Here is a 143,790-nt window from a genome sequence, read left to right on the forward strand (position 1 = left end):
GCATCTACACTGGCTGCTAAAGTTATGTCTACATATTCTGGAGTGCTTATTTCTTTTGTATATGTATACACCAGAGAGGAGCTATTCGATTTTTCTGAATGACAACTTACCGCACCATTTGACGTTCCAATTTCGGTTGGCATCCACTCCCCGACAATGATATTTTGGAATCTTTGACCGAGTTTTACGCCAAAAGCGATCCTAAGAGAGAGAGAAAACTCTGCCTTATCCTGAGACATCCTTCATGTTTAACAACACGGAGCTGCGACCTATTCATTTCAGCGAACTCTGCAGTGTGATCTAGGCATATAGAAGTTACCGTCTTCCAGCTGTAATGGTAGCCATCCACATTGAAGACAGGCATAATGTAGAAATTGAGCTGATTCATCAGTCGTCTCATGCTGGAGTTGTGCTGATAGGAGTTCAACGCCTGTATTCACAGGGAACGGAATTGTGACAGACTTCAAGAGATGCAGGAAATGTGTGTCTCGTTTCCCCCACAGATAAATTTCAGTAGAGCAAAAGTACTCTTTCTGTTCAGTTCCTCTAATCAAATAAGAATAAATAGCATATTTTCCATTAAACAGATATAGTTTTGCATCTTGAGGGCAGTATTCAAGTATCAAGTTTGTTCTGTTGTTTACTTCATAAAAGTTTGAGATCATTTTATTTAAAGAAAGAATCCCAAAAAATATGCCAGTTTCCACAAAAACATTAAGCAGCACAACTGTTTCCAGCACTGATATAATAAGAAATGTTTCTTAAGCAGCAAATCGGCATATTAGAATGATTTCTGAAGGACCATTTGACGTCTGAAGACTGGAGTAATGATGCTGAAAATTCAGCTTTGCCATCATAGGAATAAATTACACTTTAAAATGTATTGCAATAGTAAAAGGTTATTTAAAACTGTAATAATATTTCACGATAGACTGATCAAATAAGCAAACCAGCAGCCTTGGTTTCAAATAAATATATATTAAATCTTTCTGACCCTAAACTTTTGAACAGTAATGTAACAGGTCAGTCTGGATAATCCATGTGAAATATAAATGCTGTGCACAGATACTGTACTGCAGAAATAGTGTAGTATACTATTTTGCTGTGTCTATGTAAGCTACGCTTACAATTATGATTCACTCACTCCATAATTAAAAGCTCCCTTTGGTCATGTAAAACATAAATAATATTGCATTCATTTAATTTATAACAAAAAAGGAAAATGCAGTGCAATGTTACAGTGTAAAAAAAAACTAATTACACACAGCAGTAAGAGAAACATTATTAGTGATGGTGGGTAACAAAAGAGCTGTAATAGCATTCATGGCAGGGTCAGTCTGCCTCATAGTGGTGTGCTGAAGGTATTACAACAGACCTGGTACTGAAGCCTCTCTGTTTTGATCTCATTTTGCATTTGTCTCACTCAGTGTTAGCTGCTGATCTGAGAGCGGTTTAGTTGTGTGTAGAAAACTACACCCAGTTTAGCATAAAAGGATGTCACTTAACCAAAGGCATGCTTTGATATTGGTTTATGAGATGAGCTCGGAGGCTCTGATGCATTATACAGATTCATTTTGGAGGAATTCAGAGGCTCGCTGAATTAAACAATCACAGAATACACCTGCTCACTCACAAATTAACAAATCACTACAATCTTTGAATTGTGAATGTCTTTTAATACAGATAATTGGTAATTAACACATACGTATTAAATAAGAAATTAATAATAAAAACAGAAACGTTTTCACTAGTGGTCTTAGTTTGGATCCCGTTATACACTGTGCATAACCATTTTGTTGTTTTTGCTTTGCAGTAATTTAAATAGCAACATAACAAACAGAAATAATTACTCTGCACATACCTCTTTCACAAACCATTGGCAGAAAGCTGGACCAATCCATTCTCTTGCATGCATTCCACAGTCTATCCACACTGCCTTCTTAAAGGGACGTGGTCTCTTTCCTAACTGACAGGAGAGGGACAGAAAACATCATCTAAGTCCATGTGTGTGTGTTTTTGTTTCGGGGTGGCTTACAGAGTGGTTATAAATGTTGCCATCTCTCCCTTCAGCCTTTACCTGCATTACATAGAGGGGCCGTCCTTCATAGGACTGACCAATAGAAAACAGGTCCACCAGGTGTGGGTGTGTCCGGTTCATCTCAAACATCCAACTCCGGATCTGTTCCAGAATGGTGAAAAGATTTTGACCCACATTCTCCAGATTAACATGCAGCTTGTATTCAGGTTAAAATTTGTAGCAGAAAGTTAAAATAAATATTAATACACATTCAATTTTGCACGTCTGGCCTACTTTTGACCATAGTATCAGACCTGTTTTTTGTTGTTGTTGTTGTTTGTAGAGAAAAGTTTGTCGTCTTGACTTGCTTGTCTTAATAAATTAAAGCTAAAAAGTTAAATTAAAAGTTAAAGATTAAGACTGATGCATTTTTTTTTTACATATATTTTCTTTACAAGAGGACTTCAGGAATTATATCCATAAAACTGAATGTAATCCAGCCCTCGTCTGCTCTGATGGTTCTCCCATTCATCATCTTGTCATGGGACTAAATCACAGAGCTGGGATTGTATCTGTGCATTCATGTGAAGGGAGAAGACCTGGCTGTGAGTAAATCTGTTTTTCTTGTGCTCACGGGCCAAGAAATGCAAATGCACTTCTCAATCAAAGGCTGTTAGTCAGCCTGCGAAAATCAAGCTTCTGCTGAGAAAGATGGATCTCGGTCTTCTCCATCTCTCTACATAACAATTGGCATGTATATTAATTTGCATCCATGCGCTCACCTCTTCCAAAGGATGGTACACTTCATAGTCATGCTGGAATTCTGATCTACGCTTCCTGGAGGACCGGTATCCGATTTGTTTCTCAATTTCGGTTTGGAGATTGGAAATGAGTACCCTGCGGAGACAGTCAAGGAAGGAATGTTGAAAGCGTATATGCTCTATGTATTAAACAGTTTAATAGCAATGGTTACTTAGATGCATATACAGTATGTGTGTTTGTGTGTGTGTGTGTGTGTGTGTATGCAGCTGGGGGGGGGGGGTTAGATATACACAGTATATACACACACTAGAATAAGTCATCTTTTTTTTTTTTTTTTGGCTATGCAGTTTTTCCTCCACAATAACAATTTAATATTCATGAATGAATGAATTTTACTTATTTATTTCAATATTGTATATTCCTTATTTATTAGTATATTTGTACTATCATTTAGTATTTAGCATATTTATTTGTAGTAAATTATTGTAGTTTATTTGGAAAGTAGTAATGTAAAGTGCTTTGCACCAAAGTCATGATTGATCAGCTTACTAATGTTGGCAGGATTTTGGAGCTAATGCAAATTTAAATGTTTACACAACTAACCATGAGACAAAAGCAAGTATTTTAATTAAGGTTGAAAGGTATAGATCCAATATCACAAACATTAATCATCCCGTTTCACACGGAGCAAAGGTATATAAAAAAAGCATGTAAAAAAAAAAAAAAAAAACCCTGTTGTTGTTGTTTTGGCTAAGGATATGGAGGAAAGAATGAGAATGCAAAAAATTGATCTGACCTGTTAAAACCAAAGCAAACAAAGCTGGAGGTTTTTTAAACTGCAGTAAACAAAGCACATCTCTCTCTCTCTCTCTCTCTCTCTCTCAACCTATTCCATTACCCAGAATCCTCTGTTGTATCACTTCAGTGTGTAAATATACTCAAATACATCAGCCATCAGAAGGAGAGGAGAGATTGAGGGAAAGGCCTCCCTGGAGAAAGGGATGCCAATGAAAATGTGTCTGGCTGCGGCGTGTGAGATAAGCTTCATTGTTGCTGTTGATCCGGATGATTGATGGAGCGAGCGGTTGAAAGAGCTTTCATTTCTGCATCCTCCAGCACATGCAAATCAAAGTCTGAAGTATCCGAGTAGAACTCAAATGCGTGTCCCCTAGAAAACCGATGCTTCTCACGCAGGAGAATGAGAGAGGAGTTCACTCTACTATGAGTCCCAAAAGAAGGAAGAAGAGACTCACTTATAATGGATGTGTGCTTGGCGAAGATGTCTTCTCAGCCATTGCGTCTTGTTGCATCCCACATGAACGTCTACTGGACTGTTCTCTCGAATTAGAGATGCACCGTTGGGGTTCCAAAGGTCTACCTGCAAAGGTCCACATCATTGAAGTCAATCAAGCTGGAATGTTACTCCTAGATGCTCAGTTTAAGATTCTGTCATCATTTACTCACCTGCATGTTATTCCGAACTCGTATGACTTTATTTCTGCTGTTGAAATATCTTTCACAAACCCCACTGACATAGTAATTTGCAAAGAAATTAGGTCCTTGAAATTCAAGCAGTTTCTCACACACTTTAAGATCTTTGCACCAGAGTTGAGATTACAGATGAAGCTTGTCCCAGTGCTGTATGATCTGTAGATCAGAGACCTGCTGACTCAGCCCAATTCACAGAGAGTTCGAAACAGAGCTTCAGTGAGCCGCCACGATCACAGCATTTGACTGAAGTTATCTATTTTTGTGTGTGGATCCACAAAACCACTTTAGATTGCCAACATATGCCGGAGCCTTTATGGCAGCCCAGTTACCAATCCCCGAAGCATAACCTCAGATTTGCATCATTAGCCTCCTCTGTATGTCTGCCAAGACACTACGCTGTTGACTTTGGCTACAGCAACAGGCCCATTTAATAAGACGAAAAAAGAGTAGAGCTTTTCAAACGACCCATCTTAACACCAGCAACAGAGTAGATCACAGGCTAGTTTTTTTTTCCTACGTTACATTTATTTCTAGAGCTGAAACAGTTCTGAGTTCAATTGGCTTGTAATATATATTTGCATTTCAAATTATATGCCTTGTGTTAAATGCAACCCTTCAATTTGTGAGTCTTGGTTAAAAGCAGGAATATCAGTCATAAAATAGGTCCACTTTGCATGCAGAAAAACTCTCCAGTGCCGTGCTGCATTCCAAACAGATGCTCACAAACCTGGCGGCTGTAACAGATTTGACACGTTTGTTTTGATGGTGTGTGACTGCTGCGTTCTTGAAACATAGATATACTTCAATAGGGCCCCTCAGTTTCAGTTGTTGTAAATGTACATTTTTTTTAGTATACGGATCATTAATTCTTTGTGAAAATGTTTGCGTGCAGATTTTATGCACAAGTTTGGGTGTATGCATGATTTGAGAATGAGACCCATTGGCTTTTATCTTTTTATCGTAATGAAACTAAAGCAAATATAATGTTAAAAAAGTCAGATATTCTGCAGAGTCCTCATGTGGGTCCCTGGACACCTGTTTGAGAACACCTATCTTATTTCAGCCAACAGAAAATCTGGCCAAGTGGCACACTTTGCCTAATGACTAAACTGATATAATAGTGTGCAGATGGTTATGTGTGTGTGCAGACCTGAAAACTTCTCTCTCTTAATGCTGTGACCCCAATTTCTCAGGTTCTCCACACCAAGCATAATAAAAATCAACATGGCTTAGTTTAAGATTTCATTCTGAGATCATCATGACACTGGACATTTAATCAATATTTTCCCAATTTCTTTATAGTTTCTCAAAGATCAAGTCATATACGTAGGAATTTTGCTGAGTTGATTGTCTGAGCTTATAAACCTAGTTTCTTCAAATGGGCATGTCAGTATATTTTGCTTTTGATCATCTGGGGTGCATGCATTTGTACTTAAATGCCTATTTTTTTCCTGTTTTCCTGATGTTACTTTGAGAAAATACAGCAGAAATAACCAATGACCCAAGTCTCCTCAAACCTTTCACTAGAGACTCTCCCGAGCGGTGACATCAAAGGCAGCAGACACAGAAACAAGGAAAACAAGGTCATGAAAGAAGAAATTGTCACTGGAAAAAAACACCTACTGTAATATAATGAAACATTTGTGATGTTTATGTTGCTTGCACGAATATTGTTTAAGTCAGAATATGCAGCTAATTTGAATGGCCTGTCAATGTATGCTAATTAGCCAAGGCTTGAGGAAGTGGACTCTTTTAGACTGTGACACTTTACACTATAATTAACATTGTAAATTTAGTACATTTATAACAGTTTGTGTTTTCTTACTCTGCTATTAAACTACAGAAAACTGGTTAAGACTGTGTGAGTGTTTCTAATACAATGGCTGAAAGAGTGATTGCAAATTGTATGTCTTTATCTCCTCTTACCAATGCAACTACTCTCTTGTCTCTTGGGATTTTTTTTTCTTTTGCTTTCGGGTGCACTAAATATATATTTGTTGTAGCTTCTGTTCACTAACAGAACGTAACCCTACTATAATGACTTCTGAGAACTGCAAAATTTGTGATAAGAGTTCGCTGATGATATTTAATTTGCCTTGCATAGTGTATACTTCACTCTGCTGCCTGTATCCGCTACAGTATGTTGTATAGACAGCTCAGTTCAGAAGCTTATTTCTGGAGGAAACAGTGGTTATGGTGCTGGGGAACTCTTACTTGACTCTTAATGGAAACTGAGGAGGTTCATGCATCACTGGTGCTGAGAATGACACAGTGATGGTGCAAAAAAAAAAAAAAGATAAAGGCTCTAGTAATGTTATAATCTAAAAATAGTTTAGTTCGGAAGAAAAACAAAGTCTAGAACTTTGGAGGAGATAAGGATTTGCTAGAAATGATTTGTTGTTCAAATAACATAAAAAGCAGTGACATCAGTTTCCACGGGGTTTGGTTTTGTTTCTCATGATTCGTTTCACATGTTTAATGTTACAGGAGTATTGCAGGGAAGAAAAGGTGCTCACCGTCAGGTTTTGGAAAAGCTGTTTGACTGCTTGAACCTCTGTGTTGCTGCTGGGGATTATTCTGAACACTTGATCACTGCAGAAATAAAGCACTGCAGTTATAATCTAAATTATACACTGGCACAGGAATCAAATCAAAATACAGGAAACATTTTTTTTTTTTGTATGTTTATACACTATATTGTTCAAAAGGCTGGGTTCAGTAATGACTTATTCAGCAAGGAAGAATTAAATGTTTCAAAATTGACAGTAAAATCATTCATAATGTTATTTCTATTTCGAATAAATGCTGCTCTTTTGAAAAATCTTTTCATCCAAAAATGCTGAAAAAATAATTAGGGATTCCACAGAAATATTAAGCAGCACAGTTGTTTTCAACATTTATAATAATAAACATAAACATTTCTTGCACTTCAAATCAGCATTTAAGAATGATTTCAGCAGAATCAATAATCATTCTAAAAGCCTAAAGTGATAGCTGCTTAGAGCTTTGCCGTCACAAATAAAATACATTTTTTTAATATATTAAAATTGAAAAAAGTTATAATAAATTGTGATTTTTTTATTTTTATTATTCATTAATTTTAAATAATGCAGACTTGGTGTGCATAAAAGACTTCTTTCAAAAGCATTAAAATATTACAGAACGCAAACTTTTGAACGGTAGTGTAAATAAATACGCCAAAACAGTGATTTTCCATGTATCAACTATTATTATTATTATTATTAATATTGTTATTATTAAAGATTTTCAAGTATCTGCATTTTGAACAACCATCTTACAGAAACCAGAAGTTTCTGCAAATATCGAAAGTGAAGATGGATAAATCGTATATGGAAAATCATCTATTCTGAAGAAGACTAGCAGTCAGTTCCTGAGATTTTTTGCATGTTGTATTATCTACCATGCAACTGCTAATATTACTGCTAATATTTCCAAAAGTGGCTGAGCCAGCAGACAGGTTTATTGAGCTAGCGTACACATAAAGGCGTCTTTGAGGGTTATTTTTCTCTGAAACGGTTCAAAACGCACCAAAGATGACCTCATTACATCACTAAGAGCAATCTGCTATTTTTAGACTTTGAGTGACACAGGCGCTCCAGGTTACATTCTCCTTTTTTGTGGTGTAATTGTGTGAGCAGCTCCATATCAATACACAAGTAAGCCACAAAACTGGTCTCAGTTCACGATTAAGGACATCATCTCACAACTATGGTAAGAGCAGAGGAAATCGTGCTTGACGCCACACCTGTAATATCTCTGTGTGCGGTATTTTATGTCTTGGATGGTATTTCCCACAGAATCTTTATTGTGTGGTGTCATGCAATATCTGCTTATGCTTTAAATAATAATAAACTGCTCCTCAGCTGCAGGGTGAAAGGCTGCTTCATGATCTCATTCATTTTTCTCACTATATAGTGGAGTTCTTGTGCCATTTTCCCTCTTTTTGTCTGTTATAACGTTTCCTGTTGGTTATTCCGGTTTCCTGACTTCAGCCCTGATATTGTACTGGAATAGAAAAACATCCAGGACCTTTTCTGTCTGATGTCTGCTGGTGATTCAGTCACACATAAGGACAAAGTTTGGCATGTGAATGTGTGAGGAATGATGTTCTGCCACTTGGCTGATCTGGGGCAAATGTACTGGGCTTCACACCCTCACATACGTGAAGAGGCGTTGATTGGTGCGCTTTATAGCCCTGTGTAAAGCATTCGTCTGATGGAATGGAGAAAAAACACAGTGACTGACCCTATAGAAGACAGGAATTCAAAGCACCCTACCCTGTAAAAATGCTAACTAATAGCTGACATTTAAACATGGCTAAAAACAAAAAATCTTGGTAAGCAACATTTGAAAATATTATGGACATGGTGATCAAAAATGGTCATTTATGTTTCCATTTTTTATTAAAAATATAGTTTTTCTTTTGAACGTTTGAATTAATCAGCAAATCCTGAAAAAACATGTCACCGTTTCCACAAAGATATTAAGAAACACAACCATTTTAAACATCGATAATAATAGGGAATATTAGGTTTTTCTCTTTTAAGCGTCTGTGCCCTGAACAATTCTTAAACAAGGATATGAAAAAGAATGGCACAAATACTACCTAATATTGATATATACCCATGTATTTATTAAATTAAACACATATCTTTTAACTCCAATTTTTGGCTAATTTTACATAAGGAAACTTAGGAAAGAAGAGCTATCATAACAGCAATAGAACCCCAAAATAATAAAGGCAAAAATTCACCAAGATGAACAAACGGTCATAATTTACTCATTCTCATGTCAATACAAACCCATATCACTTAATTCCATGGAACACAAAAAGAAATGTTAGGAATGGCAAACTCCATTCACCATTCACTTTCATTTTGTGGAAAGAGATGCAATGAACGTGAATGCTGACTGAGGCTTTCAGTCACCAACATAAGATCATACTGGTTGGAATGCCATGAGAGTAAGTCAAAATCTGAAAAAATAAAATAAGTCATTTTATAGAGCGTTCACTCAGCAAGAACAATTTCAAGCCAATGGTAGTTTAGAAAATATTATATTCACAAAAAAATGTCTAATACTTTTTGATGACTTTACATGAAATTGTATTATTACAGCAAGGAAATTTAATGTGAATATCAGATCTTTGATTGTCATTATCATCAAACCACCTGATAACCTATAAAACTAACTAACTAACTAACTAACTAAATAGGCTAAATAAAATATCACACTTATATTTGGCAAAGTGTCAGCCAGCGTTCCATTATAATCTTCGTGCTTATACCTGTCGAGACCAACTGCATATTTTAAGATGTCCTTTAAGTAGTGCTTTTCAGCTTTAGCAAAAGAAAAAAATGGCCTGCAGAAACGCCTTTGTTTTCATAAAGCCAGTGTTGATATAAGAAGAGGCAGACTTATCTCGTCTATATTTGTGGAGACGCAGAGTGCACTTAAATGCTTCAAAACTATTTTCCAAACTCCCCCCTTGTTCCTACGCCCTGGATTCTCGCTAAATGAGAAGCGAGAGTCATTTCGATGAATCGGTTCATTCAGACAGTTCTTTTTATAGGAACCGATTCAATCAATTCACAATCACTGCGTGCGCTTATTACACATGATGTTTTTTTTTAGTTAAGCGCATAAATATTTACTTAAAGTGATCATTTTCCTGTATGCGATTGATCATGTTATGTAGAGTAAATCTCCTACAAATGCAAGAACCTTTAAATAGAACGATTTGTTCGTTCGCGAGTCGGACATCGCTCGTTACTACAACTTGAGTTTAGAAACTTTGGATGAATGAAACCCTTACCCGACGTAGCGGTTGTTGTAGAGGTAAGAGTCGACAGGATAGGGCACGGTGCTGAAAATGAGAACACTTCCAAGTAAAAAGGTACTGGACACGTCTGTGATTCTTAATGCCATATTAAGTCAGTATATAAATAAAAACGGAACAGTTAATCAGAGGCTGCGCTGTGCATATAGATGCTGAATGGAAATCATCATCCCAGTGGAAAGAACTGTGAGACTTTTCTGTCCTGGGTGTCTCCTCTTTGGACGATTTCTTGAGGTAGAGGTGGGAAATCATTCATATGGGAATTCTGGTGCTATCCCGAGTCTTTTTAAGTGTTTTTGGAAGTGTGGTCACGTGATGCGGGGTGTCAGAGGGGTTGGGAACCGAATCCCTGTTTGGAGTGAGATCAGTGGAAGTGCTCGAGTTTATCAAGAGCGGGATTGTACCTCGTCGAGGCTGTGAGTTTGATGTCATGGATGTATGTTGTGTTTTTGATTGACTTTTTCAAGTAACTCTACAAAATAAAAAAATAAAAAATAATAAACATTACTAATTAGTGTAGCCTACAGGCCTATTGACTTTAACTATAGCAATGATTTAACTGTGCTGCTGGATACATTTTTTTTGGAGAAAAACACATTTGCTGTCCTGATGAAACAGATCGATGTTAGTGAATGCAAAGGGAATGCTGCCAGGCAAATAAAGAAAGAAAGAAAGTTCACATTGTCGATAGGCCATACATAATTTCCTGTGCAACTAGATTTTTTTGAGAACACAGATTTAAGTGTTCTGAATGCTTTTAGCATGTTGACAGGGACATCGTTCAGGGACATTGTTAGTGCGTTTCCTGATAGCACGTCACAGTTTTGATGTCTGCATTTACATCTGCAAGATGTATTTTTTTTTTAGAATGTTTTCTCATCTGCAATGGAGGACTTTTTCTATCGGATGTCAAATAGACGTTTAGAAGATGTCAATACGATGATTACGTATAACTGACATCTTAAAGACGTCTGTCAGATGTTTGTACACAGTAGATGCTTTCCAGATTAAGCGACCTTCAACAGACATCTCGCAGACGTATTGTGCTGGGTTGCAAATAGTCTGCAAGATTTCTGTTAAAGATCGCTTAATCTGAAAAGCGTCTGCTGTGTACAAACATCAGAAGTCTCTAAAAAAAAATTTGTTTCGCAGATGGAAATGCAGACATCAAATAGACATCTCCATGAGTATGCTATCAGGGACCTGACAGGGAATTTAGAATTTTGGCTAAAGTTCTGGCAATGTTCTTTCAAAAGTTATGAACAAATGTTCTTCCAGTAATGTTCGTTCAGAGATATCACGGTCTTAAATATGTTCTCAAAACTTTAGCACAACAAGTAATGTTTTCTCCAACTTATTGTAAGATTGAAACAACGGACACTCTCTACCAACAAAGAAGACTGAAGGTTGAATGGTTAAGAGTGTGGATCAAAGTCAAACCGATTATGTTTCTTCAGTTATCCGGTCATCCTAGAGACGACTGTTAAGAGGTAGCAACTGGCATTAGTTTTGAATAGCTCCCTCCAGCTCCTGGTGATTCCCATTCATTGTAGCTACAGCATTCCTACTTTTAATTCTGTATTTATCAATCTGTAGTGTGGTTAAAGGTCTTAAACCAGCAGGGCTTTGTAATTGCACGGCAGCAGCAGATTTTCCAAATGTTTCCCCCTGTGTCAAAACACTGCCACCTGTTTTACACCCAATTACTGTGCAACAAATTACCCTCACAGACGCACAGACATGAAAGCTGATCCTGGAAAAGCAGCTCCAATGTGGAAAGTGAAGACCTTGGAGGAGAATTCCTTGGCAACGTGGTTAGCAAAACTATTTTATGAAACTTAAAATGAATATTCTGTCATTCTCGCACATTTGCTTATTAGAGCCATGGCATCTTCTAACTAAGTTCAAGGAAGCAATTAGCATTTAACATTTCACACTTCACTTCCTTGCTGATGTCCAGCATAATTTTTGTCCTCGATATATCTTGAATACAATTAGCCACCATACTGAAAAGAATCACGAAACTCCTGCGTTCAGCGGAAAAACAAAAATAGCTGTTTACCAGCTTCCCACATTGGCTGCCCGACGGAATCATATTTCTGACCAGTGGTTACGTTTTGCACTCAAGAAAAACAGCTCTGACGTGTTTTTGCGGGATATAGACAGGTTGAAATACAGTAGCGTATTCATGACTTGGTTCTCAACGAAAACAGATCGTGTTCATGGTTTGTGGGGGGCTAGAGGAGTTTATATAAATAAATAAATAGGGTTGGTGGTTATAGACTGAAGGGACCGTTTGAATCACCTTTATAACTTTGTGGTAGTAAAAGACAGCCTAAGTAGGCTATACAAGTCCTTCAAGCCTGAAGGTTTGGAAGCAGTACTTGATTTTGTAACAACTACTCTCTGAACATGGTACCAATGTTTGTTCCAAAGTATACTTGCAGACCAGCTCTGCTCATAAGAGTCATTCGTATAGGAGTCAGACTGCATTGGATGTGCTGTATGCTTTTAAATCACTACATTTATTTCATATTTATTCAGGAATCATACTACAGTACACTGAATGCGATGTTTGGTTAATGTTTTTACGGCTCAGTTGAATAAGTGCAAATTAAAACCTCCATAAGAGCATTTTAGAACAGTTTTGCATGTATGGATGATCATATGCGAAGCGTTAATAGGATGAACATCATTAATTTTTTGGTATTAAAGAAAGGGAACCGATTCAATTCAAGTGTATAGCTGCTACTATATCCAAACCCAGTTTATCATCGACTAGGGTCTTTTTTTGTAAATGCCAGACTAAGCCTGAAGTTTGGATTTGTGCTGGTCCCTTTACTCTCCTGTGCACACGTTCCACATACATTTATTTGGTGAGAACTTAAATCTATTAATTGTTTTATTGCCTGCCATATACAGTATTTCAGTCAGAATAAAGCTAGTGTGAGTCATTATGTAATATAAACCAGCAAGTGAATCTCTGGATACTAAAAATGCTAAAAGGTCACTGTCTCCGAAAAATGTGAATGCCGCGGGCAAGAATCAAATGAAACACGTTTGTATCATCTTCAAATAGCCACAATAGGGTGATATCCTAGTTTTGAGAAACAGAGTTATCATTTCAGGCTGCTGATTTATGGGAGATTGAGCTTTGTTGTAGAGCTGCACATTTCTCATTCAAGGTCTGTGTCCCATTAAGCTCAAGAGAGAGCTGGTCTGAGAAGAAAATGGATCAGAAAGACAAAACCAGCATAAAATAACCTGTGGAGGGCAAAGGCAATTTACTTTCTAGAGAACCGTCCCTCCCACTCCTACTGATCTTCTCGCTCTAGTGGAGACAGATCTTCTGTCATTATCTGCTGCTGAACCCCAGAAGATGAAAGCAGAAAAAAACACACATGATTTTACAATAATTTCTTAGGCTATATATAGGAAAGTTACATGTTTGGAACCTCTATATAACATATATTATTCCCATCATTGGGCATATCCTGATTCATATTTTGGTTGTTGTGTTTCAGAGAGTGATAATAAATGCACCTCACAAACCGTTTTGTTTGCATGTGATTATATTGCATATTGTTGTTGTAAATTAGCTGATACAGATTTGTTATCAGGATAATGCAAAAATGACTTTGAAAAAGAGACACGATAGCAATGTGTTGAAAACTACAGATTATATTTTTTTGCATTGTATGCCATTGCAAAATTACTTTTGGTAATTAATGTGAACAAGAACGTACCACTAGAAAATTCTGAAAAATATAAACATTTCTAGCAAATATAAATTGCATTGCCAGCAAATCAACAAACAAATGCATTCATACATAAATTTTGGCAGATGTATATTTGAAAATATTTACATTTATATAGGCAATAATGTATAATATGTATAAATATGTTACATATATTTCTTAAATATATACACGTATGCGTGTGTATTTTATGTATACATATTCGATGAATGCTGTTTGATGAGAGTTTGATGTTCTCTCAGTTCCTCCTTCCCCTCCTCATCCTACAGAAGTGACAAAGCTGCCATCTACTGGTCAGGGCTGATTATGAGTTTAGCGTTACAGTAGTTACAGATTCCTGATGTGTTTGGACACTTAAGAGTGTGTTAACTTTAATTTCATTAAAGAAAAAAAAAAAATCAAGTGGCATCTGCAAAAAATTATGCTAGAGTAGATCTAACTTATTTTTGTTATTCATTCATTTTCGTTCAGTAACTAAACTAAAATTTCCATTAACTGCAGACTAGCTGTGTTACACATTTGACAACCATAACATGTCAATTTAAGAAAACACTAAACATTTTTGTGATTTGTTTAAATTTTTAGATTGTTTCTAAAACAAATGTTACTTGTTGTAGGTCTAATATATCTATCTATCTATCTATCTATCTATCTATCTATCTATCTATCTATCTATCTATCTATCTATATATATATATATATATATATATATATATATATATATATATATATATATATATATATATGGATTGAGTTTCCAAATAAATTTTGGAGCCTCAGTATACATTGTCATGCTGTAGATGAAGATTCTGTAAAAGCATGAATGCATTTGAATAATAATAACAATTTTAAAATTAATATATAAAGAAAAGCAAAAAAGATATGATTGTACTTCTGATACGAATGAACTGTACATATTAATAGACAAAGGGGAACTGGAGCCCTGCCAGTATCCCTTGCATTCTCTGGTGCTCATGGAAGGGTAAACTTTTCATGAAAAAGAATTTGGAAAAAATACAGGTCCAGGCACTCAGTAGGATGCAAAAGTTGAAAAGCCTATTATTTAAAAGGGCTAAAGCATAAAACACCAACGCCTATCGACCATCGGGCCTTCATCAGGGTGTTGGTAACAAACAAACAGAACCAAGCCATACTTAAAGTTGCATTGATTTCAGGTGTGCCACTTTGGCACTTACAACACATTTTCTTTGCCACTAGAGACAATAGTTCAGATCATGTCTGATAGCAGAGGTTAAACCAAACAGGAACAAATGAGACATCTCCAAGTGGAAGAACAGGAACAGGAATGACACTACTGAAAATATCCAGTGTACTTCACACAATATACACCAACGGTCAATAAATCAGTTACACATCATAATTCTTAATTAAGATGGTTCTAAAACTACATGAATAGTGTACAAAAATAGCAACTGGGTCTATTGTATTCAAAAAAGAGTATACTGTCCTTATATCTTTGTATTTATTTATTTTTTATTTATTTCATATGGACATAGCAATAACATTGGACAAACCAGATGCATTGTTTAAAGTGTTAAATTGTTTATAGAGACACAACAATTATAAAAAGGGTGAAAGGTCGAAATCTTCATTAAGACCTGGATGACTAGTGGCCTTCAAGGAATAGATCCAATATGTCTCCCTGTGTTTAAGCCGTTTAATTATATCCCCACCCCTGGCATCAAGGCGAATAGCCTTAATGCCCACTTGTAAGGTCGAATCCCTCCCATGTTTTGCGTCTATATAATGTTTGTTATGTACATATTAGTAGTTGGGGTCTGAATATGTATTTCTATAATTAACAAAATTTAATAATTATAATACTAATAGCAATTGTTACTGTTTACTAGTAGTAGAGATATATGAGAGAGCACTTGCACCATACAAGTCAATGTTTTTTTAGATGTAATTGTCTAACACTGGAGGGCAGTGTCTGATAGTAATAAAGAAGTGTCACATCTCACTCCTTCAGTTCGGATGCTACACCCCATGTCTTCATAAACTAAACATGTCTGAGTTCATGTCATAACATTTTAATTCAGGCTAGTAGGTGGTCTCTAATTTGACCACAGCTCCAGGGGATATTGTGCTCAGTGAGTCAATAACTGGGAGATATTATATATTTGTCTCGGCTGATCAAATTTTATTGAGCTATTTCAATTTGGCAGACACTGCACAGGGCAAACACTCGGTCCGCAGAGGGAAGTAAGCAGACCGGTGCTGAGAACACAAGAGCACAGGCCACGTTTCAGAGACCTCCTTGCTTGAGAGTCAAATATTGTCCTGCTGAGCTGAGCAGAAAGGGCACAGCTGAGAAATAAAAAAGGTTTGGCAGGGAAACTCTATCATAAAAATAATACATGTAATTTAGATTAATGGAACTGAATATATATTGGTATTGTCAATTTGGCAGCAGAATAATTAGGTTGTTTCTGCAATATTTAATACAATTTTTTTACTTAAATATAACCAATTCATTAAAACAAATTGACAAAACCTTTCTAGAAATTTTAGGGGTTTTCTTGCATTCAATAACAAGAAAAGCATGGGATTAGTTGTTTTTTGTCGGATATAAAAATGGTGCAGAAACAATTTACACTTGGAAGTTAAGTAAATTTAATTATTACAAAGAAAAGGCATTGAATCAAACATGAAATTTTGAAGTAGAAAATTGTTAATTTCTACACAGCACAATAACTTATTCATTACACTGTAGGCTAAATTTTTATCTAACCAAATGGGAACATATAAGTTCTGATGATGCTCATAAAGATTCTTTCTTCTTCACTCTTTTTAACGCTTTAATGATTTCAGGGAAAGCAGAGACGGATTCATTAATGCACGCCATGTAAGACACTTTAATGGCTTATGCTAATGTAAAAAAAAAAAAAAAGAAGAAGAAAGAACTCTATTTCTTTACTTTTGTACTGAAAAAAAATCATAATTAAACACAAAATGTATTAGCTAATGTATTAGGCTACGTATACAGTTTCCCAGTATATATTTAGTATACTACCAGACGAAAAACAAACAAATAAAATACAAAATACAACTGAATAATCTGTGAGGTATTTTTAAACTTTCCTCCCCATTACATCATTACACTTTATTACATAACTAACATAACTCTACTCTTTACTCCCATTCAGCTTTTCAAAGTAATGTAACTAACACAGGAGTCTGGGAAAGGCTTGCATTGTAATTACCCCCAATGTCATCAACATTTCCCCACTGTGCTGGCACGAATTCCCAGCCGTTTATTTCCTGTCCTTTTCATGCTGGAGGGAGGCTGGATTTGGGACGCAGGTCTTTGGGAGTCCCATGGAGCAAAGTTTTTGACCGATGTCCAGAAGCCATAACTACACTTTTTTCTCAGGCGTGTACAGTAGTGCTGAACTTTGATGCTGCTTCTGAATGCAGCCGGTTCGTAGATTGTTTGTAAATTGTGTTCGTGCGTTCTTGGTGACTTTGTCCGCTGCTTTCCCCATCATGTTTCAATCCTCCAGCCGGAGTCAGTTCGTTTAAACTTATGCTCTTGCAACGTTGAAGACTCTTAAGAAGACCATTGAAATGACTGAGGAGAGCAAAGCCGACCACGCTGCCCAAAGTGGGAAAGATTTAGAGAAACAGCTCCGTTTGCGAGTTTGTGTTTTGAACGAACTTCTGAAGACCGAACGGGATTATATTGGGACGCTGGAGTTTCTCTCGGTGAGTGCGACTTGGGTAAAAAGTGTGTGTGTGTGTGTGTGTGTGGATAATATCATATATTTTTAGCCCAGGTAGCTCCAGAAGCATTTCCTATCGATACGGCTGGCCACGCGACAAAGTAGAACGAACGTAGGATGTAAACGCGCACATCTTTAAGTTTCTTTAGGGTCACTTCTCGCTGAACGCTGTTGATATGGTTAACACCATCATGTTATCGTTTAAAATAATTTAAATCCCGGTTTAAACATTTGAATGCTTACTTGCAAAACTATGTGCGTTTAAGTGGAAAATTCGCATCCTGGGCGCGTTCTATTTTGTCGTCGCGTCGCTCGCTTGCGGTGCAGATGGGATGTAGTAAACGCGTCTGTTTAGTAGGCTATGTTTACAGTGAATCAGCAGCATCAGAGGTCTTGCGGTGAACCTCAAAACGAGTAATTTGTCTCAATTTAATCGGTGCTTTTTGTTTTTCCCCTCTTTTTTTGTCTGCATTGGAGAGATTCTCTCCAGTTCCTGTTGAGAACACAGTCAGTGTTTGGATTAACAGAGAAAACGTTCACTGCTCAGAGGTTTTATAGCTCAGGAGACTAATGCTCAGTTGCTTTTTTGTAGCCTACATATCAGTTTCGCCTCAGATGTTTCTTCTAAAATGAAAATCGACACAAATGAGACACAACCAAGATGTCTGTTAAAGGCCGTTTAATCGAGAAAGCATCTACTGTGTACAAACATCTGATAGACGTCTCTAAGATGTCAGTTTTTTCATACATTCTAAATCAACATCATTAGACAAAACGACCATTTGACATCTGATACAAAACGTCCTATAGATGTATGGCAGATGAGCAAACATTCTTAAAAATATGTCAAATAGACGTCTCCATGATGTACGAGTGCTATCAGGGAAATGTTCACATATATTGTGGACAGCACTGACTTCTCTTGAGTTTTGATTGCGTAACTGAGACATTATTGAGAACTCTTTCTGAAACTTGAAAACGAGATTGCAGAGATTAAGGTCTTTTTCTCAGGAGAAACATCTGAGAAGTCGAAGACTTGAGTAGAAGTCTCCACTGAGGAGTCCCAACTGAGATATGCAGCACTGACTGAATCTTGCAGATGAAAATGACAATAACATTACATTTTTTATTTAGATCTTAAACAGAAAAATGTAAACATTATGCATGATTATAATCTCCATACTGGATGTCTTTAGCATGGATACATCTGTCCATGATTTGCTCAGGCTCAGTGAGCAGAGTAGGTAAATGCTTTTGAGTCTGAGCCAAGAACTGAGGCAAAGCAGGTGGACCGAAAGTGAAAACCTCAGACTGGCGCACTGTGGGACTGTACCAACTAATATAATTTCTGCCTCTACTGGAGGAACGGAATACTGTAAGCCCCTGCAGCCTGACAGGGGAATTGAAGACTGGAAGGAAAGGAAATGTTTTGTGTGTGTGTGCTTGTGTGTAATGCATAGTTTATGCAAGATTATTTGAATAAGGAAATTGGTGGCTAATCACTTATTCATGTTTAAAGTTTGAAGCTAGATATTTCTCTAAAACTGAAGAAAGCAAAGAAAGCTGCGTTTTCAAAAGTCTGAAATGATTCAAGTTTAACCATTAGATGAAACATCCTTGTGATTGATATGTAGCAGTGACCTGTGTTTCCCACCCTTCATGCACATTCACATGCTTACATTCACAAGTGGTTTTCAAATTCATTCAGACTAAATGAAATCTCTCTGTTCAGACCATTTCGATCCAATTAAATAAACCATTAGCCTGTGGAGATCGTATAGAATAATTCCAACCAAACATTTCAGTTTGTTTTATTGCTAGCAGTAAAACATGATTTCTTCAGAGGGGATAAAGTTCTTCTTTTGATGATGAAAGCTTGTCGTTGTACCCCTGAGTGTGATTGGGAGGTAAGGAAGAACCTTTATCAAGTCGCTGGGAAATATCACTCACATGCTCTCAAGGATCAAAGCCTCCACAGGTGCAATTGCAGGTCTGTGACTGGTCACTTTTAACCAATCATCTTGCTTAGAAATGCCCATGTGGCTTAACTTGAATTCCTCAATGTCTAGACCAAAAAAACAAAAACAAAAAGGGGGCAGTGTTTGGTAGGCTAAACGAAGCCTGTGCAGAATTGAAGTTAGATGATAACAACAGACCGTGGTAGAGGACAATGGCTGTTGGGGGTGGTGTTTCATGGCCTGGAGGGCCCAGCAGACTGGTGCCATGCTGAACAGAGGGCATTTTGTGTTTGTGAGAATTAGATGAAGGGGGTTGCTTCCAGACAATAAGGCTCCCCGGTGGAACTGGCACTGTGACGTAAGAGCCCGGGTTCTTTGCCCTCGGTTGTACAGTACATTTCCTGGTGGAGGAATTCCGAAGAGGTTAGAAGAACTTAGGAAACAATGGTGGATAAGTTGCCTTGTTTGAATTTCAGGGGAGATTTGACTACATCAGATTAGTTAAACCCACTATATCCATCATGATTGGTTTGTTCTTGGAGAGGAATTGCTCTTAAAAGTTGTTGTTGAGTTGGTATTTAGTGTAAAATGCCAGCTGCGCTAATGACAGTTACTTGGCATGCTATGCAATTGTGTATGGCTATCAGAAATGAGCCAAAAACAGTGTCTGGCAATTTACATGAGATGGAGGAAGTATCTTAAAAGATCTTTACTGAGATATCCCTAGAATGGCTTATGTAACAGTTTGATATAGATCTGATAATGGGAGGTTTCAGATAATCATGTTTATATTTGTTAACTAGAGGCTAAGAATGATGATCCTCGGTAAGGGTTTTTTTTCTCACTGTATATGCCATTGAGCTTATTGTATAAGTCACTCAAACAACTGAGCAGTACAACTGACCAGCATGAGTATTCATCAGTACTTGTAGAGTGAATCCAACAGGAGTGAACAGGGGGAAAGCTTTTATGTCCTCCTTCAGTTGGAAAACAGCCGTGTTGGTGCATAATGTGTTCTCTGGAGTCTTAGCTCTGGATTAAGTGGTCCCTCTGCAGCGTTTTTCTTTCACAATACCCTGTGGGTTCGGAGGAATTGACCACCCAATGTACTTTTTTAATGCTTAATAATAAAACTTCCAAAAGGGATTTTGCACCACAAACTGCAATTGCTTTCATTTTGCTTTTGGGGTAAACACAAGTTTTAAAAGTACCCATAGACATTTCTTGGTCTATTTACAAATTTGTTTGAAGATTATGTGGTACAGTTTTCAAAGTTACTTGACAATGTAGGATTCTGTTTGAATCATTAGAACAAAAATAGCGGGGCAGCTTACCCACACACACAAATTGAACACAGAGTTGACTTAAATAATAAACCAGTGCCTATGTGTAAGTCTTTTTCTGATCTGAGAACTAGTAAAGTCTCTAAAACACATTTGAGATACATTCGATCACTTAGAAGGTGTCAGGGTTTGGCAAGGGAGGAACTCAAGTGCAGACAGGAATCGGGTTACACAGAGGATTTATTATATACAAAAGGGGAAAAACAAAACCCACGAGGGGGAAAACAAGGGCTAGGGTAGACACTAAATAATTCTACAAAACACAATAAACAAGGTAAACAAAGACTCTGAACTCTAGCTACTAACAAACACTCACTGCAAGACAAAAGACTTCTTAGAGGGGTTTCAAGGACAAGATATCTCAGAAGGCTGACAGGTAGGAACACATAAGTTGAACAATTTGAGGAAACAATGAACCGACGAAAGACAGAGCACACTGGGAGATCTAAATAGGGGAACTAATCAAGACACGACAGGTGGCACAGATAGGACAATCACGACAAGACTAGGATAACAAGGGGGGCGGGGCAAGGGAATGAGACAACACAAGCACATGGCCCAAACACAAGGCCATGCGCTTGTACACAAAACACGGGTCTGCCATGATCCTGCCTCAAGACTAGGAAAAATCAAGGACACGAGGGCAGAATCATGACAGAAGGTGGTTTAAGATGCATACAAATTGTGACCTGGCCAAGTGTAAATTGATCTTGTTGTTCAGACAACTTACAGTCTTTTCAAACATATTCAACTGTTCCACATAACATCAAAACACTTGGCATACCTTAGCAATTGCCAAGCAAAGCCTTGGATTCTTGTACATTTTTTATTCTTGCTTGATTATAATCTATTTTATTTTTCTAATTAAGTTTACTTTTGAGTTTTTTCTAACTCCATTGCTATGCTTAAATTGCTTCGTTGTCCATTTTCTCTTGTTCTGTTTATTTACAGTCAGTCTGAGGCCTGTTGATTTGTTGGTGTCATGTGACCAGCACTGATTGGGGTGGGGGGGGTGGGGTATATAATTTCCCAGCCAGGCAGTGAACCCTCCAACCCCATCCCTCAGGGTCACAGTTCTCCATCCTCAACTGCTTCCTCTTTGTATCCTGGTTTATCTATCTGTTGCTCTGGAAACATGGGGGCTTCATTATCACATCCTCTTCGCCCATTTCTCACTGCTGAAAACTCAACATATTTAGCTGAACTAGAGTGTAAATGGGTGAAGGTCAACCTAAAGATTGATTTTAAGTTGAGAAAAAACTGTTTGAGATATGACTTTGTTGAGATGAGGAAAATAAGGTTGATTGTTCTCACTAAAACCAGGGTTATGGTGAGTGGTACCCCGTGGGGTCTTCTGCCATCCGCCTCAAGGTTGTGCATGTTGTGGCTTCACAAATGCTTTGCTGCATACCTCGGTTGTAACGAGTGGTTATTTCAAAGTTGCTCTTCTATCAGCTTGAATCAGTCGGCCCATTCTCCTCTGACCTCTAGCATCAACAAGGCATTTTCGCCCACAGGACTGCCACATACTGGATGTTTTTCCCTTTTCACCACCATTCTTTGTAAACCCTAAAAATGGTTGTGCGTGAAAATCCCAGTAACTGAGCAGATTGTGAAATACTCAGACCGGCCCGTCTGGCACCAACAACCATGCCACCCTCAAAATTGCTTAAATCACCTTTCTTTCCCATTCTGACATTCAGTTTGGAGTTCAGGAGATTGTCTTGACCAGGAACACACCCCTGAATGCATTGAAGCAACTGCCATGTGGCTGATTAGATAATTGCATTAATGAGAAATTGAACAGGTGTTCCTTATAATCCTTTAGGTGAGTGTAGGTTGACACTTTTGAGTCTCAAAATGTATTTTCTTTTAAACACTTTGGTTTGAGTCTCAAAACATTTTGCTCTTGAAACTTTTTTGTTGAGTCACTGACTCGTAAAAACATTTGATTTGGCAAAAAGTTACTTGGCAAAATGTTTTACGTTCACTTTTACTTGAGATTTTTTATATATATTTTATTTTGCACAGATGTCAGAAAGTTTGCTTGCAAAAAACCTCAAAGGGTGGGGTCAGCTATCACTGATGACTGATAGATGCTTTTTTATATATTGTTTCCACTGGAATGACAGTGCTTGTTAGTTATGTATGTGAGTTATTAAGGTGGCAAAAAGATAAGGGATATAAGAGGATAAAACAATTAATCCTTATTTAAGTATTTAAGGCGTTAAGTAGGCTTGTGGACCTCATCCAAAAGAAAAGTGGTAACTGTTTGCGAAACTATCTATCTTGGATCTACAATAAAAGCACAAAAATTACTCCATACATGTTGGGTTTAAAGCCCTGGAAGCATAATAAGAGAATAATTGGAGTGCGGACATGGTTGACTCAGCCATCACTGTCACCTTTGGCCTTTGTCAGCCAATCAAAAGCTAGCATGTCTTTCTTTCTCACTTTAATACGCTTTCTGTCAATGTCTCTTGCCAATCTTTACAGCCTTTACCACCTGCATATGTTCCATCCATTATGTCCCAATACTTAGTTTACACAGAGCTGCATTTTCCCCTTGATTAAATAGAGGATCATTAAGATTCCAATCTTTCTAATGAGTTCTGCTTTCTTTTTCCACTGTAAGGTCATAGGAGTTCTCATGTGCCGCAGACAGACCTTTCTTTATCTTATCCTCTCTTTTTAAGCAGTGTGCTTAACTAGCTTCCCGAGGCTCAGGGCAGGTCACCTCATTCCAAATGCACAGCACGATTGCAAAATGTGTCAGCCATTTTTCTATTCTAGTGACAGTCCAATTCATGGAAGAGAACAGAGTCTTTGTGCCCCTGAGGGAATTTAGAGGTGAGGTTCAGCGTTCAGTCTGAATTTACATGATAGGGCTTAAGAACAAGGAAGTTGTCGCTGGTAGGGAGGAATTATGTTGGGGTCCTGTGGTTGTTTGTTTCCATGATGGATAGGAAGCGTCTAATCACCTGTGAAAGCCCTCCATCATTGGGTCTCAGTTAAATCTACATTGGTTGTCTGAGGTGATTTCGTTTATGGCCCTTCTCTTAATTTCTCTTAACTCTCAACATCCTAAAAATGTTTTATCTCATCGTTTTGCATCTGGGGAGCAATTGTTATAGTCCCCCCCGGACCAATACAGTAACAAAATGAATATAAAGTGAACAAAATAAATATAAAGTGAATGTTCTGCAATGGCCTTTTTGTGTGATTTTGAAATTGTTTTACACATGGAGCCATCCGTGTCCTGTTACATTGGTGTGCAGTCTTGTGTGTCATGTTTGTGAGTGCACAGGGGGTTAAGAGGGGCTCTGGCCGGTGAGTTCTTTCAGTTTTTGTGTCAGTGTGAGCAGGATTTCCTTCCTTCCTGCCCCTCCTCTCCTTTAACATTGTGCTCTGCTTCCCCTGTACATACAGCTGGCTGTGGAGGCACATGGGCCGCTCCACACGTCTAGAGTCTATGCCAGGGCATCTGTCTCAGATCAGGCTCTGGAAGACAGCAGCTGAATAAGAAACCATTTTTCAGATGTTTTTTAGTAATGTTTTTAGAATAAAGCATGGGTCATCATACTCTCGTGTAGCCAGACCTTCAAACTGATGGCTAAAGGTTTGGAATCCATGGCAGCTTTCTTTGGCAAAGGCCTACCCGTGAGGCCATTTGACTGACATGTCAAACAACCAATCACATTTATTTTTTTTCAGCGGCACATTTCGGGGCGTGGAAATGCTGAGGTGTGTGTAAAACTCTCTGACATATTTTAAGGATTTTGTGCCACGAACTTTTAATATTTTACATACTTTTGAGAATCCAGTGTTTAGTTGATCCTGATAAATGCTCATTGTCACAGTTGTAAACATGACGCTTTCTTCTTTCGTGAGGGGATTTGTTGTCATGGCATCTTTGTTTCCAGGTGGAACATTAAAGAACGCGACAAACATATCTCCCAGAAATTCTGAATAATTCAACCAATCCGATGAAAACTTCGAAACTCCTGAAGTGTTTACCCGTAATGTTTTAACGTAACGTGCTTACCTGGTGCATTAAAAATGTACTAAATTGGATTTTAACATCATTTTTAAAAGTATACTAGAAGTACGTTGATAATAAATGCTAAGTTACGGTTTTAAGAAATATGTTAAAACACAACTATTATTGGTGCCATTTTTTAAAACATAATTATTGTAATGATCTTAATTAATATATTTTATATATACTGTACAAGAATGTAGTAAAAATATACAGCTTTTAGTGGTTTTAAAGTATATGTATCTTATGTATGTAGACCTATGCTACAATATATTTAAAATATTTGTCATTATGTCATGAATGTGTTTCAGCATTTTTTTTTTTGAAAAAAAAGGAAGATATCTTGCAAAAATTTTTTACATTATAATATATATTCTATAAATTATATGAATTCACTCGCACATAAATATATTAAAGTTAGGTCTTTAAAATATGCAATTGCATTTTTACTTTGTACTTATAACTTATAATGTAATATAAATATAATTTTGTCAACTTAGTAATAAGCATACTTAAAATCAATATGTTGTTGGTTTTTACTTGTATGTAATCATGAAACAATCTAGGCATCTTGTAATACAGTTCAAATACATTTAAATTTCACTTTTAAATACTTTTCATGATGCATTCATTGTAATAGGCTATTAACCGTACTATCCACAAGCATTTCAACATCGTATTATTTTAAGTGCATAAATTATTTTTCCAAAGATACGCTTAATATCCCTATTTGCTTACTTGTTTATATTCCTAAATTTAAACAATCTCAACCTACCGCGTGATACACAAAAACAAACTTTTGTGGAAGATCGGGCGTGCTTGCGTAACGAGTTACAAAACCTGATTGGTTCTTGAGCATGTCTGAGCTTCCGTTTACAAGTTCTGATGTGCGTGTGTATGTGCATCGATAGATGTGAATACAAGTCTAAATTAAAACTGTTAAGTTGTATAGAGCAATTGTGTCTCTTCAGAGGACTTGGAAGAAACCACACGATTCATATGGATTATTTGATGAATTGTTCAATTAACTTTTTGAAACGTGAACATTTTTGGTGATGTTAAGTGGAGGGACAAGTCACTGCTCATTGGGTGAACTGTTAAAGTAAATAGAACATACATTTTCCTAGCTTCTTAAAGCGTTTATGTGTATAGATTTGGAACCTCAGTGTTTTGTGACTCTAGGTAAACATTTCTTTTCTGTTACTTGCCTTATTTTAAGCGCAGCAGCTAGATTCAATTTGTCCAATGGGAGCCAAGCTTTTAATATCGGCTTTGCAGGTAATAGACCAATCACTCTGCCATGTGTTGTTCAGATGGTAGCATGTTTTTAGCAGAAATCATCCCAGGTTCGCTATGTTTTATTTTCCCGACTAGAAATTCAGGTGAGCTCCCGCCTCCCGTGAACAGCTAAATACAGTATACAGTAGGTGCTTAAAAGGTGCGTCTGCTAAGTCGAAGCAGACACGGACAGATATTGACCACAGAAACTCCTCTTCAGTGGTAAGTTCTATTTGTTGAACTAACTTTGAGCTCACTTCTGAGTTTTTCCTAGGTGGATAATGCTAGTGTGCATTTGCTAAAATTAGTTAACACAGGAAATGCTAATGTTAACAGCTGTAACACTTGTAACATGACACTTACTTGCTAGTTATCTAGCAACTATAGCCACTGGATATATGGTTCCTTGAAGTCTAAGTAGTAGAATTAGTTTGTCATTTGACCTAATTGTGTAAGTAATTGAGAATTTTTGTTTTAAAAACAACACATTATTACAACCATACAATTACTTTGTCTAGAGCTGTCTAGCCAAATAGAGCAGTGCTTTTTGATTTGTGATTTTGTTTAGTTTTGACAACTTTGTTGCCTGTTTGAAGGAGGGTAAAAAATATGCAATGAAACTGCTATGACTGAGAAGGTTTTGATTATATTACCCACCAGGTACATTGAAATGTCATTGTTAAAAAGAAAACACATCACTAATCATCATTTGTCTTTATGTAGTTTCTTCTTTCTTTCTTTCTTTTAGATCAGTTGCTGTTGCAATAGAAGGCAAATTAAAATCAGATCAAAGAGGCGAGCAGAGAAGTAATTGGGAATTATGTTTTGATTTCATATTAATTATGAAGGAGAATTCTCAGTGTATAGACCCTGATTTGGAGAGTTTATCTGCCTTTAGATCCTCACGGGTGCGGAACAAAGGTGTTCTTATTGATCAGCCTTTAAAATTTGGCAAACACAGCTCCTCTGTAGCTTCTGTCAGCCATGTCTATTGTCTAAAATCAAAGACTCTCTCACTCTCAATCACAGAAATGGCTGTTCATTAATTTGTTACATTTCGGCTATATTACTGCAACACTTTATATTGTGGTATATCTAAGTCGCCTTCAGCTAGTCCAAAATGCTGTGGGCAGACTGTCATAAACATGAACATGTCACTCCTATCCTCAGATCTCTCCACTGGTTGCCAGTTCACCAGAGAACCGACTTTATCATTCAAACTCAAAAAAAAGGGAAAGGGATTCTCCACTTGAAGAAGACTATGAAGATGGTGAATTTTAAAATGTTTCTTTGGTTCAGTTATTAGCAGGTTTAACTTGAGTTTATAAAAAATGCACTGTGTTTTATGGTTTTTCAGTAATATCTTTATTTGTGTGCAGAAAATTGCATTGTGATAATTTTTTTATTCAGTGATGGAATATTCATAGTGTACATTCCAGTAATACAATTGTAAAAGAAATGGGTAACACTTTATTTTAAGAAATCCTTGTTACAAATGTTACATGTAATTTCTATCATAATAAAAATTAATTATGCATCATTACATGCAGGTAACCCTAGGCCAAACCCTAATCCTAGCCCAACCGTAAGTACATGTAGTTATTTAATATTACTCAGTACTTAAATGCATAATTACAATGTTACAAGGACACCTTAAAATAAAATAACTAAGAAATGTTCTACAAATTGTAGTTCTGTTATAGCATCCCACTGATATTTAGTTTGTATATGCTGCTCTACTTTTAATATAGTCAGGGAATGTATTTTTGCCATGTACACAAGATATAGTTTATTAAAGTTTTGTGTAAGTGTGTTCATGTGTGTCAATTGTATGAATTTTGTACTTTTTAATATACCATTTTAGAATGCTAAAATAGCTTTATAACAAACTAATAGTAATGCATTTCTAACGAGCTGATATGCTCCTGAAGAATTTTAAAGTGAGGCTCAAAATACAACTGTGCTTCAAGAAGTATAAGAGTGCATTTTAAATAATATACAGTTAAATTACACTAAAGATGCTTGAAGTTGTTCCATTTTAACAACTAAATTGAAATATACTGCAATTATTTTAAAGTTCATCTTAAAGAGCACTTAACGTACGTAAAGTTGTTGCAAAATAAAACATTATGCATGCAACACACGAACTCGGGAACAGAAAATCAACAAGAGATACATGTATGGTATAGATGGCTGGAATTAGATTGGTTTTCTCAGTGCAAACAGTGGGGTGACAAGGATGGAGGAATTGTTGCACATATCTCAGGAGAGAAGTAGACTTGGAAGAAAAAAAAAACTACCTCTGGAGAATGCTGGAGAAACACAGGAGTCTAGGAGGTTCATGCTAACAAAGAGGTAGATAAAGGCAAGTTAGAGGAGTCGATGCAGGTAACTTGGAACAGGGAGATTTCCGCTGTGCAGCTACGAGATCGGACAAATTAAAGGGAGGTGTGCTTTTGTGGTGGTGAGTGAGATCAGGTGCTGGTGATTAATGCTTTATAATAATTAATGGGGGGGGGGGGGGCAGGAACAGGGTGGAGTAGAGGACCTCCAGGGCATATCTGGAGATTCGGGAGGCCATGGCGGATCTGCCTCAGAGTCCCTTGCTCCAACCCCCACTAGGCCTCTATGGCTAGATCTCTACTGTAGTTTAAAAAAAACAAATTTCGAAGGTGAAAATTAATATTCGAATAAAAAAAACGTCCGCGGTAGTAGAGGCATGGTTGTCTGCTTTGCGAGTGGGGGACAGGTCACAGGAGTCGCACTGTCTGGCACAGCATCATTGCTGTAAGTTGACCCATCTTCATGGGAGACCGCATCATGCGACTGCAGCAGAGAAAGTGAGGTAAAAATTGTTGACCCGCGATATAAAGTTTTATGCAAGCTATTTAAGATACAGTTAGCATACCATTTGACCATTAGCAACATGAGGTCACATCTCAAAAATGTGCACCCAAATGAGCATGGCATAATGTGTGGAACTCCAGCTAAACAGTCACGTCTTGACACTTAACGTTACTTTGCATCGCCCACCACAAGCTCTTTGTATGCAACACGACAAGAGGCCATTTGGTCATTTGGTTCATTTGTAAGGACATGAGACAGATCAGTATCGCGGATGGGGCAGGCTTCGGGGAGTTCTGTCAAGCAATGGATCCGAGGTTTGATTATTTATCGTTTCATGTCAAGGAAAAGTTCCATGTTTACCACAGCACCGCTCGCTCGGAGCAATGTCAGCTCTATATGCAAAACTTCAATTAATATTAATAATATTTGTTTCAATCACTGAATAAAGCCTGCTATATTTGAGACAACAGTCGCGACCTTAAATTGCTTGCACAAAACTCTTGATCAGCACTCAAAATGTGTTTGTTCATTTAAACCGTTATGCGCAGAGAACATGAGGATGATAGAGCATAAGGTCTGCAGTCTTGGACATTAGTTGAGTTCCTTGTTTTTGTGTAGGTAATACATTGTCAAATATGTTTAAACTTAAATGGGGCGGCAGTGGCTCAGTGGTTCATGTAGGTTGTCTACAAACCGGAAGGTTGGTGGTTCAATCCCCGGCTCCACCTGACCAAGTGTTGAGGTGTCCTTGAGCAAGACACCTAACCCCAGCTGCTCCCGATAAGCTGGATGGCGCCTTGTATGGGAGACACCGCCGTCGGTGTGTGAATGTGTGTGTGAATGGGTGATTGTGAGGCAAATTGTAAAGCGCTTTGGATGGCCATGTGGTCTGTTGAAAGCGCTATATAAATGCAGTCCATTTACCATTTAAATAGACTACCTATACAAGTAGTTATGTCTCTTTGTATTATTTTGTCCTGTTATTGACGTAATGCGCGTCATTTACAACATGTGCAACCAGATGTTCGAATAGTTCGAATATTCGTGTTTTTTTTTTAGGGAATATTCGAATGTCATTTTTGAGCAATTTTGACAGCACTAGAGTGCAGTGGCAGCAGCTGTTGGGCCTCTTCTGGGCATAACAGGGGGTTCTATGCTGGGCGGAACCAGCGGATTCACAGAGGATACAGGGCTTCAGGTCAGGGAGAAGATCTGGAGGTGTCGGAAGGGCTGAAGTAAAGGAGGGAGTGGGCTCTTTGGAGTGGTATGTGGAGGGAGCTAGGTTATGGTGAGCTGGAGCACCCACATGTTTCATAAAGGGAGGATAAGGATCTTCCACATTTATGAAGAACATGGAACCATTTAAATTGAGAACATAAACTCTGCTACAGATCTGCAGCAATCTTAAGGAGTCAAACAAGAAAAAACGAGTGGGAGTGTGCTGTGGGTGATGAGCCTGATTGACTTGTGACAATGCACTTTGTATAGGATAATAATAAAAATATAAGTGCATCAATATTAGTAAAACTTAAACGTATTTCTTTTTCACCTAGGATGGCTAATTGGTTGTTCAACTGAGTGTGTGGGGGCAAGTATGAGCATCTGTGCTCTGTGGACTTCCTTGACATCACCATATTCATTTTCAGTGATTTTATCGCTGGAGGACGCCAGTTTGCTATACCGCCAGGAGCTCATAACCGTACTGCCTTCCTGATGTTATTGGTAGGCTGCGTGACTGTCCATAGCTTTTGAAAATCTTAGCACAAATGAGGTGTACTGTCTGTAAAAATAAAATGTCATTCAATTTCAACAAGGGCTCAGCAGCTTTACGTTCATGCCACAAGTCTGGATTGACAGCAGTATGTCTTGCGATGCACAATTTGTTATTTACAAAATAGCCAAGACCGCCTACTTTCTTATTGCTCACATTCACGATTCGGTCTGCATGAAATGTCCAGCAAAACCACATTGAATTAGAGCCATGTTTCTGTGACGCATATTATGTGTTTGCATTTTCCTATTTCTGAGTCATTACTGGTAACTTGATCATTTTATTAGTCAGAGACCTTCATTTCAAGCCCGTCATCATGACATAATAGTTAAGCATGTATTTTTTCCTTTTCCTTCAGCATGCGTTTGGATGAAGGCATCAGGCGTAACAGCTGGTGTTTTGTTTAGCATAATGCAAATTGTGCCACAAGTTTGCAATCCATTGTTTAGAAAAATATTCCAAATGCCAGCCAGAAGATTTTCATTTCTACATACATGTTGATGACAGTGTTTTAAGAAAAACTAAATATTTGTCACGGGTCAGTGAAGAATGAGGACAGCAAACGAAGATCCATAATTCTAAACTGACTTTACTGAGAATACTGATATGGCACAACACATAACATAAGCTAATTGACAAAGGATAGAACAGAATCAGGCCTACAAGTGCACACGGTAAATAAGGGAACAAATGCTGGGTAAACACCAAAAGATAATCGGGCCAACAATCCTAGCTATGTCCCGATTATCTTGATGGTTCTACAGATTATTTTATCAGATTTTCCCTTGGTGTGAGGTGTGTTAAGAGTGCCCGAACCTGATCGGAAGAACGTCAGAGCCATCTCGATCGCGAATCATTAATATTCAACATGTTTAATATTTACGATAAGTAATCCTGATGTGTTGGGGGAGCCCTGAGGACAAACGCAGATTATCACGTGAAATTATACAATATCCAATCAGAAAGAGAGATGATGAAAGACGGAAGCAGTCATGACCATTGCTCACCTCTAGCTCACTCTGTAACATGTTCCTGCCGTCTCCACAACTTCACCCAAACCATTTTCTTTTTTTTCCAGTGAATTTTCTGTGAAAATCATTCCAAATACTATCATTGCAATTTCTTTCTGCATATCATCTGCCAAGCTTATTCTGAATTCTACCAAGATTTTACGAGATTTCCTGTGTTCACAGTCGAGACTCTGGTTGAAAATCTGTTGGTGTGTGCTGTCTTGGTCACATCATGGCACGATACACACTATAGGAGCAAAACAGTTAAATCTAGGATTTTTTTATCCTCATATTTGTGGTCTATCACATTTTGAAAATCTTTTAAGATGTAAAAAATCTTTTGGTGTGTACCCAGCATAAGCAGAAAAAGCTGGACATGGATTAACTAATCAGACACCATGGTAACTAATGAGAGCTCATAACAGACATGACGGGAACTGAACATAATCATGACATTAGCTCCCCCTCTTGGAAGGCGTGACCTCAAGCCACAACAGTAGATGACAGATAAGAGGAAAGAGGGTGGAGGCTTAGGTGGAGGGCGTGGTGCTGGTGAAACTGGAACCTGGAGAATTTGGAAGAGACTAACAACATGGTGGAGCCGAAGGTGGGAGGAACCAGAGAGGAGCTTTGGCTGTAGGACTGGGTGACCCTCAGAAGCCGATCCACAGAGGCGGAACCAGGGTATATGGAGGAACCATCGGAGCAAAGAGGCCAACAGACCAGGGCGACATCGAAGGTGGCCCTTTTGGGCTCAAGCCCAAGGTGGAGCATCTGGTTTGCGTGACTGAAGCAGAACTGGACATTCGGCGAACCATGGCAACAATGAAGTGATTGAGGATGACGAGGAAACCAGAGGAAGGGAAAGCCCGGTGAAGCCAAAGGTCAATCAATCAATCAATCACCTTTATTTATATAGTGCTTTAAACAAAATACATTGCGTCAAAGCACTGAACAACATTCATTTGGAAAACAGTGTCTCAATAATGCAAAATTATAGTTAAAGGCAGTTCATCATTGAATTCAGTTATGTCATCTCTGTTCAGTTTAAATAGTGTCTGTGCATTTATTTGTGTGGATGGTGTGGATGGTCAAGGCACGACTGACTGAGGTTTGTCCAGATGTATGAGGGAGCCCAGAGGAGTCCTAGGGCCTCGGTGGAGCTGAAGGAATGCAGAGCCAGAGCGGAGTCGCCAAGATGGAGACATGGGCTTGGAGGGCTGAAGTGTGGCCCGGGACTTGGTGCAATACCGAGCTGGTCGAGGGAAAGCCTGGGGCGAGGCTGAGGAGCCGCACAGAGATAGCGGCGGAGGCAGAGCCAAGGAGCTGGATGACACCAGTGGGGCAGATTAATCTAGGGGACTGGCTGTAACCAGCGGAGGAGATGGGACCAGGAAATCTTACAGGGACATTGGAGGAGGAAGATCTCCAGATGGGACCGGAACCTCTAACAATCTAGACGGGACTGGTGAAGAAGACGTAGGTTTGAGGGTGGGTACTTGAGTGGGAACTTGATCTGCAAAACACAGATCTATGAGGTTCATGTCCGCGGCTTTGGTGGACTCGGTTCTTGGATGAGCCCTGTTCATGTCTCAGGCTTGCTGACTTTGAGAGAGAGGCAGCCGTTCTGGAGCATCTAGCCCAAATACTCCAGCCACCTTTGACTGTCTGGTCTGAGGAGATGACGTAATGCTGATGAGTCCATCTTTTTCGGTTATTCTGTCACGGGTCATTGAGGAAGTAGGACAGCAAACAAAGATGCATAATACTGACAATACTGATATGGTACAACACATAACATAAACTAATAACCAACGGATAGAACAAAATCAGTCCTATAATTGCACACATGGTAAACTAGGGAACTAAGCAGGAACAGCTGGACAAGGATTAACTAATCAGAAACCATGGTGACTAATGAGAGCTCATAACAGACATGACAGGAACTAAATGTAATGGTGACAACATTACAGACTAGTTGAGTTTGAAAGTATGTATAATTAGGCTGGTTTTGGATTCAACCAGCCTTCATCAGACAAGTTTATAAAGAGGTGTCATCAACATGCTAATTAAAGAAACAGATGAAAATCTGAATATATAAAATAAATATAAATAATAAACATGTTGTTGTATGATTTTGAAGTTTTGAAAGAAGTCTCTCATGCTCACCTCTTACGCTCATCCTTTACAAATATAGTAAAATACAGTAAAAGCAGCAAAATTGTGAAATTATTACATTTTAAAATAACAATTTTAATATATTTTATTTCATTATGCTGATTTAGTGCCCAAGAAACATTTTCTCATATTGGAAACAGTTGAGCTGCATAATAATTGTGTGGGAGGTGCGATACTTTTTTTTTCTTTTTCTGGGCTCTGTGAAGATACATGTATAAGGTCTTATTTTGAGACCTAATGCTTGAAACAGGCTTGAAGATATTGTCAAATCATTGCCAGTCCTGCCTGCCGTGCTTCTTTGTCTCTGATTTGTTACTCAATTCACAAATAATCAACAGTCCAATCCAGGAGACAAATTGAGCGAGTAATATTTAATCGTACATGTCAGTTAAAGGCTAGCGCCTGGGAACTGAAAAGCACAAGTACAGTTTTTAAAGCTAAGCCCCAATTCGTATTCATTGACAGACTCCACGATGCCTTCCAAAGTCTGAGTCACCTCAAACCTTTGCAGGATTGTCCTTTGTGGCTCCACTGTGATCTGCAACAGGCCGCTGGTGCCATCTTCCCTGTCTCTTGTGCTCTGCTAACTAGTCCCGGCCTCCAGCGGAGTGGCTGGCATGCTGAAGGGGTTAGTGAGGGCCACTGTTCATTCATACACAAAGATGGCATTGATCCCAAAGCACTTGGAGGGGGCACTTTTGGTCAGCCCTTTTCATTGACATTCAAGCTGTCTTTAGGGATCTCCAAAAGAAAAGACAAAGTTGCTTTCTCTTTCCCTCCACTGACAACATCCAATTGCGACCAGTTTGAGGTTCCAAGACCCCCAATTGCATCAGATCCAGTAAAAATGGGCTTTATTGAATAACCCAAGACAGAACTCAAATCAATAGCACAGTCGTATGTGCCACACATGCTGACTGAGCTTAAAATGCACAACTTAAAATTCAGCTTAGTCATGGGCATTCCAACACCAGTCTCTAATAGGATTTTGACCCTTTGATGCACAACAATTAGCTTTGAAATGCATGTGAAGTAACACTGAATTTTGCTGTTATGGACATATTAATAAGGGACACTGAAATGCTATTACACTGTACATTTGAATGCCACTGAGACACTTGGAAAATTTGTCATGGGAGCTAATATTACACAATCACGGGCCCTCAAACCATCGCTCCTCATATCATTCTCATGAGTTGTTGTAGGTTTAAAAATATGGAGGTCACATGCAAATTTTTCTCAAAAGAAAAGACCAACAAGAAGAGCCATTCCTGTTTTGTTCTGGTTTAGCTAGTGGACCAGCAGAGCCTTGCTGTTCACCTGCAAAATTGACTGGAGAAGCTAGGATTCATTTTTAGCTGGTTAAAGTAGTTATAAGCCTTGCTAGATTAACTTGGCTGATAGATTTTTTGATTAATAACATTCTTAATATTTGTACAGTGCTGATAATGATTCTTAAAATCTTGTTTTCTCAAGATTTTTCAGCAGTTGTGTATTCTTATTTATTTTTTAAATCAACTCCTATATTCTGAATGTTGGTTTGCAATCTGTATTGTGTAGTTGGTTTTTACAAATAACTCTTATGAACTGGTTCCTTTTCGTGACTTAAAAACATACAGCGTGACCAGTTTAGTCCGATTCACAAAGAAAACACTCCTCTAAACTGGTAATTTTTAGTTAATCAAAAGCATACAGTGTGACCAGTTGAGTCTGATTTATAAACAAATAACTCCTATGAACTTATTTTCTATTAATCAAAAACATACAGTGTGACCAATGTAGTCAATGTAGTTTTTAGCAATCAAATACAGTATTGTTCAAAATAATAGCAGTACAATGTGACTAACCAGAATAATCAAGGTTTTTTGTATATTTTTTTATTGCTACGTGGCAAACAAGTTACCAGTAGGTTCAGTAGATTCTCAGAAAACAAACAAGACCCAGCATTCATGATATGCACGCTCTTAAGGCTGTGCAATTGGGCAATTAGTTGAATTAGTTGAAAGGGGTGTGTTCAAAAAAATAGCAGTGTGGCATTCAATCACTGAGGTCATCAATTTTGTGAAGAAACAGGTGTGAATCAGGTGGCCCCTATTTAAGGATGAAGCCAACACTTGTTGAACATGCATTTGAAAGCTGAGGAAAATGGGTCGTTCAAGACATTGTTCAGAAGAACAGCGTACTTTGATTAAAAAGTTGATTAGAGAGGGGAAAACCTATAAAGAGGTGCAAAAAATTATAGGCTGTTCAGCTAAAATGATCTCCAATGCCTTAAAATGGAGAGCAAAACCAGAGAGACGTGGAAGAAAACGGAAGACAACCATCAAAATGGATAGAAGAATAACCAGAATGGCAAAGGCTCAGCCAATGATCAGCTCCAGGATGATCAAAGACAGTCTGGAGTTACCTGTAAGTACTGTGACAGTTAGAAGACGTCTGTGTGAAGCTAATCTATTTTCAAGAATCCCCCGCAAAGTCCCTCTGTTAAAAAAAAGGCATGTGCAGAAGAGGTTACAATTTGCCAAAGAACACATCAACTGGCCTAAAGAGAAATGGAGGAACATTTTGTGGACTGATGAGAGTAAAATTGTTATTTTTGGGTCCAAGGGCCACAGGCAGTTTGTGAGACGACCCCCAAACTCTGAATTCAAGCCACAGTACACAGTGAAGACAGTGAAGCATGGAGGTGCAAGCATCATGATATGGGCATGTTTCTCCTACTATGGTGTTGGGCCTATTTATCGCATACCAGGGATCATGGATCAGTTTGCATATGTTAAAATACTTGAAGAGGTCATGTTGCCCTATGCTGAAGAGGACATGCCCTTGAAATGGTTGTTTCAACAAGACAATGACCCAAAACACACTAGTAAACGGGCAAAGTCTTGGTTCCAAACCAACAAAATTAATGTTATGGAGTGGCCAGCCCAATCTCCAGACCTTAATCCAATTGAGAACTTGTGGGGTGATATCAAAAATGCTGTTTCTGAAGCAAAACCAAGAAATGTGAATGAATTGTGGAATGTTGTTAAAGAATCATGGAGTGGAATAACAGCTGAGAGGTGCCACAAGTTGGTTGACTCCATGCCACACAGATGTCAAGCAGATTTAAAAAACTGTGGTCATACAACTAAATATTAGTTTAGTGATTCACAGGATTGCTAAATCCCAGAAAAATTTTTTTTTTGTACAAAATAGTTTTGAGTTTGTACAGTCAAAGGTAGACACTGCTATTTTTTTGAACACACCCCTTTCAACTAATTGCCCAATTGCACAGCCTTAAGAGCGTGCATATCATGAATGCTGGGTCTTGTTTGTTTTCTGACAATCTACTGAACCTACTGGTAACTTGTTTGCCACGTAGCAATAAAAAATATACTAAAAACCTTGATTATTCTGGTTAGTCACATTGTACTGCTATTATTTTGAACAATACTGTATGTATAGCATGATCTGTGTAGTCTGATTCATAAACAATGACTTCTATGAACTGGTTAATTTTAGTGGCTTAAAAAACATATATGTTCTCATATAGATTCTCAGTGCATTGGAATGAATTCTTTTTCACATCTGTTACCAGCCCTAATCAATATCCAGCATCCAAAAACCAAGCATATGGAAGTTTCCTCTGCAGGGTGTATACTGCCTTATGCTGCCTGACCGTCTGAGGTTGAATACACATGAAAAAGTGGTTACATGCCTGTAGACAGGTGGGCGTTTTTGGACAAAAATAATATCGAAAAACTGCCTTGTCTTTGTTAATGATAACAAACTCCATGGGTTTTTAGCATGTCCCAAACCAGCATGTTAGCTCTCAGAACATGTATTAATAGTAAGCGTTTCCTGTGGATGTCTGCGGATCCTGATGGTGTTATTAGAAACCATAAAACACAGGCTTGTTTCATGCTCGTCTTTGAATCCTTCATGTAAAGTGTTTTGTTGCTCGTGCTGTCTTTCTCCGAATTTGGTATAAAGTCTCACACTGTCACAAAGCCTCATGGCATGCAGGCTTGGTTGATGTTGTGCAGAAATAGGCCCTGGTAAATTGAGTTTTTCCTCCACAGGAAGAAAAGCACAGGCTATTTTCTCAGACACCCTGGTGTGGGTTTGTGAAGGTGGAGGCTGGTCCCAGACTTTGGTTCATCATCTGTCTGGGAGAAAAGAAAAATTAATGACTGTGGGAGAGTGCATTTGTCCTTTAACAATGAACAAATACAAAAAAATGCACAGGATTAATGTATATATATATATATATATATATATATATATATATATATATATATATATATATATATATATATATATATATATATATATATTTATTTATAATAAAAACTGCATTAAAATATTTTATTTTCAATAACTGTTTATACTACTACTACTACTACTTATTATTATTATAAGTAGTATTAGTATTCATAGTTAAAAAGATCATCTGCCAGCAGGGGTTGAATAGTTCATGCTAACTATTTAACCCTTGACCCCTTGACTTAGTGAAGGAGATGAGATAACCAAATTAATAACCTGTCTTGACTGTTGCAATATGTTTTACAACTAACATGTGAATAAGTTTATTAATAATTATGAATATCTTTATCCCTTTTTTCTTCTTCCAAAAAACTGCTCAGACTTCTGTAGTCTTGGTGGATCCAACAGGCTCTGAATGTTTTCTTTCACTGACTGAATTAAAGCCTGACCCAATTACCATAAAGCAGAGAATCACTGGATCATCGCTGAACAAAGAAGCCATTCACAGAATTATATTTTGAATGGAGAGTGTCTGCATTTCAGCCGGCACGAAAAGTATACGTCACCTGTGATTGACCATAAATGTCATGCTGTATTTCCATTCTGCTATCCTTAGCTACCTATGTTTATATATATATATATATATATATATATATATATATATATATATATATATATATATATATATATATATATATATATATGTGTGTGTGTGTGTGTGTGTGTGTGTGTGTGTGTGTGTGTGTCTGTATATATATATATATATATATATATATATATATTGGTAAATGTTACATATTTATGTGTATGATCATTTAACCTATAGGTTTACAAGATTGATAAATAATTAGTGTTAATAATAATAATAAAAATAAATGAAAAATATTTTTTTAATCATATTATTTTTACATTTAGATTCTCTTTGCCATCATCTAACTCCCTCCTTAAGTTAATATATATATATATATATATATATATATATATATATATATATATATATATATATATATATATATATATATATATATATATATATATATATATAGTATAATTCATTAGCAAAATGTAACTTTATTTTAAACTGTGCATTTATAATGTGGTGATGCTTGTGATGACAAAATAGTATAGAAATGTAATGTTGGTTATTGGCAATAACATGAAAATAATTATCAGATTATTTTTATTGGCCATAATTGTAATATTAGTGCATCCCTATTCTTGTATTATTCACTTGCATTATTTCATTTTGAATGGGCTTGGGTTTAATCTCTCTACTTGTCTTGTGTTGTTGCAGGGAAAGATAACATTTATCCTTCATGACTACATTCTATGGCTGTCAATCAGCTGTCATCAATAAGTTGTGGTAGGAGGGAAAATGATTTGTGTCAGAAATCTTGTGTGCAAACCTGTCATTGATTTTTGACAGCTATTCATTGACAGGTATACCTCCCGTACTCATAACATTTGAGGTATGGATAAGATGCTGCAATTTAGTATTACATAACCATAAGTAGTGTGGCCTGTTAAAGCTATGGCCTGACATAAGGAAACTGGTAATGCCTGTCTAACTGTCACTGCAAAGTTATACAGTGAAGCTTGGCGCTGTGTAATTTTCAACACACACATGTATACACATGAGACGTAAACAGAGCATGAGCCCAAGCCACTGTGTAGGAGTTTGACGGCTGGCATGTCTGCTTAGCAGGAAAATGAGTAAACATATTCAAATACATACAAACATACACATGCTACTTTACATTTATTGCATCCTGGAGGCAGTAAATAAAAAGAATTTCAAGAATTGTTCATACATAAATTAAATATTCATACAATGTTCAAAAGTCTGGGGTCAGTATGATTTTTTGGAAAGAAATTAATACATTCAGTCTGAATATTTTTCTGTAAGATGTTAAATGAAACCATGCTTGCTTTTTCTGCTCCTGGTGAAGATATTAGTATGAGTATGACTTCATGGCTCGGTGCAGGTTCAGAGCGCTCTCATATTCGGTCAGCTGGCTGTCTAATAAAGGCTGGATTTACTGCAGCAAGCTTCCGTCTGAAGCTGAAGAAGACGAGACAGTGGCCAGCAGGTGAATGTTGCTTTGTCGGCATATGGTTCACATCCATGAGTTTGGAACTGTTTTCGACTGCATACTTGTGAGGTGTTCTTTGAAAAGGACAAGTTGTTTTTTCCGGTAGTCTTCTTGGATCACATCCACCTTTCCATCCTGAAGTTCCTTAGTGACTCAAGACTCATGCTCAATGGGTACTGGAATCAGGTTCTTTTTTTTTTCTTTTTTTTCTGGCTGTGGACAAAACAAAACTATTCCTTCTTTAAAGGAATATTTGACCAAAAGTAAAATTCAGTTTTCATTTACTTACCCTCATGTTGATTCAAACATATATGGTTTATAACTTATATTTTTTCTGTGGAACACAGAAGAATGTTGGTGTCCAAATGTTTCTGAGTCACAGTGGCTTCCATAATAATGACAAAGACTACAGAAGTCAGTGGGACCTGAAACAGTTTGGTCAACTACATTCTTTAAAAAATCTTATTGTGTACCTGAGATTTTGGAGTCAGCTATTCCTTAAATCTCTATTGCAAGCAGTTTTTTTATTTTATTTTTTTATCTTGACAAAATCTAATGAGACTAGTAGTCTCTGTGGAATTTGGGATAGGACTGAAATGTAAGACTTAAAAAGGTTAAAGTGAAAGTTCATCCAAAAATGAAAATTCTGTCATTATTTACCCACCCTTATGTCATTCCAAACCATAAGACCTTCATTCATCTTCAGAAAACAAAGATAATTTTACTACAATGTGAGCACATGACAAAGTTGAATATAATCGTTATTTTTGTATTCTCGGGGCTTCATAAAATTAAGGTTGAACCACTGATGTCACATGGACTGTTTTACTGATGTCCGACTCCTTACTACCTTTTTGGGCCTTGAACGTGGTTTGCAGGGTGAGAAAGCTCTTGGATTTCATCAAAAATATCTCAAGTTGTGTTCTGAAGATGAACAGAGGTCTTATGGGTTTGGAACGATATGAGGGTGAGTAATTAATGACAGAATTTTCATTTTTGTGTGAGCTATCTCTTTAAAAGCTGCAGAACCTCATCGCAGTGGGACAGATCTTGTTCTAAGGCTCAGATGACATGAAATTGTATGCAAATGTAAACTGAAGTTACATGTTGATAAGCGCAAACCAGCAGCCCTGTCAATCCAATGCAAGGTGCCGTTCGCTGACACTCCACATGTTTGTTCATTAGACTTGCTAATCAGCCGGTGTAGCTGTGGAGCACAGCTACAGAAACATAATCAGCACCAAGGCTTTAGCTGCGCAGCTGAGCTGCAATCAAGAAACGTGTTTCATTACCTCCTTCCGTATTCGCCCTTTCATTTAGATTTTCATTTGGAGAGTGTTCTGGAACGGTTTAATTTTAGTTGATGAAATATATAAGTGGTTAGTTCTCGGCCTTGTAATCAGCACACTCAGTTTGCATGTGGTTATCTTGCCAGTGGAGAGCCTCTCTTTGGTTATTTGGCCTAGTGTTATAGACCCACTCACTCAGCAGAGAGGACGAGGTGAGCCATTTAGACAGATATGCTAACAGGAAATGCCTCGTTTTCTGTACTGTCACTAAATTGTAGTTTTGTAGTGACCTTTTTTCAATTTTCAAGCAATTCCGTAGTTCAACCATGGTATATGTCCAAAACAACATGATGGAACTGTACCATGTAGTGCTGGGATGAAATCTCAATATTTTCAGCATTTTGACAATATATAGAAAGCTCTGTCGTGAAACTCTAGATGGCACAGGTCAATAGGTTCTAACTGATAACTGATATCTGATCTCACATAAATCTGAAATAATCACATCATTATTCGCATGGCACATCTGATTGGTTTCTTTGTGGGTAGAATTGACAGTTCAGTACTCACTACTCACAACTTATGAGTACTTTTAAATAAGCGACTCTTTGACTCTTACTCATGTAGTTTTTCTTTTTCAGACAAGTACTTTTTACTCTATTCACACTATTTTTTTTGGAGTGTAATGTTACTTTTACTTCAGTATATTTTTTCAGTACCCTTTCCACCACTGCTTCCCTTGGACAACCCTCTCTCTGTGGCCTTGGTAATCTTCAAAACTCCCCTTACTAGTTTTTTTAAGTAGTGGTCCCCTGGAGCCCCTATCTAGGCTGTGCTACACCCCCTGCTAGTGTTTCTAAGAGGGTAGCCTCTATCCGTGCTCCTTGTATTATCAGGCTAAAGTGTTGCTCGGATAGCGTAGCTGGGTTCTTAGCTTGTTGTGGATGTCCCTCTTTCATCTGAAACTGGGTTCCCCAGTACTGCCAAGCAATGTGAGCGGCCCGGGGTGTCAGTGGCTTGGCCTCTTTCTGAGGAAAGGTTAGATGTATGTCTATCACTTCCTTGGTGCACTTTCACCAGATGGACAGGGATGTGGCACGGCATAGTTGGCATTTTGTTCCCCAAGAGGAGATGCTAGGCCCCCTCACTGTTTCACGTCTCCTTCAGACAACTAAGTGATCTGTAGGTGCCGTCTTTTACTTTCGGCCATTCGCCTGTGACTTCACTGGGTACGTGGGCCAATAGGATTAGAGTTTTTTCAAACGTGCTTCAGACACCAGTCCTGCTGGCAGCAGTCCCCCAAGTCTCCGCTAGAGGACTTAGCGTCTTGTTCCCTATCAGGGAACCATGGTGATACACGTAACCCAAGACATTCTTTCAGTCTTTGTCTGAACATGTACCGTGTATTTAGCATGCATATTTAACAAATCAAAAATTTCAGAAATGAGCTTCTGATAGCCTTTTCCCTGCTCATATTAACTAATCAACCATATGTACAACCGCAACTAAGATGCCACGCTTTTATTTATCTAGCTTTGAGATGTTTATAATCCAGACATGACAGCCCAATTATCTCAGGCTGTTTAATAATAGAAGCACCTCAAAAAGTGTGACACTGTGATTCAGATAAGATGTGAATAGTTTAGCTTATATTGAAATGACTCACCCTATCATTTCTCTGCTCCAAATAGAGATCTTACCATGTGATAGGATTTATGTGTTTACTCAAATCTCCTTCATGCAAAGTGACTTGTGGATGCAGCTATTCATCAACCTCAGTGCTTGAGATTTACTATATTCATACTATGTTTTTATTTTAAGTCCTGTTTTGTTAGACCCCCAGTATTGTGGCCTCTTTCTCCTTCTTCTTAGGAAGGTTTTAAATTGCATTTGTTATGCATTCCCTGTTGTCTGTGATGAGGAGAAATTGGATTTCATGTTGGATCGTTAGTGCTGGCTGCAGTTTGCTGTGGCCTCTTCATCCAACTTGCTGCAACTGGAAATTCAACTCAGTCTTTCTTAGACGGATGATCGTGTGCAAGAGGGAGACAGTTATTTGCTGACTGTTTACATTCTCCTCTTTCCTGTGTCCCCATCAGGTACTTCTTCATCGCCTCAATCAGTATGCTGTGTCTAAAATTGATAAGAATATCACAGAGGAAACTGTCAAGGTGAGTTTAAGACACACTATTGGTTTCGGGGTATATTCAAGCCTAAAAAGTGTAACATTTGTTAAAGGAATAGTTCATAAAAAATGTAAATAGTCATTTAAACACCTTAATGTCATTCAAAACCAGCATTACTATTTTCTTCCATAAAACTCAAAATTAGATGTTTAATAAAATGCCCAGGCTGCTCTTTTCCATGCAGTGAAAATAAATTATCTTTAAAAAAAATTACAGAAAGCACCATTAATATGGTCCATAAGACCAGTATTGTTGTTATTATAATAAAATACTTTCCAGTAATTGAAATATAGCTACAATTAAATACAAATGTTAGATTAGAACTAAAAATTCTGTTAAATTCAGTATGTTGCTTGCTGTTTGCTATTATTTATAAAATGAACTGGCAATTCCTGAGTAAAAATAAGTTAGAACTAAATTTTTAAATAAAGTTTTAGTACTTAAATTACTCAAACTGAAATAAAAATAACATTTAAATAGAAAAAAAACTGATTAAAATGAGAAACACACATAATTACTAAAACATAAAAATATACATAAATATTGAAAATATACAAATAAAAAAGCTAGTTTAACATATTAACAAAAATTATGACATTCTATAAATGATACTAAAATAACATTGCATAAGACTTGTTCGCTATATTGTAAGCCTTTTAAAAATACATTTGTGTGAGAAACAGACCAATATTTAAGTTGTTTACTTAACATCAGTGACATCAAACATAATTGGTTCTCTTCTGATGAATCACGACATGCCAGACATGAGAGGAAGCAAATTTACAAAATTAGCGTATTTATAATTTGCAATATGTGAACTATTTCTTTAAAGGTAGGTGAATTGCTGTAAACAATAAATGTTCAGCGTGGCTGGCGGTGCGTGACAGTAAACTCAACGCATTCTCAGTGGGACAGAACAGTGAGTGTAAACAAACTCAGACTGCTATTTGCATGTTTTAAAAGCATGTGCCAGATTCTCACTCTCCAAAGGTCATTCAGAGGTCAGAGCTTTTGAATATCTAGACTAGCACACAGCTTCCTTGTCTTCAGAGGTTTTGGGACACCTAAGAGACCTTTAAAATGTCTGAATGTGATTCTATAAGGGATGAAATATCAAAATAAATGTCTTGATAATAGTCTTAAGTTTTGTGTATATTTATTTAAAGTTACAGTCACTTCCAGACATCTTCAGTTTTCATCTTCAGTTTTTGCAGTGTATTATTAGTTTTCCAGATCCAGCCAATGCCCCACAGTCAGAAAGTTAATCTTTCCATGTGTTTGCCCCACAGGTGCTGTTTTCTAACCTGGAAGAGATCCTGTCTGTGCACAGGGACTTCTTGTCCATGGTCGAAGAGCTTCTGCAGCCCGACCCAAACCCGTATCATGAAGTGGGCTGCTGCTTCCTGCACTTTGTAAGTCTCTGTCTGCCATGCTCTCTTATTCTCACTGTATTACACACATCCTTGGTAAAACAAACCTTCTCGGTTTAAGATGGTCTTAGTTGGTTTAAGCTGGACTCCCAGCATGACAGGCTGAAAAGTGACCAAAACCACTGCAAAATCAGGATCCAAAACAGGTCAGGGTGGGAAAGTACAGTACCTCAGGCTGTTTAAGTTGTTTTTTCCCAGCAGGGGCTATATATATATAACACTGCATGGGTGCTTTGAATGACAATGCTTTGTTATGCTAGCATTTAATCTGCCAATCTTCCTTCTGCCTCTGGATAAAACCTCAGAGACGCTGAAGGGCATGAAGAGTGTAATCTCAGATACAGGCCTGTATGTGACTGGCTGTGGCTATGTGTGTTTTGTGTCTGTGTTTTCCTCAGAGAGGAAGGTTTCAGATTTACGACGAGTACTGTGGGAATCATGAGAAAGCCCAGAGGCTTCTGCTGGAGCTCAATAAGATCAGGACAGTACGCACACTTCTGCTGGTAAGACACTTGTTGCCGCACTGTAATTTTTGTGGGAATTACAATATCCATGTATACTAGTTGCCATACTATTACAGTCATTTTTACAGTAGTTAAGGTAGTTTTGCTGTGATAATCAGTGATAACCGATTGCAAAGGCTGTGATTTAATTAATATATGCTCTGCATGTTTCAGAGTAAAGAGTGTTCTTACACATGATCAGGTTATTATCTGCTTGAAATCTTTCAATTTTATTTTATTTTACTTTTCTTTACAAAATAAATGGCACTCTAAATGCTGTACTAGGTTTTTGCAGTATTTTATTGTAGTGCTTTTTTTTTTTTTTTTTTTTTTTTATATTCATTTGTAATAATTTTATTATTTACCCTTCATTTGTATTAACACATGAATAAAGATGTTTTTGTTGGACACATTTCCTAAGTCCTGTATCTGGACAGAGAGCTCATTAATGGGCATTGTTAATGGGCCGGACCGGGCCAAGGTCAGGTCTAACACTGAGGCTCCGGTGGCATGTGTTTGTAATATTATATCTTATGACCTCCTGTGATACATGGGAGCTCCTTGGAGAGACCGTCACAAATTCATTTCCTCTGGCTGAGCTGACAGGAGTGTCCTTCAACAATCTGTCTTTTGTAATGTAATGCAAACAAGCGCTGACCCCTCTATAACACTAAAATACTTACATACATAAAAAAAGACAAGCTGCACGCTCACATTTTTGAAGCTTTATGTTGTGGATTTACTTTAGAAATTTAAAAGCTTGTATCTTTTAACATTTATTCCAGTGCCATTAATTGATCTATTACTGTCTCTTGCCAGTTATAGATTTTCTTGCTTTTATTAGGGTAATTTGTTAGACATTAATGTGTTTTATTAAAAGCTCTTTATGCTCTTAATGTTTGTTTGTGGTATTTTTGAAAATTAAGAAATGTTAATACAAGAACAGAAACATAATCACTGGTGTACTTGAAAGCAGCTGCAATTGAATTTGATTTAATGGCAATTTTATAGCCATGACCTTGGTTGGAAACATGTCATCCCTTTGAGACTCAAATCCAAGTACAGATTGTTATTAAAGACTGCACAGGGAAATTTCTGTCATTTTCTGACTTCTTTTGCATGTCTGTCTCTTGAGAACTGCATGTTGCTGGGCGGCAGGAAGAACACAGAGGTTCCTTTAGAAGTCTACCTGGTTGCACCCATCCAGAGGATCTGTAAATACCCATTACTCCTGAGAGTGAGTACAAATGATGCAATTATAGACATATTAAAGTACATTAAAATATGACCTCATAATTTTTCATGAACGATAGATAATTCCTTGAAATAATTTGTAATACATAATCAGTTTATTACATATTTTAAGCGTATTATAAAAATATTTGTTTTCAAATGATTTTGAAAATGTTTAATCATTTATTGACTGATATAAAATATTGATTACATTTTACATATAAACCTATTAATCAAATAATTAAAAAATAGATATTTATATTTGGTATTCTAATCAATGTATTGCAATTGAATATCCTTTTAATTTTGTATTTTATTTTAATCATTTGATTTTGTTCATTTTAATTATATATATATATATATATATATATATATATATATATATATATATATATCATATATCTTTATCAGCTGTCACCCTCACAGCTCAAAAAAAAAAAAAAAGAAAAAAAAGGTGAAAGGTCAGAGTTTTGTAATTATTTTGTACATTTACATGGAAAATCAACAAGAATTTTACAATTCATTATTTACACTCTTGAGTTTCATCTATTGCCAGACTCATAGCTAATGTTTCGTGGCTGTTCTTGAACCCGAAACATTGATTTTTAAACCATTTACTGTAAACACACACTAGAGCTAGTTCATGTAATGAGACCTTAATTTCTGACATATTCACTGAGCTTCTCACAGTCGGAGCCGCCGCGGCCCCTCTCGCTAAATACCAGCGATAGGCATCTGTGGTTGCTCAGATATCTTAGACATGTAAATGTGAGCGCCAGAATTAAACTGATGAGGCAGAACACTTGTGTTTAGACTTGGTTTAGAGATTAGCATCTTCCTCAACACACCCCATCTTGCAGTAGCAAGAACACTGAACATACTACAAACACAGCTTTAACCATAATTCTTCAAAAAAACATAGCCTCCAGCTTTGGTAGCTCCATCAGTCAGTGTCAAGTTTTGTTTAAAAGTTAAGTTCACTTCGTACTTATTCACAATGCAATCGTGTTTTGTTGCAATTATACCACTTTCTTTTCATGTAATGCTTGATGTTTTTTTTTTTTCTCTGTGGATGTTTAGGAGCTGCTGAAAGGAACCCCAAAGAAACACAACGACTACTTGATGGTGCAGGAGTCGCTGCAGGTGATGAAAGCCGTTTGCTCCAATATCAATGAGGCCAAAAGGCAGATGGAGAAACTGGAGGTGCTGGAAGAGTGGCAGTCTCATATTGAGGGCTGGGAGGTAAACACAAAAAAACATTCATTTGAACTTCATTGATTCTATACTACCTTATTTTTGGACTATAAGTCGCACCTAAGTATTAGTCGCATCAGTACAAAAATAGGTCATAACGAGGAAAAAAACATATATAAGTCGTACTGGACTATATAATGCAGCGTTTCCACCAAAATTACCCGAAACATTTGTACCAGGAACTTTTTTTTCCCAGGAACTATTTTTCCCCCAGACCTGCTGCTTTCTGCATTTCCACCGCGGAGTACCAAAGAGTACTACCTCGCCAGCAGGGACTTTCTGAGGGGCAGTTTTTTACCCGGAACTTTATTTAGTTCCTGCTTCCTGCGGTGGAAACACACCGAGTACCAAGCCAAAGTCCCAATTCCTTGGTAAAGTTCCTGCGGTGGAAACGCGGCTTAAGTTGCATTTATTTAGAACCAAGAACCAAGAGAAAACATTACCGTCTACAGCCACGAGAGGGCGCTCTATGCTGTTCAGTGTAGACTACACAAGCACTGAGCAGCATAGAGCGCCCTCTGCGGCTGTAGACGGTAATGTTTTCTCTTGGTTAATTTCTCTTGGTTCATGTCAAATTCATTTTGATAAATAAGTCGCACCTGACTATAAGTCACAGGACCAGCCAAACTATGTAATAAAGTGCGATTTATAGTTCGGAAAATACGGTAATAGTGGTACTTACTACAGCAAAAAAAAAAAAAAGTCTTATCTATTAGGGTTTGGCGTGCAACTCATCCTGCAAAGTTTGCATTACGAACAAGAAAGATATCTTAATCATTTTAATACTTTTATTAGGCAAGAATATCACGCATTGCAACTGTTTTCAACATTGTTAAATCATGTGGCTTGTTGAAGAGATGTAACAATGTTTGTAGTTGGAAAAAGGAAGTGACCAGGGTTGGTGTTAGGAGACCGTGCACCGTGCAGCTCTCCCAGACAATCAAAAACCAGACAATCAGCAGCGGCAATCACCTTGTCACTCAAGTGGCCACGCCCTTAATTATGCAGAACTTTAAGGCTTAATATAATTTAAACATAAGACTTATAAAAAAGTTCACAGTTGCCATGAAGGGCAAAATTAGCTATATAGACCAAAATAATTTTTTGCAACATGCTGTAAACATGTTTTAATTCTGCTGTAAATTTGGGCATTTTTGATTGGGTTTAATTTGGTTTTGTTTGTGTATGTGTCTTTTTTTTTATTGTATGTTTTAGCCCTGATTTCCTTCCATTAACATTATAAGAGTGATAGACTGCAATGCTTCAGTTAAAAATCTTGGTTTGTATTCTACTGTAGAAACAAAGTCACTTACATCTTGGATGCCCTGGGGGTAAGCAGATAAACATCACATTCAAATTTTTGGGTGAATTATCCCTTTAAAGGGGTAGTTCAAAGAAAACAAAAATAACATTTTGTCATGATGTATGCAACTGTATGACTTTTATTTGATAAAAGACAAAGGAGAACTTAGCAAAATGTTTATGATAATCATTTATATTATTAATAATATTTTCAAATACACAAAACTGCTCGTGATTGTATTTAAAGGGATGGTTCAACTAAAAGCGAAAATTCGGACATCATTTACTTTGCATTGTACCAAAACTTGTACGAGTTTCTTTCTTCCGCTGAACATCAGAGATGATATTCAGAAATTTAAAGACCTTTACATCGTTACAAAGGAAGTCTATTTTAAATAAATATTTTTCTTTTGAACTTTATATTCAAAGAATAATAAAAAAAAATGTGTTACCATTTCAGATTTGACATTATGGGAATAAGTTAGATTTTAAAATATATTTAAATAAAATTCTAATTTTAATATATCACAATATTACTATCACTCTATATTTGATCAAATAAATGCAGCCTTGGCAAACATAAGACATCTTCTTTAAAACATGAAAAATCTTTAGACCCCAAACTTTTGAATATTAGTCTCATTTGCATATGTACATATTCAAATGTATCACATGAAAACGTTTTATGTTTGGAAGCAGAGACATCAAACTTGGTGTGACATACAGTAATATGGGAACATGAATGAGATTTGAAAATGATGGCACTGAATAATGACTAGTATTTTCCTCACTAAAACCTAGCATATGATGTCAGAACATTTGGGGTGTAGGAATCATATAGTCTCATTTTACAGTGGTTTTAGGGTGTTGGTCTTGGTACCATTCACTTTCATTGTATGCCTAATAAATATTTTATGTTCCACAGAAGAAGGAAATCATGTAGGTAGAGCAAATGATGGCACTTTTGTTTAATTTCATTTATTTATTTATTTATTTACGACTTCAATGGAGTCCAGAACTCTGGGTGGCACTAGACTGAGTTAACACTTGTGGTCAGTGTGATAACCACGAAAGTCTCTCAGACTAGTGTTGAGTTTAACTGTCTCACGTACATCATCCTGTAGCACTCAAATTTTGCCTCAACCTGGTTTAATCTCCGAATGAACATTTCATAGCAGGCTTTGGATCTATTTTTAACCGTATTTTGCAGATGGCGATACAGAGGACAGCGTTCATGCTTACATTCTTTTGAATCTGTTTACCCATCTGCTTCATGAATCACTGACTCACATCATATTCAAGAATGCATGTCAATGAATTTGTAAGCAGTCGTAATAAGTTCAAGTCTCACATGTATAGAGATTAAACAGCAAGGACCACAACTATTTTTATACGAAAAGTGAACTTTTGTATTTGATCCTAAAAGCCTTGCACATGTCCTTGTGTTTTAAGAAGAAATTTAGCAAAACAAAGTTTTGTTGTTTTAGTATTCTGAGTGCGTGTTGAAATGATCCTAGCCAGGTTTCTCTGTCCACATCAACCATTGTAAAAACATACCACACAATGAAAAACAGGCAGTCAGATTTTACAAGGGAAATATGGTGGAATGTTTTAGAACAGACAGACATGGGCTACGAAATGATGTTGACTGAATTTTGTTTTAAGATCTACAATTTCCCTGCAAGATTGTTTCTGTCTGTAACACATATCTAAGTCCGTCACACCCTTCTGGTAGGCGAGAAATTATATGCATTTGGTCTGTGTGGCCAGAGCTGTCACTTTATAATATTATGGGGAACTTTATGTGCACCATTTAGTGGTACGTACTGTTCGGAGTGCAGTGACCATTCCAAAACCGCGTTAATGAAGGACACGGTGACCTTTTGGAAGCAGTTCCTATTTCTGTTTTAGCCTTTTGTGCTTCGTTACTGGCCTTTTGCTTTCCTGTTACTTCATGTCCAGGAAACGAGGCCTTTGATTGGATGCACACCTACAATGAAAGCAAAGAATCTAAGATTTGCTTCGTAATCATGAACTTCAGCCCCCATTAAATGTGAAATACATCAGTTCATTAATATGTGTTCTGGATTTGAAGGAAGAGGAAGAGGTTGTCTGATCATTGTTGTTGACCTCCGTCACAGCTGTGTGTCCTTCACAGCAGGTCTTATGAAGCTGTGTTCATGAGACTTTACTGACTAAGAGCACTCTGGGAAACAAGACAAAGTGTTGGACAGAGCAGTATAAGGGATGGACCATTTGCATGAACAAATGAATGGAAAAATTTGTAAGGCTTTATATGGCATGTGTTAAAATGAATTGTATGCAAATTAAATCGCATTTAAAATATGAACTATAATATTAACTATAAAACTATAATCGGTACTAAAATAATATTGACTCTTCTTTCAAAAACTCATTCAGATTATTTTGTTTTATTTGAATAAAAATACATTTAAATAAAAAAGTATAAACATTTATTTCTGGCATATAAAAAATTCAATTTATTATTATTATTATTATTACTTTTTAACCTTTTTTGCTCTATTTTCCACACCCAGGGCTCCAACATCACAGACTGCTGTACGGAGATGCTCACGCAGGGAGTTCTGCTGAAGATCTCTGCAGGGAACATCCAGGAACGCATCTTCTTCCTCTTTGACAACTTGCTGGTGTACTGTAAAAAGAAGAACAGGTGAGCTTTCACTTTCACCTGTCAAACCTTTCAGCTGCCAGCTGTGCTGGTTTTTAATGAGATAACGGAGAAGCTCAGAGTTATGGTTCTGTTCTTGCACTCTGTTACAGGTGTTTAAAAAACAGTAAGACGGCCAATGAGGGTCCTCGTTACCTGTTCAGAGGCCGGATCAACACAGAGGTCATGGAGGTGGAGAATGTGGATGATGGAACAGGTGTGTGTTGCTCATCCTCATGCTATTACAAATTAATATCAGTGTTAAACTATACGAAGCTAAAAGAAAACGAAAAATGTTGCATCATATTATATATTGACTTGATGTATTAATTATTGTATTGGAAATTCGTGGCATCTTTAAATGTATATTTATTTTCCATTACAGAGAATACAAATAATTATAGCAATTCAACATTAAAAGCCAAATATGTGTGTGTGCATATACTGTATATATATATATATATATATATATATATATATATATATATATATATATAGTGTACAAAGGTTCAAGGATGGAAAGAAAGAGGACGAGGGGTCGGCTTGACTGCTGACGGTTTTATTAAATAAATAATTGTCTAAACGTTGTCACTCACACCGGCAATAACAAAACTCTTAAGACTTCCGGGTTGCGGCTTCCGGCTCGTGCGCTCGTCAGCAGTCCTTCTCTCTCTTCCCTACTCCGGTTTCCCCTGGTGTTAAATACTCTCTCCACGCCAGTTACTAAAACAAGAGACAGGTGTTAATTATTTCCGTTCAACCCGCTCACTCACCGTTCGTCTCCCGACTCTCTCTCCCGCTGCAGGCTTCGCTAAACCACGCCTCCACCTCCACATACCCGTTCCTCTCCCTCGATCTCCTGAGACAGGACTGCCCCCAGCCCCCTGTCCGACGTGTCTGTCTGCAACAGAAAAGAGAGAGAGAAATTAGGAGCGTGTAACAACAGCCTGCCACATAGAGCAGCCTTCACTTGGGTAAAGGCCTGCTGACATGGCTCCGTCCACTGGACTGTATCTGGTGCCTCCTTTTTAGTAAGGTCAGTCAAAGGGCTGGTGAGGTCCGAATAATTAGGCACAAACCGTCTATAATGTCCCGCCAGCCCCAAGAACTGTCTCACCTCCTTTTTGGTCTTGGGACGCAGAGAGGTCGCAACCGCGGCTGTCTTGTTAATTTGGGGACGCACCTGCCCATGCCCCAAGTGGAAGCCCAGATACCTTACTTCCACACGCCCAACTGCACACTTCTTCGGGTTGGCCGTGAGTCCAGCCCCTCTCAGCGACCTCAAGACCGCCCTCAAATGCTGCATATGCCGCTGGCAATCATTACTAAATATAATGATATCGTCCAAGTAGGCAGCCGCATATGCAGCATGGGGTCGCAGGATCTTGTCCATGAGCCGCTGAAAGGTGGCCGGAGGCCCGAACAACCCGAACGGAAGGGTAACAAATTGGTGTAAACCAAACGGTGTTGTGTCTTTTCTTTGGATAAGGGAGACAAGGGGATCTGCCAATATCCCAATATCCCTTCGTTAGGTCCAACGTCGAATAAAAACGAGGCACAAACGAGTCGTGCCGATCAAGCAACTCGTCAACCCACGGCATTGGATATGCGTCGAATTTCGACACAGCATTCACCTTGCGGTAATCCACGCAGAAACGGAATGAGCCGTCCTTTTTCGGTTTTTCGGAACCAAAACTATCGGGCTTGCCCAGTTACTGTTGGATTCTTCTATTACCCCCATTTCAAGCATGGCGCCTAACTCAGCCTGAACTACCTTTTTCTTATGCTCAGGCAAGCGATACGGCCAGCTGCGAACTACCACGCCCGGCTCCGTCTCGATATGGTGCTGAATCAGGTTGGTACGGCCGGGTAGCGGCGAGAACACGTCGGCAAATTCAGCCTGCAGTCTTGCTACGTCAGTGAGCTGGGACGGCGAGAGGTGATCTCCACCTGGGGCCAGGGGGAAGGATTGAGATTTGACATCCGCCTCCGGCCCAAGATCCTCCTCTCCAATAATTACCGACGCCAACATCACTGGCTCCACCTCCTTCCATTTTTTAAGGAGATTGAGGTGATATATTTGACGTGCCCCGTTCCTATCCAACCGTATAACCTCATAATCGAGCTCTCCGACATGTCGTGCGACCTCAAACGGTCCTTGCCACTTTGCCATTAATCTGGAGCTTGATGTTGGGAGCAATACAAGTACTTTCTCTCCCGGTGCAAATTTGTGTAACTTAGCGCCCCTGTTGTACAGCCGGCTCTGTCTGTCCTGAGCTTGTAACAAATTCTCCCTTGATAGCCGCCCCAAAGTGTGGAGTTTTGTTCTCAAGTCCAGGACATACTGAATTTCATTTTTGCTTTGAGACTGTCCCTCCTCCCAAGTATCTCTCAGGACATCCAGCACCCCTCGGGTCTGCCGTCCGTAGAGAAGCTAGCTAAGCTATAGTTAACTATAGTTTTAGTTAACTATAAAACCCCTGACTATGGCTATTTAATATATAGATATTTTTTTAAGAAAGTAATTGGGTACTAGGGCTATTAAGCTCTAAAAGTAAAAAGAAAAAAAAATACCACCATAAAAGTGGTTCATATAAGTCATGTGACAGCAAACAGAATTGGCTTTCAAGGAAATCCATCCATTAGTTTTAAAATAACTGAATAATCTTTGCACCCTCAGGGGGAAACTACACTAAACTCTGTACAGTAGATCTATAGCGCTTCAAAATTTCAAAGCGAGTGGGGTAAAGTGTTTAACTACTTTAATAGCTAAAGGTTAGAAAAATGTCATTTTCTGGGCAGGATGACAAGTGCTTGGAGCCCGGCGACTGGATGAACTCTTGAGTGGAGTGTGTTTTGGCGACGGAGAAGCCCTGATTATCAGTTATATTTGTAGAAGCAATCATTTGCTCCCTGGCAGACTTAATATCTGGCTGCTCTGGAGATGGATGGGTTTCAGTCCATGGAATCTATACAAAGCCAGCACCGCTGCATTTTCTTGCGGGTGTTTTCCCATTCTCCCCAATGACTCCGTGTAAAATCCAGACATAAACTATTATTTGCGTGTAATGAAAGCTGTTAGGTTGATGGACACTTCCTGTGCGCAGCTGTAAAAGTGCACTGTAAGCCATAGATGGAGATTTCTCTTAGATTTGCATTTCAGTTTAAATTAAAAAAGAATATTCAGGTAAAAGCTCATAGCATTCTGTTATAATTAATTAAAAAATTGCAAGGGCTAATGAAGCGGTTTTACAACTGATAGGTTTTTATATGGAAGTTGAGAGCTATTGGAAATGGATTCGGTTGAATTAAAGGAAGATGTTGACGGTTTTGTCATTATCCCACCAGCGGTCATACAGATGGATGCCTGTAATTTATCCAATTCCTGTGCTGAATTGAGATGCGTAATCATTGCAACTCACAGGCCATTCATGGGGGAAGGAAACACAGGCGCCCAGATTGACTGATTATGGTTCCGAACGAACGGCCCATTTCTAATGCATGAGAAAAGAAACTGATGAATACATCTCACCTTATTTGTTTTTTTTTGCACAAATGCTGTGTTTGTTCTCATAGGTATTTCAGAGTTAGGCTCTGTCGGATCTTGCCTGTTGTAACGTGCAACGTTTCACTTTATGTAATAAATTAACTTTTTGCAAACATTTTAGGGCATAACAGATTCACCTTAATCATACATAAACCTGAAGAATTTCAGACAAAAATACATAACAAAACATGTATTACAATACATCACAAAACATTCAAAACAACCATTTTATAATATTAATAATAATAATAATAATATTTTATTGATTAATTTACTACTATTTTTTTACTATGTATGAATGTGTATATATATATATATATATATATATATATATATATATATATATATATATATATATATATATATATATATATATATATATATAATAAAATAATCTAACAACAAACCATTATTATTATTATTAATATTATTAATAATTTATTAAATACATGAGTTTCACAATTTTAGTTGAATTACTGAAATAAATGAACTTTTCCTCAACATTCTAATTTATTGAAAAGCACCTGTGTACACACACACACACACACACACACACACACATATATATAATTTATTAAATAATTACAAATTATTAGAAATGCATAAATACTGATACTATATTATTATTATTATTATTATTATTATTATTGTCAAATAATATCTTTATAATAAAATATAATTTTAATAACTGCTTTATTTACAATACATCATCATGATAATGACAACCCAACTTGCAAAGTAAAGAGCTGTACAATGCAATGCATGAAAATACACTCTGTATTGTTTGAAAGTTGCAAAAAAGTTCTAAAGGATTTTGTTCCTCTGAGACATTGATGCAATCAGTGCTTCAAGATGGCTTTTAATTCCTGCCTGTTCTTCGGGACTGTTCAAATAGCATGTCGATTCTTCACGGCCTTGTAATTAGAGCAATCGATTCATCGCCTGCCTGTGATCTATTTCATTCATGGGCTGTTTTGTTTGTTGCCTGTTTCATGTGGGAATGTTTCACTTGCTCTGAACTTTACTGCTCTCATGGGTTGTTCACACTGCTTTGTTTATGGCCAAGAACATCCATTTTGTCATCTTGATCGCTTTGATAGATAGTCTGGCATACAACTGTGGAGGGAAGGCAAGAATGCAAAACGGAGCACATTGCTGGTCATGCCACATGTACACAAACAGGCTACACAGACAAAAGAAAATATGTTTTGGAAAATCCAAGGAAGTGGCCTAGGAGAGCTATAAAAGGCGTCTCTAACAGGCAGACATTGATTACTCGTGTGTGTTTTTCCTCAGCGGATTACCACAGCAGCGGAAACATCGTGAACAACGGCTGGAAGATCCACAACACAGCGAAGAACAAGTGGTTCGTCTGCATGGCGAAGACGCCCGAGGAGAAGCAGGATTGGCTGGAGGCCATTTTAAAAGAGAGAGAAAGACGAAAAAGTGAGTGATGTAATAATAGATGCTGAAAAAATGGTCAGATTTTGCTGTACAGCATTACATTGTATTTGTAATTGCAATTGTTTTGTAATTATTATTCTTTATTTTTATAAATAATATTATTTTTTAATTGTATATATATATATATATATATATATATATATATATATATATATATATATATATATATATATGAATTATATTTTGAAAAATTGGACCGTGTACTTAATGTAGAATCAGTATAAAGAAAATATATAATAGATAATATATATATATATATATATATATATATATATATATATGATAGCAATATAATAGCTCATTTTTACAAAGTTATAATAAAGTCAGTATTTTAACTACTAATACAGATTCCACTATTAAATTTATTTGATTTTAACATATAATAGAGATAAACATCATAACTTATTTACAGAACATACTCTAATAATTTATCTTTATCTATGATTTCCCCTGGTTAAATAAAGGAATAAATTAAAAACAAACAAACAAAAATCTTATATATATATAAATATAAATGGAAATATTTACAGTAAGGTTCCATTTGTTAACATTATTTAACTACAGTAGTTAACATGAATGACACATTATATACAGTACACACACACACACACACACACACACACATGTACTTAAGCTGTGCTAAATATACAACACATAAACACATACAACCATTCTGGGTATTTCTCTATCTTAAAATCTCTATCATATTTGCTTTTCCAGCTTTGAGACTGGGCATGGAGCAGGACACCTGGGTGATGATATCTGAGAAAGGCGAGAAGCTTTATAACCTCATGAGTAAACAGGGCCACCTGATAAAAGACCGAAAGCGCAAACTTACCACCTTCCCCAAGTGCTTCCTTGGAAGGTAGGTCAGCGAGAGCCATCTCTCTGTGCTCTGTCGGTGTGTGGATAATGGCTGTAATAGACTCCAGGAGAGATTACACTAGGGGCCAGGAGCCTGTAGTATTACGGGTGTGTGAGTGACATGCTGAGAATGAGAGTGTGTAGCTGTGGAAGTGACTGTAGTGACCAGAGCACATAACATTTCATGAACATCGTAAATAACAGAGCAGTGCAGTATAATAGAGTTAGAGATGGACAGCATTCGGGTGATCAGATCTTAGGCTACTATACATGATAAATAGATCTCAAACACTATGTCAGGATCACTTTTATTATCCATCTGTCCTTTCTATAGAGTCCATCTGTCTTTTGTTCTAGAATGTAACATGAAGTTTAGTATCAGCCAACCAATCATAAACTGCCTTAATGTTTGCCTCATTAAATATTCATGCTGTACGTTTAGATTCAACATTTTAGGGAAACAGTAACAGCAAACGTGAGATTTAAACCAGAGCAGATTTATTTGGCAACATTTACATATATTTAGACAAACAGGTATTAATACAAATCCACATGATAAATCCCTCATAAATATCCAAATAAGAAAATTAACCCAGGGTTCTCACATGAATCCTTTGAAACTGACTACTCAAAGAATTAAGAACTAGGAAAACGTGAAACCAAGTAACCCAGGATTAAGTTAACCTAGAGTTTAGAATATTGACTTAAAACGTTTTTTTTTTTTTTTCAACGACATAGAAAGTTTCTGCACAAGTTATCATTGTTTTAAGTTTGATTTGATAGAAATATTAACGCCTAGCTTTGAAGATGTAAGTGTCTGCATTACACTGAGGAAATCCTCAGGCTGAACTCAGATTAACTCAGATCGACCGGCAATCCAGAAGTCTCTGCAGCTGGCATTCATAATTGAAACCATTTGAGAGGTCAATACGACAACACCACCAGTCACTGAAATAAGACAGGATGCTGTGACACTCAGCCACTCTTTATAATGCCGTTTTTGGTTGGGATTGACCTGTTTAAAGGAAATGATCATAAATCAGGCTCCTGCTTATAGTTGTGGCCAGATTCTATTGTAAAATTATTTTCCCCCTCCAGACAGCACACAGACAGTGAGGTCTGGAGTGGTAATGGATTCATTAAGGATAGAGATCACAGACAGCAGATCATGTTCGTGAGTGGGTGGTTTGTGCGTCTCTGAAAGCCAGGTGGACTGAAGAAACATATGACAGCAGAACCAGTGAAAATATACTGTATCTCTTTCTGGGGGAATGTGGTGATCTGACCACCGGTTCGTGTTATTATTTTAAAGCGTGATTCACAGCCAGTAATATTTTTGACCAATCTCATCTCTGCTCTCACTTTTTTAACATAATTCCACTCTGCTCTTAGTTCTCACCTTGCAATAAGTCTCTCCGTCTTTGCTGAATCTCTGAGTATTGAATTTTTAGCAAATGGTAGCTCTTAATTAACAAACAGGCTTCATTAAAACACTTGCTTTAAGGATATTATTCACTATATTTAATTAAACTCCTTTTATTTATTTTTTTAGATCAAGCTGTTCAAAGAAATTATGTATTTTCTTTTGTTCTCACTCAGGACTAGCAAACAGCATTTAGCAGATGCTTTTATCCAAAACAATTTACAGTGCATTCACATTTATTAGTGTACAGTATGTGTCCTAGGAATCCATGATTGATTGATTGATGGATTGAGCTCAGTTTTAGTCAATATTGGATATTTATCAGGTGATGTTCATTATGGACTTTTCCTCTTTTATTATTAACAATAATGGTGATTTTCTATCTGCACATGTAGAATTATTTTCTGTGTTTGTAAGAAACAGTAATTTTAATCTCACCATAATCTGAGAAATACTACCTTTATTATAATGAGAACTTTTTTTTTTCTGATAGCATATTTCATAACAAGTATTTACTATATCCTATAGGACACATTGTAATACTATGATGCGTAAATTCATGCTTTGCACATTAATGCACTTAAATTCATGCTTTGCACGTTAATATAAATATATATATTAACACTATATCACCAATAGTATAGACGAGCAAACTGAAAATCTACCAATAATTCCATGTGCCACTTGAGCTACTGGAACATTTGTGTTTCTTGATTAAAATCCTGCTGTCTTTGTGATCTGGTGGAATTAATTTCAGTAAACCATGGTGTGATGTACAGTTCAATTGTGCAGAAATTCAGGTAACAATTTGAAAGCAATTACCAAAGTGACAGAGGAATGACAAACCCTTCATTATTTCCTGTCTTTTCACTCTTTCTCCTTCTATCATTGTATCTAATTCTGTCACAGAGACTGTGCTGATGTTATACTCTACATTTGTTCATTCTGTCTTGTTCTGTGTTCATCTTTCTTTATTCATTTCGTTCACTGCCATTTTTCTCTTTCTGTTTCTATCTCTTTATATCCATCATTCATTCAGTCAGTGAAAGTGCACTATCCAAACTTAAATGGTTGTAATTCACGAATGCTTTGGAATACAGACCTAAGGTAGGTATCATTTTAGAGAAATTCTGTCTTCTAAAACCTCAGAGGTCTGCTGAAGTCTGAGATGTTTCTCATGCTGTATCACAGTCAGGTTCCATAGACTCTGGGATGAGCCGCAGGATTACACTGGTGGAGCTTGGCATGTTCGTGTTGGTTTTGTGGAGAGGTGGATGGGAAGGAGAGCCGGGAAGAGTGCTGGGAGTAGAATCAGATATCCTCCACTGAGACAGTGGCTTTACCCAGCAAAATTACAAAATTATACAGGGCAGTCAGTTTAGCTTTATCAGGAGAAAAAGATTTAAGAAACCAGACGAATATTGAAAAAGAGTTGGAGAGAAATACAAAAGGAGTAAAAAAAAAAATTGTTTTTGAAAATTTGTGAAAAATGTCTCCATTGTTAAGGGGATCAATGGATAGATTCATAGATAGATGGATGGATAGATAGCTTGATAGGTGGATAGTAAATAGATGTGTAGAAAGAAAGAAAGAAAGTGACAGCGGAAAGAAAGAAAGAGACAGATGAAAGAAAGAAAGAAAGAAAGAAAGTGACAGTGGAAAGAAAAAAGAAAGAAAGAAAAAGGAAAGAAAGAAAAAGGAAAGAGGCAGTGGAAAGAAAGAAAGAGAGAAAGAAAAAAGGAAAGTGGCAGTGGAAGGAAAGAAAGAAAGAAAGAAAAAGAAAGAAAGAAAGAAAAAAGAAAGTGACGGTGGAAAGAAAGAAAAAAGAAAGAAAGACAGCGGAATGAAAGAAAGAAAGAAAGAAAGTGTCAGCGGAAAGAAAGAAACAAGTGACATTGGAAAGCAAGAAAGAAAAAAGAAAGTGACAGTGGAAGGAAAGAAAGAAAGAAAGAAAGACTTTTGACTTTTAAAACACTTTAATTATATAAATCAATACAAGTTTAAAACAAATCCTAACCAAACATCAAAATAATTAAACCATTACCAGTGAAAACCAAATTGCCTGAACCAAACCAAATTGCACAGTCACCAACGCCCCCCCCCAACACCCCATTTCCATTCAAAATAAAGAACATTATTATTATGCTGATGATAAGTATGTTCAATCGCCGCCCTTGACTCTACTAAAGACTTAAACAGTTACTATATTCACATTTTCACCAGAATTTTTACACCGATGAGACTTTCAAATAACAAGTTTAGCTTGTCCTATTAAAAAATTGGCAAGTGTACACTGTTGCTGCCAAGACCTTTTATATCTGCAACCCAGAATAAATAAACTGTTGGTAAATGTAAAACCCAATCGTATAATCATTTTCTCCAATACTGAAAACAGTGAGTTAAGTCTAAAACACTCACAAAACATATGAAACACATTGTCAAGAGCAGTACAAAAAGTCTTATACAGCAACCTCCATGATGGATAGATCTCATCTGAAAGAGAAAGGCAAGACCTCCGTTTGTTTCTGGTCTTTGCTTTAACTGGCAAAAGAAAGAAAGAAAGAAAGATTATAATGGATTTTGTTATATATAATTTAATTTAACATATAATTTGTCCGTCCCTCTTTGTAAGTCCTCACATTATTTCTATTTCCTCTGTCTCTCTCTTCTTAGTGAGTTTGTGTCGTGGCTGATGAAGATCGGAGAGACCAATAATCCTGAGGAAGGGGTTTATTTGGGCCAGGCTCTTCTGGAAAACGGCATCATCCACCACGGTCAGTTCCATTTCCATTCTGTGCCATCATTTCTATTATGCTAATCTTATAATTATGAAAAAATGCAATACACTATATTGAACTAAAAGGCGATGGTCGTCAGTCAAAACCAGTGTGCCTGATTATCAACCAAGTTCATTTCATGCCTGCTTACTCAAATAGTAAGTTGAGTTTTTATCATCACGGTTTGAGCTTTATTAATATATTAAAGACAAAGTCCACCCAAAAATAAAATCCTGTCATCATTTACTCCCCCTCATATCATTTTAAGTCTGTATGCAACACAAAAGAAGAATATTGATACCCAAATAGTTTTGGGTCCCTATTGTGTTTTTCCCAATAAGGAAGTCAAAGTATTTGGTTACCAACAATCTTCAAAATTTAGTCTTTTGTGTTCCACAGAAGAAGAAGAAAAAAGTCATACAGATTTGGAATGACATGAGTGGAAGTAAATTATGACATAATTTTCATTTTACAGTGAACTATCTGTTTAATGCAGATGGCTGATTGGACACACTTTGTCTCTTAATATTTCAAGAGCCCTGACATCATTTTCTCAAGCCCTGAGGAATTCGGGGAGGGTTAAAGAGCAGATGGGTATTTATAACTTTGTCTATGTTTATATACAAATATTCATCCCTTGACACCCTGCTGTTTGTTTAATACTGAGGGAAATGGCTGGTCTTCTTCTGTTTCTTTTTTCATTTGTTTGGTCGGTGGTTCCAGTTCTGCTTAATGCATGCTCACCGTATAGACCTTTTTTCTTAAAGGAGACAGACTGGCTTTGTGCCAGGACTTTATGCTAAATCACTTTTCACTTCACCGCTTCCTAACAGGTAGAAATAATTTTGAGCATTAGGGCCCTCATTTACAGCTTTGGTGAGAATGATCTTTAAGCCTTTGCTGAAAGTTCGCTGAGGAGGATGAATTAATTTGGCAGAAACAGCAGGAATACTTTTCATAAGCATGTTAGTGTTACTTGCAATTGTGCTTTCATGGAGCTGAAAGCATCTCAATTCCACTGAGAGATTCTGAAAGTCCTTAAGAGGTTTTGTAGCTGTTAGTTCCATTGTTGTAAAACTTTATAATAGCAACAAAGATATTCAATAAGCCTAATTATATAGCATTTCTGTCACCATTTACATGTTGAATTCATCCAAATAGAGTCATAACGTTTGAAATCTTTACATTACATTGTCAATTAATGTTGTATATATTTGAAGTGCTAATGAAAAATGCAAAAAAGTGTGCATAAAGTTACTTTTACCTCTGGCAAATATGTTTTAAATTACAAAATTGGTCCAGTCTTCTCAGTTTCCTTATAAAAGCTGTTTTATTCTTCACAAAGCGGGCTGCATCATTCTGAGATCACATGACCAGCTGGTCCTTCTCTACTGTATGCTTCATCTTCATATCTCCCCTCATGCTGGACAGTTTTGATAGTGGATATATTACAACTACTATTTTAATAAATTGAAATAAATTACATATATTGTGTAAAAAATATAAAAATAATATTTTTTTAATCATTCACAAAACTACAAGTTTAGTTTTTAAACTACAATGTAATTATTTTGTGGGACTGCATGTAAAATAACTTTACTAGTATTATTGCTTTCATAGTTAGTAATATTTTCATTTGAAATAATATTATTTATTTATTTTTGCACACCAAGGCTAATATTGTGAAATAGTGTTACAATCAAAAATATTCTACTGTAATATATTTGAAAATGTAATTTATTTCTGTCAGCATCATTAGTTAAAATAATTCTAATATGCTGATTTTCTTCTCAGGAAAATATGTTGAAAACAATATATATATATTTTTTTTTTGCGAAAACCATGAGACTTTTTATCTATTCTGGGATAAGGAAATTCAAAAGAACAGAATTTATTTGAAATGTAAATCTTTTGTAACACTGTATATACTGTCACTTTGGATAAATTGAATGAATCCTTGCTAAATAAAAAGTATCGATTTCTTATTGAAAAATAGAAATAGTACTTACCCCAAACTTTGGAATGATAGTGTAAGCATACATGTAGGTGGAAACTTCTTATTAGGAAGCATTTTGTTCTAGTCTGTATTTAATCTCCGCACTCTTGAACTCATTTCAGTTACAGACAAGCACCAGTTTAAGCCAGAGCCGGTGCTCTATAGGTTCCGCTATGATGACGGCACATACCACCCTCGCAGCGACATGCAGGATGTTATCTCCAAGGTAACTCAAGAGGCCATGCTCTGCTAAATGGCCAGTTTTTCTCTGTCATTTTCTGTGCTTTGGAAAAGTTTGGCATAAAAGAACAAATGTCCTTCTTCCCCTCAGGGTGTGAGGCTGTTCTGCCGGCTCCATAGTTTATTCACACCGGTGATCAGGTAAGGGGCCAGTAGCTCAGTTCCACCTCATTACAGCTGTATCTAGTCACACCAGCTCTGCCAGGTGCGTTCGTTCGCACCCCGTCGCTTCTCCTTCCACTCTAAAGATAACACCTATAGGAAAAAAACTGAAGGCTGATAAGTGATAGAAAAAAAATATATATTTTTTTTATCCATAATTGGTTCAGTTATTTCTATTTTTATGTACTGTATGTTTACGCACCTAACATGATCATCTTGTAAACACTGTCTTATTTTTAGTTTGTGGAGTTGTACACAATGTTGTGTCATGCTCCTATCTGAGTAATCAGAGTGGAAGCTCTAAATGTGGAAAAGGTGCATTGCGAGATTTTGGCAGCTGACAGACCAAAGGACACTAAATTCTGCATGTAAACACAAAGCTAAAGGACTTCAGATTATCAGATGGATTCATTTTCCAATTTTATGCTAAATTCTACAATCATTGTTGAAGGCCTGTTGGATTGTACCAGAAATATTCCATCCCATAAATGCATTCTTAAGAGTTGCAAGCTATTTTCTGTAAAGTAAATTGCATAAAAATGTAGGTTTTTGTCCAAGCAAAGAATGCTTATTTTGTGTGGGAACCTGAGTTGATATCTAAAAGGTTTTAACAATTTAAGGCATAATTTAGTATGATTTATACATTTTCCAAGCAGTAACAGGCATTTTGTTTAGAGCTGACAATCATGTGACTGACCACACAAAGACCATTTGCAGCATGTATATAGGAATCCACTCCTCCACTGTGAACAAATCGCCTTCTCAATTCATGAGTTTTATCGCCGAGATACCATGCAAATTCATTTTTACTGACATCCCCATGAGAAACAATTATGTCTGAGTAGGGCTTAGGAATGCATACATTCCCCATATTTCTGTACCCTGTACTGAGCATGTCTTCTGTGAAAAGCTATAATTGGAGAATCCAGCTCTAGTTTAATTATTTGGTATTTCCTGCTGGTTGGAGGGGCTCTGGAAGGGCTTCACACCCCACCTTACCCATATACTGTGTGTGTGTGTGTGTGTGTGTGTGTGTATATATATATATATATATATATATATATATATATATATATATATATATATATATATATATATATATATATATATATATATATATATATATATATATATATACACACTACTAACAGCTAACTATATAACAGCTCTTCTGCGCCCGAAGTCCAGGATGACTAACATTCCAGCCACAATGTATAACAGTGAGAAGTAGAAAGAAGTTAAAGAAAGTGAATATCTAAGAGTGTTTAGAAATGACCAAATGCTCAAAATCAGGAGACTGAAAAGGATTTGAAAGGTTTGGTTGACTTTGCACAGACTTGTCCTACATATTGCAGTGCTCTTTTGCCAGGCATATGACTGCCTGTGGTAATGCTGTTTACCCTCATTTGTCACGCTGACAGTTTTGAGTACAGCTACAGAGGATAGGGCTGGCTTTATGTCTGTAGCGGTTAAATCATGGCAAGGCCTGTCCAGACTCACACTTGTGGTCTGTGATTAAAACAAATCCTTATATAATTGTACAGAAATCATCACACAGCATGTGAGGGAGGATTCCTTTGAGAGCACATTTCCTGTCATCTGAAAGGGTTTAGTTGTGTAAAAATGGAATGGGGATGTTTCTCTTTCGAATTCTTTGAATTTAAGCTGCTAAGTTTGGAGTTGAGTGTGTGTGAGTTTGTAGGGTGTGGGCCCAATAGCTTTCTGACCTAGCGCAACAAGTGTCCCCCAAGAGACTCTTGGCTTCATGGGAAAATCTTTGGTACAGTTCATTTTCTGTGGTCTGGAAACAACCACAAAGCATCCATTTGACCCATTCCTGGGCCAAACCGAGCTGAGAGTCACCTGCTGACCTCTACTGGAATGGAGAACCGTGTTTGTTTAGAGAATATAGGGTCTTGAAATGCATTCTTTAAATCAAACTATTTTTAACTTGACACACCATCTTAAATATGCAATGCCAGTGTTAAGAAACAGCATGAGATGCAACACATTGGCCAAGGTTACCCATCTGAATGTTTTTTTACTAAAGCGGTACCGAATTTCCTTTTGCAGAATGGTTTAATCTTGTAAACCTGTAATTTACACGCTGTTAGCATGCTAATCCAACCATGTTTGAGCTTGTATTAAATTTTTTTCATGTAGTCATATCTTATGTGTATATATAGTCATATACATCCCAAAATTGATGACCAAGATATGTAAAAAAAGAAGAAAAAAAAACAGGTCTTGTGTCTTTGTGTGATTTTAGTTAACCATTGAATCATTAACTCAACAATTCATTTAAAACAAGTAGTTCACAACTGAAAAAAAGATTTGTTTAGATTAATTTACTGCTTTGTTCATGGATTTATTCACTGATTCATTCATTGGCTTTAGGTAGTGATTAGTGTCTTTTGGTGATTTGTTTAATGATTTATTCACTGATTCATTCATTGGCTTTAGGTTGTGACAAGTGACTTTTGTTGACTTCATTGTTCATTGATTTGTTTACTGATTTGTTAAATGGATTTAGGTGGTGACAAGTTTTTTTTGAGTGAAACATTGAATCATTAACTCAGTTCATTAAAAATAAGCTATTAACGGATGAAAAAAGATTTGTTCTGATTAATTCAGGTTCGTTCACTGATTCATTAATTGGCTTTATATGGTCACAAGTGTCTTTATTTGTTCTGATTCATTTAGATTTGTTTGTGCCACTTAGCATGGTCAGCAAGAGCAAAATATGCACAGAGAGTCTTTATTCGGTCCATTATTAGTATGACCCCTGTGCAGCCATAAAAGAAATTCACGGTAAAGGAAATATAGAGAAGAAACAAAAATAGAGAGGAAAGGGTTGTCGTGATGTAAGAGCCAGAACAGCTCTCTCAAGAATTTTTCAGCCAAATGCAAGTAAGGGAAAAGGTTCAAGTTTAGCTTGAAATGTGTGTAAAGAGGAGAATTCTTTTGAACTGTTCAAGTGAAATGTATCTTGTTTTCCATGCAGGGATAAGGATTATCATCTACGAACATATAAATCGGTGGTGATGGCCAACAAACTGATAGACTGGCTGATAGCACAGGTAAGATTTGAGTATGATTGTTCTGGAAATTGATATTGTTTTATAGACAGATTGACATACATAGGAAATGAGACAAGAGGAAAGCATGGAGCAAAAGTGGTAGCTGTTTCCTAAAATAATCCAGGATAATCTCGGAATATGCTGAGGCAGAAGAACTGTTCCAGTAAACTAATGTCCAGCCACATAGTCTAATTCTGAGCACTTAAAAACAGACAAGTCATCATGAGAATTTAAGTTTTGATTAAATTTGAAGTGTGATTCAGAGATTAAGAGGCAACTTTCATATTCAATGAGTGTTCAATGAGATGAAGCGTAGTGTTCGACTATGAAATTATTGCCAGGCAGTCAAGTGACCTCCAGAGTCCCTTCAGAGTTGTCACACTTCGGTAACCTGACCACAGTAGTGTTTGTGTGAATTAAATGTGGTTTTCTTTAGCTCAAAGGCAAATGAGGGTGTGACATTTTGACCACTTGTAAGCAGACAAAGAGGTTGGCACTTGTCTCTTTCACTTATGAAGGGTGACTGCCGAAACAGAGAAGAGGCGCTGATCTTGGGGGTGGAGCTGTGTGACAATGGATTCATGCATCATGGTATGGTAGCTGTTTATGTTATTGTTTCTTTTTTTTATTTCCTGTCTTTGTTTCTGTGTGTCTGTCTGATTCTACCTTTTCTTTTTGTCTCTTTGACATTGTATCTGTCAAAGTTGTCTTTGTGTGTGCGCGCCTTATCTTAACTCATCCCAAAAGTGTCAACCAGGATGTTTTATGCGTAAATCATAGAAACGTAGTGATATTTAGATTATAAAACAACAGCAACAATGTAAAAAAATACAATTTGCCAATGGGAAAAGGGAAATAAACTTCATTCATTTTATTAGGAGTGATCTTTGATTCATCTCGGTGACTTCTAGTGAGTCCATTCACCCAAAAGATTCGTTCAGATTCATTTAGTGATTTAGGTGCATTCAGTGATTTAGTCACTGATTAGTTCTATGGCTTTAGAGAGTGAGAAGTATTTATTTGTGTGTGTGTTTTGAGTGAGTCATTTGTTCTAATATTTTTACTGATTTATTCATGGATCATTCAATGATTTGTTTATTGATTATTATTATTATTTGTTATTTGTTCAATGGGTTTATAGGTGTCTTTTTGTGAGATTTGATTATGACATTGAATCAATAACTCTAATAACCTTAATTATAAGATAATAGCTATGTTAACAGTTGATTTTTCTCAGTTTGATATGTGTGAAATTGATGTTTTTAGAACATTTTTTTGATTAAAAGCATTTTTTGTTGTTGTTGTGTATGGGCTAAATTACACATTGCAAAACTTTTCCTCTAACTGGATTGATTCCTTTAACTAACAGCCTTGACCTTCTCTACAATCCAAGTTTGACTGGCTAGTTGTCATGGCAAGCGTTTGTTTACAGGATCCGGGTCTCATTTTCAGGGCACTCGATGCCAAAGTCCAGATCATGTTTGTGTGACTCATTTATAGTCTCCCAACAGCCTGCAATTGAGTTTCATATGCGGCAAACTACCAACAAATTTATAGAATGTAATAACTTGACTGACTATGCTTTTATTTTTTTGGCCTGGTAAACGACCATTGCATTCATGCATTTAAGATGTTTACTTGGTTATTTGACAATCAAAGGTAATTCAGCTTTATCTAATGCCTACAGAAGTCTAGAGAACATTGGACCTCTTTTTTCTCATGGGTGGTATTTTTATATTACAAAAAGTGAAGGGACTGTTTAAAGCCCTTGTTGCCGGTGTGACAGACTGTTTCTTTTCACGGGACCCACTTTCCCTAGAAAAGGCTTCCCCTCTGAAACTCTCTGTATGGCTCTTGTCATTCCAGTACATTTTTGTGTTACCCTCTTCTGTGTAGTTCACAATTTCAATTTACAAATCAATTAGATTCTCATCTGCTGCATGACAGGCTGCAGCCAAAACATAATAAGAAATTAGTTGCTATAAAGTTGCTTCTTGTTCTGTCAGTTATAGAATACCTTTAATCATTTCTGTGAAATTAAATTAATGAAATGAATAAGTTAAGTGAAATTAAATTAAGTAGTAGTCAAATAATGTTTTTTTTTGGTCACACTTTATTTTAGGGTCCAATTCTCACTATTAACCAACCATTAACTATGACTTTTAATAGTTTATAAGGTAGTTGTTAAGTTTAGGGTATTGGGTAGGATTATCGATGTCATGCATTATATGTACTTTATAAGCACTAATAAACAGCCAATATGTTAAAAATAGACATGCTAATAAGCAACTACTTATTGGTGTGAATTGGACCCTATCCTAAAGTGTTACCGTTGTTTTTATATACAAAAATGAGATTATAGTAATAATATAATCAAATATAAAATTATAATTTTTATAATTAAAAAAATATAAAAAAGTATATGAATATTAAATAATGTAATATTAATGATAATAATAATGATGATGATTTCAAATCATAATAATACTATTTTATTTATTTTTAATTCTTTGTTAATTCTTTAATTTAATACATACTGTGTATGCAGTGTGTAATACAATCAAAGGATATATACAATCAACTTTTTTTCAGGTTCAATGATTTATATTATATATATATATATATATATATATATATATATATATATATATATATATATATATATATATATATATATATATATATATATATATATATATATATATATATATATGAATTATATTTAGACAGAGTTTAGCATGTGAAACTACAGTACATGTACATTTACCAAATTCACGTCAACTATCTGATTTTAGGCTTGCTGACATTTAGCATTTCTGAATGAGCATCAGGTATAATTCGTCCTATAACATATTGTTTTTGTCTCTTCTGCAGTTTTGGAAAAAAGTGAATTTAAGGATGAGCCTCTTCTGTTTCGTTTCTTTGCTGATGAGGAGATGGAGGGTTCCAACACCAAACACAAGCCCATAAAGCATGATCTTAAAATAGTGGAGAATGTCATCGCCAAGTCGCTGCTGGTGAGAGATGTCGTCTGTAATCGCCTACAGCTGATGGCACTTACAATAGCGCACGTTGGCTTGAGCCCATGTGGTTTTCATCCACTCGCATGGGGCTTTTCTGTTTTGGCACATAAAGGGGGTCTGAACTCAGGCCAGCGCTGACTCTAGAGTCTTCACCAGTAATTATGCTTGACTGTTTCTAAACCAGCCTCTCATTACACTTAAACATGAAGTCAACTGGGTTGACAGTTTGGGCACATGAGAGATTGAAGTTCACGTTCTAAGAGCAGCTCCAAAATATTAATTGTAATAAAATGTCTATGCATGACAAAAGCAAAGCTACTAAGTCATGATAACTGTGAAATGTGTACTCTGATTTCAGATAAAGCCAAGTGAAGGGGGTTATGGCTTCACGTTAGAAGATCGAAACAGAGTTCTCATCGTCAAATCAGTGGAGAAAGGTTCTCATGCTGAGGTGCGTGTGTTACCTTTCTGTTAAAGGAATCCTATTTTTATTTTTTTGAGTTCCCAACAAGTTTTGCATCAAGACCCAGATTTTAATTTAGGAATGAAGTTGTGACTTGAGTTGTTTACCAGTATTTTTATTGTACAAAAAAGAAAACTGTCCTTAAAATGATACAATAAAGTAATAAGCCTTAAAAATGAATGGTTTAGCTGTTTAAAATCATTATAAATAGTAGCTTCATTGGGCTTTTATAAAATAGTAACTACATATACCTGGTAGGGTTTCAAAAACAAACACACATCCATGGTTAATAATTTAATGATACTGGTAACATTTGTATCATGAGATAATTGAGTAAATTGAAACCCACTACTTATATTTAAAAATGTTGTGCAACCTTGTTTGCATATGAAAAGTGTTTTCTCTCCTTTGAAAAGCCTTTTCAAGTTGCATTCATAACTATTGTATGATAATTTAGCATAGTTTGTCCCTGCTCTCTTTCAGAACATACCTGCAGACTGTTTTTGGGTCACGACCCAATATTGTGAATATAAAAGATAGGTTTCTCCAATGTATTTCCAAGCATAGTAAAATTAGAAAGAAAAAAAAAACAGTGGTGAGGGGTTTAATGAGAACATTTACACACCTGTTGTCAAGCTAATCTTTTCATTTGTTTGTGCTTGAGCAGACCAATTAGGCATTCAAATATCAATTAAAAACCTTAATTAGTAATTAACACTCTCCAATTGAACTTGCTTTCCAATTTAATGTTTGTGGGCTTAAATCACAAATACACCTCAAATCACACCAGTCTTGAGGTTCCCTTTTTGTGCTTTAATATATTTGATCTGTTAGATTAAATGCTGGTAAATGTGGTCAAGAAAACTGACTCGGTTCTGACATAGAGAGAGTGATGCTACCCAGGCCTCAAGTAACTTGTGCATCACAGTACGGGTGATGCATTGCATGTGGATCTGTTTCCAGTGTGGAGCAGAGTGAAAAATAGGCAATAAAATCCAGCTGTGCACTTACAGAGATGAAGAGCTGTCTCATAAAAATAGCACAATGGGCTTTCGTGTTTGTAACTGATTGAAAGACAGTGATCAAGAGAGAGAGAATAAGATAAAGAGCCTTAATAATAAGAGAAAAGTGAATGAAAAAGGGAAAGAGGAAGAGGAAGCAACAGAAGAAAAGGGAAAAGCTGCCCAAAAATGTTTCTCATTGCAGAGGAAAAACATGATCTGGGAACAGAAGACTGTGCATTTTATTGTAAAAGAAGAATGGTTATATTTATAGCTGTCAAGAGACGTTTCCAATCCATTCAGTGTAGCACAGAGTGAATGAATTACATCCACTTGAAAGCTCAGAGCAGGAAGTTGCATATATAGATGAAAGGATTGAACCCTCCACCCGTGAAAATGAAATTTATCTGTGCATTCAGCCACCCATTCATGTACATACATACATGATATATATATATATATATATATATATATATATATATATATATATATATATATATATATATATATATATATATATATATATATATATATATATATACACACACTCACCTAAAGGATTATAAGGAACACCTGTTCAATTTCTGTTTTCAACAATCACATGGCAGTTGTTTCAATGCATTCAGGGGTGTGTTCCTGGTCAAGGCAATCTCCTAAATTCCAAACTGAATGTCAGAATGGGAAAGAAAGGTGATTTAAGCAATTTTGAGGGTGGCATGGTTGTTGGTGCCAGACGGGCCGGTCTGAGTATTTCACAATCTGCTCAGTTACTGGGATTTTCAAACACAACAATTTCTAGGGTTTACAAAGAATGGTGTGAAAAGGGAAAAACATCCAGTATGCGGCAGTCCTGTGGGTGAAAATGCCTTGTTGATGCTAGAGGTCAGAGAAGAATGGGCCGACTGATTCAAGCTGATAGAAGAGCAACTTTGACTGAAATAACCACTCGTTACAACCGAGGTATGCAGCAAAGCGTTTGTGAAGCCACAACATGCACAACCTTGAGGCGGATGGGCTACAACAGCAGAAGACCCCACCGGGTACCACTCATCTCCACTACAAATAAGAAAAAGAGGCTACAATTTGCACGAAACTCACCAAAATTGGACAGTTGAAGAATGGGAAAATGTTGCCTGGTCTGATGAGTCTCAACATTCAGATGGTAGAGTCAGAATTTGGTGTAAACAGAATGAGAACATGGATCCATCATGCCTTGTTACCACTGTGCAGGCTGGTGGTGTAATAGTGTGGGGGATGTTTTCTTGGCACACTTTAGGCCCCTTAGTGCCAATTGGGCATCGTTTAAATGCCACGGCCTACCTGAGCATTGTTTCTGACCATGTCCATCCCTTTATGACACCATGTACCCATCCTCTGATGGCTACATCCAGCAGGATAATGCACCGTGTCACAAAGCCTGAATCATTTCAAATTGGTTTCTTGAACATGACAATGAGTTCACTGTACTAAAATGGCCCCCACAGTCACCAGATCTCAAACCAATAGAGCATCTTTGGGATGAGGTGGAACGGGATCTTTGTGCCCTGGATGTGCATCCCACAAATCTCCATCAACTGCAAGATGCTATCCTATCAATATGGGCCAACATTTCTAAATAATGCTTTCAGCACCTTGTTGAATCAATGCCACGTAGAATTAAGGCAGTTCTGAAGGTGAAAGGGGGTCAAACACAGTATTTGTATGGTGCTTTGGGAATAATCCTTTAGGTGAGTGTAAATATTCATATATATGACCTCAAAATAGTTATTTTCCATATGTATTTTTATTCCCGTGATGACAAAGCTGAAATTTCAGCAGCCATTACCATCCTTCAGAAATCATGCTAATATGCAGATTTGAATTTTTATTATTATCACTGTTGAAAACAGTTACAGTATGCCGCTTAATATTTTTGTGTAAACTGAATTTTGGAACAACTACATATCTAGATTGAGAGGTTATTTGATATTCCTGTGTGTATCTCGTGCAGATGGGTGGTCTGGAAGTGGGGAAAAAGATCTTTGCTATTAATGGGGACCTGGTCTTCTTGAGACCATTCCACGATGTGGAAAACTTCCTAAAACAGTGCTTCCACAGCAAACGTCCCCTCAGAGTACTGGTCAGCACCAAACCCAGAGAGTGAGTAGAAAACCTCTCATCTTCTGTGATCCGAGGATTCATAACACCAGACAGATTGTCTATAAAGCCTGATATCAATGAAATAAAGAACCTGCCAGATAAACATCCTTTTATTGATAGATATCACCTATTTAACTGCAACTCAGAATACACAATATGCTTGAAACAAAGGCCGGAAAATGTGCTGCATTTGATGAACAAAATGATGTCTGTGTGTCTATCTGCTCCACAGGACTGTGAAGATCCCAGACTCTGCGGACGGATTGGGCTTTCAGATCCGGGGGTTTGGCCCATCTGTGGTGCATGCTGTTGGCAGAGGTAACAGTCAATATAGAGAGAAAAACTAGGCTGGGCTAAAGGAAGTTACTTGCGCCCTTTAAATCCTACTATGTTTTTTGAACCTCAGCTGGATCACAGCTGGAGCTGTAGGTACATGACTTGACTTGAGCCAGACTGAGAAGAACATCACACACACACACTCACACACACACACACACACACACACATATATATATATATATATATATATATATATATATATATATATATATATATATATATATATATATATATATATATATATATATACACATCTATAGAGAGAACAAGCTGCACAGCTCTCACTTCCTGGTGCATCCAGCGTGCATTCTCATCAAACATGGTGAGAGACGAATGAAAAAAGAAAAACAATCCAGCTTGCACTATCACTTCTGAAGAGAATGAGAGACAATCCTCACTTCACAACAAACAGAAGCTACTTGCATCCAAAATTTGTTATTTAAAAATTCTGATTCTGAATGAATGCAATTAATTTGATTGATTTTTTTTTTTTTTTTTTGGAAAGGTACCATTTATCCGAAGGGCTTGAAGGGTTTTGCTGATTCATGTGGAAGTTAGCAAGAATGTAAAAATATGTTGCCATGGCTAATTTATTTTGGCCGCTATTTGGTATTTTTCCGTTATCGCTAAATTTTTCAGACTGGCCGATAAGCGTCAGATGGTGGCGCTTTTATTTTGACATTGCTGAGAACCTGGTCTTTCTTTGAAAATTATGATTCCTAGTATACACAAACGTGCTAGATTACTGATTACACTGCTGGTAAAAGAATTGAATTCATTTTTTTTGTGGGTTTTTAATGTCTTTATTTGTGAACAATACTATGTTAAGATTACATGATAAAAGAATCAAGAAGTTCCTCTAAAGTATGAATCTGTTTGTTTTACAAATTAATTTTTGTATCAAGTGCAATTTATTTAAATTTATTCATAAAAAAAAAAAAAAAAACTTTGTGGAAATATTATCTAAAACACATATACATTCAATTGCATTTATGCATGTGTTATTTACTACTTTTAAAATTAAATTAGTGTGGTATCATATAAAGCAAATTAATATTGCCCATCAGCTAACCTCTCCTCTAAGATATTGGCATCGGGCATCAAAACAAAGGACACAACTTCAAACCAACTTAATCAGTAAAATATCACTAGTCATCCAGCTACATTAGAAAGGCTAAAGTATTTTTGATGGCTAACGTGTCTGGCAGTAATTGGATAACTAACATAATGTGTTTGTGATGTGTTTTGCTAACTGTAGTAGAAGTTAGCCAAGAATGCTAACATTGCTTACAGCATCTTTATCAAATCTGGGGTGCATCTCAATCAGCTCCCTAGTTCAGTAGTCAGGGCACGGATCAGGGAGTCTGCCATTTTTTTTAATTTATTTTTTGCTAAATCCTTCCAGTGCACTGGATAGTTCACTCCCTGAAAAATCCAACAAAGCACCACAAAAACTAGGGAACATTGTTGCTCACTACGCTCCCTTACTGGAAATTATGTCACATTTCTGAAGCGCAAAACATAAACCAACATGAGCCAACTTGATAAATATGATGACACGATAGAAGACAAAATGTCTTGTTAGTATTTTACGACAATACATCTGTAGGACGTTTCCTATCAGATGTCAAAAAGACGATATACTGATTCACGAACTCGGGAGCAAGGGAGCTGATTGAGAAGCACCCCTAGTCTACAATCTTGGCTAGCAAGATTGTGGTGACGTCAACAAGCTTTTAGCTAGGCTTTGCTTGAACTTGAACCAAACTAACTAGAATAAATTGTGGAAGGTACAGTATGGACATATATGCTAGCGTAAGCAAGTCTTTTCAGCAAGTCTTTGTGGTGATTGCTGTTATAAGCTCAGTGGGGAGTTATGATTATTATTATATTAAATTTATGCATTTAGCAGACGCTTTTACTCAAAGCGACTTACATTGCATTCAAACTAACAGTTTTCTCCTAACATGTGTTCCCTGGGATTCAAACCCCCAACCTTGCACTTGCTAACACAATGCTCTACCACTTGACCTTCAGGGACACCTTATTACCTAATTATTACCCTGCCTAATGTGCTTGCTTGTTCTTAAAATTGCTTTTGCCTGAGTTTGGATGACTATAAAAGTAAGAGAGCATTTGCTCAGAAAAAAAACAAACAAAACAAAAACAAACCTTTGCTGAGTCAAGACTTTGGACCATAAAGTGTGATTAGAGAAACACAGCAACCTTTTACAGAGGAGTGCACCCTTGATACCGAAATAGATATTCAGTTTAAGGCCTTGTTCAGGAGATTATGCAAAAAACTATGAATATTTAGCCTCTGCAGTGAACTTTCAAATGCTGGCTTAGTCTTCAGACAACTTTTTAGGAACCACACATTGACTTCAGATAAACAGGTCACGATTTAACTGAAGCTTTGCTAACCAGTCATTTTACAGTTTATAGTATCACCTGCTGTAATGCAGAAAGGGGCGCCCCTGCCAAGTGACATGGACTATGAAAAAAAAAATTGTTACTACAGAGAAAATCTGGGCCATTTTTCATGCTCTGCTTATAGATTTAAGTAGCTATTTATGGGTGTACTTATGAGATTGCGTGTTTCAGAGATGGTGTTGAATAATGTTTACCCCTAACTCATTGTTTATGCACAATAACATCTATTCAATTCAGAAAGCTCTGTTCTAATAGTGAATCTCACTGTCTACCAGCTACATAGGCAGATTCCTTCTAAAGCAGTACCCTAGCCAGTATGCAATCTTACATTGGGGAACAACTTTACACTCTACAAATACATACATAACACTACAAACCCCAGATAGCACACGTGCGTCTGCAAGATGTCTGATAGGAAACGTACTATAGATGTATTGCAGATGAGCAAACACTCTAAAAAACACAAATACAACGCATACAAATATTGAGTAAAATGCACAGGTGAATCAATGCATTAGGAGCATGCTGCTAGCTAACGGCAGCATACTTAGCATAACAATGCATAGCACATACAAATATTAAACAGTACACAAAAAGCCCTCAGAGGAAAATTTGAAGTTTGATGTGAGCATGTTGTTATGCTAATAACATAAAGAACATAAAAATATTGAGTGAAACTTTATTTTTTTGTAATAATGTAAATTGAATAGTTTTTATCTTCAGTACTTTTCAGTACTGAATGCTTCTGATTACCGTATTTTTCGGACTATAAGTCACACCTGAGTATAAGTCGCATCAGTCCAAAAATATGTCATGATGAGGAAAAAAGTTGCACTGGACTATAAGTCGCATCTATTTAGAACCAAGAGAAAGCATTACCGTCTACAGCCGCGAGAGGGCGCTCTATGTTTTCAGTTGTAGACTACAGGAGCACTGAGCAGTATAGAGCGCCCTCTCGCGGCTGGAGACGGTAATGCTTTCTATTGTTTCATTTCTCTTGGTTCATTTCTCTCGGTTCATGTCAAATTAATCTTGATAAATAAGTCGCACCTGACTATAAGTCGCAGGACCAGCCAAACTATGAAAAAAAGTGCAACTTATAGTCCGGAAAATACGGTACTTAATATAGTTAGCATTGTCCATCATTTTGCATTCTGCTGTTTTATGCTAGTTGTCTTAAATTTTTGACAACTATATCTTATCTCTCCTGTTTCATAAAAGGCACAGTTGCCGCAGTCGCAGGCCTTCATCCAGGTCAGTGCATCATTAAAGTGAACGGCATCAATGTGAGCAAAGAAAGCCACGCCAGTGTCATTGCCCACGTCACAGCCTGCAGGAAGTACCGGCATCCCACACAAGTAAGAGTACAAACATCTCTCAGCCCCTCCATGGAAATCTCTATACTCCTGACCTTTCTAAATAGTAAATCTGGATATAAAAGCACTACAAAGCATATAACAGAACCATTCGCGATCCTGTCCGGATCATTAACCAGCATTAAAACCAGTTATGGCTTTTCTTGCAGAACAGGGCAGGGAAGAAGGCCAGGAAGCTGGCTGGGGTGTGAGGGATATGGGTTAAGGAATGGGCCAGGGAGGCCTGTTTTGCAGGGCCATAAAGTACAGGCTTGGCACAGGCTGAAGTAGGACGTTGTGGTTGGCACACTGGCTGGACTCTGGTTTCCATCAGTAATGGAAAAAAGAAAGGGGGTGCCCACCCTCCTGCTGAGCAGGGATTTGCGGCCCACCATCAAGAGGGAGGGAAATGTAGGGGAGATGCTGACAGAAGCAGAGGTGGGGTGGATGTTCTTTAGTCTGTTATAAAGATAAAGGCACATATAATGGCATATGAAGGCCCTTATATACAGTACTATATGAAAACATATAAAAGCCCTGATATACTCAGCAAAGTTGTTTTTCATTCTACATTTAGGGATAAAGATGAAACCACATTGGTTCCATTTTGGGGAAATTCTTCAAGCAAGAAAAGGCTGGTGTGTGATTAACTTGCAATTCTTGTTTTGAAAGCAAGTTTGTCTGAAATGTGTTCTATTGTCCCTTATTGCAGCAAGACTCCATTAAATGGGTGTACAACAACAGCGAGAGTGCTCAGGAAGACCACCAGAGAACCAATCAGAAGCCCTCCGCAGGGGAGAAGGGAGATGTGTTTGAGTGTAAAGTTGAAGGTGCTGTTACACACACCAGTGCAAACACATACTGTACACACAAGTACACACTTTTTCATTCCCCCACTCTAGTCTGATATTTTCTCTTCTTCTTTGTTCTCTGAGACTAACTCTACAGTCTCACATCAGTGGCCTCATACATGATTCGCAGGACATGGAAACAACTCATGTCTCATGGTTTATTGACAGCATATATTTTTTATTTTTTTGTAAATGTAGTCAATATTTTGTAATGACTTATTCTTAATTTTTTATTAAAATGATTTTCTTTAATTAAATATGCTCAGTATTTAATTTAATTTAATTTAATTTAATTTAATTTAATTTAATTTAATTTAATTTAATTTAATTTAATTTAATTTAATTTAATTTTCATTTTCATTTTCATTTTCATTTTCATTTAATTCTTGCCTTCATTCACTCTTCATTCACAGTCCTAGTTCAGTAGAAATCACAAGAAAAACCTATATCTAATTTACTTTGTGTATAATTAAATTGTTAAATTCATTGACAATGAAATAATGAAAATGTGATGGAAAAACTGTAACACAGTAAAATTCTATAAAAATGAAATTATCATGATCATATTATCACATCTTCACCATTTTTCATTCATTATACCTTTAATATTTTAAAATATATTTTTTTAGCATTTCTGCTTTTTCGTCAGTAAATTCACTGGCAAGATAACACTGCTCTTAACCTTAACTGACCCAATAAAATATAAATTGGAACTTATTTGCTTCATTTAGTGGTGTTAGTCTGGGTTAGAAAATAGCACTAAAGATTTGCATTTGTATATGTAAAGATTTTTGGTATTTTGTTATTAAGCAGGAAGCAGATTTGGTGGTCTCTAGATGAGCTCCAGCCATTAAAATATTGTCTTTGGATTATTTATGTGCTTTTGATCTGCTCAGACTAGTAACATTGACCCAAACTGGTGTGTGTGTTCAACAGAAGTCATGGACAAGTTCAACACCATCGCCATAATAGACGGAAAAAAAGATCACGTCAGCCTGACGGTGGATAACGTGTATCTGGAGTACGGCGTCATGTACGAGTACGATAGCACGGCTGGGATGAAGTGTCACGTCTTGGAGAAAATGGTGGAACCAAAAGGCTTTTTTAACCTCACGGCCAAGGTAGAATCACAAGAGTCATCCCACAGACACACACCAGTGAATTAATTCATAAAGAAGCAGAGGAGACGACAGGGATTGTCTTGTACATTTGTAAGGCCCTCTTCACAGTTCATGCGTAACACACAACCACTGATAGAAGCTGACAGCAGAGTATTTTAAACGAAGTGTGTGTGACAAATGAAAGTGGTCTTTACGACCCCCTGCTGTGGAATAAAAGGATAAACACTTTAAATCATAGAGCTTGTCACTGTGTGGAGACTATGGAAGGGAAGAGATATAAATGACTCGGGTGCAACTAAACTATTCCTCTTATAAACTTATTTTTTCTGCTAATTTTTTCCACATGAATTTTACTGACTCTGACAATGTTTTCATTCGACCCTTCCAAAAATATATCTAATATAACTTACCCCAAACTTTTGAACTGTAATATCCAATTGGCAATCAAGTATTGTCCTGTTTAATAACACAGAATTCTTGATTGTGGTTGGTGGATGTTTTTGTATTTAGTCCGCCAAGTTTTGTGAGTGTTGCTGGTTTCGTGTCTCATTTTGTAGCGTCAGCAAGAGAGTGTGAGAGAAAGAGATATGGTTATGTAAAGTGTGATATCTGTTGTTGATTATTAATGTTTGCTTGAATATGTTTAGCATTGCATGCAGCATCCTGCAGTGTGTGATCTCAGCTGCTCTCAATAGCTTTTTATCACGCTTATTTACAAATGTATGCCATATTTCATTTCCCTAAAAATGGATTCTCTTTGATTTACAATCTGCATTTATGAACCAACAGCTGTCAGGAAAGACTGTTCGTTGTTCTGTTGCCAAGCAGTGGAGGCGTCGCAGCTTGATAGTGACGTCTCAGAAACGCACGCTAACGGGACTCTGATGTATTGACATGTTCTACGTATTAAGAATCTTTTGTTTTTAATTCCCTTAACTGCCAGCAATTTCAGCCTTATTACAAACATCTGCTTGGGTAGGTCTGCACTTCCTCTGAGAAAACTCCCTTCAGATGATTTTTCATATTTCAGTGCTGTTAGGCAGATTACATGCAATTGTTATGGTCACAGTGTGCTCTTAAATTTAACCTTTCCTCCACAGTCTCACAGGCAAAGGCTGCTCTCTCTTTTGAGAAAATAATTCTACCACCATGTATGTAACATTTATTTTTTGTTGCCCTACTGTTCTTGCAAAGACAGCGGTAAACGTGGTATTTGCCAGTAAATCATAATTATATTATATACTCATTAAATACTTATATTATTATTATTATTATTTTTTTTTTGTAATTCATTTCAGATATTTAATTTTGTATTTAATTAATTTATTTAGAGAAAAAAACATTATTTTTAATTAGGATTTCTTTTTTATAAATTCAGTTTTGGATTTAAATAACATTTTACAGATTTTCAAAATACGTTTATGGCATTTTTAATTTTTAAACGTTTCATAAATTTTATTTTAAAATTCAAATTCCATGAATTCAGTACATTTTGTGAATAATAAAAACTCATTAAAACGAACTTTTTTTTTTCACTGATTGTAAATAAAATCACCCCTGATTGTGTAAAGTAACATGGCAACTGCAAAAAAATTGATGAATAAATAAATACATACATACATAAACTATTTATCTTGTGCTGAGGGCATGTGTTGCTTTTTTTTAAAGAATGAACTGGGAACTCGTGGTTACTGCTTATTGTGTTGGAACATGAATGGCCATAACTGTATAAAACACTCCTATAATGCGTCACATCTATTCTTGTTTTTACAGTCATACAACTATTAAGAAAATATTGGTTGGATGCAGCACACCCCTGCAACAACCTCAAGGGACCATTTCCCTGTTTTGGGAAATGCACGTTTCAAACTCTTTTTTGCTCACTTTAACTGTATTACTGACAGAGGAATGCTGAAAAGCACATCTGGTATATGACCAAAGACCTTTTTTTTCCCTGACAAAACTCATTCTCTGTGTCTCTCTTTGTGTGTTTTGTCAGATTTTAGAAGCTTTGGCCAGGAACGATGAGCAGTTGGTGCAGACTTGTAGTCGAGTGAACTCCAGCACAGAGCTCATCTCTGAGGACCTGCAGACCAGATTCAGTGCCATGTGCGGCGAGAGACTGGAGCACATCAGTCGAAGAATCACCAATTACAGGAAGGTCAGCAAACATTTTTTCTTACAGAATGAAAAACAGGTCTGGACTCGTTACTCACTTGGAAAAACTCATGGCATGGCATTTGTAAAGCATAACTGTGCTGTGCCTTTTTTTTTGTTTTAGCAAAGTATAATAGCAGATATAAAATGAGTCGAAAAATAAGGAAAGGATATAATTTAAAAAAGCAATTCTGTGCACCTAAAAGTGAAAATATTGTCATTATTCACTCCTGTCTTTCTTTCCTTTCTCTTTTCCATTCGCTGGGTGTGATTGAGGGCAAATGCTAATATTATTTGAACATATATATATATATATATATATATATATATATATATATATATATATATATATATATAAAATTATTTTATTTTTTTACATATTTTAATAGGCAAGGCAAGTTTATTTATAGCACATTTCGTACACAATGGTAATTCAAAGTGCTTAACATGAATATAAAACAAGCAATTTTAAAACTTTGGAAATTATTTAAAAATGGACATATAATGAATGTAAAGTTAAAAATAGAAAATTATTTTACATAAAATACAGTGCAATTGGTTTGGACATCACACAGTGCTCATTCAATAAATGCACAGCTAAACAGGTGAGTTTTGAGTCTAGATTTAAATGTGACTAGTGTATTAGCACATCTGATCTCTTCTGGAAGCTGATTCCAACTGCGGGCAGCATAGTAACTAAAGGCAGACTCCCCTTGTTTTGTGTGAACACTTGGTATTTCTAACTGACTCAATCCTAATGATCTGAGTGCTCTGTTAGGTTTATATTCTGTGAGCATATCTGTATGTAATATATTTTGGTCCTAGTTCATTGAGTGATTTATAAATGAGTAAAAGTACTTTATAATCAATCCTAAATGTAACTGGAAGCCAGTGTAAGGACCTGAGGACAGTGTAAGGACCTGAGGTGTGATATGCTCAGGTTTTCTGGTTCTAGTCAGAATCCTGGCAGCAGCGTTCTGGATTAGCTGCAGCTGTCTAATGGTCTTTTTGTGAAGGCCGGTAAGGAGCCCATTACAGTAGTCCACCCTGCTGGTGATAAAGGCATGAACAAGTTTCTCTAAGTCTTGGCTGGAAACAAAACATCTAATTCTTGCAATGTTTTTGAGATGATAGCATGCTGATTTAGTTACTGATTTGACATGACTGCTGAAACTAAGGTCTGTCTCCAGAATCACACACAAGATTCCTGACTTGATTTTTGGTTATTTGACCCCTAGAGTCAAGGTATGCATTCACCTTAAAAACTTCATCTTTGTTTCCTTGTTTAACTGAAGAAAGTTCTGGCACATCCAACTATTCATTTCACCAATACATTGGCAGAGGGAGTCAACGGGGCTGTAGTCATTTGGAGATAAGGCTAGGTAAATCTGGGTATCATCAGCATAGCTGTGATATGCAATTTGTTCTAAACAGTTAAAAAGTGTTTAAAACCGTTATCATTTCTTTTGTAGTTTTGTTTTCTGCATTATCTATGTGAATATTAAAATCCACTGCAATAGCAAAACAGTCAAACTCTGAGGAAATCATTGATAACATTTCTGTGACCTCTTCAACAAAGGCTGGAGAGTATTTTGGAGGCCTTATATATTCAAAAGACAAGTACTGACCAAATGACACTTGCTTGCATTGATAGACATCTTTAAATAGAGCAGTTACCTGTACACCTCCACCTCTCCTAACAGTTTCGTTTAGAAACAAAAAAATCCAGATTGTCAGTGGTTATAAAGTAATTGATTAGAAATTATATTTTTTAGTGAGCGAATGTTTAAAATGCTAACTTGATGGCAGTGCTTTGTGTCTTTACATCAATCTTAGTTTGATGCATAATAGGCTGCAGATTAGATAAGTTTGCCCTTCGGCTTGAGAATGCCTTAGTCTTTCTATCACATGATAAAACTGAAATAGAGCAAGCTACAGGCACACTGGGTTCCTGCTTCTTCTGTAAACATTTGTGAATGTTGTGAATAATATTTTACTTATTTTTATTTTCTACCTTTATCATTATTATTTTATATTTTTATTTTTGTTTTTGTTTATATTTTTATATTATTTATTTAATACTTACTATATTATTACTATATATATATATATATATATAGTATATATATTTTGATACCATAAAAGTTGGATAAAATTTGTGTTTTTTAATTTTTTTTTTTTTTTTCTGATTAAGCTTGATGACTAAATCTAATTGGTAATGCTGGTTCTAAAAGACTATTGTAGACACCTGCACACCCACATCCAAAACTATATGCTATATATCCTGGTGTTTTTAGCGGGGTGGATCTTATTTTATGTTTTAAAAACTATTTTCAGTGTCTTGATACATTTCTCTAGTTGGTGGCCTTTAGATGGCTGCAGCTAAGAAAACTTAGCTTGACTTGTAGTACTTCTATTTAGGTTACCGGACAGGAAACCGTCCCACCCTGTCCTTTTTAACACCAGCTGGCCTTGATTGATGAAATATTTGAGTCCGCCAGTACCAAGGGAAACAGGCTTGTGCAAAATGTAATTTTCAATTTCCATCAGCTGCTCTTATTTAGAGCAAGAAAAGGAAAATACGTCTAAATAGCTCTAAACATCCCATCCCGTGGCATAATTTCCCTTCTGCTGCATTCTCAGTAGGGCCCTGTGAGAGGTCTGGCAGGGTCTGGACGCCGGACACTGAAGCTCCCCGTTTGTCAAAGCTAGCCAGGAATGAGGGAAGTCCAGTCTAATGGGAGGCTACGTGTTCAGAGCAGCTGTAAACCGTCCAGAGTAGTCCGTGACCACAGCTATTCATGAGCACAACCATAATCGTTATGTCATTGTTGGAAAAAGGCAAGGTTCAAATCCCTGCTCAATGGGAGCGTTGAGGTCTTGTCAGCCTGTCACTGAATCAATTACATTCTCCTGTGCCTGAAGCTGTTACTTTGAATGCAAACAGTTTAAAATAGTTATAATTTCAGGTGCAATATGGATCTATTCATGAATAGTCTTGTTTTGTAAATAAATGACCCCTATATGACTGATTTTCTACATGTGTAAAAAGGACGTTCCTTCTGGAGAACAGTGATTGAGGGTACAAACTGACTATGCACTTGATGAATGACATGCTGAATAGCCCATTTTAAGCCACCCTTAGGTGGTTTGCTAGTCTTATCTGGCTTAACAAGGTCTCCTAGCCTGGTCTTACTGGTCTTCTTACATAGCCAAGCTGGTTTTAAGTTGGTCTGTCTGTTCTTCCAGCACGATAACATTTGCGTTCAGCTGATTTAGCTAAGTAGTTTTACTCACACATTTAGCGATTTTTCTCAGCATTCGACCCTTGGCCTACTTACACTAATGCCTCTCTGCTTTCAGTTTTCACGGGTTTTGAAGAACAGGGCCTGGCCCACATTCAAGCAGGCGAAGAGCAAGGTTTCCCCTCTACACAGCAGTGACTTTTGCCCCACCAACTGTCACATCAACGTAATGGAGGTGTCTTATCCCAAGACCACTACTTCTCTTGGAAGTGCCTTCGGAGTCCAGCTGGACAACAGGAAAAACACTCTAGAGAAAGGAGGCCGCAATTCAGAGCAGGGTGAGTGAATATAGAGTCCTAAATGTAATGTACAAGCCGAGACTGTGCATTACAGAAAGCAAAGGCCAGTTTAAAGACACCTATGAAATAAATATTGGGTTTTAGGTCATGTCTATTAGCTTTTCTCTGCTGGTGTGTGATTTCAGGCAAGCTGAACCCCATGGTTTATGTCCAGCATAGTATCACAAGCATGGCCGCCCCATCAGGACACAGTCTTAGCAGGGCAGAAGGTCACGGTCTGCGCTTCCTGCTCCGGGAGGATGAACTGCTCACCCTGGACGCCTATCACAAAATGCTGACAAAACTCACCACTGTCGTCAAAGAGATGGAGTCCTACACCACCCAGATTCACGAGTATGACATTTTTATTTGGTAACATCTTTGTTTCTTCATATGAAAATGTTCAATGCATGCATATATACTAGCTTGCCTTTTCAGCTTAGTAAAACACCGGTCATAAAAATTTGATACTTAAACTGACAAAAAAGACAAGTTTTGAAGTGAATCAAAACTCTTTAAAGGCAAACAGACTTTAAACAGCCCTTTGTTTCAAGAGAACTCTATAACTCAACACAAAGGGAGCTTGATTATTAGAAAAGTATTATCTTTCATCGGAGGAGATCCTTCATTGTGGTTTATGTATTATTCTCTTTATTCTTTTGTTTGTGGGCTACCCTCGAATGAACTGGTCTACCTGGTTATCATGCTTTTAAAGTCACAGAAAGGGTGGAAAGAAATCAGAAAAACGAAATCATGACTTAGGTGTTCGGTGCAAAACAACCATGGCTAATATTAGTGATGCAGTGAATATGTAAACATACCTCGATCAAGAGGTTAGACAGTAAATATTATAAATAAATAAATAAATAAATAATGATTTATTATTATTATTTTATTAAGTGTGCTATTTTTTTGGAAGCCCATTAACACCTTGAAGGAAATGGGGCACTCTGAGGCCCTTATTCCAAAATGTAAATATGAAAAAAAAAAAATTAAATAACAAAAACAAATTGCTACAAGAGCACTGAACTAAAAAAGAAAACTGTAAATGTCACTCTCACTAATTTGCAGAGTGGCACAAGCGACTAACAAGACTGCATTACAGAGCTCCTGATTCTCTTTCTTTCTCTTTCCCTCTCTCCTTTCCAATTCTATTCACACCAAATATAGTTTAAATAATAATAATAATAATAAATCTAATGTTCTATCAGGCTTTTAATTTTCATCATTGCACGGACATCACTTGCTCAGATTCTCGATGGACATGATGGCAATTACAGCTAGTCTTGATCTGCGGTGGGGCGGCACCTTTCACTGCTGCTGCCATATGCTTGTCAGTGTCGATTGCTGGCTGAAGGTCTATGATTGTACTTATTGGCAAGGCCGTCCTTGATCTGGTGGGGAGATAATGACCTTCCTCACAGCCCTGGGCAAGAGAGAGTGCTGTAATGGCTGCCTGGAGGCGGTTGACAGACAGCCATCCCTATCATGCAGTAATAATGGGGCAAATAGCATCCGAGTAGCTCACCGGAGCCGCGTCCGGAAGCCTCTGACTCCACTGTGATTAAGAAAAGCATTGACCTCTACAGATGTTGAGGCTGAAGAAAAGACTAAAAGAAGCAATTTATGAAGAGCTATGAAGTGGGTGGTTCAGAAAGACTTGGGCCTGGCGTTTGTTGTTACTGTATTACTGTCTGAAAATTCTGTTATTATTTATCACCACCTTCATTGCAAACCTGTATGACTTAAACATTAAAATGTTAACATTTTAAATATGACTTCTGTACCTGGAAAGGTCATGTAAATTAACAAAATCCTACAAAATTCCACATTTTACTACTGTAGTTACATGCTCTATAAGATATTATTAAGTAGAAATTGTGATTAAGAAATATCCAGTAAATCACAAATGACTGGAAGGGTCAATCAATTGTTTAAAAATGTGGAAATTTAAATATATAATAAAGTGGACATAACACACACAATTTCTGCTAATCTCATGTTAATCTTGAGTACCTATAGCGTAGTGCTGCATCCTTCATATCTCCGAAGAGTCTTTAGTTTGAGCTGTACTGATTCTCTCTGAAAACAGTCGAGTTCTCTCCTGGAGGCGTGTCATGGGCGGAGCTAAATAGTCTCAAGCATGCAAAGCTTTTGCACAGTGATCGTCTGCAAGCTGTTACTTTGAAATAAATAAATAAAACTTCCGTAACCCCAAAATGAAGCATGTTGATGTTCATGTTCTCTGGGAGAAGTGTCCAAACAAGGAATCCCACCCTTTATGAGGTCATACAAGGACATACTTGAAAAAAAAATCTGAAATTTTTGTGAACCCTGAACGTCCAATTGGTTTTTTGAGACTTTGGCCTTGTTTAACATGAGAATCAAATTCTTTAGCATTGTAAATAAGTCAGAATATATGCAATAGCATTAGACATCCCCTTTAAGCTCCTAAAATGTAGATTCCTGAAATGTAATTAATTTTAATCATAACAATTTAAGTTAGTAATAGGACTTAGGATTTCCCACAGATTAAAATAAGTTTCCTAAAATGTATGTATCCTTGTTTCTTAACAGATGCTCCTAGTGTTGTTTTTAAAAATAATTTGTATTCCAGATGCATCACAAATAGGTTTTAAAACTGACTTTAAGTGGCGTTCACATAAGCAGCTCTTCTCTGGACAGCTTTTAAGAACATTTTAGCCAAATAAATCATGTGCTATAAAACCCATATTACATTCTGTTCCTCTTTTTGGCTCAATTTCTGTACTGTCCTAAATGCAGATGTTCCAAATCTGTCTTCTCAGATGTTTTAGATCTGTTTTAGAAGAGAGTGATCTCTTTTGTGTTTGAAAGTGTGACTTGACCAGAAGTCACATTCTGATTATAGTTGAAAGTGCTGAGTCAGCTGCACAACATTAAATACATGTAAAGAGCCTTATACAGTATGTCACATGAAAGCACTCATGTATAAAGGACTGTAGGCAGAGAGAGACCCATGGACCCAAACCAAGATCTCCCCTGCAGACTCATCATTGTTTCCCTCCTCCTCCACTTCTTCTCACTTTGATGCTCAGTGCCCCTCAAGGCCCCATGCTGTGCACACTTTTCTTATTAAGCTCCAGCCAATAACGGTGCTGGGTGCTCTTTTCCATGGTGACAGAATGGGACTCAATGGTGTCGACCTGTCTGCTTTGACAGGAGTGAACATTGTTATAAACCGCAAAGTTGGAGAACTAGGGCAGCTGAAGAGGCCTTTGGGCAATCTCACGAGCGAGGTGTCGCTAGAGACATTCCTCAGTTTCTCACTCACAGAATTGGTTTGGGTCGAAAGAGATTCTGTCAAGGTTTTGTTTACTGTTAGAATAGGATGAGAATTAGAGGTAAGGTTTGCACTTGTAAGGGAACGTATTGCACAAAAATGTTCTCTTTAAAAGAACATGGAAGGGGTTTTCTGAAACTCAAACAAGGTTTGACATGCTAGTATGTTCATGTGTGGAGAGACTGGGCCTCAAAACCAGACTGAAAATATGGCTTAAATGTCCCCATGTGTGAGAATAAGCATCTACATTTTCTTCGCCGTCCTCTAGGAGTAGAATCTAATGACATTTTTACTGTTGACACAGCTTTATATGCATGTTTTGATGTTATCCATATTTTGAGGACCTCTAACTTCCTTGAGTTGTTGTCTGGAAGCCAAGCGCAAACAGGTTGGGATTCTGTTTGGCTCTGGACATCCTCACGCATTCAGAACTCTGACACGCTTTGCCTGATCCTCTCGAAATGTTCCAAATATAATATGAAACCATGCTAGGCTTACAAGATGTTAGGGTTTGGGAAGTGACAGCTAGACAAATCGATGCACAGCACAACAAAAACAAATAAAGTTGAAAGTAACGGAAAAATGCACAACACAAAGGAAATAAGCCACAGTGGAACAGAGGAACCCACAACATAATAGAAATAAAACATAAAACAAATGAGCCTAGCACAGTCTAAAGCAAGCCATGACACAATGGAAATAATCCACAAACAACAGGATTAATACAGACAATAAATAAGTAAAATTAACTACAGAGTCCTGCACATGACAGGCAAGAAAAAATAAATAAATTGTGCGCACAATTTATTAATTCGTCCCCTCGATGTACTAAAACGTGCGCAGAATTACTATTGCGTTCCCTCTATTTGCTATTGCGTTCCCACGTTTTAGTACAGTGAGGGAACCAATTAGTAAATTGTGCGCACAATTTAGCCCATTTTTTTTCCTGCATGTCATGTGCGGGGCTCCGTAATTAACAAAATATTTTAAAAACAATGTTTATACATTTTTTCTTATAAATGATATAAATTGTGCATTTTATTTCATTTAATTTTATTTGTTGTGCCTTATTTCCATTGTGTTTTCAACCGCTAGTATTTGTTGTGTTATCCACCCCTAATTCACTGGGACAGAGTCGTGGGGTGATGTGTCCTTCCCTCTGTTTATGCGAGTCGTAAATGTGTTTCTGGACGTGTAGAGTCTGACTCTTTTATTGCATATAGATTGCAGTGTGATTAATGTGTGATTAATCTTTCTCTGGTTCTCCTTGTCTCTCTTTCTTTCTGTATTTCCCACAGTTTGCTTTCCTCTATCACACGTCCCACAGGGTCTGGAGGGAAGCCCACTGAGAGCTACATTTCGGCTGAGAGTGAGAGCGAGAAAAGTGAACGCAATGGGAAGAAAGTGTGTTTTAATGTCACCGGAGACGAGCAGGAGGACTCGGGTCACGACACCATCAGCAACAGGGACTCCTATAGGTAATGTGTTTTACAGTAGCCATAAAGAACTTTTACAGTTAGATGTAGTGTCTTCTCTAAAACATCATGTCTGCCAGGATTCTCGGTATCTGCTTGATTTCACACAACATAGTGTTTTAAAACCGTTCATAATACGTGTTGCATCCCCAGTGCCACAAAGAAACATCCACAAAGTCTCTTCTAAAGTCAGTTTCCTCTTTCAGGTCAGGTTTTCAGTTATATTTTATGGAATATATTTTTCTGAAGTTTTCTAAATTATGTGGGTTTGTTTTTTAATTCTTTTGGAAAATAGATTCTTTGTTAACAATTATATATGTAATAATATAAATATTATTTGTCAAAAAAAAAAAAAAATATATATATATATGCAGTTACATGTATAAATTGCTTTTTGTACTCAATAATTTAAACAATGATCAAAAATAAATACACTATATAATTTCTATTTCAAGTAAATGCTGTTCTTTTGAACTTTCTATTCATCAAGGAATCCTGAAAAAAAATATGACTCACGGTTTCGACAAAAACAAATATTAAGCAGCACTTTCAACATTATAAAAAAAGAAACGTTTCTTGACCTGTAAATCAGCATAATAAAACAATTTCTGAAGGATCATATGATACTAAAGAAAATTCTGCTTTGCCATTGCAGGAATAAATTACATTTCAAAATAAATGCAATTAGAAAATCGTTTGCAATATTACTGTTTTTGCTGTTTGTTTGTTTTTTTTTATCAAATACATACAGCCTTGAAGAGCATAAGTGACTTTTTTCAAAAGCTTATTGCAAAAAAAATCAGAATACACAGCTAGTTAGTTATGAGTGGCTGTCAGTGGAGAAAGATGACATTTTTGTTATAATTTATGTTAGTATAGAGTATGTTTTTGGCTTTATTTGCACCAGAACACACAAATGAATAAATTCAGAAGAATTTGCTGTGATCTTAACAGATGTGAATGGCTTCTGCACATTGTGATCCTGTCATGTCTTAGGATTCACATTCATTTCTTCCAGTGATTGTAACAGCAACAGGAACTCCATAGCGTCCTTCACCAGCATCTGCAGCAGTCACTGCAGCTCTTACGTCCACAGTGATGAGATGGACTCAGGTAATGCAACCAGACATCATCCTGCACACATCTTACATCACAACACTATTGTCAGTTCACCCCCCGATAAATCCTCCATGACTGTAATCAAATATGCCATTCAGACTGATTCTTGACTCATCACACTGCACATCAAGCACACATTTTCCACTTAGTCAAACAGAACCTGCCAAAATACAGAGTCTGTCAAACTGATGGCCACTTGATGCTAACTACTGAAAAAATGGAGGAAGAGAACGACAGGAAAGATGGAAGGAGAGGAGAGAATTGTTTGCATTGATATGGCAATATGAAGCAAAAGTGTTAAGGACTCTGTATTGAATGTTTGTTTCCTCTAATGATTACCACTTGCCCTCTCTCCACACAAACACACACACACACACACACACACACACACAATCAATCACATACAGGTGACGAGGTACCAACCAGTGTGTGGATATCTCACGACAAACAGAAGAAGCTACACGGCTTCCTGGAGCATCTGTTCAGTCAGGTGTGTGTTTGCAGTCAAACTTTACATCCACATGCATTTGTTCATGTGAACTTTGACCATTTAAGTCAGAATAGCTTAAATATTTTATCCATATTTGTGTATATAAATGTGAATAATAATAATAATAACTGATTTTCTGTATATTCTAATATACAAATTTCTATATATACTTTTCAAGTTAAAAATCTTCAAAGTAGTATAAATTAACGTTAGCTGATCTATCCATTAATTTAATTAAATCCCCTTGCAATACAATTTTGTTAATTGTTCTTTTTTGATACCTAATTCCTTAGTAATTGATAATGAATAATAAAGATTTGTTGAGTCAATAAATTAAGAATGAATTCCTTGCTAACAATTTAGGAATTGAATATTTTTGTCTGTAAGGTTATTTATTTATTTATTTTTTTTTATTTTTTTTTACTGCTCCTTTAAATGGTATGGCAGTGAAAATGTTATCTATTAATATAGTGTCATAAGAATAGCATTTATTAAATGATAAAAACATTGTTTAAAATAGTTTAACATATATAGCAAATCACTTAATGTTATGCCAACTACCCATTTATATAATAATAAAAAACATAATTATTTTAACATTAAATAATTATGTAATAATATTTCATATTGTAATTTATAATTATCTAAATATGTAATAAATAATCAAATTAAAATAAAAAAGTAATATAAAATAAATATCAATATAAACAAATAAAAAAAGTTATTTATTATTTAAATATTTTCATTTGAAAAAAATAAATTTGCAGTTTGATTAAATGAGTGGTTTTGCAATCCAATCTTTTCCTAAGAAGACTTAGCTTCTTCTTTGACTTCTTTGACACCTAAAAACAGGCTGAAGCCCCTCAAATAATGCATCATGGACATGGTCACTTCCTCCCAGAGATCAATCTGTTTTGTCTCCACACTTTTTAACAAGGATGTCTCAATCACCAGTAAAATGGAGAATGTCCCGCTCACTTTATCTTTGGCTGCTGTTTGGTTTATAGCACACAGGTTTCCGGGAGCACAACACTCCCAGTCCACATGCAGCACAAATGTTTTCCGGCTGATGGGGTGGGAGTTTAAGGGGGCTTTTGTTTTTTTTTTGTGAAGATTGCCTCCAAGTGCACTTTATTTTTTTGAATTTTGAAATACCGAAATACACGTACTCTTGAGTTTGTCCATTTGCTTAGTCAGCTAATTAAAGACTGATTTCCAAGGATGTTTTGGTGCTGATCTCATTTTCAGGTGGAGTCCATCACCAGTTTGTTGAAAGGAGCAACTGTGACACGAGCCTTTGAACAGACCAAGTGTTTCACTCCGGGACGAGGACTTCAAGGTATTCAAGGTGTTAATTAAATTGTGTTTTATTCCTGTCGGCACAGTCTTATTCATACAGACAATATTCATTAAAGTGACTTTCATGGCTCAATGCACTTTTTGTTAAGGGTTGCATAACTTAAGTCAGACTTAAATTGTGTGTGCTTCTCTCAACGTGCTGAAACTCATAAACTATACATGTCTATGAGATTATGATCTCCAGGGATCTCTGACAATTGATTTTCAAACTTTTCTGGTACTGCCGCTCTGAAATGTCTCATTGTCAAGACAGTTATGTGTTTGCCAGAGAGAGAAGGAAGAGGGTGAAAAGGAGTGACATAAATCTGGGCCTGTATTTCATGTCTAAAGGGTTGTTGGCAAAAGGAAGTGTGGCTAAAGGTAGGGGTTTCCTCTGAGCGGTGTTGAGGTTTCAGTGACTGACTGCTCCAACCTCAGCTTTGTCCTTTACTACAAATCATCTTAATCAAATCTGTATGATTCGTTTTATCTGGGACAGATAAAGAACACCAGACTACTAGAGATAGTCTAGGACGCTTCCTCTCTCTGATCTGAGGACACTAGGACATTGGAGATTGTCTGGGTCACTTCCTCTGTCTCATTCTAGATTTTGTGACGGTTTTGTACCCTTGAAAAGGACACTACTCGTAGAGTAGTCCATTTAAAAAAAGCCCATTTAATTGATCGCATAAATCCAAAGCTTATCGGAAAGAAATATCTCTTATATAAACATCTCATACAAAATTGAATTGAATTGAATTGAATTGAATTGAATTGAATTGAATTGAACTGAACTAAACTAAACTAAACTTAACTAAACTTAGCTTAACTAAACTTAGCTTAACTTAGCTTAGCTTAACTTAACTTAACTTTTGTATTTATTTTTTATCTTTATTTCATTTTTTGTATATTTAATTGTTTTTGCATTTTATTTTATTTCATTAACAACATTACACTGAAATACATTTTAATTACATTTGTATAGTGCTAAACGCTGAGTTCTCATGTGAAGTGCACTCCTGAATGAGTGGGACATAGTGATGCTCACTTTCAAATGAGTTTCACCCTTATTTGCCTGAATTATTTAATCCCTTTAAACATTAAAATGTTTCAACTAAGGAGCCTGAAATAGATAAACAGCTCCAGGTATGAAGCTTAGTGTGTTGACAGTAGAAACAAATACAATAATGCAATGTGCAGGAACTCCTGAGTCCCTGGTTTATATGATAATAAAGTTTATCCCAAAGGCACAGATTCACACAGGATGTGGCTCAAGGTCATGTGGTAGGTTAATAATAACAGTAGGCATTGTTCTTGTGATATGTGAAAGCAGGATAGGCTTTGTCTGGGAAATAAATCTTAAATGAAGTGATGAGTCAGCGAAAGTCTGCTCTGTCTGTGTGTGTGGTCTGAATCTAGCTTTATACCTCCACAGAATGTTGCTCCTCTGCTGTTGTAAGGAGATGAGCAGATTAGTATGGAATCCACATGGTTTTAACAGTTGATAACTTGTGTGCCTGTGCATTTGATTTGTTTATTTAAGCTGTTGCATGCAGGTGAGAAAATGGGATTTGAGAATTAGAAATTGAGATGCTTAATATAGAGCTAGTGAAAAATTATTCAAATTATTTTTGTGACTCCTTGACTAATAGATTTTTTACATTTTTTAAATGTATTAATTTATATTTTAAATTATATTTTGGTACTTTTAACCTTTAACACAACCAGGGAAATAAATACATAAAAAAATGAATAGCAGCAGAAACAATAATAATAATAATAATAATAATAATAATAATAATAATAATAATAATAATAATAATAATAATAGGTGTTCCTGTGGCTCAAGTGGTAGAGCATCGCGTTATGAGCGCAAGGTTGTGAGTTCGGTTCCCAGGGAATACATGTTAGGTAAAAATTTTTAGCCTGAATGCACTGTAAGTCGCTTTGGATAAAAGTAAATTTAATATTAATAAACAATTATAATAAAAATAAATAAATGACTGTTAAATAAACAATATATATTGATTATTATTATTATTGTTGTTATTATTACAACTGTTTGTCTTCATAGTAGACGTGTTTTTACTGTGTGTGTGGTCGATTCCTGAAAATGTTCTACATTACCACAGAGGGCTCAAAGGAAATTATGATATAATCACTGAGACCAATCGAATGATGTAAGACCATTTCACCCACCCTCTTTTTCCCTGGACGCAGAAGGAAGCGGATAGGTGTGTGTGAGAAATGGCATATGTGTTTGTCACTGCACCATATCTTTTTATCATCACCATGGTAACAAGTGTTGACACCTTTTACGGCCAGAGCCATCTACTGTAAGGGCATTGGAGCTATATATCATTTTTTATTTTTTTTACAACACTCGACCCTACTGATCCCACTCCACACGTTTTGCGTGTTGCATAAATGTGTACCACTAGTTGTCTATTTGTGCTGGCCATGTTTGATCCTGTACGTTGGACTCCAGTGATCCTGTGATTGTTTTTGGGCAGAGTTTCATCAGGACATGGAGCCTAAGCTCAGCTGCACCAAGAAACTGAGGCTTCATGTCAAGCAGGATCCGTGGAACCTGCCCTGCAGCATTCAGGCTCTCACACACACCATCGCCAAGTTTGCGGAAGGTCAGTGGTTTCAAAATCAAATACACCACATTTGTTATTATAGCGAAAGATATTAAGATTTACAATATTCAGTGTCATATTCACTATATAGTTGTGCCACTTCTGGGTGTTTAATTTAATTTAATTTAATTCTATTTAATTTAATTTATTTTAATTTAATTTAATTTAATTTAATTTAATTTAATTTAATTTAATTTAATTTAATTTAATTTAATTTAATTTAATTTAATTTAATTTAATTTAATTTAATTTAATTTAATTTTATCTGTACCTTCTGTACTCCATTCAATCAGATGTTAAATGCAGTAAATCCAGATTATCCATATTTCTGCAGTAAATACAAATTTTAAGATATTTACCAGATTTTTTTGATGAAATTATTTTGTGATTGATGTTGCTTTTTATGTTTGTCTTTTTCCTTTAGAGGTGAAAACACGGCTACTCTTAGTCCTTCTGCAATACACAGGTGAGTGTCGATTCAACCAAATTTGCTTACTCATATTATTTAAATGCTATAAATATACATGACGAATAAGGAACGCCTCATTTTCGGTCTTTCCATTGTTCACACTCATTCATTATATGCTGTAATCTGTCACACCAAACAGTAGGCAGTCTTTTGAGGTCACCCTGAATAAATTACACTCAGTTGAGAATTTCTCCACACAGCATTTCTCTCACTCCTGCAACAGCAGTCCAGCATCCTCTGAGAAAAATGATCCTCATGAAAAGAGCCCTCAGAAACTCCTGTAATCCCATTAAGGAAATATAATTTTATAAAAAATAAAAGGTTATGACTAGAAGATGCAGCTAAATACATTTGGCTGAAGAAAGAGAGCAGCCTTTCATAATGGCGTCTAATGTGTTTTGAGTTCACTGGGAAGTACGAATGTGTCTTTAGATCATTTGATGGCATTCTTTTGTTTTGATTTTAGGCTTTGAACACTAAACATAATATGGAGACTGAAGAAGTTTTATTAAGAGGGTATTTTATTGAGAGAGTGTCACCCATAGATGTCCACTCCATCATTTACTCTTCTTCATGTCATTCAAAACAACTAAGCTAACTGCATAGTCTTGCTCATATTATGCAAATGTAACTCTCTCTCTCTCTTTCTCTCTCTCAGACTCAGAGATTCAGTTGAGGAGGGATATGGTGTTTAGTCAGAGTCTGGTGGCAGCGGTTTGCTCTTTCTCAGAGCAGTTGTTGGCCGTGCTAAATCAAGCTCTCGGCGCTGAGAGTGAAAGTCAAGAAGCCAGTCGCCGCTGGCTGGAGCAGATCTCCTCGGCCGGTCTTCTGCTGCATTTCCAATCTCTGCTCTCCCCCAACTTGGTGAGTACCTGCCACGGTCACTGGGCTTGAAATAAGCCTTTCTAGTCTGACATCCTCCTTTAGGTCAGATATATTTGGATCGAGGGTCATGTATGGCACTCGAATGATTGTCAAAATCCTGCTCGATCTGGCCAGTATCCCACAGCTCAGTAGGATTTATCACATCCTTCTTGGATTCATCGTAATGGTGTTCTGTGTTTGTGATGGATGGCCTGTAAAGATGCAGTTGTTAAAGCAATGAGCCACGAGAGACCAAGTGTTTTAGTTATTTTGTCAGGCTGAGAAGTGTTGTTAGGCATGTCACGAGCCGTAGCATGTGAAATACAATTTAATAAAATGAAATAAAATATCAAACGTTAAATATAAATTGTAAAATGCTGGCAAATAATATATAAGACGTGATCAATAAATAATAATAATAAAAAAATATATAACATTTCTTATTAAGAAGAATTTGCTAGCAATTTGTTTAGCTTTATTTTAAAGCTTTTTTTTTTGCAATTAAAAAAACACTAACTTTACACTTAACAGGATGATGCATCATGGGTGTGGTGATAATTTCTTATAATGGCTTTGAGGTTCAGTACACAGAATAGCTGCTACTTAACGTCTGATCTAAAGTCCATTATACTGTGCCTTTAATGAGCAAGATAACTCTTCATTTAACAGAAAAATGTGTGAAGAGACCGACAGCATCCCTGAGCAACTTTCTTATTTTGTTTGTCCTCCTCCCTGCAGATTACATCTGCTTTTTGTTTACTGCAATCAGCCGCAAGGTCAGATCCACGTCTGTGTGTTGGGACTCAGTGGAGTTTGCTTTCTTATTGAATTGATGACTGTAGCCATGTGTTTTCCCACAACGACGGCAATTTCCACAATCTATGGGCATCCCGACAGACCGAGGGATAATGCAGGATTATCATGTCTTGTAAAGTGTTTCTCTCTTTGGCTTCAGCTTGAGATCAGGTTTCACCTGGCCGTGATTGAGGCCAGAGGATTATGTTTCTTTGTTTGCCTTCCAGGGGTGGTTCTTTATGTGAAATTTTTTTTTGCACCCAAAAAAGTTGAAATGTGAATATTTCTCTGCCGAGAAGAGCTGTTCTTATTTAAAGGAATAGTTCACCCAAACATGAACGTTTGCTGAACATTTACTCAGGTTTGGAGAAATTTAGCATTACATCACTTGCTCACAAATGAATCCTCAGCTGTGAATGGGTGCCATCAAAATGAGCTGATACAACATCACAATAATCCACGCGTAATCAGATAAAATACAAGTCTTTGATTCATTATATTGCTCTCTCAACTGCCTGTCTAAATCAGGAGAGAAATATGCTTAGACCGGGCACTGTTTACAAGTGAACACAGTCCAAAGCAGATAGGGGATTGACTTTTTCACAGGAAGAAGTGTTATTATGGATTACGGACTCCTATTTTGACCAGAAGTGATGGTTTAAAGTTAAAAGCCTTGATGACGGATTCGTGTCTTAGAAACACAGCCTTTAACTTCATTAAGTGATGGACCGGAGTGGTGTGAGTTACTTGTAGATTATTGTGATGTTTTTATCAGCAGTTTAAACTCTCATTCTGAAAGCACACATTCACACCAGAGGATCTAATAGTGAGCATTCTCTATTTTTATTTATTTATTAAGAGAATATAAATGAAAACAGCAAGAGGTTTGGATGATGTATGTCAAGCATGTAGTCAGCAAAATCAGTCAGGCTGAGCTTCCACAGAGGATGAACCCACATGTAAAATGAAGATTCCCAGCGTTTGAGACTTTAGTCTTATCTCCACAGCACTGCCGCTCTTCCCCCTCCACCCCCGAACACACTCTGGGGAGGGAGAGCAGGCGGCAGCGAGCAACCCGGAGGTAATTTCTTGACATGATAACGCTTGGCAGCTTTGTAGGCCCCCAGATGAAAGGATTGTGGCATCTGGCACATGGGGATCTTTGAGAGAGTCGGCCCACGTATCAGGCAGAGGAGTCGTTTTCAGATGTGTGAGGAGTGGTCCCTCGATTCTCACACCAGACTTGTTCAGATTTGTATGTGGATGGTCTCATCTGCAGCCATGGGTGTACTGTGTGTGTGCGGGCAGAACTATTTGTATCTATACTTGTATCTATACTAAAGCACACCAGTTTCAGTTTTTTGTGTATTTCACTCATGCTATCAGGACTTCAACACATTTTTTTCATTAAACACATGTAGTTTAGTAATGGTTTTGTACTTTTGTATTGTAATTTTTTCTTTAGACGGATGAGCAGGCCATGCTAGAAGACACACAAGTTGCTCTTATAGACCTGGAGAAGGTCACATTCTTCTTCCGGCAGTTTGAAGGCGAGCCTCTTGTTGCTAGTAAGTTCTCTTTGAAGAAACATCTCCTGTTTGAATAGGATTTTGAACTTTTTCAGCATAATTTTAAAACTAATTTTACTAGAATGTTTACAGAATGTTTCCAAGTTTTTGTCTTTGCATTATGTAACACAAAAAAATCTGTCATGATTATATCAGTACAAAATAAAAAAAATTTACAGTATTTTTGTTATTACATTTACAAATGTATGTCTCAGCCAAATGTATTTAAAATAGTGTCAGTGTTTGTTTTCTTAAAGGGGTCATATGACGTTGCTAAAAAGAACATTATTTTGTGTATTTGGTGTAATGAAATGTGTTTATGTGGTTTAAGGTTCTAAAAACACATTATTTTCCATCTAGTGTACATTATTGTTTCTTCTCTATGCCCTGCCTTTCTGAAACATGTAGATTTTTGCAAAGCACATTGTTCTGAGAAGAGAGGTGTGCTCTGATTGGCCAGCTATCCAGTGCGTTGTGATTTGCCAAATTCCTCAAGCGTGTGAAATAAATGTTACGCCCCTTAACATACTGTGATGCCGTGTGTGCCGGCACGACGAGACAAATACAATAAAACCCATTAAAAACAAGGCATTTGTTGCATTCAGTGGGAACATAATTACTGATTATAATGACTGAGGCCCCAATCACATAGAATGTGTTTTTTTGCAGTGAGAGGCGCCTTTTTTAAATTGTTTTGGTTTGCAGTGAGCTTTCTGTGTGCCGTTTATGCGCCCTGTGTGCCTTGCGTTTTTGCAGGAGCGCTCTGAGCTACTGAGCAACTCCAAGCAGAAAAAGCGCCTGACGTCATTCACGTTTTTAGCCGGATCAGTATTTTTTATGACTTCTGTTAATATGACCGTTTGCTTAACAGCGAAACCCAATGATTTTAGAATCAAAGGATTTTAATCCTTTGATTAGATTGACCTTACACTGTATCGCCACTGCGTAAACATATAACCATGTCTGCATTTGTGATCTGAGAAACGACAATCAACAAGTGCTACTCTACACTGCTCAAAACTCACGTTTGAATCATCAGTGGCAAATTCTTTAGATATGGAAACATACTTGCAGGCTATGAGTCAGAAGCACCAGACTGTCCTTGCAAAGTTGGAATTGCCCCACTTTATAGAAACAGCCTTTGTGCATAGAACCATTGTAGGCTACTGTTCAGGAAACAGTCCACGTCCTCCATAAAATGTGCTACACACATCTGAATATTTGGTTTGAACTGTTCTGGAACAGTGTTGTAGATAAAACTTAACCACTGATTTCTAGTTGTGTCCTCTTTTGGAAGACCAAACGAAGTAGTTTAGCTTTCACAACGAAACACACAGCGTCTCCACAACATGGCGCTGGCTGCAACAGCGAGGATAAAAGTTGCGCCTTCTTTCTTTGCATGAACATTTGGGCGATGTTATGCAAATCTTCCCACATCGTGATGTAGACATGTGGGGGCATCTTAGAACGAGCTGTTGACTCTTTAATTTTATAAAGAATATCTCTTTGGATTTGAGACTTTAGTCTTTGCAACTTTACAGATCTTCTATAAACACCAAGAGCTTGTAACACTCCAAAGAGAAATTTTTTAATCACATCATATAACCACTTTAACGTAAGTATTCAAATAGTCACTTGGAACCAGAGTGTTGGTATGAAATATTTTATTCATAAACCCTCTGACTCCATTCTGTTGATGGCTTTGTTTCTTTTTCTCCAGACATGCCCATCTCATACCAAGTTGAGGGCACACGGCAGGCTTTGAAAGTCTGTTTCTACCTAGAGGCATTCTACTTCCAGCAGTTACCCCAGAGACTAAGATATGGCGGTAGCTTCAAAATTTACCCCGTCCTGTTCACCCAGGGTACGATGTGTTTGAATGGACACAGTTAGCCTGAAGCATAGCCAAAAAAGCTAAAAATTAAGCTAGCTACCTCCCTTAACTTTTTAAAAACAATAAAGTAACTAATACACAGTTAAACGTATGAGAAAATTCCAGAGCTTCACAAAATCTTTCTACAGCTTTGGAGAGCATGGAGGGATATTATTACCGAGAAAATGTGTCAGTGGAAGAATATCAGGCCCAAATCAATGCTGGATCCCTGGAGAAGGTCAAGCAGTACTACAAGAGACTCAGGTAAGTCTGCTTCACCTGTCAGTCAAACTTCAGCTATGAAATTACTGGGAGGTTTTGAGAAGTGGTTATAATTGCTGAGTTGGATTACCTGGACTGGGAGTGCCACTTAAATATAAAATGACAAAATCAGTAATCAAGTTATTATTTACCAAATACAAATATAAATAGATCTTTATAAATAGATACATATCAGTAATTATTATGCCAGTCTGTTTGAATATTTTTGAGGTTGAGATGAAGATGAATTTGCCCCCATACCTCAAAATGGGTTCAGTTCATCAGTCTGCCAAAACAGTTAGGGAAGGCTTTCTAAAAGCATTGCTGCAGGAATATTCCCATCCAGTCAACTCCAGATATTGGGGAAGTCATGGCCTAATTGTTAGAGAGTTGGTCTTGCAACCCAAAGGTTTCGGGTTCGAGTCTCGTACCAGCAGGGATTGTAGGTGGTGGGAGTGAATGTACAGTGTCAGTATATCATGATTGAGGTGCCCTTGAGCAAGGCACTGTACCCCCAACTGCGCCACAGTGTAAATGGCTGCCCACTGCTGTGTGTCTACACTTTGGATGGGTTAAATGTAGAGCACAAATTCTGAGTATGGGTCACCATACTTGGCTGTATGTCACGTCACTTTCATATCTGGTTTTACACCGCCTTCATGTTCCTTCAGTTGTTTCGTTGTATGTTTAAGTCCTCCAGAGGCCTCTTGGGACATTCAAATGGCTGTCGAAACATGTTAAATTGTTTCCAAACCCTGAACATCAGCACTAATCCTCAAAATATGAGTGAATTTGATATGTTTATGGAAAATAATCATCATGTAGGATCCTAACAAGATGTTCTCCGAGCAGCTGATGTTTGCTTTATAGCTCACCAGGTAAACATCTGGTTTAGATCTCATCTGTAACTGGTTACAGCGTGCTGAGGTCAGCCAAGTTTCATTGTATTATGTGAGCCATAGGAGCATGTTACTTTTGGGATTTGCATTGAGGCAAGCCTGCCAATTCTACCAGAGATCAAGTACAGTCTTGGCTTGATTTGAGGCCAGAGGAAGACGTATGATGGGTTACTCAAGAAATATTGTCCTATTATGTGCAAACACCGCTTTGGTTTGGCTTTCCAGCATTGAGGCTGTAATGCTGACTCATTATCTACACTGTGCTCTCTAGCATATTGGCATTTCGAAAAAATCTTTCTATATTCCACTAATAACATGATCCTTCTATCCCTTATCCTGGTCTTTGCTCTCTGAGCATTGGTATTGGCATTATTGGCTTGATGCATTTATATTGACTTAATGTGAAGTGTGAACACTGAATGAGGAAAAAGGCAAATCCGTTCCTTATTCAGAATGTTATTGTTCCGATATGGATATGACAGTGAGGTGACTGTATGTGTTAGATGCTAGTTTTCATAATTCTAAACACACTGCACACATTTACATTTTCTTGCATTTTTTTTCTTAGACAGTGTCAAGAGTTAATAATTTCAAAATAGACTAGTAAGTGGGTTGGTTGCCTGAACGATTCAATTCTTGTGTTAAAAAAGCACAGCTGAATGGATAGGAAGGTGAAGGTCTTGACAAGATTTTAAGTGCTTTTTAAGACTATTTTTTAACATATATGTCATTGATGTCATTTTAATATTTATAATAATTCTATGTTTTATATATATATATACTATATATATATATATATATATATATATATATATATATATATATATATATATATATATATATATATATATACAGTATTGTTCAAAATAATAGCAGTACAATGTGACTAACCAGAATAATCAAGGTTTTTCGTATATTTTTTTATTGCTACGTGGCAAACAAGTTACCAGTAGGTTCAGTAGATTCTCAGAAAACAAATGAGACCCAGCATTCATGATATGCACGCTCTTAAGGCTGTGCAATTGGGCAATTAGTTGAATTAGTTGAAAGGGGTGTGTTCAAAAAAATAGCAGTGTGGCATTCAATCACTGAGGTCATCAATTTTGTGAAGAAACAGGTGTGAATCAGGTGGCCCCTATTTAAGGATAAAGCCAACACTTGTTGAACATGCATTTGAAAGCTGAGGAAAATGGGTCGTTCAAGACATTGTTCAGAAGAACAGCGTACTTTGATTAAAAAGTTGATTAGAGAGGGGAAAACCTATAAAGAGGTGCAAAAAATGATAGGCTGTTCAGCTAAAATGATCTCCAATGCCTTAAAATGGAGAGCAAAACCATAGAGACGTGGAAGAAAACGGAAGACAACCATCAAAATGGATAGAAGAATAACCAGAATGGCAAAGGCTCAGCCAATGATCACCTCCAGGATGATCAAAGACAGTCTGGAGTTACCTGTAAGTACTGTGACAGTTAGAAGACGTCTGTGCGAAGCTAATCTATTTTCAAGAATCCCCCGCAAAGTCCCTCTGTTAAAAAAAAGGCATGTGCAGAAGAGGTTACAATTTGCCAAAGAACACATCAACTGGCCTAAAGAGAAATGGAGGAACATTTTGTGGACTGATGAGAGTAAAATTGTTCTTTTTGGGTCCAAGGGCCACAGGCAGTTTGTGAGACGACCCCCAAACTCTGAATTCAAGCCACAGTACACAGTGAAGACAGTGAAGCATGGAGGTGCAAGCATCATGATATGGGCATGTTTCTCCTACTATGGTGTTGGGCCTATTTATCGCATACCAGGGATCATGGATCAGTTTGCATATGTTAAAATACTTGAAGAGGTCATGTTGCCCTATGCTGAAGAGGACATGCCCTTGAAATGGTTGTTTCAACAAGACAATGACCCAAAACACACTAGTAAACGGGCAAAGTCTTGGTTCCAAACCAACAAAATTAATGTTATGGAGTGGCCAGCCTAATCTCCAGACCTTAATCCAATTGAGAACTTGTGGGGTGATATCAAAAATGCTGTTTCTGAAGCAAAACCAAGAAATGTGAATGAATTGTGGAATGTTGTTAAAGAATCATGGAGTGGAATAACAGCTGAGAGGTGCCACAAGTTGGTTGACTCCATGCCACACAGATGTCAAGCAGTTTTAAAAAACTGTGGTCATACAACTAAATATTAGTTTAGTGATTCACAGGATTGCTAAATCCCAGAAAAAAAAATGTTTGTACAAAATAGTTTTGAGTTTGTACAGTCAAAGGTAGACACTGCTATTTTTTTGAACACACCCCTTTCAACTAATTGCCCAATTGCACAGCCTTAAGAGCGTGCATATCATGAATGCTGGGTCTCATTTGTTTTCTGACAATCTACTGAACCTACTGGTAACTTGTTTGCCACGTAGCAATAAAAAATATACTAAAAACCTTGATTATTCTGGTTAGTCACATTGTACTGCTATTATTTTGAACAATACTGTATATATATATATATATATATACACACACAAATTATTACATTTAATATAATAGGTTAATAAGTTAATAATATGAATTATATAAATGATTCATATATAGCTGAGTCACTGTAAGACTGCAGTTATTATTAGGCAGATATAGTGAAAATGGAGCATTTGCAATGCAGTTACAACAGTACTTATGGCAGCATTTTTTTCATTCATGTGATTTCCCAGGGTTTGTAGTTTTTGTCTGGATTTGTGTGATTTTTATGCAGGTGTGGAAAGGCCCTGCAGGTAAAGTGATTCAGCTTATCCATGGCAAGACAGAGGCTTTTTCAGAAAGCTGTGCAGATGAGCTTGAAATGAATTGACAGGGAGCCTTCTGGTGTAATGTGGAGCAGATGTAAACTGAGAGAGCGGACAGAGACGAACGAGAGGATTGAGGAGGCAAAAAAGAGAAAAGAGAAAATGAGTCTTAGCACCCAAAGTGTAGGGTTACCAGATTTTCTTTTTAAGTACAGTCTTTGTCACACAACTGGAGTTGTACCACTTATGCTACACTTAAAAAAAAAAAAAATATATATATATATATATATATATATATATATATATATATATATATATATATATATATATATATATATATATTAGGGGTGTAACGGTTCACAAAATTCACGGTTCGGTTCGATACGATACACTGATGTCACGGTTCGGTTCGGTTCGATACGTTTTAGATACAGCAAAATGTAAAAACATCTCAACTTTTCAGAATGCCGCAAGCGCACCGCGGGTCATGTGACAAGAACCAACCAATCAGCTTCATCCTTTCCCGTAACAACGTTGAGAGCTCAGCCAAGATGAAGGAACAGCTGATCATAGTTGTATATGGATTGCAATTTTGAAATAAATTCAGTAGCAGAGCTACTGCAAGCGATTTTTAGAGCTGCAAATCCATTTATCCTTCGCTGAAATTTCCGCGTCTCATGGAGAGAGCACGTCATTGTTGCTTAGCGAAAACAGACGCCTCATGAGCGCTTCTGCCCAAGCGCTTTGGAAAGGAGGAGAAAGACGCGCTTAGCGTTTTCCATGCGTTTTTAGGCACGATATGTGAACGGCCCCTAAGGCGCTCGCTCACTCAGCACGCGCTGAAGGCTCGTTGCAAAATGTCTAATGCATTTAACAGACCAGAAATATAAGATCCTAAAATAACCAACAGGTCTGGTGTTTGGGTTGGATTCCCTGTAAGCTATAGTGTCTAAATGCTGCAGGGATAGTTTGCTGCGTGCATGTTTCTCCTTTTTTTCGTCTTTTCCCAGATAGTACTGACGCATATATCCCAGATATTCCCGCTGGTTTTTTTTTTTTTTTTTTTTGTAATCCCGCTGGTGTACTCTGTCATGTTGCAGATGCGACATACCATTGTTTTTTTATCCACCACTCTCTAGCCATCACCATTATAGCTTAAAGGGAATCCAAAGTGCACCCAAACACCAGACCTGTTGGTTATTGGAGGATCTTCTCATTTCTAGTCTGTTAAACGCATTGGCTATTTTGCAACGAGCCTTCAGCGCGTACTGAGTGAGCGAGCGCCTGCTGAGTAGCCTAACATAAACATATAAGATGGTGTTTTTTTCTTCTTCGGGAGTGTCAGGGGCGTTGCCTGTTACGTTGTTTGGGTTATTGGGCTACCTTGTTGAACGCATATCATTATATTTCTTTCTCTCTCTTTTTTTTTTTTTTTTTCAAATATAATTAATTACTCCAACGAACCGTTCGGTATACATAATGCGTACCGCGTACCGAACCGAAAGCGTCGTACCGAACGGTTCAATACGAATACGCGTATCGTTACACCCCTAATATATATATATATTATTAAATATTTATTAATACTAAATTATTTTTTTATGTTTGCATTTATTTATGTACTTGTCAGATCCAGTTTGATCCCCTTTTTGATAAAGGTCTATTTATGCTGTGTTCTGTACATATTTGGCCTTTGTAAATGATTGAAAGTATTGATTGGCTATTTTTCATTTTTAATTGTGTCACATTCTACTCACTGACAAGTACAATTGATATTATCAGGCCCCTTGCTAATGTTGGTAATTATTAGAATAAAAAGAATACAAAAAATGTCAGAATGTCTGGAGTCTGGGGGATAGAGAGAGGTCTGTGGACTGCTTATTATGGGGACTGCAGAGCGAACTCATGGAAATTTTAATAGTACAGTCATAACGTGAATGGAACGCTAAATAACGAACTATGTTTCTTATCATAAAAGTTAGACTGGAAGCTGGAGTTTGAGATGAGCTATAATGCCTAAAGAGAATTATCATTCTTATTTATTTCTGTTAGAAATATTAGTTATAGACAGTGTTGGGCAAATTACTCTGAAAATGTAGTCAAATTACTGAATACTGATGACTCCTTTTAAAAGTTCAAAAGTAACATTACTTAGTTACATTACTAGTTACATTACTTTTTCTCTATGAAATTTATGAAATCCCAGCATACACGCTCTCGATAAAAATGTATAAAATTTATTACATTTATTATTAAAGCATCAACATTCACAGAACACTGCTATTTTTAACTAAAGCAAGCGGCTACTGCATGCATGGTTTGGCAGAATGCAAGCAAAGAGCACTGCATTTATAATCTCTAAAAGACAACTCAGACAGTTCATGTAATCTCACAAATCTCTGTTATAACACAATAAATATATGCATAATTAAAATTTCATAATGTGTACAATTTGTGTGTTATAATGAGAGGAAACGTGAGCATGCAAATTTCAAACACGTGTTATAGCCTAAATAGAAACTCTGCATACACTTGCTCCTGCTATTCGTTTATATTTTATATTAGTTCATGTTGCTTTTATGCAATTGATTAATAACAATTTATTTGTTTTAGATATTTTATGGTTATCACTTTATAATAACTGCACATTATTAATCATTAATTAAGCATTAGTAAACAGATAATTCATAATTTATAAAGTATTAATAGACAGTAATAAGCAGTTTATGAATACAGATATAAATGCTTTATTCTTGATTTAAAAGCATATCTACAATGTGTTTAATAATTGTATTTTCATACTTTATTCATGATCAATTTATCATTTCTCAATGAAGTATAGCATTACTTACAAACCAGTTATTTAGGAGTTGCCAGTGTTTCATAAGATCACAAGAAATGTAGTAAATTCAGGTAGTTATAAAGCATTTAGTAGTGGTCAGTTAACTATTTATGTGAGCTTATCTAAAGTGAGTCTAGTTATGCCTTGTAAAGCATTTATTTATATTACATTTATTTATTTATATGTAAAGGATATTTAAAGGCTCAGTTATCTTCTAAACAAAAAACGGAAACAAACACAACACAGTGATACAGAACATATAAATATTAACAGCCTTTAAATCTCATTTGTAAAAGCTTTACAAGGCATAAATAGTCCTTTACTGTAGATGAGCTCACAAAAATATTTAACTAACAACTACATGTTTTATAAATACATGAATTAACCCTGAATTACAGTAGAAATACATGTTAATAAACCATTTATTAACACTATAAGTAACTATTACTATATGTCTGAATAAAAAGATGTATGAATGCACATTTAAATAGTTTATTAATCATTTACTTACAATTTCTAAGTGATCTTATGAACCACTGACAACTTCTTAATAACTGGTGTGTAAATAATGCTATACTTAATTTAGAAATGATAAATTGATCATTAATAAATTATGAAAAAACAATTATTAAATACATTATAGATATGCTTTTAAATCAGGTATAAAGCATTTATATCTGTATTGATAAACTGCTTATAAATGTCTATTAATGCTTTTTAAATGATGAATTAACTGTTTCCTAATGCTTAACAAATGATTAATAGCATGCAGTTATTATAAAGTGTTACCATTTTATGTTTAGATATTTAGTTATGTTTTAGGACTAGGTGAAGCAATCCCATTTTTTAAGACCTGAGGTATGAGTGGTGACGATGCATCCATCGGTGTAATTTCCTCACTGTGATGGTGGTTGAGTGGGATGAGAATACTCCTTTTACTGGAGTCCCATGAATCATTTTACTCTCCCGAATCCAGCACACAACTATCACCTATTATCTATGCACTCTGTTGCGTCGGGTATCGCTGGAGAAGGCCTCTGATCCACTGGCACTTGACTTGACAGTGCGTGTGCTACATCCTTTTTACAATCTCTAGATAATAAAACACTGCAATCTGTCAGCAAAGTAATGCAGCAGTACGTATAGAGACCTCGGCTTGTAACTGTACTCTAATTACTATTTTGAAAATTATAACGCGTTAGATTACTCTGTTAGTAAAAAAGTAATCAAATTACAGTAACGCGTTAGTAAATAACATGTTACTGCCCAACACTGGTTATAAATATATGTTGCTTTAGCATCATCATGATGAAACAGAGGCATATTTGCATTGAACCCAGATGAAACGTATTGTATATTGCTGTTGAAATGTGAAGTGCATTAGTTGTGACATGACTGTTGTTACTCATCAGAGTAAAGCCAGCAGATTGACTCAGCGGTCTTACCACAAAGACCCACCATCTGTCTTTACAAAAAAACATCTTAAGCATATGGCAGGATATATTTGGGCTATAATTTCAACTACACTGGAGTCTGTGTGTCCGTGTTTATATCTTTAAGGAGATCTTGAAGTCATGTATTATCTCCAGATCTTCTTTAAGTCAGCCTATAGAGCACAACGTGTCATAATCTGAAGACCACGCCCACTGTGGTGGAAAACAATACCATGCCCTCCATTGACTCTCTATTTACTATTTCTATTTGGTTGTGTTTATTTTTATTTATTTATTTTTTTTGGGGGGGGGGGTTGGTCAACAGCTTATAAAAACATAGTTGGGCATGGGCTATTTCTCTATACTGATGATGAGGTCACTGCAATCATCAAGAAATAAACCTGATCAGAAAAAAACATACACGTCAGGTCTCATGCAAATGGGAGTTTTGCAATTATGTGCCTTTCCGTTTAAATTAATATGCATTTAAGTATCAACGATTGACTATGATTTTAATATGCTTTTAGTTTCATCATTAAGTTTTGCTGTTGTCCGTTGCATTAAATTTATGTTGTTGCATTAAATGTATTTCATCTCTTTGGCTGCAGTGGCTATTTGGCTGAATTAACAAAAATAAATCTTTTTTTTTTTTAACCACCCTTTTAAAACATTACGGCAGAAATACAAACATATGGAGATGTTTATAAAATATCCTAAAACCGATATGTACTTACTTACATACACACTTCCGGTCAGAAATAATTATATATACATTTTCAATACTGATAAGAATGAGATATGTTTCAAGATCACTAAATCATCATTTTAGAATTATTTCTGAAGGATCATGTGATGAAGACTATGTAGCGGCTGCTGAAACTGTCTTGTTTGGCTAAAATATCTACCTTGTTCTTGTTTTAAGTACAAACAAAGCTTTTTATTCACAGTCATATATGTTTCATAGAGAGAGAGAGAGAGAGAGATAGAGATTACATGGCAGAAATAGCAAGATTGAGAATTGACAAAAGTGGTGGTTCAGAGCTGCTCCTTCATTAGTTGTAAATATGTCTTCATTTGTACTACATTCAAAACTACATTAGCTCATATTTGCAGCTTTTGAAAAAGCCCGTAGAGTTGATGTCAGCTCCACTTGTGTCTTTTTTTTCCCTTGGAAGCACATTTGGAGACAGCACAGTGCTCCATTTCATGTGGAATGGAAATTAAAATAGTTTGATTACAGTTGGCACATTTAATCAAATCCATATCTCATCTGGTAGTTTTGAAGCGTTTTCTAAGTCAAGTTTATGTCCAGTTCATGTCGAGTTCATCCTCAGTTTCCCTTTCATAAACAGTACTTCAAAGTGTGGAATCAAAACTGCTCTTAATACACCCAGTAAGTCACTAATACACTTGAGACCTTGATGTGGCATCAGATCTGTATGTGGTGACTGATTTTTCTGATGAGGAACAGCCAAAAAGAGCCAGCCAGCTTCTTTTAAGTCATTTGGGCTTCATTTCAAGCTCTGCGGATTGTTAGATTCATTCTACGAGCTTGTAGACTAAAAATACACTTGGTTTTTGATTGTTTTCCTAAACAAGGCGTTCACAGCTGATTTGAAATCTAAACTCCACATGCCCACAAGTTCTTTGTTTTTTGCTGAGTTATTGAAGTGCGACTTTTTTTTTTAGGTTCTCTGCGGTGCGAGTCATGTGGATGTGGTGGGTTTGATACAGATGGATAGCTCGTTCTTGTAGCACTCTAGACGAATGTTAGATTTCTGCAATGCGGGATGTGTGTTAGACAGCTGGATTAATGGCTGTACTTATCAGCTGGTAAAAACTCAACTCTTGGCTAATAACATGTCTAGAAGTTGGTGTAAAAGCTGAAATCAGTTGAGCGATCTGCTCTTAATGGGAAGACACCTAAACATGAGCTAAAATATATTTGTGTGTGTCTGTTAGAGTGCTTTTTGTGCCAGCTTGGAAAGAACCACCATGACATCATGTTTGTAAATCTGTAATTAGTTCAAGTTTGCTGAGGCCATGATTTGGGTCATGGTGGCAGTTGAGGCACAATGCTATTTGTAGATTTATTGGTCGACTTAAAGCCATGATGGCCTGGCAACCTGATAATGACCATGATGCAATGGTGAACTCAGAGAAACCCAATAAAAACAAACCACACTGGCAGAGGTCACAATATTAGCCAAATTAAATGTAAGACCATGGGTGTAAAATAATAATAAAAAAAGAAAGAAATAAAACAACGTTTTCTTTATTTTCATATAGGAAAATTGTAGATTCACACTGAAGGCATCAAAACTATGAATTAACACATGTGGAATTATATATGGAATTATATACATAACAAAAAAGTGTGAAACAACTGAAAATATGTCATATTGTAGGTTCTTCAAAGTAGCCACCTTTTGCTCTGATTACTGCTTTGCACACTCTTGGCATTCTCTTGATGAGCTTCAAGAGGTAGTCACCTGAAATGGTCTTCCAACAGTCTTGAAGGAGTTCCCCGAGAGATGCTTAGCACTTGTTGGCCCTTTTGCCTTCTGTCTGCGGTCCAGCTCACCCCTAAACCATCTCGATTGGGTTCAGGTCCGGTGACTGTGGAGGCCAGGTCATCTGGCGCAGCACCCCATCACTCTCCTTCTTGGTCAAATAGCCCTCGATGCCTTCAGTGTGACTCTACAATTTTCATAGTAATGAAAATAAAGAAAACTCTTTGAATGAGAAGGTGTGTCCAAACCCTTTGGTCTGTACTGTTATATATATATAAACACTATCATGGTCCCAGTGAAGCACACTGTATTCATGCATCAGTGTGTAATCATGCCTGAAGACCCAAAAGCACACTGGGATTGGGTAATGCTTGTGAAATACTGTAGGGCCAAAAGTGATGTTTTTTTTAGGGTTTAAGATGAAACGGTGGCTGCAATTTGCTTTTAGACTCAGAGAACAGAGGTGCTGCGAGATTGGCCCATCCTTGGATCCTTTCCAGCATTTCCATTAAAGTCTCTCACAAGAGCCCATGGAGAGAAAACACAGGCCATCAGTTACTGCTCAGTGTGCCTTAAAGTAAAGACCAATGCTGAGTTACGACTCCTACAGGATGGTCCCACATTCACCACACACAGACCAGTACAGCAGATCACATTCTAATATAGATAACACTGTCCTCTGTTTTAATGGATTACATTTGCCTGCATGAATAGCTGCCTTTAATCGCAGTAAGCCCACCAGAACCAGAAATCATTTTCACAGTACAGGGGGTTTTGTTGTTATGCACTACCTTTGATAACATTTTACGGCACTTGACTCTAAGCAATGTCACCACAGGCTTCGATCATAAACTTTCAACTGCCATGCAGAAAAAGGAATTGAGGAATGGTCATTGAACCAATTGTGGACCAGAGCAGCACGATGGAAACTTACATTATCCCAAATTACAACATACTGAGGCTGCTCGGCCCATCCTGGATCTCTTGCTTCATGCTGGAACCATAAAGATGCTTAAGGAAATCCACGAGATGTTGTGTGTTGTAAGGGCCCAAGGTAGCATGATGGTGGAGAACCCCATGGTGACTGATGACAGCGCACAGTGTCACATTGCCCCCATGCTGGCCAGGGACCTCCACAATGGCACACCATCCAATAATGTTCTGCCCCCTACTCCTCCTTTTAGTTATATTACTGTAAACCCAGCCATTCATGCAGATTGTCTCTGCCATCAAACTTGAACATGTTCTGCGAAAACATGTTTTGAATACAGTACATGTGTTCAGTAAGCAATAAGAATCACTTTACCTGTAAGAGTACATTATCAAATCACAGCACTACAGTAAATTATTATTATTAGTGAGTTAAACGTAATACTTGCACATAATACACTCGCTGATTCTTGACCTGCTCTGAACTCCTTCCAAAAGTCACCCTATGTACTTGATTCATTCAAAGTCTGTTACGATGCAGGATTTAGTCAATTGTAGAAATACGTATAAGATCAAATGAAGGCATGTTGATCTTCAATAATTATTCTCTGAATTTCATGAAATCTAATTGCATTATAAGAAATGGCCATACGTTTTCTGCCTCCCCAGGCAGTCACCTCTCAGTTCTGCAAAAATACAGTAGGCTACATATAAGAACAACTAATACTGAGCAACAAATCAATTTGACAGTTATGAGCTAAGGATGTACAGCATTTTATACAGTACTGTACACAAAATAAAAATTAAGTTTTCTTAATTTCTAAATTATTAGATTACTGCACAGTGTCGTTGACAAATATCAGGTACCTGTTTTCTTCTCTAAACGTTTGAATGATATATGCGACTGTGATTCATTTCCCATTTGGCTGAACTCGTTGGCAAGCTTCCCTCGTGGTCATCCCATACACAAGAACATGGTCAACTACTGTTGCCCATATTTAGTCAGGAACAAGTGTTCTTTGGCCCCTTTCCCCTTTTGTCTCCAACCTCTTTCTGCTCTTGGGGTCCATTTTCCAAAGCAAATAATCACCTGTGGCCATTTTTATATTATCTGGGATTCTGATGGGTGTGTCATTGGTGTGTTAGCAATTGAGAAAAACTGTAATTTCATTGGACCCCACTGATCAAGACAACAAGGACAACAAGCATGCAGATGAGCTTCCCTGAGATGGTTTCTGACAGTTTGTGCAGAAATTATTTTGTTATGCAAACCGATTGTTGCAGCAACTGTCTGGGTGGCTGGTCTCAGATGATCTTGGAGGTGAAGATGCTGGATGTGGAGGTCCTGGGCTGGTGTGGTTACATGTGGTCTGCAGTTGTGAGGCCGGTTCGATGTACTGCCAAATTCTTTGAAACATCTTTGGAGACAGCTTATGGTAGAGAAATGAACATTCAATTCACAGACAACAGCTCTGGTGGACATTCCTGCAGTCAGCATGCCAATTGCACGCTCCCTCAAAACTTACGACATCTGTGGCATTGTGCTGTGTGATAAAACTGCACATTTTAGAGTGGCCTTTTATTGTAGCCAGCCTAAGGCACACCTGTGCAATAATCATGCTGTCTTATCAGCATTTCGATATGCCACACCTGTGAGGTGGATGGATTATCTCAGCAAAGAAGTGCTCACTAACACAGATTTAGACAGATTTGTGAATACTATTTGAGAGAAATAGGCCTTTTGTGTACAGAGAAAAAGTCTTAGATCTTTGAGTTCAGCTCATGAAAAATGGGGATAAAAACAAAAGTGTTCAATTTATAATTGTGTTCAGTGTATTTCAAAATATGTGGCATGTACAGTACAATTGTATTCATTTTAATATACTGAAGTAACATAAAACTGTCAAATTAATGTAAAAAATGTAGGATGGTATTTTGTGGGAACATCTCTCACCCCTACATGTACCTTCATACACACCCCCTGTCAGTGCAGTGTTCTCAGTAGTGAAGTGTTGGCATGAGTTGGTGTCTCTGCCGTGAAACTGAACAGCGGATGGGTGATTGATCTAGTAACATAAATCGTCAGCTTCATCTGGTGCTGCTTGAGCCTGCCAGACTTGGATGTTTGGTTTTGTGATGCGTTGAGGACCGTTCTGCCCGTCTGGTGTGTGGTACTTTGAGTGGCACAGCAGGCTATTATTTTAAATCAGTGGACTCTTTAGTCAAAGTCTGAACTGAGAGGCACACTACATCAAACTGTACTGGTGCAGAAAAATCAGGTCGTGATTCACAGTGACTTAAAGGAACAGTTCACACCATTTCTTTTGTGTGAAAAAAAAGTTTGTTTCTTGATTGAAACAGATTTGGAGAAATTTTGCATTACTTCACCTGCTCACAAACTGATCAACAATCAATTAACAGATTGTGATTAACAGATATTATCATTTATTTTTCCACTGGAGCAAGCTTGATTTCAAGTCACAAGACAAATGTATGTAATTAATAACTTACCCTAATGTTGTTTCAAACCCTTTAGACCTCCGTTTATCTTTGGGACACAGTTTAAGATATTTAAGATTTAGTCCGATAGCCTTAAGTCCCTCCATTGAAAGTGTGTGTACAGTATACTGTCCATGTCCAGAAAGGTAAGAAAAACATCTTCAAAGTAGTCCATGTGACATCAGAGGGTCAGTTAGAATTTTTTGAAGCATCGAAAATACATTTTGGTCCAAAAATAGCAAAAATGACGACTTTATTCAGCATTGTCTTCTTTTCCGTGTCTGTTGTTTGAGAGATTTCAAAACAAAGCGGTCTGGATATCAGGTTTGCGAACGAATCATTCAGTTCACCAAATCGAACTGAATCATTTTAAACGTTTCACATCTCTAATACACATTAATCCACAAATGACTTAAGATGTCAACTTTTTTATTGTGGCTGACACTCCCTCTGAGTTCAAACAAACCAATATCCTGGAGTAATTCATGTACTCAAACAGTACACTGACTGAACTGCTGTGAAGAGAAAAACTGAAGATGAACACCGAGGTTTTACGGGTTTGAATCAACATGAGGGTAAGTTATTAATTACATAATTTTGCTATCTGGGTGAACTAACCCTTTAAATGATAATCTGTGCTCTTGTCCATCAGTTAAGGATAATTGTGATGTTTTTATCAGATGGTTGAACGGCACCCATTCACAGCTGAGGATCTATTAGTGAGCAAGTGATGTAATGCAAAATTTCTCCAAATCTGTTATGATGAAGAAACAACTAATCTAAAGTACATCTTGGACATTTTAGTCAACTTTTACTGGCATAGCACAACTTTGTTCTTTATTACCCCCTCATAATAAACTGTGTTTAGAATAATATGTGGCTAATACTTTTCTCTCATAAAGAGTCCTCGATAGATTTCATTCAAACTTAGTGTGGCCCTGGGTTACCTAGCACTTTTAAAATCCTGCTCTGATGTGGCCAGGCAAGGACATCTTTGGAGACTTTGCTGATGGATGTGGCCATGGCTTACTCTGAGACTTTAGGCCATCTGCAAGAAGGGTGACATGGACTTCAGAGGCTGGAACTTCACATAAATGATCAAGCAGCCGGCACAGAACTGGTGGATTGTGAAGGTCTTGTGTCGGCAGTCTGCGAGGCATTTATCTTCTTGACTGAATTTACAGAGTTCAATTTCTTTTTGCCTCATCTCCTTCTCTCTGTTTTTTTCTTTTCAACACTATGTTGTAGTCAGGGTCAGTAAATATCAGAAATATATACTATATATGTGTGTGTGTGTGTGTGTGTGTGTGTGTGTGTGTGTGTGTGTGTGTGTGTGTGTGTGTGTGTATACTAGAAAGGTTTAATCATATCTTCTCACTGCTTTACAAATAAATATAATAAAATGTACATTTAAATGGGATATTAATAAAAATAATCATAATAATGCTAATACTTACTAATATTTACAAAGCCATTCAAAAGTTTGGTAATGAAACTAGTATACCATGATCACATACATTCCTTTGTATTACAGAGCATTGCAATGCACTTTGTAACGAATGTTGGGTGCTTTTGTAAATCAGTGGAATTAGTGTTTAAAGATCTTAGTGCTTTAAGCTGATGGCCTCAGGATGTTTCTAAAAAACTTTGCTTAATGCTTTCCATTACACTTACGTGAGTAGGATCTTTTGATGGCAGCTTATGATTCGTTTATTTCTTTGAGAGAGAGAATACCTGAGTCTGCGTTTGTAAACATCATTTGACTGTATTAATAGTCTCTAATAGTGCCACACTTCTAGTTTCACATTTCCTTATAATTTGCTCCAATCAGTCAAGGATTAATATCGTTGACTATTTAACAATAATATTAATGTTGCGTCAAATGAGAATATTATCATGATAAATTTCTCCCCGGCTGGATGCAGATGGCAGATTAATTTACCTGACAATAAACATGTGCTTCAATATGCCAGAGAACCAGCACTACAAAATAGGCAGGATTTTGCATATTTACAATAAAAGGGTGATAATTACTAACAAACTGGGCTATTCTGCACATACCATATACTATATATAAACAAAATAAAATAATATTAAATAAAAAAATGATAATTATTAATATAGAAATAATTTCAAATAAATAATAAAACAATTATGCTTTTAGTTTATTATTATTATAATTTTTTTATTATTATTATTTTTTTCATATTCGTATTGACCAGAATACGGTCACATTCATTCTCTTTCAACTACTTTACTGCCACCTATGTCCGTTATGGTTACTGCAGGCAGTAATTGACATCTGGAATGAATCCCAGAGTACTGTTGATATGTGTTGTTTCAAAATAGAGTTCCCAGTTGCTTTGTTTGTAGAATAAAGAATTCTTGCAACCAGCTGTTTTTTTATGTAAATTAAATCCAAAATTATATTTTACAGGACATCACATGTAACTTGTATATATAATCATTGGTCTTTGAATGTTCATTGCTTACACTAATACCTGTATGTCTGTATTAATCATCCGTAGGGCCTTTTATCTGGATAAATCGAACCTTTACCACAGCTCGGCTCCCAAAGCAGCCTTCATAGACAAGGTATGTGCTATCACTTACTATAGGATCTGAAGGGACTTGTGGGAAGTCTGTGTTTACGGCAGTGAAGCTAGTTATTTATTGAATGCATTTATTGATTCTAAATTATGAAAAAAAGGAACCTGCTGAGTTAATTACATTCATGTCATTCCAAACCCAGATGTTTTTATATTTTGAGTGAACATAACAAAAGGTGAATTTTCAAAAATCTTCAGAGTCACTCAACAGTTCAATCGAGAATGATTTGTGAGTCAGTGAGTTGAATCCTAGAAACAAATCAGTCCAGTTTGCTAATTATTTGTTCCTTTGAGTCAATTCTTTTAAATAAACCAGTTGACAAATCAGTTCGCAAGCTAGACTGAATGATTAATTAAGGAATCGGACTGATTCGTTTTTCGAGTTCAACTCACTGACTAAATGATCCATTCACAAAAGTTCACGTCAAGTCAAGAAGCTCACTTGAAAAGATTTCATGGCAGCATATTACTTGAATTATAGAACACAAATCAGCTGAACCTCTTATTTATTTATTTGTTTTTAGTTTTTTTATTTAGTTTGTTCTTCATTCATTTATTTTTGCTTGGTCACTATGAACTGTCATTGTATGGTAAAGCATTCCAGACGATTTTCACGGATGAAGGCAAATTATATGTACTTTTAAAAATAAATGCTCTTGTTCTACGAAGTAACTTGAACATCAATGGAACCTTTGCATTGCACAAAAGGTACATAAAAGGGTCTTTGGATTATTAAATGTTCCTTGTATTAAGAAAAAATTGGTTCTTCTGTGCTATCGCTGTGAAACTCTTCTACTGGAACTTTGATTTTTCAGACCGTGGGTTTGGAACATCAGAGTGTGGTGAGAGAGTTATCCTTTTTGGTTGAACTATTCCTTTGACATGTAATGTTATTGTAATGTTATTCTTTGTCTTTTGTAGCTGATGCGTCCTCTGAATGCTCTGGATGAGTTGTACAGACTGATGGAAAGTTTTATCTCGTGTCGGCGGACGGCTGCGTGCCATTTCACAGCCTGTGGAGCGTCTGGAGTCGGGCTGCTCACCGTGGCCTCGGAGCTTTGCAGCCGCCTGGGAGCATGTCACATCGTCATGTGTAACAGCGGAGTACACCGGTCAGCCTGGGTTACACACACATACACTCACACTCCTCCTTTCCCTTCTGTCCGACAGGCATCAGGCATTCTCCAAGGACGCTGTCTAAGTGGAACGCTTCTGTTTTTCCCTCCCCTATCCTTTTTCCTTTCTGTCTGTAGCTCGGAGCAATTTACTTCCTGTCACTTATGTCCTTTATCCTGTTTTCCTCTCTGCAGCCTCAATCTTTCTTCAGTTTTGGCTGGGTTTTTGGGGGGTTTATGTCAATTGTTCTGTTGCAGTCTTTCTCTTTTCTGTCTCTCCTCATCATACAATCTAATATTCAATTTCCTCTTTTGTATGAATATGTAATAATCCTCATTACATGCTCATTTATCATTCCATAAATACACCTTTCTCTGCACTAATCATTCATCCAAAGCGATTATGAATATTCTGCATCTCAGATCTACATTTAGAAGGTCTCACTTAATCTTTTCAGAGATGGTCCAGACAGCTCTTTTTCTCTAAGGGCTGATTTGTGATCTTGATCTCAAATGAGGGGACACATTTTATTAAATTCAAGACCAATTTTAGTATCACCCAGAGGTGATGTACTTACTTCCTGAAGTCAGCAGTTCAAGTTCTTTTGTTAGTCATTTACTAGTCTGGGTGTGGTATTATATTTTTTAATGTTTCTTTAATTTTAATTCTCTCACTCGGGCGTAGGCTGCATTTATTTGATCAAAATACTTATTACAATTCATATTATTACAATTTAAAATATTTTTCTATTTCAGTATATTTAGGGCCCGAGCACCGATGGTGTGAGGACCCTCTTGGAATTGCTCCGTTTATTATTATTATTAGGGCCCGAGCACCGATGGTGTGAGGACCCTCTTGGAATTGCTCCGTTTATTATTATTATTAGGGCCCGAGCACCGATGGTGTGAGGACCCTATTGGAATTGCTTCGTTTATTATTAGGGCTCAAGCCCAAAGGGCGAGAGGCCTATTGTTTTCCTTAGGATTATTTTTTATTATTATTATTATTATTATTATTATTTTTTTCCAACGTCTCGGGGGCTTTTGGGGCCCTTAACGTGCTTAAAAAGTCTTGAAAATTGGCACACAGATTGGAACCTGCGGCCATTAGGGCCGGGCAGAGACTGATACACGGGCGTGGCACAGGGGCTCTACAGCGCCCCCTGGAATATGGAGGGCCATATATCATACATTCTTGCTCGTAGACGTATGAAACTCGGTACACATATAAATCTCATCAATCCAAACAACTTTTGTATTGCATATCATAGGCTCCGCCCAACAGGAAGTTGGCTATTTAGGGTTTAGTATTCAAATTTTTCGTCAAAGTTGTGGGGGCTTTGGGGGTCCTTAACATACTCAAAAACTCTTGAAAATTTGTGCACACTTTGGAATCTGTGGCCTTTAGGAGCCTGCAGAGGCTGGGACCCGGGCGTGGCACAGGGGCTCTACGGCGCCCCCTGGAACACAGTCAGAAATGTTGATGTATAGCTCACACATACTTGCACATATTCATATGAAACTCAGTACACATATAGATCTCATCGTGCCGAACAACTTTCGTATTGCATGTCATAGGCTCCACCCAACAGGAAGTCAGCTATTTAGAGTTATGTAAAAAGCGCATGCTCTGGAATTTGAAATACTTGTCATAGGTTTTTTTCTCGATTGCCGCCAAACTCGGTCAACATGATCTCAAGACACTGGGGATGAAAAATTGCCAGGGGATTTTTGATATCTCGAACGGTTTGCTCGTGGCGAGGCGTTGAAATTATGGCGAGAAATTAGAAACAGGAAGTGTCTAATACCATCCACATACATTTCCTGATTTTAATCAAACTTCATCAGATTATTCGTTGTATGATGTCGATCGCATATATGTGACTATTAGGAGTCAAAGTTATAGCGCCACCAACTGGCAGAAGGAAGTGTGTCATTTTCAAAATGATTTGAATTCAGCATCTTATTATTACTCGATTTGCTTCAAACTTCATCAGAATAATGTTAAAACACAGCTGATATAAATCTGCAAGGGGGATATTGATATCTAAAAAATTGTTGCCGTGGCAACATGTCAAACTGGAATACTTCTCAGGTGATTTTGAGGCATATAACATGCTTAGAATTTCATCAAACTCAGAACACATATCAGTATTAGTGACAGCTAGACACTGGCAAAAGTTCATAAGAGGGCGTGGAATAGGCACTCTATAGCGCCACCTTTTGTCAAAAGTGGGGGGGTTAGTTTTAGCTACAGACACCAAACTCAGTACAAAAATTGTTCTTATCAAGACGGACAACTTTCTAATTCACAGTCATCAGCTACGACCAACAGGAAGTCAGCTATTTTGATTTGAATGTGGATTATTTTTTACATTTAGCCGTGAATTAATGCATACTGCTCAGAGGAGAGTAACACTATACACACCAAACTTGGTCTACATTTTGAAAAAACATTGAGGAACTTAAATTGTGAATGGGTTTTGGATAGCTTGGATGGTTTTGTCGTGGTGATTTTTTAAAATGACAATAAAGATGGAATTATTAATTTTCCTGCATTTTTAAATTCCAAACACTTCAAAACCTTTTTTCATACAGAAAAAAAAGTTATTCTGAGTAAATATGCATAGTTTCATGACTTTACAACACTGTATGGATAACAGAAAATTAAAAAACTGTCAGACATCTCATCTCACTCTGTCCATCTGTTTGAGTGTGTGTGCTTAGACTTCCATTGTCTGACAGAAATAGCGCCCCTACAGGTTCAGTTACCGGACTAAAAAAGGGAGGAGACTGTCTTTTGGTTTCGATTTTAAATCGGTTAAAATACAAATAAATACTTGGATTTAATTCACAGTGACAAGCTAAACCAACATATATGATTATTATCAGGTCAGGGCTCATTAATAATTGATGTGTGGTCAGTGATACGTGAGAAACACGAGAGATGAATCACCGCTCTGAGCAGGAGCGTGTGGAATGATGAGCTCAGAAAAAACGAGTTTATTCTTGTTTTATAGCTATTAAAAATAAAGTATTGCAGCGATATCACACAATTCACCAATTAGAGCACACCAATAGCTAAATTAAGATGTTTTTGAACTGTTTGTGTGAAAATGAAATATTTGCGGCTGCCTACTGAAATCACTGCCTCCGATCAGCGCGCACAGTGTCTCAGAGCTCAAAACAAACGAATTTATTCTTGTTTAAGAGCTTTTTAAAATAAATTATTGCCATAAATGCACACAATACATCCATTATAACACAACACGAGCTAAATGCAGGTGTTTGTGACCCGTTTAAGTGTGCAAGACTATTTGAAAGCGCGAATGGCAGAATAACATATATCTCTCGAGCTGCAGGATTCTGCCTTTCGTCGTAAGAACGAACACATCACGGACAAGATTATTTCAAAATACATAATAGCTTGGCTAATATAAACGAAAACAGCCACGTGAACATAAACTGTTGAGAATTAAATCTGAAGTGGATCAACTGGATTTTAATATTAAGTGATACATATACCAGCTGCTTCTGTCTTCAATTTTAATCTATATAAAAAAATTAAACTCATTCATCTTGGCTGCTTTTTTAATGTGTGTACGTATTTATTTATTATTTTGCTCTAACAAGACTTAATCTATATTTAATTAAATCAATTACATTTTATTTGACATTTGATTTGTCCATTTCTGCATCTAAACGCCTAAAAACCTAAAACATGCTCTACTATACTATTGTTAGCAATTTCTTTATCGTCCAAGTTATCTGGTGTACACGCTTTTATTTTCATAATAAACTCGTTTGTTAGATTATACACAGTTATAGTGGTCTATAATAAATATTGACAGGTTTTATTCAAGATGTTTAGAATGATCGCCGTAGGCTAATTTTTTAAAATGTAAATCCAAAAAAAAAAAAAAAAAAAAAACAAATTAAATAAATTAAAAACATTGGAAAAGAATAACTTGTACTTTTTTATACATTTTGTATAGTTTCATAGTTTATGCATTATAGTTATAAAAACAAACAAATTTAGCCACTCACATAGAAATCTTAGGCCTTATCCTTTTCTGACAGTTTTAGGGATTTTTAAAAATCCTAAAAAACCTTATTTGTGCTGCAAATAATAATTTCAAACTAATTTGATACTGACTTCTGATATCCTGTGACATGATATTTATTTGAATTTACATAATCTCATGGATGTAACAGTAAATCTGTTCAGCTCACAGATCAAGACTAAGCTCTAATGCAAGCAGAACTTTCACAAATGCTTTTAGGTCAATAAAATCATTACAAAACACTTACAAATCATTTAAGGGATTTGATAACACTGTAAAATAATGTCTAATTTGTTAAGATTAGCAAATGCATTGATAACACTTTATAATAACTGCACTCATTAGTAAATAGTCAGTTCATGCTTCATAAAGCCTTGTCCCAATATTAATAGTCAATAGTAAGCAGTTTATAAATACAGCTATAAATAGCTTGTTCTTGGTTTATAAGCACATTTATTAAAAAGGAGAGTAGAGGGTCAGTTATCTTCCTATGAAAAAAATAAATAAAAAATAAACAAACAACAACACTGATTGATACAGAACTCATAAATGTTATTGTGGATTTATGATAAACTCAGCCTGTAAATGAATTCATTCTCCTCCAAGAAGACACAAGTAGTTCACACCAAACTGTTTTAACATGAAGCCATATACTGAAGATGTTAAATTGCGAATGGGTTTAGGATACCTTAAATGGTGTGGCCATAGCGATTTATTAAAGTAACATAAAAAAATACAATAGTAATTTTACTATATCTTTAAAATTTTTAATTCCAACTCTTCATAATTTTTTATATACGTAGAAGTCATCATTTGAAGGAAGCACAGTAAGTTTCATAGCTTTATCATTTTCAAGAGCCAACATAAATTTAAAACTATCATAACATATAAATCAAGCTTGCAATTCTTAGTACCAATAATGGCCACCAGATGGAGCTATAGGATTACTTTTAAATAATTATTGTAGAAACAAGTATGATTTAAATCATTTATAGAAATCTTTCAAAGAAAAATAATATGAATTTTATGTATTTTACTGATAAAATGACATTCACTTAATTAGAATAACAAGCTGAAGTATTGTGAACTGTATATTAAGAATAATTCTTTATAGGCTTTATGGACAGATACGTTTTGAGTGACTTGAAGGATCAGCACCACATCCTCTTTTACCAGTTTAAAGAATGTATCTTACAGTACAGGTGCGGATGAATTTTGAATGGCTTGAATGGTTTTGTCGTGGTGATTTTTTAAAATATTAGTAAAAAAGTAACCAGTAAATGTCTTTTATTTTTTTAAGTGCAGCTTCTAAACACTTTACACATAGAAAAAATTTACACATAGAAGACAAGTCATTCTGAGGAAATATGCATAGTTTCATGACTATATGGATGATAGAAAATTAAAAAACTATCATACATCTGATGTCACTCTGTCCCTCTGTCACTGTGTGTGTGTGTTTGTGTGTGTGTGTGTGTTAAGTGAATTAGTTGTGAAACTATCAGGGAGCATTTAGTCTCCAGTGCCAACATTTTACAGAACTGACACTTTCCTGGAGTCTCAGAATTACAATGTGTCAGGTTCTGAGAAATCAAAGATTCCAAAAAATGATTTAATTAGAATACCATGAAGTATTGTGAAATACTATATATTAAGACTTTATATATAGGCTTTATGAACAGATTAGAGTGACTCGTGAAGGACCAGCACCACCTCCTCTTGTCCGATGGTTTGAGGAATATATTTTCCTGAATCCGGGGTTAAGATTTAGGAGCTCATTTTTATTCCACCTCCTTTCCTGAAAGTCTGTCTTGCAGAATTTACTAAAAATCAATCTTCACATTAATTCCTAATTATTTTGCAATTATTTTTGTCAGTTCTTCTTGACCTGTTTTTTTTTTTCTTCTTCTTCTTTTCTGACCTCATGACCCAGTCAGCATTTTTGTACAATGGTCAAATCTTAACTTATCCATTTCTGTATTGCATTTGTGTTTGATATTTCTCATGGGTATTTCATAATTTTCGACTTTGAGTTAAAAACGTTTGAGTTAAAACTCTTTTTTAGCGCATTTCATCTGTAAAAGAAAACATGCCTAATGATTCTGCACATGAATATAAGGAGTTTTTCTCTTCCAGCTTTCCTGGACTATTGTAGAGCACTCATAAATGATTAAATAAAAAATAATGGTAGTTATTAAGATTGATATGGCTTGGAATTGGTAAAATGTGCTTGGAAAAAAAATCACAATAAAACAATGTTTTAATGTTTAAGTTTGGAATATTAAATGACATGAATGAATGCTATATAAATATTGTTCATGTTAACATAATGTTTATAAATGAAATCTTATTGTAAAGTGTTACTAAATATATATATATATATATATATATATATATATATATATATATATATATATATATTGTTCTGTGAATGTGATTTTAAAGTCTAGATGATTCGGATTAACCCTTTAACCGCCATACCCTTTAAAACCTCACTGCCAGAGGAATATTGTGAATGCATGTGCCCGCTGGGCACAGTTTACCTGATGCCACCGGGGTGGCGATGGCATTGGTGGCTTGAGCCCGCCATCGCTGCTTGCAGCTATATTTAGGGCTCAAGCCCGAAGGGGCGAAGAGCCCTATTGTTCTTCTAAGGATTATTCTTCTTATTATTATTTTTTTTATTTTTTATTAAACCTTCCGGGGGTTTTTGGGGGCCTTAACATGCTCAAAAACTCTTGAAAATTGGCACACACATTGGAATCTGCGGCCATCAGGACGCCACAGAGACTGGGACCCGGGCGTGGCACAGGGGCTCTACAGCGCCCCCTGGAACACAGTCAGAAATCTTGAACCATAGCTCACACACACTAGCATGTATTTATATGAAACTCAGTACACTTATAGATGTCATTGAGCCGAACAACTTTCACACTTTATGTCATAGGCTCCGCCCAACAGGAAGTCAGCTATTCAGGGCTGTTTAAAAAAAGCATGCTCTGGAATTTGAAATACTCCTCTGAGGTTTTCAACCCGTTCGCCACGAAACTCGGTGAACATGATCTCAAGACATTGGGGATGAAAAATTGCGAGGGGATTTTTGATATCTCGAACGGTTTGCCCGTGACGAGGCGTGGAAATTATGGCTAGAAATGAGAAACAGGAAATGTCTAATAACATCCACATACATTTCCTGAGTTTGATCAAACTTCATTGGTTTGTTTGTTGTATGATACCGATCGTATATATGTGACTATTAAGAGTCAACATTATAGCGCCACCAACTGGCAGCAGGAAGTGTGTCATTTTCCAAATGCTTTGAATTCAGCATCTTATTTTTACTCAATTTACTTAAAACTTCATCAGAATAATGACAAAACACGGCCGATGTAAATCTGTTTTGGGGATATTGATATCTGATATAGTGTTGCCATGGCAACGTGTCAAACTTGAATGTTCTGTTATGGTGAGTTTGAGACAGACAACAAGCTCAGATTTACATGAAACTCAAAACACATATCAGTATTAGTGATAGCTAGACAATGGCAAAAGCTTTTAAAAGGGCGTGAAGGAGGCACTCTATAGCGCCACCTTTTGTCAAAAGTGGGGGGGTTAGTTTTAGCTACAGACACCAAACTTGGTACATAAATTGTTCTTTTCAAGACGGACAACTTTCTAATTCACAGTCATCAGCTACGACAAACAGGAAGTCGGCTATTTTGATTTGAATGTGTATTTTTGAGATTTTACAGTTGTGAATTAATGAATACTCCTCACAGGGGAAGTACACTATACACACCAAACGTTGTCTACATGAAGAAAAAACATCGAGGAACTTAAATTGCGAACAGATTTTGGTTAGCTTGAACGGTTTTGTCGTGGTGATTTTTTGAAATGACAGTAAAAAGTGAAACATTAATCGTCTTGTATTTTTAAATTGCAGCTTCCAAACCTTTAAAAAACATTTTTAATTTAGAAAACCAGTGATTCTGAGGAAATATGCATAGTTTCATGACTTTACAGCACTGTATGATTAAAAGAAAATTAAAAAACTGTCAGACATCTGATCTCACTCTGTCACTCTGTGTGCTGACTCTGTGTGTGTGAGTGTGAGTGGGGGAGGGGTGTGAGCTGAGTGGCAGACAGACAGAGAGAGAGAGAGAGAGAGAGAGAGAGAGAGACTTAAACATCTCTTTAATCACCAGAAAAAAAACTGTATTTTAAATAGTTATTTTTTTGTTGTTGTTGCAAATTGTGCTGTTATCATTACATCTTAAGAAATATCTTAGGCCTTATCCTTTTCTGACAGTTTCAGGGATTAAAAAAAATCCTAAAAAACCTTATTTGTGCTGCAAATAATAATTTCAAACTCATTTGATACTGACCTCTGTCACCCTGTGACATGACATTTATTTGAATTTACATAATCTCAAGGATGTAAGGTTAATGAAATCATAACAAAACACTTTTAAATTATTTAAGGATTTGGTAACACTTTAAAATAATGTCTCAATTGTTAACATTAGTAAATGCATTGGTAACACTTCATAATAGCTGCAATTCTTAGCTAAGCATTAGTAAATAGTCAGTTCATGCTTTATATAGCCTTCTCCCAAAATTAATATTTTAGTAAGCATTTTATAAATACAGCTATAATTAAATTGTTCATGGTTTATATGCACATTTATTTTGAGGAGATTAAAGGCTGTAATCTTCCTAAAAAAAATGTAAAATAAAAAATAAAATAAATAAAATAAACAAACACAGAACTCATAAATATTTATTTCAAGATGCAATAAAAGAAAACTGTACACTTGAATTTATATATATATATATATATATATATATATATATATATATATATATATATATATATATATATATATAAATATATATATATATATATATATATATATATATATATATATATATATATATATATATATATATATATATACACACACACAATTGCATAAGTTTATATTTAAAAATGTTTTGCAAGTGTACAGCTAATAATAATAATAATGCATTTTATTTAGTTTTAGCTACAGACACCAAACTCGGTACTTAAATTGTTCTTATCAAGACGGACAACTTTCTAATTCACAGTCATAAGCTACGATCAACAGGAAGTCAGCTATTTTGATTTGAATGTGTATTTTTGAGATTTTACAGTTGTGAATTAATGCATACTCCTCACATGGGAAGTACACTATACACACCAAACTTTGACTACATGAAGAAACAACATCGAGGAACTTAAATTGCGAACGGATTTTGGTTAGCTTGAACGGTTTTGACGTGGTGATTTTTTGAAATGACAGTAAGAAGGGAAACATTAATTGTATTGTATGTCTAAATTGCAGCTTCCAAACACTTCAAAGCATGTTTTCATACAGAGATCAAATCATTATGAGGAAATATGCATAGTTTCATGACTTTACAACACTGTATGGATAAAAGAAAAGAAAAAACTGTCAGACTTCTCAACTGACATGATCTCACTCTGGCCACTCCGTCTGTGTGAAGAAAGGGAGGGGGAGAGGGAGGGGGAGTGTGAGTGTGAGGGGGTTGGTGACTGTGAATCTTTGGTGACTGACAGTGTGTGTGGATTGTAGGGAGGGGCTGTCTGGCAGAGAGAGAGAGAGAGAGAGAGAGAGAGAGAGAGAGAGAGACCTAATCATTCCTTTAATAATCAGGAAAAAAAATCTATATTTTAAATTGTTATTGTTTTTGTTGTTGCTAATGGTGGTGTTTTTTTCCTTTCATTACAGGTTAAGAAATCTCTTAGGCCTTATCCTTTTCTGACAGTTTTTGGGATTTAAAAACATCCTAAGAAGCCTTATTTGTGCTGCAAATTATAATTTCAAACTCATTTGATACTGACCTATGACAACCTGTGACGTGACATGACATTTATAAATCTCATGGATGTAACAGTAAAACTCTTCAACTGACAGATTAAGCTGCAATGCAAGCAAAACTATTTCACAAATGCTTATAGGTCATTAAAATCATTACAAAACACTAATAAATTATTAAAGGGTTTGGTAACACTGTATAATAATGTCTAATTTGTTAACATTAGTAAATGCATTGGTAACACTTTATAATAACTGCACTCATTAGCTAAGCATTAGTAAATAGTTCATGATTATAAAGCCTTTTCCCTTAATAATAGTCATTATTAAGCAGGAATACATCTCTAATTACATTGTTCTTGGTTTAAAAGCACATATATTACAAAGGAGATTAAAGTTTCAGTTGTCTTATAAAATAAATCAATAAACACAACCCAGTTTGATTCAGAATTCAGAAATATTTATTTCAAGATGCAATAAAAGGAAACTGTACACTTGAAAAGGTTTTGAGCGATTCTTGAAGGACTAGCATCACCTTCACTTGTACGATGGTTTGAGGAATATATCTTCCAGATAGTACCGCCGCTCCCTATATGCAGAGTATGCAGTCTTCGTAGAGCACCAACTCCCAGAGGGGGCACCAGTTGCTCAAAAAAAACAAAACAAATATGCGCCATTCTCCCATCCGCGTTCGCGACCACTCAATTGCATTTGAGAAGAAAGACTTGTAGTCACAAAACAATTGTAATGTGTTCATATAGGTGTCAGCTACAATGCACACCTTATACATTTTTTATACATTTTAAAATAAAGTGTTACTAAAGTTATATATATTGTTCTGTGTATGTGATTTCAAAGTCTAGACTGGTCGGATTAACCCTTTAACTGCCACATCCCTTAAAACTTGATTGTCAGAGGGTTACTGTAAATGCTTATGCCCGCTGGGCACAGTTTTCCCGATGCCACCAGGGTGGCGTTGCACTGATGGCTTGAGCCCGACATCGCTGCTTGCAGCTATATTTAGGGCCCGAGCACCGATGGTGTGAGGACCCTCTTGGAATTGCTCCGTTTATTATTATTATTATTATTATTATTATACTTCTCCAAAATGAATCGCCTTTTTGAGGGCCTAAACATACTCAAAAAGTCACGAAACTTTGCACACACCTCAGAACTGGCGAAAATTTACATCTGATATGGGTTTCAGAAGTGGGTGTGGCAAAATGGCTCGACAGCGCCACCTATACACGTTCAACGGTGTGCGCCTCGAGTTATGTTTCACGTACATGTATGAAAATCAGTACACATGTGTATCTCTCCAGTACCTACAAAAAAGTCTCTTAGAGCAAAATTCTAAACCCAACAGGAAGTCGGTTATTTTTAATATTATGAGCAAATTTTGTGTCATTTTTGCCATTTCCATGCGTTGTATTTTAACGAACTCCTCCTAGAGACTTATTCAGATCAACACCAAATTTGGTATGCCTAATCTAAAGGCCTTTGCGATGTTAAATTGCGAAGATTTTGAGTTTTCGTTAATGGGCGTGTCAGTGGCGGCCTGGCGAATTTCGATGATTCGCCATGAAAAATGAAGTTGCTATAACTCAGACATACAATGTCCAACCTGCCCCAAACTTCACATGGTTGATAAGACTCTGAAACTGAATAGATTGACATGCCCATATTCAGTTATATTCATAGCGCCACCTATTGGCAACAGGAAGTGACATATTTTACGCTGCGAAGAACTACTTCTAGAAATTTTATGACATCAATGTCTTTTTTGTGGTCAATCTAATCTAAAGGCGTGTACGATGTTAAATTGTGAAGATCTTGAGTTTTCGTTAAAGGGCGTGTCAATGGCGCCATGTCAAAGTTCGATGTCTCGCCATGGGAGTAGAAGTTGTTGTAACTCAGGCATAAAATATCAGATCTTGCCCAAACTTCACATGTTTGATAAGAGTACTGACCTGCACACATCTGGAGGCTAATATCCCATCGGGTGTGGCAAAATGGCTTGATAGCGCCACCTATACATTTTCAATGGAGTGCGCCTCGAGCTACATGTCATGTACATGTACGAAAATCGGTAAACATATGTAACACACCAACAGCTACAAAAAAGTTTCTTGGTACAAAATCCGAATCCCAACAGGAAGTCGGTTATTTTTAATTTTCCCTGCAAAATTGGTGTTGTTTTTGTCATTTTCAGGGGTTGTATTTTAACGAACTCCTCCTAGAGATTTATTCAGATCAACACCAAACTTGGTCAGTGTAATCTAAAGCCCTTTGCGATGTTAAATTGCGAAGGAATTGAGGTTTCGTTAAAGGTCGTGTCCATGGTGGCCTGACAAATTTCGATGATTCGCCATGAAAAATGATGGTGCCATAACTCAGACATACAATGTCCAATCTGCCCCAAACTTCACATGTTTGATAAGACTCTTGACCTGAACAGATCTACATGCCAATATTCAGTTATAGTCATAGTGCCACCTATTGGCAACAGGAAGTGACATATTTTACACTGTGACAAACTACTCCTAGAAATTTTATGACATCAATGTCTTTTTTGTGGTCAGTCTAATCTAAAGACCTGTGTGATGTTTAGTTGTGAAGATCTTGAGTTTTTGTTGAAAGGCGTGTCCATGGCGCCATGACGAAGCTTGATGTCTCGCCATGGGAATAAAAGATGTTATAACTCAGGCATAAAACGTCCGATCTTGCCCAAAGGTCACATGTGTGATAAGGGTCCTGGCTTGAACACATCTGAAGGCCAAAATTCCATCAGGTGTGGCAAAATGGCTCGATAGCGCCACCTATACACTTTCAACAGTGTGCGCCTCGAGCTATGTTTCACGTACATGTACAAAAATTGGTATACACATGTAACACACCAATACCTACAAAAAAGTCTCTTGGTACGAAATCCGAATCCCATCAGGAAGTCGGTTATTTAGAATTTTCTCTGCAAAATTGGCGTTGTTTTTGCCATTTTCAGGGGTTGTACTTTAACAAACTCCTCCTAGAGATTTATTCAGATCAACACCAAACCTGGTCAGTGTAATCTTAAGCCCTTTGCGATGTTAAATTGCGAAGATCTTTAGATTTCGTTAAAGGGCGTGTCCATGATGGCCTGACAAATTTCGATGTTTCGCCATGAAAAAGGAAGTTGCTGTAACTCAGACATACAATGTCCAATCTGCCCCAAACTTCACATGTTAGATAAAACTTCTGCCCTTAACAGATCTACATGCCCACATTCAGTTATAGTCATAGCGCCACCTATTGGCAACAGGAAGTGACATGTTTCACGCTGCGACAAACTACTCCTATAATTTTTTTGAGATTAACATATATTTTGTGGTCAGTCTAATCTAAAGGCCTGTGCAATGTTAACTTTTGGAGATCTTGAGTTTTTGTTGAAGGCCGTTTCCATGGCACCATGACAAAATTTGATGTCTTGCCACAGCAAGAGAAGTTGTTGTAACTCAAACATAAAATGTTCAATCTTCCCCAAACTTCACATGTTTGATAAGAGTCCTGGCCTGAACACATCTGAAGGCCAATATTCCATTATAATGATAGCGCCACCTGCTGGCAACGGTAAGATTGGCACATATATGGGATATCTTTTGATATATTCCACTTATATTTAGGAGATTAAATGCATATTTCTCAACGTTCACCTTTTTACTAAAGCCACACGATGGCGGTGAGCCCGGGTGCGAGGGCCCGTTCATCGCTGCTTGCAGCTTTAATTAGGGCCCGAGCACCGAGGTGCGAGGACCCTCTTGTATCTGCTTTGTTTATTATTATTATTATTCTTCTTCTTCTTCTCCCGAATGAATCGCATTTTTGAGGGCTTTAACATGCTCAAAAAGTCATGAAACTTTGCACACGCGTCAAACCTGGTGAAAATTTTCGTCTGATATAGGATTCAGAAGAGGGTGTGGCAAAATGGCTCGACAGCGCCACCTATACTAAGAAAATCAACAGCCTTCCAGCTATGTTTCACGTACATGCACGAAAATTGGCACACATATGTAACACACCAATACCTAGAAAAAAGACTCTTGGAGCGAAATTCTAAACCCAACAGGAAGTCGGTTATTTTTAATATTATGAGCAAATTTTGTGTAATTTTGGTCATTTCCATGTGTTGTATTTTAACTAACTCCTCCTAGAGATTTCCTCAAATCAACACCAAATTTGGTGTGACTAATCTAAAGGCCTTTGCGATGTTAAATTGCGAAGATCTTGAGTTTTCGTTGCAGGGCGTGTCCGTGGCGGCCTGGCGAATTTCGATGATTCGCCACAAAAAATGAAGTTGCTATAACTCACACATACAATGTCCAATCTGCCCCAAACTTCACATGTTTGATGAAACTCTGAATCTGAACAGATTGACATGCCCTAATTCCGTTATAGTCATAGCGCCACCTATTGGCAACAGGAAGTGTCATATTTTACGCTGTGATGAACTACTCTTAGAAATTTTTTGACATCAATGTATTTTTTGTGGTCAGTCTAATCTAAAGGCCTGTGCGATGTTCAGTTGTGAAGATCTTGAGTTTTCGTTAAAAGGCGTGTCCACGGCACCATGGCGAAGTTCGATGTCTCGCCATGTTAATAAAAGATGTTATAACTCAGGCATAAAATGTCCGATCTTCCCCAAACTTCACATGTGTGATAAGAGTCCTGACCTGAACAGATCTGCAGGCCAATATCCCACCGGGTATGGCAGAATGGCTCGTTAGCGCCACCTATACACTTTCAACGGAGTCTGCCTCGAGCTATGTCTCACGTACATGTACAAAAATTGGTACACACATGTAACACTCAAATACCTACAAAAAAGTCTCTTGGTACGAAATCCGGATCCCAACAGGAAGTCGGTTATTTTGAATTTTCCCTTCAAAATTGGTGTTGTTTTTGCCATTTTCAGGGGTTGTACTTTAAAGAACTCCTTCTAGAGATTTATTCAGATCAACACCAAACTTGGTCAGTGTAATCTAAAGCCCTTTGCGATAATAAATTGCGAAGGACTTGAGGTTTCGTTAAAGGGCGGGTGAATGGCGGCCTGACAAATTTCGATGTTTCGCCATGAAAAAGGAAGTTGCTGTAACTCAGACATACGATGTCCAATCTGCCCCAAACTTCACATGTTGGATAAGACTCTTGTCCTGAACAGATCTACATGCCAATATTCAGTTATAGTCATAGCGCCACCTATTGGCAACAGGAAGTTACATATTTTACACTGCGACAAACTACTCCTAGAAATTTTATGACATCAATGTCTTTTTTGTGGTCAGTCTAATCTAAAGACCTGTGTGATGTTTAGTTGTGAAGATCTTGAGTTTTTGTTAAAAGGTGTGTCCATGGCGCCGTGATGAAGTTCGATGTCTCGCAATGGGAATAAAACATGTTATAACTCAGGCATAAAATGTCCGATCTTGCCCAAACTTCACTTGTGTGATAAGGGTCCTGGCCTAAACAGATCTGAAGGCCAATATTCCATCGAGTGTGGCAAAATGGCTCGATAGCGCCACCTATACACTTTCAACGGAGTGCGTATTCACTTTAAACGTAGTTCGCCTCGAGCTATGTTTCACGTACATGTACAAAAATCGGTACACACATGTAACACACCAATATCTATGAAAAAGTCTCTTGGTACGAAATCCGAATCCCAACAGGAAGTCAGTTATTTAGAATTTTCTCTGCAAAATTTGTGTTGTTTTGGCCATTTTCAGGGGTTGTACTTTAACAAACTCCTCCTAGAGATTTATTCATATCAACACCAAACTTGGTCAGTGTAATCTAAATCCTTTTGCGATCTTAAATTGCGAAGATCTTGAGGTTTCGTTAAAGGGCGTGTCCATGGCGGCCTGACAAATTTCGATGTTTCGCCATGAAATAGGATGTTGTTGTAACTCAGGCATAAAATTTCCAATCCTCTCCAAACCTCACATGTTCGACAGAAGTCCTGCCCTGAACACATCTGAAGGCCAATATTCCATTATAATGATAGCGCCACCTGCTGGCAACAGGAAGATTGGCACATATATGGAATAAACATTGATATATTCTACTTATATTTATGAGTTTAAACGCATATTTCTCACCGTTCACCTATTAACTAAAGCCACTCACTGCCGGTGAGCCCGGGTGCGAGGGCCCGTTCATCGCTGCTTGCAGCTTTAATTAGGGCTCAAGCCTGGAGGGCGAGAGCCCTATTGTTTTCCTTAGGATTATTTGTTATTATTATTATTATTATTATTTATTATTATTATTTTTCTTCAAGGTTTCGGGGGCTTTTGGGGCCCTTAACATGCTTAAAAAGTCTTGAAAATTGGCACACACATTGGAACCTGCGGCCATTAGGGCCGGGCAGAGACTGATACACGGGCGTGGCACAGGGGCTCTACAGCGCCCCCTGGAATATGGAGGGCCATATATCATACATACTTGCACATAGACATACGAAACTCGGTACACATATAGAACTCATCAATACAAACAACTTTCTTATTGCATATCATAGGCTCCGCCCAACAGGAAGTTGGCTATTTGGGGTTTATTATTCATATTTGTCGTCAAAGTTGTGGGGGCTTTTGGGGTCCTTAACATACTCAAAAACTCTTGAAAATTTGCGCACACTTTGGAATCTGTGGCCTGAAGGAGCCTGCAGAGGCTGAGACCTGGGCGTGGCACAGGGGCTCTACAGCGCCCCCTGGAACACAGTCATAAATGTTGATGTATAGCTCACACATACTTGCACGTATTAATATGAAACTCAGTACACATATAGATCTCATCGTGCCGAACAACTTTCGTATTGCATATCATAGGCTCCGCCCAACAGGAAGTCAGCTATTTAGAGTTATGTAAAAAGCGCATGCTCTGGAATTTGAAATACTTGTCATAGGTTTTTTACTCGATTGCCGCCAAACTCGGTCAACATGATCTCAAGACATTGGGGATGAAAAATTGCCAGGGGATTTTTGATATCTCAAACGGTTTGCTCGTGGCGAGGCTTTGAAATTATGGCGAGAAATGAGAAACAGGAAGTGTCTAATACCATCCACATACATTTCCTAATTTTAATCAAACTTCATCAGATTATTCATTGTATGATGTCGATCGCATATATGTGACTATTAGGAGTCAAAGTTATAGTGCCACCAAGTGGCAGCAGGAAGTGTGTCATTTTCAAAATGCTTTGAATTCAGCATCTTATTTTTACTCGATTTGCTTCAAACTTCATCAGAATAATGTTAAAACACAGCCAATATAAATCTGCTGGGGGGATATTGATATCTAAAAATACTGTTGCCGTGGCAACATGTCAAACTGGAATAGTTCTCAGGTGATTTTGAGGCATATAACATGCTTAGAATTTCATCAAACTCAGAACACATATCAGTATTAGTGACAGCTAGACACTGGCAAAATTTCATAAGAGGGCGTGGAAGAGGCACTCTATAGCGCCACCTTTTGTCAAAAGTGGGGGGGTTAGTTTTAGCTACAGACACCAAACTCAGTACAAAAATTGTTCTTATCAAGACGGACAACTTTCTAATTCACAGTCATCAGCTACGACCAACAGGAAGTCGGCTATTTTGATTTGAATGTGGATTGTTTTTTACATTTAGCTGTGAATTAATGCATACTGCTCAGAGGAGAGTAACACTATACACACCAAACTTGGTGTACATGTTGAAAAAACATTGAGGAACTTAAATTGTGAATGGGTTTTGGATAGCTTGGATGGTTTTGTCGTGGGGATTTTTTAAAATGACAATAAAGATGGAATTATTAATTTTCCTGCATTTTTAAATTCCAAACACTTCAAAACCTTTTTTCATACAGAAAAAAAGTTATTCTGAGTAAATATGCATAGTTTCATGACTTTACAACACTGTATGGATAACAGAAAATTAAAAAAACTGTCAGACATCTCATATCACTCTGTCCCTCTGTTTGAGTGTGTGTGCTTAGACTTCCATTGTCTGAGAGAAATAGCGCCCCTACAGGTGCAGTTACCGGAATAAAAAAGGGAGGAGACTGTCTTTTGGTTTCGATTTTAAATCGGTTAAAATACAAATAAATACTTGGATTTAATTCACACTGACAAGCTAAACCAACATATATGATTATTACCAGGTCAGGGCTCATTAATAATTGATGTGTGGTCAGTGATACGTGAGAAACACGAGAGATGAATCACGCTCTGAGCAGGAGCGTGTGGAATGATGAGCTCAGAAAAAAACGAGTTTATTCTTGTTTTATAGCTATTAAAAATAAAGTATTGCAGCGATATCACACAATTCACCAATTAGAGCATACCAAGAGCTAAATTAAGATGTTTTTGAACTGTTTGTGTGAAAATGAAATATTCGCGGCTGCCTATCTGAAATCACTGCCTCCGATCAGCGCGCACAGTGTCACAAGTTCAAAACAAACGAATTTATTCTTGTTTAAGAGCTTTTCAAAATAAATTATTGCCATAAATGCACACAATACATCCATTATAACACAACACGAGCTAAATGCAGGTGTTTGTGACCCGTTTAAGTGTGCAAGACTATTTGAAAGCGCGACTGGCAGAATAACATTGATCTCTCGAGCTGCAGGATTCTGCCTTTCGTCGTAAGAACGAACACATCACGGACAAGATTATTTCAAAATACATAATAGCTTGGATAATATAAACGAAAACAGCCACGTGAACATAAACTGTTGAGAAAAAATCTGAAGTGGATCTACTGGATTTTAATATTAAGTGACCGCATTTACCTGCTTCTGTCTTCAATTTTAATCTATATAAAAAATTAAACTCATTCATCTTGGCTGCTTTTTTAATGTGTGTACGTATTTATTTATTATTTTGCTCTAACAAGACTTAATCTATATTTAATTAAATCAATTACATTTGATTTTACATTTGATTTGTCCATTTCTGCATCTAAACGCCTAAAAACCTAATACTAAAAATAATAAGTAATTATACTATTGTTAGCAATTTCTTTATCGTCCATTTTATCTGGTGTACACACTTTATTTTCATAATAAACTCGTTTGTTAGATTATACACAGTTATAGTGGTCTATAATAAATATTGACAGGTTTTATTCAAGCTGTTTAGAATGATTGCCATAGGCTAATTTTTAAAAATGTAAATCCCAAAAAAAAAAAAAAAAATTGTAAATAAATAAAAAACATTGGAAAAGAATAACTTGTACTTTTTTATACATTTTGTATAGTTTCATAGTTTATGCATTATAGTTATAAAAACAAACAAATTTAGCCACTCGCATAGAAATCTTAGGCCTTATCCTTTTCTGACAGTTTTAGGGATTTTTAAAAATCCTAAAAAACCTTATTTGTGCTGCAAATAATAATTTCAAACTAATTTGATACTGACCTCTGACATCCTGTGACATGATATTTATTTGAATTTACATAATCTCATGGATGTAACAGTAAATCTGTTCAGCTCACAGATCAATACTAAGCTGTAATGCAAGCAGAACTTTCACAAATGCTTGTAGGTCAATAAAATCATTACAAAACACTTACAAATCATTTAAGGGATTTGATAACACTGTAAAATAATATCTAATTTGTTAACATTAGCAAATGCATTGATAACACTTTATAATAACTGCACTCATTAGTAAATAGTCAGTTCATGCTTCATAAAGCCTTGTCCCAATATTAATAGTCAGTAGTAGCAGTTTATAAATACAGCTATAAATAGCTCATTTATTAAAAAGGAGAGTAAAGGGTCAGTTATCTTCCTATGAAAAATAAAAAAATAAAAATAAAACAAACAACAACACTGATTGATACAGAACTCAGAAATGTTATTGTGGATTTATGATAAACTCAGCCTGTAAATGAATTCATTCTCCTCCAAGAAGACACAAGTAGTTCACACCAAACTTTTTTAACATGAAGCCAATATACTGAAGATGTTAAATTGCGAATGGGTTTAGGATACCTTAAATGGTGTGGCCATAGAGATTTATTAAAGTAACATAAAAAAATACCATAGTTATTTTACTATATCTTTAAAATTTTTAATTCCAACTCTTCATAATTTTTTATATACCTAGAAGTCATCATTTGAAGGAAGCACAGTAAGTTTCATAGCTTTATCATTTTCAAGAGCCAGCATAAAATTAAAACTATCATAACATATAAATCAAGCTGGCAATTCTTAGTACCAATAATGGCCACCAGATGGAGCTATAGGATCACTTTTAAATAATTATTGTAGAAACAAGTATGATTTAAATCATTTATAGAAATCTTTCAAAGAAAAATAATATGAATTTTATGTATTTTACTGATAAAATGACCCTCACTTAATTAGAACAACATGCTGAAGTATTGTGAACTGTATATTAAGAATAGTTCTTTATAGGCTTTATGGACAGATACGTTTTGAGTGACTCTTGAAGGATCAGCACCACATCCTCTTTTACCACTGTTTAAAGAATGTATCTTACAGTACAGGTGCGGATGAATTTTGAATAGCTTGAATGGTTTTGTCGTGGTGATTTTTTGAAATAACAGTAAAAAAGTAACCAGTAAATGTCTTTTATTTTTTTAAGTGCAGCTTCTAAACACTTCAAAAAAATGTACACATAGAAGACAAGTCATTCTGAGGAAATATCCATAGTTTCATGACTATACAACACTATATGGATGATAGAAAATTAAAAAACTATCATACATCTGATGTCACTCTGTCCCTCTGTCACTGTGGGTAATGTGTGTGTGTGTGTGTGTGTGTGTGTGTGTGTGTGTGTGTGTGTGTATGTGTGTGTGTGTGTGTGTGTGTGTTAAGTGAATTAGGTGTGAAACTATCAGGGAGCATTTAGTCTCCAGCGCCAACATTTTACAGAACTGCCACTTTCCTGGAGTCTCAGAATTACTCGGTGTCAGGTTCTGAGAGATCTAAGATTCCAAAAAATGATTTGACTAGAATACCATGAAGTATTGTGAAATACTATATATTAAGATTTTATATATAGGCTAAATGAACAGATTAGAGTGACTCATGAAGGACCAGCACCACCTCCTCTTGTCCGATGGTTTGAGGAATATATCTTCCAGAATCCGGGATTAAGATTTAGGAGCTCATTTTTATTCCACCTCCTTTCCTGAAAGTCTGTCTTGCAGAATTGACTAAAAATTAATCTTCACATTAATTCCTAATTATTTTGCAATTATTTTTGTCAGTTCTTCTTGACCTGTTTTTTTTTTTTCTTCTTTTTTTCTGACCTCATGACCCAGTCAGCATTTTTGTACAATGGTCAAGTCTTAACTTATCCATTTCTGTATTGCATTTGTGTTTGATATTTCTCATGGGTATTTCATAATTTTCGACTTTGAGTTAAAACAGTTTGAGTTAAAACTCTTTTTTAGCGCATTTCATCTGTAAAAGAAAACAGCCTAATAATTCTGCACATGAATATAAGGAGTTTTTCTCTTACAGCTTTCCTGGACTATTGTATAGCACTCATAAATGATTAAATAAAAAATAATGGTAGTTATTAAGATTGATATGGTTGGAATTGGTAAAATGTGCTTGGGAAAAAAATCACAATAAAACAATGTTTTTAATGTTTAAGTTTGGAATATTAACTGACATAAATTAATGCTATATAAATATTGTTCATGTTAACATAATGTTTATAAATGAAATCTTATTGTAAAGTGTTACTAAATATATATATATATATATGTTTGGGGAATATATATATATTGTTCTGTGAATGTGATTTTAAAGTCTAGATGATTCGGATTAACACTTTAACTGCCGTAATCCTTTAAAACGTCACTGCCAGAGGATATTGTGAATGCATGTGCCCGCTGGGCACAGTTTACCTGATGCCACCGGGTGGCGATGGCATTGGTGGCTTGAGCCCGCCATCGCTGCTTGCAGCTATATTTATTATTGTTATTCTTCTTCTCCAAAATGAATCGCATTTTTGAGGGCCTAAACATACTCAAAAAGTCATGAAACTTTTGCAACACACCTCAGAACCGGCGAAAATTTACATCTGATATGGGTTTCAGAAGTGGGTGTGGCAAAATGGCTCGACAGCGCCACCTATACACTTTCAACGGTGTGCGCCACGAGCTACGTTTCACGTACATGTATGAAAATCGGTACACATATGTAACACACCAATAGCTACAAAAAGTCTCCTGGTACGAAATCCGAATCCCAACAGGAAGTCGGTTATTTTTAATAATATGAGCAAATTTTGTGTCATTTTTGCCATTTCCATGAGTTGTATTTTAACGAACTCCTCCTAGAGACTTATTCAGATCAACACCAAAATTTGGTATGCCTAATCTAAAGGCCTTTGCGATGTTAAATTGCGAAGATTTTGAGTTTTCGTCGAAGGGCGTGTCAGTGGCGGCCTGGCGAATTTCGATGATTCGCCATGAAAAATGAAGTTGCTATAACTCAGACATACAATATCCAATCTGCCCCAAACTTCACATGGTTGATAAAACTCTGGAACTGAACAGATTGACATGCCCATATTCAGTTATAGTCATAGCGCCACCTATTGGCAACAGGAAGTGTCATATTTTACGCTGTGATGAACTACTCCTAGAAATTTTTTGACATCAATGTCTTTTTTGTGGTTAGTCTAATTTAAAGGCCTGTGCGATGTTCAGTTGTGAAGATCTTTGAGTTTTCGTTAAAAGGCGTTGTTCCACGGCACCATGGCGAAGTTCGATGTCTCGCATGTGAATAAAAGATGTTATAACTCAGGCATTAAATGTCCGATCTTCCCCAAACTTCACATGTGTGATAAGAGTCCTGGCCTGAACACATCTGAAGGCCATTATTCCAACGGGTGTGGGCAAAACGGCTCAATAGCGCCACCTATACACTTTCAACGGAGTGCGCCTCGAGCTATGTTTCACGTACATGTACAAAAATCGGTACACACATGTAACACTCCAATACCTACAAAAAGTCTCTTGGTACGAAATCCGAATCCCAACAGGAAGTCGGTTATTTAGAATTTTCTCTGCAAAATTGGCGCTGTTTTTGCCATTTTCAGGGTTGTACTTTAACGAACTCCTCCTAGAGATTTATTCAGATCAACACCAAACTTGGTCAGTGTAATCTAAGCCCTTTGCGATGTTAAATTGCGAAGATCTTGAGTTTCGTTAAAGGGCGTGTCCATGGCGGCCTGACAAATTTAGATGTTTCGCCATGAAAAAGGAAGTTGCTGTAACTCAGACATACAATGTCCAATCTGCCCCAAACTTCACATGTTAGATAAGACTTCTGCCCTTAACAGATCTACATGCCCATATTACGTTATAGTCATAGCACCACCTTGCTGGCAACAGGAAGTGTCATGTTTTACACTGCAAAGAACTACTCCAAGAATTTTATGACATCAACATTATTTTGGTCAGTCTAATCTAAAGGTCTTTGCAATGTTAAATTGTGGAGATCTTTAGATTTTTGTTAAAGGCGCGTCCATGGCGTCATGACAAAATTTCATGTCTCGCCACAGCAAGAGAAGTTGTTGTAACTCAGGCTTGAAATGTTCGATATTCCCCAAACTTCACATGTTCGATAAGACTCCTAGCCTGAAACATCTGAAGGCAATATTCCATTATAATGATAGCACCACCTATTGGCAACAGGAAAAAATTGGCACATATAAATGACATTTGACATA

The 143,790-nt window shown here is 36.7% G+C and overlaps 2 protein-coding genes across 2 annotated transcripts in view; one reads left to right on the forward strand and one right to left on the reverse strand.

Moving 5' to 3' along the window:
* The window catches only part of LOC113066032 (carboxypeptidase A6-like), a 13,908-nt gene extending 3,473 nt beyond the window's left edge, over positions 1-10,435 (reverse strand). The window contains exons 1-8 of the mRNA XM_026237611.1: positions 10,107-10,435; positions 6,787-6,862; positions 4,033-4,157; positions 2,800-2,914; positions 2,078-2,179; positions 1,862-1,966; positions 320-430; positions 111-201 (exon numbers count right to left, since the gene is read on the reverse strand). Of these exons, the coding sequence (XP_026093396.1) occupies positions 111-201; positions 320-430; positions 1,862-1,966; positions 2,078-2,179; positions 2,800-2,914; positions 4,033-4,157; positions 6,787-6,862; positions 10,107-10,219 (838 nt within the window). The 5' untranslated portion in view covers positions 10,220-10,435. The remainder of the gene's footprint in view (positions 1-110; positions 202-319; positions 431-1,861; positions 1,967-2,077; positions 2,180-2,799; positions 2,915-4,032; positions 4,158-6,786; positions 6,863-10,106) is intronic.
* A 6,579-nt stretch (positions 10,436-17,014) lies between these two features.
* On the forward strand, positions 17,015-120,735 carry LOC113066033 (phosphatidylinositol 3,4,5-trisphosphate-dependent Rac exchanger 2 protein-like). The gene is made up of 37 exons (XM_026237612.1): positions 17,015-17,617; positions 43,788-43,859; positions 45,164-45,286; positions 45,703-45,807; positions 46,943-47,044; positions 48,121-48,282; positions 52,155-52,288; positions 52,399-52,502; positions 57,129-57,278; positions 58,017-58,161; positions 62,257-62,357; positions 64,479-64,582; positions 64,688-64,737; positions 67,763-67,838; positions 68,357-68,429; positions 70,713-70,855; positions 71,220-71,312; positions 74,316-74,464; positions 74,697-74,782; positions 78,458-78,594; positions 79,304-79,421; positions 80,379-80,563; positions 82,563-82,724; positions 86,084-86,303; positions 86,450-86,657; positions 90,924-91,103; positions 92,119-92,213; positions 92,627-92,709; positions 93,958-94,048; positions 96,561-96,689; positions 97,114-97,155; positions 97,817-98,022; positions 100,283-100,385; positions 102,106-102,249; positions 102,408-102,522; positions 118,931-118,997; positions 119,933-120,735. The coding sequence occupies exons 1-37, from the start codon at positions 17,480-17,482 to the stop codon at positions 120,452-120,454; spliced, it is 4,917 nt and encodes a 1,638-aa protein (XP_026093397.1). The 5' UTR covers positions 17,015-17,479; the 3' UTR covers positions 120,455-120,735.
* Positions 120,736-143,790: the final 23,055 nt, after the last annotated feature.

This window comes from Carassius auratus, chromosome 49, assembly GCF_003368295.1.
Source record: "Carassius auratus strain Wakin chromosome 49, ASM336829v1, whole genome shotgun sequence".
NCBI classification, from domain to species: Eukaryota; Metazoa; Chordata; class Actinopteri; order Cypriniformes; family Cyprinidae; genus Carassius; species Carassius auratus.

Bases quoted from the DNA above. Each gene is read 5' to 3' on its own strand.
- LOC113066033 (XM_026237612.1), top strand. From the start codon at position 17,480: ATGACTGAGGAGAGCAAAGCCGACCACGCTGCCCAAAGTGGGAAAGAT. The intron at 92,214-92,626 runs GTAATGCAACCA...AATCACATACAG, and splicing joins CAGTGATGAGATGGACTCAG to GTGACGAGGTACCAACCAGT. The intron at 97,156-97,816 runs GTGAGTGTCGAT...TCTCTCTCTCAG, and splicing joins AGTCCTTCTGCAATACACAG to ACTCAGAGATTCAGTTGAGG.